This window comes from Lacerta agilis, chromosome 5, assembly GCF_009819535.1.
Source record: "Lacerta agilis isolate rLacAgi1 chromosome 5, rLacAgi1.pri, whole genome shotgun sequence".
Lineage (NCBI taxonomy): Eukaryota > Metazoa > Chordata > Lepidosauria > Squamata > Lacertidae > Lacerta > Lacerta agilis.
In genome coordinates, this window is record NC_046316.1 from 43,054,633 (window position 1) to 43,198,811 (window position 144,179).

At 41.0% G+C, this 144,179-nt stretch overlaps 1 protein-coding gene across 1 annotated transcript; it reads left to right on the top strand.

Moving 5' to 3' along the window:
• Nucleotides 1–2,814: 2,814 nt before the first annotated feature.
• Nucleotides 2,815–115,893, top strand: FGFR2 (fibroblast growth factor receptor 2). The gene is given in 20 exon segments (XM_033149514.1): nt 2,815–3,449; nt 10,922–11,185; nt 32,464–32,730; nt 34,650–34,724; nt 42,151–42,320; nt 57,852–57,975; nt 77,080–77,270; nt 79,959–80,103; nt 82,635–82,831; nt 92,427–92,578; nt 96,010–96,131; nt 97,562–97,672; nt 100,082–100,272; nt 104,788–104,910; nt 106,394–106,464; nt 108,080–108,157; nt 108,159–108,215; nt 110,617–110,692; nt 110,694–110,723; nt 114,014–115,893. Coding segments are annotated over 19 exon segments (2,520 nt in total). The 5' UTR covers nt 2,815–3,449; nt 10,922–11,010; the 3' UTR covers nt 114,179–115,893.
• The last annotated feature ends 28,286 nt before the right edge of the window (nt 115,894–144,179 follow it).

Consider the following 144,179-nt stretch of genomic DNA (forward strand, 5'->3'; position numbering starts at 1 on the left):
CGACGGCTCCCTCAGCCAATAAAGCAAGATGAGCGCTGCAACCCCAGAGTCGTCCACGACTGAACCTAATGGTCAGGGGTCCCTTTACCTTTACCTATGTAACACAAACCAAAAGCCATCTTGAGTCCCAGACTGGGAGAAAGGTGGGATAAAAAATAAATGTATAAACAAATAAACAAATCCTAAATAAATAGTTGTAATAGTAATAATAAATCATGGTTGAGCATGAATGTGTGGATTCCAGAAGAAGAGATTAAGCTGCTTTGCTCTACCTCTGGTCCTGCTGTAGCTGCACTGGGGCGAGGTAATCCATTGCTTAGCTCAGCATGGCACCCAAGTCCAGGTGTATAGTTTGTTTTGCCCCAGATAAAGCACAAGCTGTAACCATGGTTTGTTCAGAGGACACCTTAAGACAAACCACGGCTTGGCACACAGCAGGAATAGTAGTAGTAAAGTGTTCAGGTGTTCACATGCTCACACTATGATAGTAATATCTGCTTTGTGCGACAACAGTTTCAGTCTATTTGAGAAATGTCCCTTCTTTCTCTTCCTCTTGCCTTTCAAGTACAGTGGTTTTATCAGTATGCAGTGTTGTAATTTTGCGCGCTCTCTCTCTCTCCCCTTTCCCCTCTTTTTCCCCTGTGGATGGCCAACTATCTCCTATCAATTTCCTCCAAAAATTCTTTCTCCTCAGACTCAGAAATTGGTCTGCGGTCCCATGGGTAACCCTCATTTTCCCCACCTCTCTTTCCCAACAGCTCTCCATTGTTAGCTGCATTTTTCAGACCAACTACCGGTATCTTTTCTACTGTATTTGTATTTCCCAGCTATCAATAGCCTCCCTCCCACCCTCTCGCTATCATCACTTCATGACAGTTTCTATCTTTCTGTTCCTAGGAAAGGAATTTGCCCATATACAGCCTTTGTTGGGGAGGTTCTTTGGGTCTCCCCCCCCCCACACAGACACACAGCAAATTCTCCATACCCTTGAACATGCAGAATTGGGATTGTGTGCTTCATTGCCCTACTAGTTGCTTCTGAGCCACCAAGGTTGATATTGGAGGGACTGGAGACTGAGAGTTTGGGGGTATGGTTACAACATGATTATTGCTTTCATAATATATACAAAGAAAGCTAAGCAATTCTGCAAGTTCTCATGATGTACCCCTCAAGTTACTGGCTTACTCAGGAGTAGTCCCACCATGTACTTGCAGTCTGCAGGATCATGGCAGCAATTCAATGTAGAGTTATGGGCACTTAAGTCCATTGCTTTAAGTAGGTTTAAGCACATCTAATTCTGTGATGGATTGTCAAAACAAAATAAAAAATAAATTCCTTCCAGTATCACCTTAGAGACCAACCAAGTTGATTGTGTTAGGTTTAATAGATGGTGACAATGAATGAATATGATATGGTCATTTAGTGTTGCAACTTGGATTTAGAAGTGTCTGTTTCCATATGTTTTATTTGTGTGTCGCCCCCCCCCCCCGTGTTTTCATGTAGGAAACCTAAAATCTAAACTAGTCTTTCCCCAACTTGGCACCCTCCAGATGTTTCACCCAACAAATCTCAGCCCTAACCATTGACCTTGCTGGCTAGGGCAAATGGGAGTTGTAATCCAAAACATCTGGAGGGCACCAGGGGTTGGGGAAAGCTGATCTAAGGTTGTTCTGACTTCTGTGCAAAATCCAACTGGAAGTTTTCCTTTAAACATTGAGATTGAAATTAACAGAAACAGACTAATTTCAACAGACACATGAGAATTTCCCAATGGATTATGGACATATGGAACATACTGGGATAGCTCAGTTGGTGGAGCATGAGACTCTCATAATCTCAGGGTTGTGGGTTTGAGCCCCACATTGGTGAAAGATTCCTGCATTGCCAGGGGGGTTGGGCTACATGACCCTCATGGTCTCTTCCAACTCTACGAATCTGTGTTCGGTGTGCCAATATTTTGGTAAAATTTGTTGGTGTGGGTGGGTGGGAGGCAGGGAGAGAGATTTATCTTTTCAAATCCGATTCTTTTCCTCCCCTGTTATCAGGAACCGTTTTTTCTCTGTTCTTTGTTTTCTCCTTAACCCCCTCACATCTTGGCTTCTACAAGATGTTACTAGGCTATGCCGTGCTAGCAGAATGCTGCATCCATTTCAGTTTACGTTCTTTGACCATTTATGCCCAGTGCTGCTACAACAAGGAATTAATTACGGATTAGTCATCTTCCCAAAACGTTATGTCCCTGCGGACTAGACAAAAGTGATTTTTGCTACCACGCAAAACAGCTCTATTTGGTATTGATGTGCGTGTGTTTGTGTGTTGACATTTTCAGTGGGTCATCCATGCGCCCACCAGGTGGTGGAGATTCCAGAGGGCAAAAAGTGATCACTCAATTATCTGAAATCTTTTTTTTTTTTTAAGCATCTACAGCACAGTCTAAGATGTTGAGCTGCAAAATCATTTTCAAACTCCAGTCAAGGCTGTGAATATCAGCAATACACCAGTAGGCTGTGTGTTTGTTTGTGTGTGTGTGTGTGTGCAGAGATGACATTTTATTTTACTTCTTTGCTTGCTGGTTTTGTGGTGCCGCTTGGAGGCGTGTTCCCCCTGAGTGCTGTCTATGAGGTTGCGGGAGTGAGAGGCAGAGAGAAAGAAAGAAAGAGAAAGAGAGCCCTATTCTCCTTAATGCATCTCCAGTGCGAGGGGGAAGAGCCTACGGAGTTCAACTATTGCTGAACTGCTGTGATTGGCAGAGGAACTGTCCAGGAAATGGCTCAGGTTTCAACTTCGGGGGAGTGACCAGAGGAAGGAGGGGGAAGAAAGAGAGAGAGAGAGGGAGAGGGGGAGAGAGAAAGGGCTTGTAGACCTGATAAAGTTTTCGAGTTTGCTTGCAACAGGGATTCTGAATGGACTGGATCTGGACTTAAAGGCAGCTGTGCTTTTTCCTTTTTCTGAGCAACGACAACTTTTGGGAAAGTTCCCCCTAAACCTGGATCTTTAGAGAAGTGGAGAAGAGCAAAAGAAAAAGAAAAAGCGCGACACACTGCTTGCCTCCCTTTTCTCAACCCTTTTAGTTTTTCCTTCTCTAAATAAAAAGAGCAAACGCAGCCCCGTTCTGCTGCTCCGTCCAGCTTTTTCATTTTTTTTTTGGAGAGGTTTGGGGGCGCCGGAATCGCCAGCGGTGATGGGGGCGACGGTGGCCCAGTCTCCCCGCGCGGGTCCGGGGCTTCGTAGTGACGGGTTGGAGCGGCTGCGCGCGGAGTAAAGGCGGAGAGGCGAGATCGTGGGGCTTTTTTTCTTCTCCTTTTCTTTACGGAGAGGTGCTCCTCTCCTTCTCCTCCTCTCCCGGCTGCGGGGAAAAAGAAGGCTTTCGGCGCCGCCGGGCTTCATCCCGCACACACGCCTGCTGCAAAGGAAGAGCGGATCGCTTACGCGGAGCCTTTTCATACCAGGTAATTGGACCAGGCTTGGCTTGCAGTGGAGAGGAGAGGGGGGCCAGGGAAGGAAAGGGAAGGAAAAGAAAGGGGGGGGCGATCGGGGAAGAGAGAGAGAGAGAGAGAGGAACCCTCAGGATCTCCAGGAGTGAGGCTCCCTGGGCCACCTCCGTGCGATCGCTTTGTGCATTTGTGAAGCAACGTGTGTGCCGCTTGCGCGATCGAAATTTGCAAGAGCTTTCCCCCTGCAAAGCCGGGGCATCTCCCGGAGCGGCGACGTCGCGCAGCCTAGTATTTGGGATGTTTTCGCTGAGCGACATGTGGCAACTTCCGAGGCGTAGTAAGCGCACGCCCTCCATATTTTGCGTGGGTCTGATCGGTGGCCCCCACAGGTGGCGTGGGGCCTGGCGCGGGTTTGGATCCACCCGAAGGGCTGGGAGCACAGGAGCTCCTTTCCGAAAGGGCGCCCGCAAGGATCCTTCCCGCTCCTCTTGCCGTTGACAGTTTGCACCCCTCTCTTCCTCCGTCGTCAGCCTCTACTTTTTAGCCCTTCGCGAACGGCGCTTTTCGCTCAGTGGTCTTCCATGGTGATGTGGTTTAGATGGCATGGCAGGCGAGGCTGCGGTTTAGCACATGGATTTGGAAGCGCGTAAATTCCAAGGGTTCCTGGGGGCTTTGCGCCCAGGTGGAAGTGCTTAGGATGGCAAAGGTGGTGGTGACAAGGTTGTTTTCTTTCAAGAAGCTGGCGAAGTTCTGAACAACTTCTTCTCCCCTTCTTCTTCTCCATAGTAAAAAAGTTTAAATAGTATTGTTATGCATATTTCATCCTCGTCTGGCATGTTAGCCTATTGAGTTCATTAATCTGAGCAAAGGTGTACCTGCTTTAAAAACTGTTGCCAGGGCTTGGGACATTGGAAAGATAACAAGATGAACTACTGAGCATGTGCAGAGTGCCTCCCCATGCTGGCAGAGCTGCCTTAAAGGACAGTTGTTCCTAGGTCAGAGGTTTTCACTTGGCAGCTTATTTTTTTTAGGCACCAAACCCTGACTGAGCCCCCATCCCTGTTTATATTTCCAGATAAGATGATATGTAAAATGTATTCCATAAAGAAAAGGAATCATTGTGGATTTTTTACGGTTGTAACAGGACCCAAATTGTAGAGCTATGATTTAATTGGCGTGGCATTAAAGGGCTTTTGTTTGAAGAGGGGGGGAATTGGAGGGGATCTAGTTTATTCAGTTGCAGGAAGAAGGGGAACCGGGCTTTAGCGATGCTGAACACATCAAAACCTGTAGCCTGTGCAGATTCTTTCACCTATAGTGCTGCGGAAGGACCTAGTTAGGCAACCCCCCAACCCCCCCCCCCAAAAAAACCCCCCACATGGAATCCTTTAGTGACTGTTGCAACAATCTGTGCCTATGGAGAGAAGTGATTTACATGGAGCTTAGTGGAAACATGACACAACACAAACCAAAAGAACAGGAGGTTCTTCTCTTGGGGAGGTTGTGTGTGTGTTAGTGATGTGATCCATAATTTTCCTTCCTCTAAAAAAGAAGATGATATCCTATATATATATATACTGTGTATAAAACTGCCTTTCAAACAGGGGCCCATTATGTGGCTGGTGTGAAGCGCCATCAACATTTCAAACCCTATTGTCTCTTTTGTACCAAATCCCTGTAAATCTTCTACTTGCCTTTACTCATTTTCATCTGAAAAGCCTGTTTGGTTTGAATAGACTGCAATAAGCGGCCTCTGGACCTCTGTGGAATGTCAATTAAAATGCAGATTTCCCTCTCTTTTTCTGATCCGCAGAAGACTTTGAGAAAAACAGGCTAGTCCCCAAGAAAAGTGAATGAAGGAAGTTCAGACAATGCAAAACTATTGATGCTTCCAGGCTGTTTTCCCGAATAACCATCCAGAATTAATGTTTAATAGCCGATCCCTTTGAAGATGGCAGTGTGAAGGGGGTTAGTGGCGCTTCACTCTCCTGCGATCAGACTCAGTCTACTGTCACTTAATTGCTATACAGCTAATTTTCTATAAGCTGGTGGAGGACATTGATCCACACTTGCACAGATTTTTTTTTTTGGCTGTACTCTAAATGCCTAGGGAGGATACACAGGTCAGAGTATTGATTTGGATGACATACTCTCTGCAAATTACAACCTCCCTGGGGAGTGATAAACACTGCCCACATAACAATGGAGCTAGATTAAAATGAATACTTAGGCTTGAATTTAATTACTGCCTCTCTAGAACAAGTACAACTTGTTTGCGTGCGCATTAAAAAAAAAAAAAGTAAATAAATGTGGCAGCTTGAAGGAATTTGGTAGGGCTCCAACCCCAGGCTGTTTTTTCCCATGCTTGTCAGTTTGGCAAAGACATTTGGGCAGGTATGTGACTGAGGTGAAAATTGACTTGATGAGCGGGTGGCCAGGCAAGCCATCAATCATGGGTGGCTGACAACTCCTTCACCAGTATAGGGCAGTATAGAAGAGAGAAAAAGACTTCCCTTTCAAGGGGAAAAATAAACACTACGTGTGGTTTTCACTGAGCCTGAGACTCCAGGAGGGATTATGCTATTGTAGTCAGGAAGCCAGAATTGAAGGCCAAGAAGCATGCTGGGACTGTGTGCCAAACATTGAGATAGGTACATAATTACCCCAGGGTAGGAGGTCTCCCTATAAAACCATCTAGCAGCTAAGATAAGGGAAAGAACTGGAGTCTAGGTCCCCGCCACCCTCCACCTTCTAGAGAGGCCCATATGCTTGGAGAGATGGAAGTGGGACTCCGTAATTGGGGAGGCTAATGTTCCCTGTGGAAATGATGTAGTGAGAATTATGTAATTCAAAGGCTTGATGAGTTTGCTGTTGACGTGTAAGGGGTATATTGCTTCCAATGTCTTATAGGGAAAGTGTGAATTGTGCTCTTTAAAAATATATCAAGTTGGACTTTCAAGTTCCTTGCCTGGTAGTTTTGTTGAAGTTAGTCTCACTTTTGTTACATCTCCATAGAAGAAACTCTTCTGTCTCCTCTTCTCCCCCCCCCTCCCCAGAAAGCCTCATGTTATATCCCTTTTTAAAATTCTGACAGTCTATATTTCCATTAAGATAGAGTTATGGGTAACTTGTATATTCTTAGAGAGAGTATGAATCCTGTAATAAGGCATCAGTAGTCTGGTGAGGGACTGATGGGTTTAAGAGAAGCACTTAAGGTGGTTTGTAGGAGCAGAACAAATGGGTCTTTGTGGTTGGCGCTATAACCCATTATGCAACTATAGAAATTAAATTTAGTTAAAAGGATTGCATGCTTTTAAGCCTCCCATGCCCTTTATTGATAATATATTTCATCAGTTTCTTTAATATGCCATGTGAGGTTGACTCAGTCCCATTTTCTAGCTTTAAGTATCAAATCAACAGTGACCTTTCAAGAAAATATTGTGCACTGAAGGGTTTATTTCACCAAAGATTTTGCTGGTAAAAGTTTTAAGGAATTGCATGTGCTGTTTCTGAAGCTTGACGTTCCTTAAGTAGCAGCCAAAACTAAGTAATACTTTAGAAAACCTAGATTGCATTTTCTCTATCGGGCAGCATACATTGTCTCAATAATAGTCCAGTTTTGGCAGTTTTATGTCAGATATTGAGCTGGAAGGATTTTGCCCATAATTACTTTCCCCTGATATACTTTGAGATAACTAGTGTGGGCACCATGATAACATACCACTTCTAGATCTTTGGGTGAGCAGAGCTCTTTACATGTGCATCCTACCCCTATAGACTCACAGTATGTGATGTAGGTTAGGTTGAGAGAAAGAAAGAGCACAGTAGTAATTGTAATTTGGGTCTCCCGTATCCAAAGGGAAGAAAGGTTCTTGAGTTATTGCTGTGCTCAAGAGGGTAGCACAGGAATGAGAGCAGAATAGGTAAAATGAGAATAGCTTTGTCTATTGTTCTTGCACAGTTGACAGATAACCTCTGGAAATCCATCACTGACCATATCGCACAGAAGAGCATAATTGCCATGGCTGCTTGATTTATTTGCCTCCTGAAGTCTGGGTGCTGTGTTTGTGTGAGGGAACAAAAGAGGTTTTTGTTTGGTCCAGTTACTAAGGTGCTTCGTAAATGCTGTCCTCATCCAGGCCAACAGAGTTTTCATGGGAGCTGTCGCCTTGGCGGAATTGTGTATCTCATTGGCCCTCTGATTTATCAGATTGCAGCTACTTCTCTCACACTCTTGTGCATTGAATGTGGGTGTGCACAACCCATTCTCTTGATTTTTCAAAGCGCTTTGCATACGTTATCTCAATCAATCCTTACAAGCTCAGTTGGTTGGAGTGGGTGCTGATAAAAAAACACCAAGGTCGCAGTTTTGATCCCCAAATGGCACAACTGCATATTCCTGCATTGCAGGGGCTTGGACTAGATGATTCTCAGGGTCACTTCTAACTCTGCAACTCTATGATTCTATAAGTGTCCTGTTAAGTTGGTGGAAGTGCTGTTATGTCCATACTGCAGGTAGGGGACTGGGGATGAAAGAATGGTGGGTTGCTTGAGACCAAGGACTGAGTTTCATAGGTGAGATGCTGCAGGTGCTCCAATAGATGCGAAAAGGAATCATGGGCTCATGCTTCTCCTTTGGCACCTGGCTCTCATTTACTCCATTTCCAGTACGCATGCCTCAACACCACTTCTTCCCGGCTTCCCCTTGCCTGGTTTAGCTTGCAAGCCTCCTGGACTGGGACTCTATCCCTTGTATGGTCTGTGCCATATGAGTGTTGAGCAATAACAGTTACAGATGTCAGCAAGATGAATCCAGAGTTCCTGATTTCAGGACAACTGCTTTTATAGACAAATGTGCATTTCAGCCCACAAATCACATACTCCAGAATGTTCAGTCTTGTAATCACTTGCTCCAGAACAGAATGCTCCGGAGTTGAATGTTTGGAAGATTTCAGACTTAATTGCATGAAAGGGCACTTTATTGTACACTTCCAAACCATGTAAGGCTAGCTGTCCCTGAACAGAGCTTTGAGTTGCTCTATCTTTATCTTGCATTGTCTGGCCGTGTGTGTACCTTGATAAAGAGAGAGAGAGAGAGAGTCTGCTCTAATTGATTCTTGGCCTTCTGCCATGCAAATTCATGGAAGGATTTGCACAGCGCAAAAATAGAATGCGGTAATTTTGTAAAATGAAACACGATGGGCCTGCACATGTATACAATTAATGTTATTTGCTTAAAACAAACTTCATAGATATTTTTTGATTAAAGTAGCTCCCTTAAGCAATGTGCTGGCATCTGAAAACTCCTCAGCCCAGGAGCACAAAGAAATATTCATGTGTCCTGGAGACATGGGTCCCATTAATACTTCTCCCCCACCCAAATGAGCAACTCCTTCCCTGCCTTTGCTGCTGCATCTCTCCAGGCAAGAGGGCCAACCATGCTGCTGCTTTTTCCTCCCTCTTCTTAGAAACAGAGGAAGCTGCCTTCATGCTTCATAACAGATAGTCATACAACAGGTACAAACGTACATAGGAAGCTGCCTTTAACCGAATCAGACCCTTGCTCCCATGTTTCAGACTGGGGGGTGTTCCTAGCCCTACCTGGAGATGCTGCAAATTGAATCTGGGACCTTCTGCATGAAAAGCAGATGCTCTGCTACTACTACTACTGAGCCTACTGCCCTTCCCCATAGCCAGGGGAGTATTTTTTCTGCCTTTATACTGTTTAGGATAGGATGGTTATAAATAGCTTTTCTTACTTAAGTTTAAAAACAAACAAACAAACAAACAAACAAACAGATGCAATGAACAAAACAAAACATGGAACTATGCAAATGTTCATGGAACTATGCACGGTGCAATTACTTTCTGTGCTTTGCTAGTTCAATAAAGCTGCAGACCTAAACACACTTGAGGAATAAGCCCCATTCAACATACCGTAGTGGGACTTACTTCCTAGCAAATGTGCAAGATTGCTTTGCATGTATAGAATGAGTATTTTCAAATGTCAGGTGTATCTGTTCAAAACTGATAATGGGCTCCTTGTTTTAAACCGTAAAGAATATTGCACGGTTATTGGGGCCTTGAGCTGGTAATCTGCATTTTCAGGATTAGAACCCTGCATTGTTGACGACTTAATACTGGACCATTTCACATGGGGTTCCATTCCTGGCCCCTGTGCACCCTACCCCTGTTCCACCCCGTTCTGCTCCCGTTCTCCCATGTTGGCGACCGGATCTCAATTGGACACACCTAAAATAGTTACTGCCTGTACTTAATATTTGACTTTGGCTTTTAGAATGAAAACTGGAATATGTTGTATAATGTAAGCAGGGGGAAAGTATACTAAGCCATAATGTTAGGAGTATTTGAAGGTTAGATTGGTAGTTGCGTATTGCTGTTCCTTCTTGCTTATATCACGTTAAATGTACTTTACTGTATTTTTCCAGTTATAGGTAGGTCTGTCATAGGTCTGTTGGTCTGTCATAGTCAAAACAAAATAAAATAAAAATTACTGTATTTTGTTTTCCCTTTGGAACAACCCTGGAGGCAGGTCACTATTTCTATTTCACAGATAGAGATGTGAGGCTGAGTGAGAGATTTTAGTTTTTTGTCTGTGGCTATGATATAAAAGAGAGAGAAACAAAAGCAATATGGCACATATGTAGTAAAACTCTTTCTTGATTATATCAGTTCAGGGTGCACGTGGTTGATTGCATGTTCTATCACTTCTAGGCAACACCACTACCTCCCTGAATACAGTAAACTAGCCCATCAGGGGAAAATGATGAAATGGTATTATTTTCAGTGGCACAGTTTTCTGTGTGAGGTGAATTCTTTAGGTGTTGAAATATTCAAGCATGGAGGTCATCTGCCTGCACTAAAGTAGTAACATCCAGTAAGGTGCCATGTGTTATTTCTGTAGCTTTAAATTGGCTCAGTGAGTCAGTAGATGTAAAACTTGAATACAAATGTTCCAGAGCCTACTGATACTTATGTAGGCTTTGCCAAAAGAATGGACTTAGTATTTGACCACTATGACTATATTTCTTCAGCCTTAGATGATCCATTTGAAAACGAAGCTAAAGCTTAATGATGTGCAATTTGTAGCAGTTTCTGATAGAGTGAAGGATTTCCAACAGAAGAGAAAGTTTATCAGCAAACACCCAGGCAATCCTGCTCTGAGCTTCCTTGTAATTCTTTCTGTGCTTCTCTAGCCTTTTTGGCTCACACAGGCTTGCACTCGGTTTCCTACCCAACCTGTTGCTTATGTTACTTCTCCCTCCAGTTCAGTTCAGGACTCCAGGGAACTGCCTATGTTGGAGTCCAATAATAATAATAATAATAATAATAATAATAATAATAAGCAGGTCCTGGATTTGTCTGAACCATTGATGAAAACGGAGGCATGATTGGGGATTTTGCAATTTAAATGCAGAAATTCTGGTTTCCTTAACTCACCAAATGTCCTTCTCCTTTTCCCTTAGGAGAATCAGCAGCAATCGGGAGTAAGAAGGTACTTATTATCAAGGCTTAAGGTGCTCCTTTCAGCCCATGCTTGCGTAGAGGAGCTCAGATGGGAGTAAAGTCCACATGGAGGTATGGAAGAGGATCAGGGACTGGCATTGAGAAGATGGTCAGTTGGAATTCATGTTGCCTTATCTGCCTGGTGGTGATCACCACGGCTGGATTTTCATTGGCTCGGCCATCATACAATTTAGTTGGTGAAGACACCACTTTGGAACCTGAAGGTGAGTCACTGTTGTTGTATGTTTGTTTTTAAGTTTTGTTTTTTTTGAATGGGGTCATTAATTTCCGAGGAAGTTCAGGCTCTGTATAAATAACCATGTACCACCAGCACAAAGGTGATCTCATCACTTGTGTGACTTGTGGAAACTCTTCCACACAGGAACTTAGTTTTCTGTCACCTGTGTTGTTACCATTGACACTGCTCTATTGGACCCAACAGAATAATGATGCTGTAACTAATTCCGGGTGTGACTATTTCAGCTTCAGTGCTAAGGGAGAAAATGTGGCCATGGACAAAATATAGGAGGATGTATTGGTAACATATATGTAACTACCATGTTGGTTATAGTGTGACCCCTAGAACAAGTATTTTCAAAGCTTTCCTCCTTAGAACTCGCAAGTAAGCTACTACTATTTTAAGAAAGTTAAGATTGCGATTCTGTACACATTTAACTGGGAGAAAAGCCACTGAAAACTGGGATTTACTGCTGAATAGACATTTATAGGTTTGCACTGTTTCTTGGTTGGTTAAGGAGATGTGTACATCCTTGCAAAATAGGGAGCTTAATTCATTGTTTGACAACTTAAGCCTACAAATAACTTCATGAATTTTGTTTGAGCTAAGCTTTGATTTTTGAAAGGTCATCTTCATGTACTCAGCCTTAAAGCATGACATCAGTAACATGAAAAAGACTATAAGGGGCTCATACTGGGGTATCCATCCTCAAATAAGGTTTTAGTCATTTCTCAAGAGGAATAAGACCTTCTAAACCATAGTATTTAACAGCAGTCTGTTGGGATTCAGTCCAAAATTTCATAAATATGCTTAAAATGCTAAGCTATTTCAGAGCAAAAAAGGCAACATTGTGCATAAAAATTGCTTCTCTTGTTTGGGGGGAAAAATCCCTTTCTGTTTGTTCATTGTAATTTTGTCCACAGGTAGTCTATTGAAAAGAGATGCATAGCTCAAAAATGACCACAAAAGCCATTTTATTACCACTTATCATTAATTTGGGGTGACCTTTAGCTGTCTCATGAACCACATGCATCACAATTAATGTTTATATATCTTAATTTACTTGAAAGAGCAATGCCATGTTTATTGGACTCATAGATGTCTACACCACTAGATTTGCGTTATCATTTATTACTATCTACACACCTGCTAAGGATTTCTCTGTTTCATTTCCTTTCATCCCAAGCCCCCTATTCCAATTATTATGAGCCCATGAAGGTGTAGTACTGGCATCTTTTGTGCCATTGGGGCGGGTGTGGGGAATCTATGGATACATCCCCAGATAGATGCAGTGGCTAAAGGTAGGTTTTAGGGCTGTGGAGGTATGCTGGTACTGCCAAAAGGTGCACCCCAGAATTTGGGAAGCTGTCCCAAAGACTTGTGAATATTCAAAGACAGCAACTCTTGGACGGCACCGAGTTGATAAATGGTGTATGGTGGAAGTGAAGGGAATCCTTGGTGGGCCTAAAAAACAGACATGTGGGGCCACATTTAGTCCATGAGTAGCGTATTGTGTTGGGCTGTTAATGGAAAAAGGGACCCTTTTTGTGGGTATGTTTGGTTCTTGCTAGTTTTCTAGCGACTTTCCCCCTTATTGTTTCTAAGCTGCAGAAAAATCCTGTGGTGCAAACGCTACAGGGGTGTTCTGAAATCCAAACAAAATCTGCATGCTGGTGCGTGCCAAAGAAAACACAGAAGAATGACAACACTTCAGATTGCTATTGTGTCTTGTACAAATGAGGGTTTTTGCAGCCATAATCATTTGGAGCTCTCCTCTGGAGCTGATATTCGTTTAGGGACATTCAGACTTCCTAGTTCCTCAAACTGTGGTATTTTTGGAATTTTAAGATGATGTTTTTGATTACAGTGTATGTATTGGGAGTAAGAAAGTTTGCATTATGCTGAATGGAATAGAGGGCCCCTGTGCTCTATCCCCCCCCACCTTCTGGGCCTCACAGTAAGGGGGCTAGTGCATTCTTAATATAGTTTCTGTTATCTTGTAATACAATGAGCTAACACATTTATATTAACTGAACTGTCAAAACAATCTCATCAGTCTAATGTTCATGAAACGTGTCCTCTCCCAGATGCTTTGTTGAGGCGATTTGGCCTCTGTATATCATATAAGACTATGGCTTGCTTCCTCCCTCTCCCACCCCTCTCCTCCGTCTGTTGGAGTGCATAATTGATTCTGTTTCTTTTTGCTTACTCATTTGTATATGAAATCATGCCTTCCCAGAGATACCCAGAAATTGAGTTTATTTACATTGGTTGAATTATGCATTTCCTGGGGGGGGGGGGAAATCTTAATGAAGTGTACTGATAGTGCAGCCTATCTTCAGCTGAGCCCACTAGAGATGGCATTTTTATTGGGTGAGATTAAAAGAGGCAGGACTCATGACATGCTTAAGGCATGCAGCTTGCTTGCTGCCTTGGGAATGCATCCAACTTAAGCCCTGCTGTTTTAAGGGCAGCTGCATATCTTATTGGTCCTCTATTCCCTCCAGAGAGGCCTTCCAGGCGTTGTTGGACTCCAACTCCCATCAGCCCCAGCCAGCGTGCATGATAGGAATTCAGGGATCAGGGATGAAGCCCTATCATAATATGAAGAACAGCTTATACTGTGTCCTGATGTTAATGTGCTGTTCATTTCTCCACCTCCACAGGGGCGTAGCTAGCCTCTGGGCTGCCAGGGGCGGCAAGCCAAGCGGCACCCATGGGGGCGGGGCGTCGCTCCGTGCGCATGACATCATGACGCATGCGCATGGAGCGACACCTCCGCCCGGGCCAGCTTGCCTGCCCCTCTCCCGCTGTGCTCCGTGAGCGGAGCCATCCCAGGGAAAGGAGAGGGGTAGAACCAGCGAGGGGGGTGTCATTCCCCTCGCTGGCCCGCCCCTCTCCTTTCCCCGTGGGCTCCGCTCCCTGAGCACAGCGGGCTGCGCTCCGTGAGCGGAGCTGCCCCGGGAAAGGAGAGGGGTTGGGCCAGCGAGGGGGTGTCATTCCCCTCGTTGGCCCGCCCCTCTCCTTTCCCCGCGGGCTCCGCTCTGGGAGCGGAGCAGCGAAAAAAGCCGCTGGAAGGGGAAAAGCCCCCCCTTTCAGCGGCTTTTTTCACCACTGGCTGGAGGCGGGCCATAAGCTGCAGCTCCCGGGTGATGGAGGGAGCGGCGGCGCGTGGGAGTGGTGGGAGGGGCCGCCGCTTGTCACCCCACGTGCCGCCGTTCGTTCCGTCGCCCCGGGAGCAGCAGTACCGCATACACTTTGCGCTGCTGCTCCTGGGGTGACGGAGCGAGCAGCGGCGCATGGGGATGACAAGCGGCGGCCCCTCCTGCCACTCCCCACGCACCGCCGGTCACCCCGGGACAGAGTGCTCGCTTGGCCGTGCGTTGCTGCGACGCCCCTGCACCTCCACTACCAGCAGTCGCTGCTGCCATCAGTATAGACTAGAATAGTGGAGGGGGGGGGGAGTTGGAATGAAAAGGTGTCTAACAATATTATGAGGTCGTTTTGGGATAAGGTGCTCATGAAACAGGATGGAAAAACAATGCATTCTCCATCTTGCTTCTGATAAATCACCAACATGTGTTCAAGATTTTCCTCATCCATGAGGGCTAGCAGGCTGCTATACTTGTTTTCCAAAGAAAGTTTTGTGTGCTTCTTGGTTTATGTTCAGTAATTTGCTTTGCTGGCTGTTTCCTATTCTGAGTCCTAAGCCCCCTGATCATAGGCTTAAAGTGGCAGGGATGTTTCTACAGTCCAGCTCAGAATGTTGTACTAAAGCAAAAACCCACTTTTTTGGTCATCATAGTAGTTATTCGTTCTTTTTAGGGGTGGGGATTGTCTTCTGATTAGCTCTTTGAAGGGAGTGTGCATTTTAAAAGCATCTTGCTTCTGGACTAGATATTTACTGTACAGAATCTGGATCTTATCAGCATGTGGCATTATTGAAAAACAACCAATTTTTTTTTTCCTGCGGCAGAAATGTCGTTTACATATATGAAACAATTTCAGATGTGAGAACACTGGAGAATTACTAGCAGAGAGAAAACAGGCTTCCAAACCTAATGGCATATTAAGAACTTTCATGTGGCAGAAGAGGTGCAGAAGTGTGGGATGATAATGGAATTCAAATGCCATAATTTGCTAAGCTCCTTTTGCAAACACTACTTTTTTATGCAGTTGTCATTTATTCAGTGGTACATTCTGCAGGAAAAAACCATGCTTATTCTCTGGGGGAGGTCCAAAGAACCCTCAGCATCCTCCTAAGCCTTACTACTTGAGTCAAGAATAGAATGTAAGACATTTCATGTGACTGTAAAGGAATTATTTAGTGAATAGGGTTAACATCAGAATCCAGCACATGCTTACTTAGGAGCCACTCCCACTGTGTTGTAAAATGGGGCTTACTCCCAGGAAAGTTTGCCTGGGACTTCTTCTAAAAATGTGAGTGTAAAATTGGATTAAATTTTGATTAACCTAATCAAACAAAATTACCGGTATTATAAAATTATTTTAAAACTGAACATATTATTTTATTTGAAGAGGAAGTTCTCGGAACATCACATGGATATTATAGCATCTTAATACTTAACTGGTGAACACACAGTCATATCCTATGAGCATCTCTACTCCAAAGTAAGACCCATTGAGTTCAGTGAGGCTTACTCTCAGGGAAGTGGGTATAGCAGCTTTTCTCCCCTTCGTTTACTACACTTGAAATCACATTCATATCATACATTTAAAGCACATTTATACCACCCTAACAGCCAAAAGAATGCTGGGAACTGTAGTTTGTTAAGGGTGCTGAGAGTTGTTAGGGGACTCCTCACAGAGCTACAATTTCTAGGACTCTTAATGTACTACAGTTCCCAGGATTCTTTCAGGAATGCCTGCATGGTGTGGTTGTGACTATAGTGCACCTCGTTTACAGAATATTTATGAAGTCCAAAACCTATTACAGCAATAGAACATTAACACATTTCAGGGACATTTTGGTGTTTGTGGTACTACACCTGGAAGAGCAGGTAGTGGCTGTGGCCAAGGGCATCTTTGGGGTGCACCTTCATGTAGGCTCCATGATGAAGAACTTTATCTTCTCATTTTTAAGATATTTCTCCTAAAATTCAAGGACGGAATCCAGTGAACTTCCAAGCATGGATTTTTTAATGAAGCAGACTCTCATGAGCCCCATTGGGGCTTCTGTCTTGGCACATCTTCAGGGACTTCAAAACGCTTGGCATTTAGAGTATCTGATTGAATATGTGATTTCATTCAAGGATGATGAATTACTAACAATTCAGTTAATTTGATTTGTAGATGACACTAAACCCACTATATGGCATTATTTTGATGGGAGCATTTTCAAGGTGGTTAAGTAACTTTTAAATGTGTTGATGATCAGTTCTTTGCATGCCAGTTTCTCATAATGTTGTCTTAATTGCTGTTTGCATAGTAATTGATGAGACCCCAGTCTTGAGAGCAGCCTTCAGGCACTGCTGTTGTGCAAATAATAAACCATATTTGTACACCGGAATATGTTTGCTGTAAGCATGCCATTGCACCTTGTGGTATCAAGTTTGCTGCCAAGCATAGTCACGGCGACAACCCAGTATCACCAGCACAGCCCCAGATGACTAAACAACTGTGTTCTGTTGTGAAGTGCTGTAAAGTAGCACGAGTAACTGCAGAGCTAGGCTACATGTAGTTAAGAAACACCAGCATGTAGCTCCCAGTTTTGGGGGCCTGTTATTAGAATCCCAAGTATCTAATCTCATCCAGGTAATATTAAAACATTGCCATCTGTGCTAGAATTTCTTCCAGGTGTAACAAGGCATGGAATGCTATGGAATTTCTGTATGCGAGCTGAGCAAATGCCATTGCTAGAAAATTTAGATGGAATGCAGATTTCAAAATAATAATAATCCTGGATCAAGAACCCAAAAGTATGCCACTGTGGTCTTTGGTATTTCACAAGCAGCCCATGGCTGAACACTGAGGGTCTTCTGGTAGATTGTAACTGGGCATAAGCTCTTCCTGGCCATTGCCTTCAAAATCCTAGCATCAGCTTTTTCTCCAACAGATGAGACTACAAAGTACTAACTGGTGTGTTGTATCCTGTGGTTGTGTCAGCTGATAGTTAAGGCTTTTTTCATCAGAAAAATTCCTACACCACCACCACCACAGCCCTTGCATCCTTCTTAAATCTGTCCCTGAACCCACTGGAGCATATTAGCAGTGGGGGCTGCAGGGGAGAGGGGACAATGGGAAACAGCAGAAACTGCTTCCCCCCCATGATGGAAGCCTTAGCCATCAGTTGAGTAACACTGTTAGATACAAACTAGCAGGGGTTCTTTTTACTTGATCAAAAACATAACTAATTCCCACAGCTTTTCCTTACAGCAACCAGAGTTCTAATAATTGTTACTCTCATTGTATAATGGATATAACTAAATGCATGGCACTTTTACTGGGCTGGTAAATGGTGTTTGAATTAAGAGGGGACAAGGTTTTTAATTAAAAAAAAATCCTAGACACAATCAAGATTTCAAAATTCCTACATGCAGTTGATTTTCTGAGCACAGGTTTGGGACATGGAAGGTTTTCCCAAGCTCCATGTTTGTAGTGTAGCCACATATTAAATACAGAGAACTGATGGTGTACTGGTGCTTTTCCTACATTGTACACTTTTTTAGACATGCATTGTGTCAATAAAAGGAAAGAGAGTAGGCTTAGTGAAATATTATTTATTTTATTTATTTATTGTATTTGTATTCCACCTTTCCTCAAAGGAGCTCAAGGTGGCGTACATAGTTCCCTCCCCACCATATTATCTTAACAACAACCCTGTGAGGTAGGTTAGGCTTGGTGGGAAACCCAAGGTCACCCTTAGAGCTTCATGGCTAAGTGGTACCATTCTACGTCTTTCTCCCTTCCCCACAATTTTCTTTTAGAACTTAGAATGGAAGCTAAGAGGTTAATTTTTTTGTATGCAAGCTTTCTTCTGCACAGATATTTTTGAACATCTGTAAAATTTTACTTTCTGGGAAATGCGGTCAATCTTGATCGGTCCACATGAGGCTGCATTCTAAGGAATCTCCAACATGTCAATCATAGGGTAAATCACCCTGGAGTGACTCTTCCTGATAAAAAGTGAGACTTGAGCTGCGGTTTGCCTCCTACAGTTGCTTTTTTGCTAGTTCTTTTAAAGGAGGAAATCTGTATTAATTCTGCATTGTGTAAGTGGAATGCTTGTGTCTTGAGAGAGGCTTTTCAACCTGATCAACATTCTTGTCACAGAGTGAACCCTAATGACGTTAACCCTTAAGGATGGGAGGTTTGACCGCACATACTGGTTGAAAGACAACTTCGTTGAATTGAATAATTAGTTTAGACATGTATTTGATAAATAGCAAGCTCACTCCTGACCTTCTCTCACTCATGTTGTCTGTTGAGAAACCTGCTGGGCTAGTTAATTTGGTCTCTCTTTGGCATTTAACTCCCTTTTCAGCTGGTGTACAGACAAACTCTCACTGGGTTTTTAAATAAAACCATTGCTAAGTTAAACTTTTTGAAACAAAAGTAATTACAATCTTCCCAAGGTACAGTTTTTAGGCTAGGGGCATCTTTTTGGCTCAAGGGCACAGCAAACTGTCATAGGTGCCTCAGAGGACCCATTTCACGGAAGAAAACTGGTGATGCTTAGAATTCCATCTTCAAACAAGCCCCCCCATAAAGCAGAGACCCTCCCCCCAAAGTAGACAGCATCTCCCTTACAAAGCAGGCAAAGCACCCCTACTAAACAAATAGAAAAACTGGGCAAAACACCCCAGTCTTAAAGAAGAGACAAAAAATGTAAAAGCATGCAAAACCCAAGCAGAACGCACATCTATGCGGGGGCCAAAGGCTTTATTTGGAAAAAGAGGATTAGGATTAGAGTTAGGGTTAAGGTGGAGTGTTCGGACGACTGCTTTTCATTCTAGCCGCTTAGGACCACCCTTGGTAAAAGCTCAGGGTTTTTTCCCCCATTAAAAATTAGGGGGTCTTCAGAGGAGCTAAGGTAATGTGTACCTGTGGGCGCTATGCCCCTATTGGTGCCACATCGTGGACCCCAAGCTTAAGTTCTTGTCTTGGTTGCCTCCAAACTTCCATTTTGTTTTTCAAAGAGGTTTATACTGTGAACAGAAGCATTTAGATGTTCACAGATCTTGTGATTCTCCTCTCATGGTTGTTACTAGGGCTTTTATTAATTGCCATATGTTAAAAGCAAAACTGTTTGTGTGAAATAATTTTCTTTTCTTTTTTTGAAATTTCAAAGTTTTGAACTTTACATTTCCTGCAGAGATTGGTAATTTTGGACCAAATTTCAGGATTTTGTGGAATGAGATGTGTTTGCATTCAGTCACCACTGGCATCTGAGTTCCTGCATATAACCCTAGATTTTAATATAAGCCTTGAATTTCAGATGGAGTAGTTGTGATTTTCATTTAAAATTGTACTGTACGTTGAATTCAGGAAGTTAGTTACATTTACTGATTTGGGATAGCTTTATTTCAGCTCTATCTTGCTGGCTCACTTTTAGAGAATATGCTTTGTATGAAGAAGTGATTAGATCCAGCCTCTTCCATTTCTAGGTAGGCGTGGAAAACATCCTTATCTGAAAACTCAGAGAGCCACTGTGGGTCAATATAGAGACGGTCCTGCGGTAGATGGAACAATGATTTCTCTCTGTAGAAGGCAACTTATTCTATCTAAGGGAAGATAACCACCTCCTGTAGGGGAGAGTTGGGAGCCATGATGTGGGTTGTCTCCACCCACTGGCAGGAAGTCTTTAAAAAGCTTTGAGGGATACTTCAGGGGAGAGACAACCCCCTTGGTCCAGTTCTATTTCCTACCTTCGCCACTGGTAGGAGTTTTCTTGCCTGCTATAGGCACATCAAAAGAAAAATGTGGTGCCTTCTAGAGGTTGCTGAACTCCCAATATCCCCAGGCAGCATGGGCAATGGTTAGAGATAATGGGAGCTAGAGATAATGGGAGCTAGAGATAATGGGAAGGGCACCAGATTGGGGAAGCTGCTTCATGGAACCCCCACATGGCACCCTACACTCGGCATCCTACATAGCCTCCTTAGAACCCTTCACGCTTAGTTATTTCCCATAGACCGGTGATTAAAATGGGAAATGGCCAAATTTTAAAATAGTTTATTGTGGCCTGAGAATTTGTAATTACATTTTACAAGCTACAAGAGAGTTTACCATGAAAATGCTGACAGGACCAGAGCTCTTAAGGGAAGTCATGGTTTTATAATGGATGAGGCAACAAATGGTCAATCTGCAATAAGTAATAAGTGCAGCGTGACACTTAATATTTTGTAGACCCAGTTTTCCAACTTTGCTGGAAACATTTTAATCTCCTTACTTTTAGTACCTCATTTAACCAGATATTTAATTCCTGCTTAAAGTAAATATTTTATTTGGAAATAGATTTATAAAGAAAAGGACTGTGTCATTTAAGTATAGGTAATAGAGCAAAATATCTGGAAATTGCTGTTTTGAAAATGGTTAAGGCCGTAGGAGAGGTTTCTTGCTTTCTAATTCTGAAACGATGCTGGAACACTGGCTGAGTGGCCATAGAGAGTCAGTGAAATTATCAGTTAATTAAAATAAGCAGTTCATTGGAAGCGAGAGTTTCAAGTTACTATAATTGAGAGAGCAAGCCTATGTACACTTACGTGTGAGTAAACCCCATTGAACTTTCAAGTAAATACACATAGGATTGTTCTGCACAAGTTCATGTTTCAACCCATTGTGTGTGTGTTTTGCCCCCAAATGTGAGAAACAACACACTTTCTGTGTTGTTGAAGTTACTAAGCGGCTTGCGGGCTGCAGGCTTAGTTTGAGTCACATACACCATTCACAGGCATACAGTCAACAGAGCCTACATAGTTTTTATGCATTTAAAAGACAAATGGCTCTAAAATGGTTTCCGGGGATGGACGGAAAGCACAGTCCTGGGAAGGTTCCATTTCAGCTTCTCTCACTTCAAGCCTATGCTGCATTTTTAATTCCTTCTTGCTCTGTTCTTTGTAGGCACTCAGCAGCAACTGAACCTAAAACAAAAGGCTGCTCTTTTGTGACTAGTTTGGTCCTCAGCACAGAATATTAATCGGTTTTTAAAAGGCCAATAAAGGTTTTACATTTTGCGTGGGTCCCACTGTGCAGCTAAGTTGTGATTAATGTTGTGTGAACACATTTTCAGGTTCTCTTGTCACAAAAGCAGGCCAAGGCAGAGATGATACAGACGCATCCTTTGGGTTTAAAAACACTCAAAGTCATGCACCCCCATGTCAGCTAATTATCTTTAAATAAAGAGGCAAGACACTATAGTCATGTCTCTGTCATTTAGCTTTATGATGCCCTTCAGTCTCAGCGAGTGTGCGTGCGTACGGTAATAGCTAGTCAGGCAAGCCCGCTAATGGCAAGCCCGCTTAAGCAGTTTAAATGGCTAAGGTAGCTGAGTGTGTCAATCCTGGGGAAAAAGAGAGACCTCATGGGTGCCTACCACGGATGGGGCAAATCTTGTCAAAATGGTAATGGAATAGTGTGAATGATTAATAAGTGTGAGAGATTAGCTATGACTTTTGTAGAGCAATTGTCCTGTCTGGCCACAACTTGCCACCCAAGTGCAATATTCTTTTCATATGACAGCATAGGAGAAAGTCATTGAAAGGCTTTAGTTAGGTTGAATGCGGGCTGCTTTTCACAATGTGAAAATACTGTGACTTGATACTCTTGAGTTAAGAGCAGTATGGTGCAGTATTGTTTTATTTTTATTGGAACTAGGCTTAGTTGGTCAAATTATTCAATGAAATTCACACCTTCCGAGTGAAATATTGTATTTTTCTATGCATGTTCATGCTTTTGCAACTAGGTATGTTTCTGTTGCATCCATTTTGGCCCTGCAGTAAAGCTGGTGACAAGGTAATGGTAGACTTACGCATGTTGGGGCCAAGTTCATTGGCATATCGTCCTGTGGAGTCAGTTCCTACTGAACTGGGTCCTCTGTTTTGTCACTTTTTGTTCTTCGGATGGAATACTTAGATCTTTGTTGGTTTCTCTTGTTGATTCCCCTTGCTGGTTCGGGGGGGGGGGGAGAGACTCCTGTCATACAGAGTTCATTTATTTATTTACTTAGCGGATTTATACCCTGCTTTTTGACTAGGTTTCTTAAAGTGACTAACATTGTTTATAAAACACAACAGATACATCAAGAACCACACACTCACAAAAGAAAACAACAGGCAAAAAAAAAAAAAAACAAGAACCAACACCACATGTTCCTTCCTACAGGGCAGATGGTGCCAGTTGGCCCTTTAGTGAGGAGGGGACAGCCTGTCCGGAGCAGGCCCTGGTGTGGTATTTGTTTGTTTCCCCATCTCTCTTCACCCTTCACACAGGGCAGATGGTGTCATGATAAAAGTCATACTTAGTATTTGTATGGCACTTTTGGATATTCAAAGCATTGAAGTTTGTGAGTAGTAGTGTAGTGTTTAGAGCAGGGCTTGCCAACCTTTTTAGGCCAGTGGACACATTTGGAATTTCAAGAAAGAGCAGTGAACACCAGTCAGAAAATGGCTACTGTTGGTGGCATGGCACAAGACAACATGGCTGGCAAATTTAAATCAGCTGAAAAAGAGGTGGGATCCCAAAATCGTGTAAGGCAGGCATATTCCTCCACATCAGCTGCCCCATATATAGGAAAACACCTGTATTAGCTACCACCACACTTACTCACAATGAAGCTTTTCACACTTCTCCTCTGCCCAGAATGGAGGGTGGGTGTCCTGGCTTGGCATCCAGTAAAATGTGGGCATATCTAAGGGGATGTGTAAGAGAGCCAAGCCAGTGTAGACATTTCCTGAGCAGGAAAGGCAATCGGTCTCGTGCACATTGTGCATGTTTGAGCGATATTTACGGAGACCTTCCCTGGGTACAACGTTGCATGTTGGTTTAGAGACCAGGGTTCAGATCCCCTCCCTGAACTACACAGTTCTGATGGTGGTTTAACCAGCAATCCGTCTTTCCAGGGAACTCTGGGAATTGCAGCTCTGTGAGGGGAATAGGGGGCCTCCTAACAACTCTCAGAGCACTAAGCATCTCCCAGAATTCCTTGGAGGAAGCCATGGCTGTTTAAAATGGTGTCATAGTGCTTTAATGTGGCCTAAGATACAAGCACAGTTCATGCTGCAAGTGAACTGTTACCCTGCTACTTATATGGTTAGGAGTCTGAAACATAGGATCCCTCACCTATAGCAGAGTAGCGTTTCTGGTGAGGGAGCTCATTCCAGCTGACTCCAAAGGGGCCAGTTTCCCCTTTCCGGTCATGAGTAGTCAGTTCTGTTTTTCAGGCATACTATAACTTGAACCAGTTTTTACTGTGTTTGCTGCTTCACATTATCTTTTTCCCTGCTGAAAACTCCTCAGCCATAACTTGAGCCTTGAAAGTCTGTGTGGCTGTAAATGGAAGCAGAGTCTCTGCTTTCCCTTTTGCATTTATCTTAAATATCAGTAATAACGGAACAGCAGATTTCTTAGTCTCAGTTTTGCATTTCCAGATTTAGGAGTCCTCCTATAAAAGTGTTGGAAAATGTGCTCTTTGTTTTAGATATATCTGCCTCAGAGTACAATGAGAGAAACAGCTTTGTTCCCATGCTCTCCATGCCCCTCCCCCTGCACAAACAACAATCTCATATTTATCACACTTTCCTGCTTGTATATTATAATTAAAGTTCCCAGCGCATGAGTTTGGTAGTTTGTCAAAGAGTTCGAAAATTCAGCCAAATTCCTTTCCTTTGCATTGTTCTGCTACTGAAGTCTTTTTTTGTATTTAGACCGGGTGGGGGTGGGGGTGGGGGCTCACTGCCTTTTTGTAGGGCTGTCCTTGGCAGAGGAGGACTTTCATCGTCCAAGAGGATGTTTATGATGGGCTTACTGAATATTCATCAGCACAGCTGGAAAAGTTGATAGTTGCACAGAAAACCCCACATATGGACAATGTGGTTTCAAAGCCTTTTAATGCTGAGGCCAGTTTGCTGAGCGTTGCACAGAAGTTTAGCAGGGGGTGGGGGAGGAATTGTCCATGGCTGTTTTTGATTTGATGTAATTTATTATTTTTGATCTTTTTATTATTTAAAAATGGCTAATCACACTGAGATATTTTCATGGGAAGCAATTCATGAATTCAATAAATAATAATAAAAGGAGAATAGTTACATTTTAAACTGATAAAGGTATGTGTGCCTGTTCATACATGGGGAAACCTGCAAGTCCTTCTCCCAACATTTCTGCCATCATTCATAGCCACTTGTTCTAGCTAAGGATGATGGGAGTTGTAGTCCAATAACAGCTGGGGACCCAAGTTTGAGAAGCACAGTGTCTTAACTCCTACCCTGTCCCCCCCTTACACCAGACCAGCCTACATGCTCTGGCTTCTTTCTCCTAGATCTGGTTGCACCCCATCATCTTGCCTGCTTATAGGGCAGGCAGCTGTCTGAAGTCAGCAAGAAAATATACTCCTCCTTCCCCTGCTCCCCAAAACCCGATCAATAGAATGTACTCTAGGCTTTCATAATGTTGCTGTTTCACTGACTGCAGCATGGTTTTGAACCTCTCCGTTCAACACAGTTTCTCACAGATACCAAAAGAAAAAGTTGGTGCATGCACAGTGGCAAAGTTTCTATGGAACTCTGTGGTTTTATGCTCAGGTCTGGAATACTGACCACGGGGCATCGTTGCCTGAGTAACATGGATTTTAGCTCTGAGCAAGGGGGAAAGGGGCCCAGGTAGAAGATAAAGGCACAGATAAGCGCTTAGGCAAGCTTAATGGTTTGTGACTTGCAGAGAAGTGGTTTGACCTACTCATTTATCAGGGCAGGTTCTACCATTAGGTAGAATGAAGCTGCCACCTCCGTCAGCTGATCTTGATGTCACAAAAAGGCAACAAATTGTTACTGAATTTCTTATTGTTATGATTTTACTCCTAGGAAGGTGGAAGAGACACTGGATCTCCTTTCTCGGGTGATAGAATAGCTTTGTAGGCCTTGGGAACTATGCACTTTGCCTGAGGTGAGGTGAGCATCACCTGTTGCTCTTGCGCCTCAGGTAGGAAAATGCCATGGCTAGCCCTGACATTAATGTAAAAATCAGTGTTATTTTTCTTTTTGTTGCTCAAATTACTAACAGGACAACATGAGAATGATGACATTTATTTTTCAAATAATTTTTTTCCCCTCACTCTGCTCAGCATATTTAGTGCAGTGTCCAGGTCCCAATCCATTATTTAAAAACAAGAACAACAGCAAAAAAGATATGTTGATATCAAACCATAGAGCAACCTACATGAATATTTAATTTATTTATTTCAAGAATTTTATAGGCTGCCCTCAGGAGTCATGCTCACTCTAGGTGACTTATACAAAATACAAATGATAATAGTGATACAATAAAATACAATAATTAGTTTTCTGATTTCACACCAGTCTTTAAGCTATTAAAATTTTGTAAGTCACTTGGAGACTAGTTATTCATCTAATAAATAGAGTAAATAATTTTAAGATAATAAAATGAACAATATTTCACAGCATTAATTTATGTTTTTTTAAAAAAACATATCCTTCCTCTGCCCCCCTTCCAAACCAACCAACCAACCAACAATCTGGCAGGTAAATCCATCCAAAAGAAGTTCAAGCTCATTTTCTCCTGCTCTGGAGGGTAGGACCCAAACCAATGGCTTCAAGATATGAAAAAGGAGATTCCAACTAAACATGAGGAATAACTTTCTGAGGAATAACAGTGGAATGGACTCCCTCAGAAGGTGGTGGACTCTCCTTCATTGGTGGTTTCAAAGCACAGTTTGGATGGCTTCAGTTGAGATTCCTGCATTGCAGGGGGTTAGACTAGATGAGCCTTAGGGTCCCTTCCACCTCTACAATTCTATGATTCTACAATGAAGTATAGAAAATCCCTCTTGAGTAGACTACTGGAAACAAGCGGGCGTCAAAGCTTTTCCAAAGGAGGAGCGACCATTTAAAAATGTGTAGTACTTCAGTATAGGGCTTTTGTTAGTCCTTCAGTGTTAATATTTGAAGGATGAGAAGATTTCTAGTAGTACGTTAGTCAGTTGGAAGCGGCATCTATTCAGGGCTGATCTTATATGGTTGCTGCTTCTGCATGCTCAAGCCCCATGCCAAACCAATAAATGTTTGAAATGGGGAGGCTGTATGGTTTGGGAGGCATGGGAGAGGCCTATAGTGGGAGCTGTTCCCTCCCCCGAGTAACCATAATTTCCACATTCTCAGCTTTCCTTTAAAAAAGAGAGAGTAAGGTTGTTGTGGTTTATTTTTTAAGCATTTGTAGAACCTGAGATACAAGGCAACAAGTACAGGCATTATATTTATCATTTGTGTGTGTGCGAAACAAGCTTGCTTGCCACTTTGAGTGTTTTTACTTTGCCTCACTCTGTAGACAAATTCCTGTGGATGCCCAACTTGGGAGAGCAGGATAAATGATTTCCCATGTCAGTGCCATTGGCTCTGGAAAGGTGTCCTTTGATGGATGTAGCCACTTCACCCACTCATCCTGCACAGCCTTCTCATTTCCCATGGTGTCAGTACAGGGTAAGGCTCAGCTATGCCAGAGAAGCTAAGCAGGAATTGGCCATTAGTCGATCCAAGATGGAGAGAGATAACTTCTGAGGTTTACAATCCACTTTGCACAAGGCTAAAAAGAGATACACTTTTTAAATGGGGAAGTGTTTACCATATAAGGCAAGAATGATGCTTTACTTTTTTTTTTTAATTGATGGCATTTACCTAATATTTGTAGCCTGTGTTTACAAAACCCGTTTTGTTAGATTCCATGGATGGATGATAAATAAGCAAGTAGCTGTGAGCTGGTTGGGTGATTTTTTAATTTTTATTATTAATTTAAAAGGCAGTCAGTGGTAGACTATTTCTGAGGATGGGATTCTAACAGAAGCCATTTTCTTTGATCCAAAGCGCTTCAGTATAATTGTCTCCTAAAGCATGTTGCCGGGGGGGGGGGGGGCTTTTATACTTTCTGTAGGACTTTTAGTATGACAAAAAACTGTTAAGTCTATACGTCTATTTATTTTAGAGACACCTTGCAGTGGGAAGCAATTTGTCTGTTGTAGGGCTGCCATATTTCAAACCGTGAAAATCCGGACAGAAGGTTTTCTGTTGAGCTTTTTGGGCAAAATCTCAAAAATAAATGACATTTTAAAGCTATTTTTATGTTAAAAAACGGCACTGCCAACATGGGCTGCCATATGTCCGGATTTTTCCGGACATTTTCCTGATTTCCACCTGGACACTGCTGCCAGCTGGAAAATCTGAACATATGGCAACCCTAGTATGTTGCAACACTGGAGGGTAATAGCACATTCTTAGACTGGTCCATGAGAATATTGCACTATAACAACCCAGAAGATGGCTCCAATTTTATTTTTTACTTCAGCTACTTTTTACGGCATCAGTAAAAGACATGGGAAAGATCTGCAACTTCCTGCTGAACTTTTTTTTTTTGTTGACCTTCAGTACCTGCTTCTTAGAACAAGCATGTAATATTTCTTGGTTGTAAAGAACTGGAATATGTTTTCATATTTCCTTAAAGAGAAGAGCAGACTTTGAAAAAGAGCCCAAGGTTTGATCAAGGAAACTAGGTTTGTGCCTGTGTCACTACTTTTTCATCCAAGTTTTGAATGGGATAAAGGGATAAATTATCTATAACGGGCAGCAGAACAAGCTTCCCATTGCTTCCAGGGTTCCACCTCGTCAGCAGAAAGAGATGAGCTCAGCCTCCTACAGTTCTAGGAGACACACTTGGCTTCTTTTGAGTTTCTCCTACTGATGGGCAGTTCATATAGTAGAAAGAACTTGGTAAGCTTAGTAAGCTGCATGTCTTTAGCCCTATTCAGGCACTGAAATCCACATGCTCTTCATCAAGTGCGAGATTTGTGGGGATGTGTGCTTTGTCGCCACTGGCTCTTGACCTAGCTCTGTGGTGGTCCACACAATGCATTGTGACCGTCTGCAGAAGGGAGCCCACTGTACTAGCTCAGGGGTTCTGAGTCATATGGAGAGCCCTACACACGGTTTTCCAAAATAGATTTCCCCTCCAGAAAAAATACCAGTGCCATATTTTCCCATGGAAATTTTTCCATTTCATGAGTTCATTAGCAAAAAATAAATGGAAGCCAGTTGCAAATAAAATATCAGGCAAGCACGGCAACTTCAAGATGTTGGCCTTGCTTGCTAAATACAATATAATATAAACATGCTAAGTTTTATCACTTTCTAAGACATCAGAAAATTGCTTTTCATTAAGAAAAAAAATCAGTGGATGGGATGTTTGGAATACCACAGAGGGGGCAGAGTAATTGAGTTCATCTCCATGAAATGAACCTTGAACACCTGAGTAGGACTTCTCATATCCTGCTGAGGGAATTTTTTGCCAAATAATAGCATCTGATCAGAAATATGATGAGCTGGGGTCTGGCGATATTTATTTATCACAGCAATTGGCAAGGCATTGCAGGCAACCAGTTCACCAAACTATAGTTATGCAGCAGATATATATATATATAAAACAACCAAGAGGAACAAGTAGTTTCCTTTAGTTCTTTCTATTCCAGCCAGCTCTGAATAATTAGTTGCAGGTTAGACTGGGAAATTGAGGTTTACTTTGCTGCTTAAGGAATAAAAGATGCACCAAGGGCCAAGTTATCTTGCTTGCTGTAGTGTTAAACTTGGAACAAGGGAGGCATCCCTTGGGAAGCAAGGTCTCTCCCCTTTAGGAGGGCGGAGAATTGCACATGTGGTGGGCTGAAAGACCCTACTGGGGTCTGAACCTCCTTTCTTCAGTCTTCACCCACCAGGACACGTAAAGCAATGAGTTCAAAATTTTGTTGTAAGTCAGTGCAGGAGCTTATCTTTCATAGTTTTTTTGTGTTAAGCTCCATGTAAGTGTATTAAGTATTTTTACAAGCTTGGCGGAGAGCACTACAGTGGGAGATGGGTTAATTCTGCAGAGCAGAGCAGTTTCCATGTTGGCTGGAACTCCTTAAGTGCTTAAACCTGTAGGACTTTTCACATGAAAGAATTGGACAGCACAATGCTGTAGTATCCCACCTGTTCTCTGTTTGCTTTTGGGCACATCGTCAAAAACTGTGCTGGGAGAATTTATAGGCAAACATTATAAAAAGTGACAGTCTTTAAGTGCTGTTAGATTTGAATTTGGCAGAACAAAAAGCTCACCTGAAATAGATATTGATTTCCAAACTTATTTATATGTCATGAGAATTCTTGATATTCTATGTTTGCCACGACATTCTTAGTCACAGGAGGAGCATCAGTTCCCTTTAATTCTGAAGTTCAAGCGTGATGCTCATGTAGTTCATGTACACGATGGTGGTGGCATTCTCCAAGGTTAGCAGAAGTACAAAAAAATCTTGGAAGAAAAAGAACACCCAAGGGGAGGAAACCGCAGCCCAACGTGGACTGAGCATGCTCAGTTGCCACAGAATGATGACTGAGTGTTGGGCTGAAAAAGTGGAAAACTGGGTGTGAATAAGAATATTAAGGAGCATCCTGAAATTGCATTATATTGTAGATTAGATACACAGTGCAAATCCTAAGAGGACCCCCCCCTTTTCTGAATCATTAGCACATAGCTGTCAACTTTCCCTTTTTTGTGGGAAATCCCCTTATTCCAGCGCCATTTCCCATTGCAAAAAATGGAAAGTTGACAGCTATGGCCGTTTCCCAATGCAAAAAAGGAAGGTTGACAGCTCTGCATTAGAAATTTCTTTCCTATGGTCAAATTTGACTCTTACCATCTCTTGAGAGTATTCAGTGGATGCTTATTAAAAAACAAAGTAAAAAAGAGTGGGGGTTTTTTGGCACGCAAGTGCTGCCAGAATAATGGCTCAAGACATTCAGGCCTTTTCAACTGAAATGTTCCCAGATTCTTTAATTATGGTTTAGGAAGCTGGGAATGAGTTTTGTGCCTGCTTATTCCTCACCTCTCCCTTCACACACTGCCTTGGGCGCAGCAGTCCTGATCTCTTTAGACTAACTTCCTATTTTGTCCAAACTAAGGAGCTCTGGTATAATGGTTGTTTACTGACCAGGAAATTAAACCATGATTTGATCCTGGTTAGTAAATAAACATTAAGCCACAGTTTTATGTTTCAGTTCTAACATGGGTCTGTATTTTAAAGTAACCTTCGCTAACTTGGTTCTCACCAGATGTTTTGGACTGCAGCTTCCACCAACTCCATTTCTACTCCAAAACATCTGAAGAACATACGGTCAGTGAAGGCTGCTTCTAAATGGTCTAGGATCTCACTATATGAAAACTGGTGTGCAAGGGGAGGCGGGGAACATGCAGATCCAATATTTCTTCCTGGCTTTATAATCACTGGTTTATGAAATGGGGAATTTTACATCAATCTGCCATGTTGTGGCTACATGTTTCATTCCTATCCTTTTGGGGTGGTTGTTGTTTTTAAGTAGTCGGTAAAGTCCTTCAGTGGGTTATTTAGACACTGTACAGAATTGGTATCTTAATAAAGCGATCTACATACACACACACACACTTTTTGAAGAAAAGAAAGGTCAATTTTAAAGACTCCTGGGAAATGCTGGCCACAACTAAGCTCAGTAAAACAAATTTACTACACCAGATAGAATGAGCTGCAGTGGTTACGGAGAGCAGTGCATGCAATTCTATAAAGTAAACTAGTCTTGCTTGTTCTGAAGTGTCTGAAAACTTAAACTCAATCATTCGCTCTGTGACATTTTTGCTACATTTCTTGGATTTAACCTTTTACTGATATAAAATATATATGCAGAAAACAGCTAATTCTCCATCTGGATAATGATTCCCCCTCCCGCCTAACAACCTTCGGTGCAAATTGTAACACCTGTATAATGGATTGATGGAATCCATAGTTACCTCATCAAGTTTGTAAAAAAGAAGTGTAAAATTGTACGAGAGTTCATAGAATACTTGCTTGCCAAATAATTTCGATCTGTTGAACATTTTGAGACCCAGTTGTAAAATCTAAACATGTTAAATGTTAACATTTGTATAAAAATATTGTTTAGGCCTCAGTTTCAGTACGTATAGCAGTCACACAATCTTATTCTGTGAAAATGAAGAATTGCTTTTCCTTGACGGCGCAAATTGGAGAAGAGGCTGTGAGGGGAACAGTTTTTCTGTGGAAAAATAATGAGTGGTTCTGCAGAGCTAATTTACGGAAGGATTAGTCACTGTCCTCATGTGCAAAATGCTACCAGCAGAGAAACAGGATGTAGCTCAAATCACACTTCTGATTTTGGTGAAGGGGTCCCATTACCTTTACATGCTACTTAGCTTGTCCAGTTCAGGACACTGCAAGGACAATAAAAGAGTGAGAAGCCTACCTACCTTGCACTTGGGTTTGTAAATTGCCAACACTTGCTTCCCCAAATTGGGTATAAATTGTGAACACTGTTCAAAGAAATGAATGCCTCTCATTGAAATGTATTCATAATTGTGTTGTATATGGCCTTCCTTCTATAACAGAGTTGAGAACCTGTGACCCACTGGACTCCCAATTCCCATCACCCTTGACTATTGGCCCTGCTGGCCAGGGCTGATGAATGCTGGGAGTCCCACAACATCTGAAGGGCCACATGTTCTAGAGATAGAACTGATTAGCTGTAATACTGAGAATTCGTTTGTACAGCCCCCTCCTTGCATGCACTCAGCAGCATGGGAGGCCGTAAATTATTAGCAAAGAAGACAGAGTTTCACATGGCACTTAAAAAAACTAATTTATTGCAACTTGAGCTTGCATAAGCCCTGGGCTTACTTCATCAGATGCAGTTATCAAGTTACTAGGATTCTTGTGTGTAGCGTATAGTCAGACTGCACACTTCCCGTCCTGAGCATCGCCGCCTTCCCCGAACTTGTGGTTTCCTTATCCAAAGCCATGCCTTCTGCTTTTTATACTCTGTCCTGTAAGCTTGCAGCACATCGTGGATGAAGCTGCTTCATCAGCCCTGTTTGCCTTTTCCCAATTTTATGAAAAATTCACACATTTCTGAAGAGGGCCTTGACTGACAATTGTTGGAAATTTTCTCTCCCCACCCTTTGTCCCTTCTCCGCCTTTCTTCTTCTGTGTCCACCTACTTTCCACTTTTGCAGAGCCACCAACCAAATATCAAATCTCTCAGCCTGATGTATACTCTATACTTCCGGGAGACTCTTTGATGTTGCACTGTCAACTGAAAGATGCAATCAAGATCACTTGGACTAAAGATGGGGTCCATTTGGTGCCCAGCAATCGAACAATCATGACTGGGGAATACTTGCGGATTAAAGATAGTTCGCCCAAAGATTCAGGCCTTTATGCTTGCACTGCGGTTAGGGCTGTAGACAGTGATACCCTCTACTTCATTATAAATATTACAGGTGAGTTTGCTTTTTTACTACATGCAAATAGCTGTAACCTAAATTTGTTATATGCGTATGTATAGCCAGTTTCTACTCAAGCATTAAAGGGATATTCTGGTCGTATATAATATTCTTTATATTGCCAGCTTGCTCATGCTCTTAAATCATTTCCCCGTTGGATGGTAAAGTGGGTGGCATTTTTAGCTGTGGTGCCCCGGAATTCGCCCTCTCAGGTGGCTCAGTTAGGTGCCAGGGGTAAAAGCTTTTTCTTCTTTCAAGCCCATAATATGTGTGCACTATGGACTGCTGAATATAAATGCTATGGACTGTTTAGCGAAGTTTTTAATGTTTGATGTTTGATTGTGCTTTTAATATTCTGTTGGGAGCCGCCCAGAGTGGCTGGGGAAACCCAGCCAGATGGGTGGAATAATAATAATCATAACAATAACAATAACAACAACAACAACAATAATAATAATAATAATAATAATAATAATAATTATATAAATGTGGAATATCTCATTTGTTGCTTTATGCAATATATATATTTAAATACATTTTTCAAACATTTTCACAATAACCTTCAAATCAAATAATTACATTGTTTCACTAGTTGATTTCCCACCCTCACCTCCATGGTGTTTTTACTCAAACTTTTTCTGCTGCACTATATCATTATCTATTACAAAAAAGTTTCTCTATTACAATTATTTTATCACTTTTCTTCCTGCCTGTGATTTCATTTGGCTATAATATTTTTTAAAACAGTCCACAAAAGGCCTCCATTCTTCTATAAAAAAATAATCATTTTGATCTCTTAATTTTGCTGTCAGTTTTGCCATTTCTGCATAGTCCATTATTTTCAAAAGCCACTCCATGCATTTGTATTAATTAAGCCACCTTGGAGTCAGCTTTGATGAAGGGTGATAGAATAATGTTTCAATAAAATAATATAAAAGAAGTTTATAGTGATGTCAGCTTACTTCTGTTTGATAGTTCTACCCTCCCACTCTGGTACACAAACTTTATATAGCAGTGATGGAGAACCTTTCTTCAGCTCAAGAGCTGCATTTCCTTCTGGGCAACCTTCTCAAGGCTACCTGCCAGTGGTGGGTGGGGCAAAAGGCAAAAGGGGTGGAGCATGAAGCAGGGCTAGCGTGGGATGTGGTCTGGGGGGAGTTCTGAGGGCAGGTAGAGAGGCCTTGAGGGCCACACTCATCCTCTGGGTCTGAGGTTCCCCACCACTTGTATATAACCTAAAATCTGATTCACTGACATACAGATAAATAAAAAACTTTAATTTGGTTCAAATGAGCGGTAATTTATGTGGGCCTATTTAGATGTATACTTGGGACTGGGGCAGAGTGTGTATGTATAATTAAGAGAACTAGGTAACCGATGTGGAGACAATACTTGGTTCTACTGCACAGTCGTGTTAGAAAATAACAACACCCATCGTTTGAAATTGTTCTCCAAATGTTCTCCATGATCAGCTATACCAGAGCTCCATTTTTTAAAGTATCAGAACCTTCAAACACACACACACCCTGTAAACCACATGCACTTTTTCAGGAACAAGTAAATAATATTTTCTTGTTGTCATTTTTTTGTGCTTAATTTTCAAAGAGAGAAAATATCAGCAGCTCTTTAGAATAAGAAACTCTGCTTGGAAACATCTATGGCCATGACCCAACTAGACTATATGTACATGTAGGGATGTACATGTACATGTAGTTGGAGGTTCCTTAGCAGCAGATACTTCAAAGAAGCCTCTGGCTGTGTACACAGATTTTATATATATATATCCATAAGGTGTGTGATGCTGCTTCTCTTAAAGATCTGTTCCAGATGTGAAATTAAAAAAAATGTGCCCAGAAAATAGGTGTGTTTGCTTGCAATGTATAGTAGGTGAACAATGTTAAATTTTTAAACTTCAGATGTTCTTTCATCTGGAGATGATGAAGATGACAACGATGGCTCTGAGGATTTTGTGAATGACAACAACCAAATCAGTAAGTAACTCTCTGACTGCTGAAGGTGCCTGGCAGAATCCATATGGAAATATTTTCCCCACCTAATCTTCTGCACTCTCTTCAAGCACTTTCTTGGCTGTTAAACGCATGAGCAATCTATTAGTAGTAGATTTCCACTGGCTTGTTTCCTCTTTGTTTTTGTGTATTTCTGGTCTTCTGAAACATGGAAATAAACTATTATCATATTCTTGTCTGCTTGTTTATTCTTTCTTGTCTTAGTTGCCATTAACCTTTTAGCAGTTCTTCTTTTTTAACTCAATATGTTCTGTACTGACACCTCCTCTTTCTTCATTTCTGGATCAGATTTGTAATTTCCTGTAATTTCCTGTAATGAAAATATTCAAGTGATGGTTATGAAATTGAATTGTAATTAATTTTGTAGTGAAAAGAAAAGTCTATGAAAAGAGAATGTAATGACCCTTTCCAACTTCAGGTTTCCTAATGATGGTATGGTCTAGTCCCAAAGAATATACTCTACTTGGTTAGCTATCTAGGCAGACGCTTATATGTTGTTCATACATTAGTAATGTGGGTTGGAAGAATTTGAAACCAAATGTTTCCTTTAGCATTCTATACCTTGATATGTAGTTTTTATTAGACCTACCAAATATTACACATGCACCAGAATGTGGCGAGAATGTCTGTAAGGGAAGGCTCGTAGCTCGGTGGGTAGAATACATGTTTTGCAAATAGAAAGTCTTAAGGTTCAACGCCCAGCAAGCATCACAAATCCTCCAAAGTACTGGATCAGCATTTGGAGAAATGGTTTGATTCAAATCAAATCAAATCAAACTTTATTCATGTAGCCAACAGGCCATTGCAACTAAAAATACAGATAAAACAGATAAAAATACTGGAGAAAGACCAGTCAAGTACACAAATATATAAATATACTGATAAATCATATGAAACCCCAGGCTAAAAGGCCATTCAAATGGTGGCCTCGTTCGAGTTGTCTTTCAAATTGTGGCCCTTAGTCTCATTGCCCTCTCAATGAATCTGGCGACCTTCTCTGTTGTCTGGATGTTCTGGTCCGCTAACAAGTAAAACATTGCAGCCGCTGATGAGCGACCTGGGACGGAAAGTAGGAGGGGAGTAATAATCTCGCTCCTCAGGTCTTTGTACAGGGGGCAGGTCAGAAGAACATGTGACGCTGTCTCCAAGTTTCCATCTCCACACGGGCAGAGTCGTTTCTTCCTGGGGAGTTTCTGATATCGGCCTTCGAGCACGGCAGAGGGTAGTACGTCCAATCTTGCCAACGTAAAAGCACGTCTATACTTTGGGATATTTAAATTATGCAGACAAGATGCTGGGGCATCGAAGTGCGAGGGGGGCAGGTGGGCAAACCATGCACAAAATTTCTTTGTTTTGGCCAAGTTGTTTTGTTGCTCGAAATCCATCAGGCGCTGATCAATTAAGCTTTTTGGTTTGATTCATCTCTGATCCTAACATAAGCACCACCCACCCCTTCAGCACTCACCCACAACAGTGTTGCTGCAATATATTTTGCCCAACATAGTATAAAATACTGTGGATTGAAGCTCAACACTCAAAAGACCAGCTCAACTGCTCTGCAAGCCCACAAGCAAGACATTTTTGCTGCTTGACACAAAGGATGAGATCTTTCTGCCCCCTTCATTCCATATATTGGAAGATGGTGGGAATGACAGCTGAATGACAGCTTCAATCCTGGTATCTTCCATTGCTCTTGACCAGCAGGCAGGCTTAGGGGCTGCACGGCAGGCTCTGAGGCAGCCACAGCCCTTTCCTCCAGCACTTTACCACCACACTCCTTCCTTCATCATCTGCCACATCGAGGCAGCTGCCCCACTTTGCCTAATGGTAGTGCTGGCCCTGAACACCTGCCTAGGTTGATGCTTCTGGAGGTTCTTTTTAAGAAACCAGAGTCCCATAGAGAGTCCCATATTTATTATTATAGAGACAGATGCCTGCTGTGGCTAGAGTATTGAAAATGTTTTGTGGAAAGAAAAGTCAATAAGCGTTTGTAAAGAACCTTGGTTATCACAAGAGGCTGAAGAAGCCTTAACTTGGGGACAATTCATTTCCAATAAGCCATGGTGTTCAGTTCTTCAAAGTACCCTCTAGCCTGAACATTTAGAACAGGGGTTGCTTACCTGTGACCCTCCAGATGTAGGAGTGCATCTCCCTGGATCGCTGAGCATCAGCAATGCTGGCAGGTGTTGAAGCAAGTTGATGTTCAGCAACACCTGGATGTCCACAGGCTCCGCATCCCTGATTTAGAACCTTTCATCTCCAGATGCTGTATTATAATGAGTTTTTTGGGGGAGGGTTGAGTATATTTTCTGGTAATGCTAGTGTGGGCATACGTGATTTGTAGGTGGGCTTATTTTACTTGCAAATTAGAGCCGTATTTATTCACAGGCGTAGGGTTGTTTATAGCTTTAGGGGCAAGCCCAGCTACGTGTGTGAGCTTTTATATAGGCTTAGATGGCAGTTCTTGTAATGATCAGTGATAACAGGAGTGTTAGATTTATAATGTGAAAAGTAAGGAAAGGCTTTGCAGCTTGTTGCTTTGACTCTGAACTTGATGGATAAACTTTACGTATATGTGTGTGGGTCATTTTCATGTGTCATTTTTATTTCTACTGCAACTTTGTGATGGAGACACACACTTATTAATATACGTTGCATATATAAATTCTTACCTCATCGGTGGGCAGATATCCTAACTGAGAAAACAATAGGTTAAATTAAATCCAAGCAGTATACTGAATGTGCTTTATATTACTTCCACCTATTGTTGGAATGTTATTTTTTACCATGAGGTGCAAACATAGCAGCAGCAAAAAAAAATGCAGATCTCCGGCCATAAAGCAGAGAACAAAACTGATTAAATTATTTAAATATTTTCTGGATTAGGCTAGTGGCTCATCTAGTCCAGCATGCTGTTAATACATTAGTGAACCGGATGCTCATGGGAAGCCTGCACATAATATTACAATGCAACAAGTTGAATGGGAATGCTTGTTATAATAGTAATAATAATAATAATAATAATAATAATAATAATAATAATAATAATAATAATACTCTTCATCCGAAGATCTCAGGGCTATTAACAACAGAGAAATTCAAAACAAGAATACAAAACACAAAAACCTATACCAATACCACTGATTAGTGTTAATTTAAAGGAAGCATTCTTTAAATCGATCTATCACGAAAATATATTCTTTGGAGGTGTAAGTGGAGCAGATCTGATTCTATGCATATTTTTTGCAGCTGCACACACAGACACACACCCCGCTTTGTGGCCACAGTACTGGATATAATACAGGAAATTGCAGAGTACATATTATCCAGGAACTTGAAAACAATACTCCTGCATGTTACAATCAGAAGTGTAGTTCTCCAGTTGGTAACAGGCTTATTGACCGGTGCTAAACCTTGCATCGCTCAACACTGAAGAAATAAAAACACTCCGGCTGTAACAGACTAATGGGGTGGGGGTGGGAGGACACTCTATCATTAGAATTAACATACAAAAGGAAAGCTTCAAGCAGTAACCAGTAAAGTAGATTTATCAAGAGATGGCCCTTGACCATCCAATATTGGAATTAAAAAGCAACAGATAAAAGTTCCCATGAAACTCTTTCTCCTTAATATAGTACTCTATATCATGATGTAAATTTCCCCCTCTCACTTCGTTTCCACACTTTCCAGTTATTATCCTGTTCCATTTCTTACTGTAAAAAGTATAAAAACATTAATAACTGTATTATGTAGCTGCCAATGTAATGGACCTCGCAAGATCCAAGACTGCAGAGAGGTTTATAGGGGTTTATGTAACAGCTGGCCTAAAGGCACCTTTCTATGGTCCTTAAATGCTGATAGTGAACACAGAGTAATAAATAAATAGACCCAAGATAGGGTTGTGTTTCATCGACCTGCTAGCAATAATTAAAGTATCAGAAAATGCTGTTGAAACAGTGCAGCATACAAAATGTTTAAGAGAGACGTTTAAGATGTTTAAGATCATATTAGTAATATGTACAATAAACCAGAGAGCAGGTGACCATGGTAAAAAGGGAGTCTCACCCTGAGAGACATTGCTTTGCCCAGGGCCAGTTAATGTGCTTCCTACTCTGCTTGTTCTCAGATTTATAATCATTATGGTGGTGGGAAATGACTAGAAACCAAGATGGCAGTGTGACGGAAAGGCCCAGTAACTAGAAATCGGGTAACAATTGTGCTCTTGCCAAAGTGCTTGTCACTGATAACGGAGTTCACAGCACTGAAAGAATCATCGCATCTGCTGGGTTCTTGTGATTATAGCAGCGCGGCTGACTCCTGTGCTCTTTAGCACCAATCTTGCTCATGTGCCGTTTGGATTAACTTTATCAGGAATTTGGGATTTGTTCCAGCAGGGTTATTTGTTTGATCAAAAGAAACTGCTTTGTGGAACGTGCTAGCGCTAGAGCAAAAAAAAAAAAAAAAAAGTATCAGTACTTAATAACATTCTTGTTAGATGAACCCCCCTTTTTGTTGTGATTCTAGACTTAACTGCTTTATTTCCAGATTCCAGTGTAGTGTTGCTGCAATTTTGTATCTAACAAATCATTTTAATGCAGCTTTCTCCTATGCATCTTTTGGAATAATTAAAATTTTGTTGGTTGTGCAGTTTAATTTTAAATATTTATAACTTTCCTGGCGTTATGCTTGCAACTGCATGTTCCAAATATCCATTGATTTTTCCACTTAATTAATTTTTAAAGCTCCAGGCTAAAATGAAATAGTCAAGTATCATTTCTAGAATAATTTTAATGCTTAAATTTGAATATTTTCTTTTGGTGAGGAGACTTGTTAAGGACTCTGTTGCTGTATTCTTCTCCAGCTGTGTTTTTATTTTGGTTTGTTGGGGGAAGTGGAGTGGAGGAATTCTATGTGTGCTGATTTCAAGGACTGCCATAAATGTTTGACGAACGGAAGGGTTTGTTTGTTATGGAGCGGTAGCTTGTAATAAAGGAAATGAATTAAGGCTGAGAGAGGAACGGTTATGTTTCTGGACCCCTCTGGTCCTAAAAATGTCCATAGTAAATGGATTTATTTCAGGAAGGATCTATTGTAAAATAATTAAAAGTCCTTACTGTTAAATAGTTTTCCATCCTTAATTTTTAAACAGGTAAATGAGTGAACTGAATTAAGCACGGTCATTATATAACGGTGCAGTTAATCAGATTTCTTGTTATCTGCAGTAGCAGGCTCAGGTCACTACTGTGCAGCAGGAGAATTATGGATAGATGCTGAAAACCTATTGTAGTAATTTCAACTAAGCCAATGCAGTTCTTATGCTTTCAGATTTGTTTTCAATTTTGTTAGTAATGATCCTGCTTTGGGGGGGGGAGGGGCTTAGCTATGGTGCCCCTTTAAATGCATTTATTTACCTTTGCAAATTCAGTCTTCTGCAGTTCATCACTGATGTGTTGACATTCAGTGACATCATTTTTTGTCAAAACATAACTTACCAGTGGGTGTTTTGTAGTGTCTATTGGCCAACAGAGATGTCCAGATGCCATATGTTATATAACGTGGCTCCGCCCAATGAGCTGGGGCTCGTGGCTATGAGAAAGAGAGGGCCTTTTCAGTGGTGGTGCCGCAGTTGTAGAACACCCTTCCCAGAGAGGCTCTCTTGGCTCCCACATTGTGATCCCTTTGGTGCCAGCTGAAGTCCTTGCTTATTTTTCCAGGCTTTTCAATCATAAAACCATTTAGTGGTTTATAGATCTTTGCTTATTCTTGGAGTTTAAAGATGTACCAGATCTGTGAGCTCTGTTTATCTTATTTTCTGCTGTATTGCATTTTATGGTTTTAAGACACGATTGGAGAACTTGTGGCTCTCCAGATGTCATTGGACTCTGAATCTCATCAGCTCCAGCCAGCATGGCCAGTGGCCAAGGACGATGGAAGCTGTAGTCAGAAAACATTGAGAGGGGGGCACAGGTTTACCAGTCATTTCTAAACAGCTTGTTTTGTATTTATTTATCTTTTTCTTGGAGAGTACTGTGAGAATTTATGCTATTGGGGATAAACAAATATATTATATTATGTAACATTTGTTTTCTCCATAGTATTGGATTGACTGTATAAACCCACATAATATTATTAATGGGTATCATTACCAAACTCTGGATGTCAAAGGAGCTATGGGGGGCAATATTTTTTAGGGTACTACTTTGGAAAAATTCTGCACTCAGAAACTCCAATTTCAAAATGTAAATGAAATATTGCTAATGTTGGGGATGGTCATTTTGTAGGTTCTTAGCTAGGTGTTCTAATCTACCTATTACAAGAATCTTCCTTGTTTGTTCCCGTGATTTTATACTTAGGCTGATTTTTCCTGGTGTGTAAGATCAGTAAACATGGGACAGAGTTGATCACTTGGCATGGACTAGTAAAAATATCTGGAACAGGCACACCTGTCTTCATGCCATCGTTAACCGTATTAACCAAATCTAAATATAACTTTCACAGGAGAGATTAGAAATAGTTTCACTTTTCTATTGAAGTTAGTGCAATGTTTAGTGTGGGTTTTTTGGAGAGGGAATATCAGGAATATTCCCCTGGGTATGGAATAGCTTTTGAGTAGCTAGTTAGAGTGAGTGTCTGTTTTTCCTAGAATTAAACCATGGTGTTTTAACAGGCGCCGTGGTCAGAGATTTGTTTGCTTCCCACCCAAACTCTGACATACAACTTCATACCATGTACTGCAAGTTGATATATCAGCAGCAGAGAGAAGACCTTGTTTTGTTGTTGGATTGGGGAAAATGCCAGATCCTTGTATGAAACAATTCCAGTGATTTGGTCATTATCATAGTTGTTCTCTCCTTTTTTTAAAACAGCAGTTCTAAACACACAGAGACACACATGTTATCTGAAAGGCAGTCATTGATTATTATAGTCCAAGCCAAAGGAAAATAAGGCCAACATTTCAAATGAAGGCTCTTAATTCTCTCTCTCTCACACAGGCAGACTTTGAAAGTTTCAAACATTCTGTATTTTAGTGCAATTTTTATTTCTGCATTTTAAAATGGTTACCTCAGGCCTAAAGGCTATGGCAAGGTGACAGGTGTCATTTTATTTTTATAGCTCTCTCTTTCTTGAAATAACTTTTCCTTACTTGCTGTAAGGCATGAATCGCAAGCAATAACTCCAGCTGAAGCAGGGTAGATCTTTGTCTTTAGGTACACACTGAAATTTCTAAGGTACTTTAGTGTCTTGTATGCTTTGCCAAAGGCGACATAAATCAACAATGTAGAACTTCAGTGCTCCCCCCTGACGTATGTTGTATCATACTGGAAATCATGCAGATGGCAAGTGATTACATTCTTCTTCTTCTTCTTCTCTCTTTCATTTTTGGAAACAGAAGGACCTAAATGGACACAAACTGATAAAATGGAGAAGCGGTTACATGCAGTTCCAGCAGCTAACACTGTCAAGTTCCGTTGTCCAGCTACAGGAAACCCCCTACCAACCATGAGGTGGCTAAAAAATGGCAAAGAATTTAAGCAAGAGCATCGCATTGGTGGATACAAGGTAAGACGCATCTTCCTTCATGTGGTTTAGAACACGCCAAGTGGAGTTAGTGTATTACAGGAATGCCAATAAGATTTAGATACAGCATGCTATACAGACTTCCCTTATATCATGCCCATAACAGTCATGTAAAGCAATATGTAGAGCAGTGGTGAGAACCTGTGGCACCCCATATGTTGTTGGACTGTAACTCCCATCAGCCCCAGTCAGCATGGCCAATGCTTGGGAGTGGCGGCAGTTGTAGTCTAATCAATGTCTGGATGGCCACATGTTCCCTATGACTGTTGCAGAGGTATCACAGCATGTGGCTATTCTATATATTTCCATGTCATGTGACCTGGTTTACGTCAGTAGTTTATTTTCTCCAACCTGTTCCCTATGTGAGTAACATGTGAATAGGGTTTTTTTTTGAGGGATGGGGAGCCTGAAACTTCAGTCAGTATGGAGAATACAGAGCTAGATGGACCAGTGGTCTGACTTCGTACAATGTGGGTTCCTATGTTCCTATTCATTGTGTTTATAATTAAACTCAGATTTGAAGCTCTGATATGCCCAGAAGCCTACCTCTGCTGGTCAATGCTGGCCTTAACTATAGTAAATGTCTGTAGAGTTTTGAGTAAATGGTAAAAGCACATGCAGTACCTTTAAAAGAGTCCGGTTCTGGCTCTCTTCATCTTCCCTAGAGCTTTTTTTCCTTTTTTTCTGTTTGTAAGGTCAAGTTATCAAAAGATCAGACTTCGTGAATAGAGCTCTTACTGAGTTTAAGGGGTTAGTGGTGAAACAACAAGGGGGAAACACTTTACGAAAACATTGTTTGTAGAAGTGTTCTTAACAGTCTGTGCTTTTGTGCTACGACAGCCTAGAATATTCCAACTTGCAGACATATAGTGAAACAAAGCAAAACAAAAATCTTATGGCTTGGTGACTGCACACTTAATGAGCAGGAAGACTATTTTTTTATGGATTTTATGGTCTGTGAAATAGATGCAGAAAGCAGTGTTTTGAGGGCAAGTAATTGCAATTACTTAAAATGGTTTGCTTGAATTGAAAGTAGCATCGGATTAGTTGTTTCCATTCAAACTGTGAGTTACTGATTAGAAAGGACATCTAGAGAGGTTAGCTAGAATGCCAAGTTAGAGTTAATATTAAACCTTTAGGTACCTACTGGGGTCAGGGAGGGAAAAACACTAGGATTTGATAATTTTGCTTTTATTTGGTTATTTAAGCTGACATGTGGATGATCTTTATGTATGTAAAAACAAAACAAAACTCTTCCACAAAATAACCCTAATCAACTACGAAAAACAAAAAAACCCTCACATGAAAAGAGTCATCATTAAAGAAACCTTTACTGTGAATAAAATATGCACAAAATCTAGTTGGACTTTTATGTACACCATTGGGCTTGTTGAACTCTCTGAAAAACACTGTCCCCTGCTTGTGGCGGCTCAGTCAATGGGAAAAGTGCAAGTGGCAGGAAACTCCCAGCATGCTGGGCACCATGCATGATAGGGTGAGAAGGATACAAAGTGCAAATGGTTCCCTCCTTTAGTATTTTGCAAAATGGGCAATTAGTGATAGAAGTGGGACTTGCCACAAAATGTTGCAGGTGCGCTCATGAGGGTGTCATTTTGATAATGCACCTACGAATATCATAGCAGCTTTGTAGACCTGGAGAGGGAGCTTCAAACTGAGCCATGAAACTCAAGCTCTCATAAGTATGGATGTAGTTGTATATGCAAAAAAGAAGAAAGTGGCCTGGAAAATAAATAAATTGACCAATCATGTCTAACTGGCCTAATCAGGGGAAACCAGGTGTGCTTCAAAATGAAATTATAATGGGGCAGATGGGTCTCAGGGGATGCCAGGTGCCCTCAAGGATGGTTGGTGAGGGCTATAGCATCAATACCCCTTAATGGCCTGTAAGGACTTTCTTAAAGCATCCAGTTAAGTGGTATTTCATTATATGAATTCTGCAAATATGAATTCATATATTTGTTCAAGCGCGTAAAATGCCTAACTTCAGTTTGTAAATCTACAATGGCCAATTTGTTCCAGCCCTTTACTGCTCTCCATGGTTTTCTTACTAGGATAGGTTATAAGTTTTACCACAGTGTGTGAATAACCTCTGAAAATATGCCCGCTGCAAATGCTAAAGAAGACAGGCTTAAAAATCTTTTATTTTTTCCTTTCTAGCCAGATTTCCTATAGAAAGTGTCAGTTTTTCCAGAGATGGAGGCATGCAAATGTTCCAGATGAACATTAATTAATGAAGTAGACATTTCTAACTACATTTGCTTACCTCATAAAATATATAAAGGTGCACCTGGCAACACCTCCCTGCTTTTAGTAATACCAAAACGCATAAATGAATTGGCTACCATTCAATGTTACACACTTGTCTTGGGGATGATAGAGTGAAATGAAGCCAATTAAGAAAGTCAGTCTAGTCTTGGAGCACAAGAGAAACTTTGTTCCAATCCTAATGAGTGTTATGCCTTTTAGGGGAGAAAGGTGTGCAGCTGTTTGTTTCAAAGAATAACAAACACATAAAACTGTAAGCTGATGTTTGCTGATTAGAGTAATTTGGCCTACTTCTAAAATGGAGGGCACTTGAAAAGCAGTCTGAACAGCAGATGCTCCCACTCCCTGCAATATTGCAAGGGGGGGGGAAATCCCACTTGGCCTGCCCAAGAAGAGTGTGCATGCACCTGTAGTAGTGCTCTTTGGATTGTGGCCATTCACTAGCAGAAAGTCACAGGCTTATGCAATTCTTTGACTTCGGTCACCACTGTAGAGCATTTCCAGATTCAAGGTTTTTGGTAGGAAGGCAATGGACCTCCAAAATAGCTTTTCTAATGCCAGAATGGTCTAGGACAGTGTTTTTCAACCTTTTTTGGGCAAAGGCACACTTGTTTCATGAAAAAAATCACGAGGCACACCACCATTAGAAATGTTAAAAACAGTGGTGGCGAACCTTTTAGAGACCGAGTGCCCAAACTGTAAACCAAAAACCACTTATTTATCACAAAGTGCTCAAACTTGTTGAGCTTTTTTGGGGGGAGCTGCCGACCAAAGTTTTGGAGTTTTGGGGGGGTGCACAAAAGTTGCTTTGCTTTTGGGGGGGCGCCCCAAAGCTGCTGGGCTTTTGGGGGGGAAGGGAGTCGATGTTGCAGGGTGCAACGTTACCGTGAGCTGCATCGAGCGGATTGGAAAGATCTGGGGGGGGGGGGAGAAGATTGCCACCGATTGTGCTTTGTGTGTGTTTGTGTTTTCTGACCGAGGGGTGGAGGAGAGCCCGTCTTGCTGAATCAGACCGAGGAAAAAGTGTGAGCTTTGTGGCGGGCAAGGAGGAAGCAGGAGTGATGAGAGAGCAAAGGCGAAAACTAGAGGAAGGCGCTGTTGCTGCGGGGCTCTGCCGGGAGGACCGTTGCCTTCGCCACTCACACTCCTGCGCTCGGGAAGGGCTCGAGGAGCCTCAAGTGTCCGCCCCTCCCTGGCGTCTTCTTAGGCAGCCGGGACTATGGAGACTTTGAATGGCACCAGCCTCGGCGAGCCTCTGAAGTCGCCGCAGAGCCTGCACCACTCCTTCGCCGAGAAGAAGGGGCTCCACCGAGCTCCTTCCCCAGCCAAACCTTTCCTCAAAGACCTCCACGCCCGGGCAGCTTCTGCCAAGCCCCCGCCGGTGCACCCCAAATTCCCCAGCCTCTCCAGCAAGCCGCAGTCCCCGCAGGCGGGAGCCCACCCGCAGGGGCGTCGCTATGGGGGGCGGTACGCTGCCGGCCCTTTGCTGGTGGCGCTCGAAGAAGGCGAGGCAGGCTGAGGGGCGACGCCTGGCCCCGGGGGCAGAGCGGGCGCTGGCTGCGGCTGCTCGCGTTCCCGATCGCTGGAGCCGGTGCTGGATTCCGCATCGCTGCTGGCGGCCTGAGCCAGCCTCTGCTCGTCGGAGAGCGGCTCGGACGGGCAGTCGGACAGGTCGGAGCTGCTGTCCATGTGGCTGATCCTGGCGCCGGATCCGCTGCCCAGCCCAGCGGCCGGTGCCAGGGAACCCGGCGGGGCCAGGGAACCCGGCGGGGCCAAGGAGGCGCATCGCTTGCCCTTCCTGCCTTTGCTTGGCTCGCCACCGGGCTGCCTCCCGCCGGCCTTGGCGCCTGCTTGATCCGGGGCCCGGGCTGCCTTCTTGCTCGAGAGGGTGGATTTAGCACTGCTCGCCTTGCCAGGCGCGCCGGCAGCGAGGCAAGCCGCCGCTGCCTTCGCACCCTGGGCGCAGCTCCGCCGGGAGAGGCGGCTCTGCGTGGCCAGCAGCCCCAGCGAGTGCAAGCAGGCAACAGTGGACGCAAGCCTGGGGAAAAAACAACAACAGCAGCACAGATGGGCCGATGGTGCGCGTGCTAGCAGTGAGGGCTCTGCGTGCCAAATCTGGCACGCGTGCCATAGGTTCGCCACCACTGATATATAAAGTAATTTTTCAATTTTTGCCGCGGCACACCAGGCAACATCTCGCGGCACACTAGTGTGCCGCGGAACAGTGGTTGAAAAACACTGGTCTAGGACAAACAACCGCTAAAGGGCTAAAATAATAAAAAATAAGCCTCCAGACTTTACCTAGAGTATTTAACTGGGTTGGTTTGCAGGTGTGAAACTGACAAGGGGCTACTTCAGAGGTTGCCAGTTCATCTTGGCAGCAAGCCCCACCAGAAGAAGGTAGCTATTGGAGGAGGTTGTCGGCTGGTCTTGTCATCAAGGTGAACATGCAAGCAGTTTCTCCGGAATTTGCCTTGATAATTTCTCACCTTGATCAAGAGAGCACAGCCTCAGCAATGATAAAAAATAGAAATTGAGCAACTCTGCTTCCCCTGCCAACACATACATGGTAGTGGGGGAGAGAGAGAAAGCTTAACTACTCCAGTGCGCAGTGACAAGCTGGGATTTGTGATGTTCACACAACCAGAGAGCCAGTGTGGTTTAGTGGTTAAGAGTGGTAGACTCATAATCTGGTGAACTGGGTTTGCGTCTCCGCTCCTCCACATGCAGTTGCTGGGTGACCTTGGGCTAGTCGCACTTCTTTGAAGTCTCTCAGCCCCACTCACCTCACAGAGTCTTTGTTGTGGGGGAGGAAGGGAAAGGAGAATGTTAGCCGCTTTGAGACTCCTTCGGGTAGTGATAAAGCGGGATATCAAATCCAAACTCCTCCTCTTCTTCTTCAAACCACATTCCACACTACAGTCTCAATAGAACCGAATGTCATACCTGGGATAAGGATAACACTTTTCAGTAATGAAAGATTGGAGTAAATGTTGTGAAAATGTGACACCCCCTTAACAGAAGCACACCCTTGAAGGGACAGTGTGTGAATTGTCTGCCATAAATTAGAAGCAGACGCACGGGTATATTTGTTTGCTTTATGCAAAGGGGGGGCAGTTAGATAATATATTTACCAAATTTAACGAGTACAGTCCCATTAGGTGTAGCAAAAGGTTCTCCTGTTTCTCACTGCACTTCTACAGCCTCTTCAGTTGTCACTGGACTCTCACCAACCCCAGCCAAATAGCTAGCCAGGGTTTATAGGAGTTGTAGTTCAACAACATCAGTTGTAGTTCAGGTTGGGGAAGCCTAAACTACAGAGACCCCAAATGGCATGCTAAAAGTTCCATGAGTTTTTCTCTCCCCATAATTAGTACATGAGACCAATGGGTTTCATGGTTACCATTCCTTTCTCTTAAAGTCTTCTGACCTCCGTGGGTTGCTGTAGCAGAATAATAATAATAATAATAATAATAATAATAATAATAATAATAATAATAATAATATAAACTGGACAGGTCTGGTTTTTATTAAAGTCCTTATAGGCTGCATTGATCAGAAGCAGTTATTTCAGGGAATCACTGTGAATTCAGTGGTTTTGCTTTAGCAGAATTATGAAGTCAGGGGGGAGGGGAAGACCCCTTGGTATTGGCTAATCTGTGCTTTAGGTTCCTCATGCTATCTCTCCGTATGGATAGGCATAAAAATGGTGAACCACTGAGCTGCATTCAGCAAAACATGCCAAAGGATTAGGTTTTTGCAAATCAGATTGTTGGAAATGGCTCTGATTTTATAGGTATAATATTTCCAACAGACATACTCATAATCCAGATCACCGCTAGAAGATAGAAGACATTTTGTGTTAGAGTGGAATATTGATATCTGCAACTGCAGTTGACCCCACATACACAGACTTTTGCATTATTTGGGCTTTTTTTCTGACATAGCGAGCTAGACGAAGGAAAACCTGACATTCCTTATGGCTCTTTGGTTTATCTTAGGGCTGTTTGCCCAACGCTTTCCCCTGGGGAAACCCGATCTTCTAGCACTGAATCAGAACAACAAGCAAGTAGGTTTTCTGTAGATTGCAGTTTGTTCCGATTTAGCACTAAGGAGCAGGCATAAACGTTTGGATCCATGCCTAGAAGACTCAAATCAAGTGAATAACTGCTGAGACCTTTGCTTTCTAGGCACTGGACAAGCAAAAGAGTGTGGACAAGCCCTTTGTTATCATTTTCCTTCTTGAACAGAAAGTGTGATACCCTTTAAACAAACAAACAAACAACAACCATGACTGTGTGTTTAGCAGTTTGTCCTTTTGTTCAACGAATGTACCATTTCATTTTTTTTTATTCAGGATGGAAGTGCACAAATGATACCAGTTCTCTAGGAAACTATAGCTCAGAAGTTGATTCTTCTGTTGTGAGTGACTCTGTTTTTCAAACATTTGGAAACACTTGGGTTTTCCAAGATACGCAGAGGTCATATTTCAAAGAGCTGTTGGCTTCTTGTGTCTTTTCCAAGCTGAATGTGGTTCCTCAGACTACCATCACCATCTCTTCCTCACACACATGCTTGTGGGTCTTTGGAAGAATTCCTGTATAATCTCCCCCTCCCCAAATGGGGAGCCTGTCTGGACTGTAGCAAGATAGTGCATGCCAATAAGAATGAACAAGACTCTTTACTTTCTTTTTCACCTCCCAGAAAGTAAATCGAGTCCTATCAGTTTTTACTGCTTTAAGTATTAAAAGGGGTGTTTGTTTCCACAGCTGTGTTTTGATAAGCTACGTTTACCACAGCCCTTTTTACACACTGTAGCTTAGCTTGGGTAAATATATGATAGTTTTCAATATATGGATGCAAATCTATAGGAGCCACGTAACCATTTACCTTGTTTTGTGGAGATTGTGCAGAGTGCTGCACTTCATTCCGTTCTGTGCTGCTCAATTCCTGATTTCATGATTCTGATAACAGAACAGAAATCCATTTTGATTCAGAGGAGTCAAGAGGTATAGAAAGTGTTGCCATCCTATGATCATTTTTTTATTATGAAAACACTAGAAGAGAATTACAGAATCATAGAACTGTGGAGTAGGAAGGGACCACAAGAGTCATCTAGTCCAACCTCCTGCAATGCAGATATCTTTCGCCCAACATGGGACTCGAACCCACAACCCTGAGATTAAGAGTCTCATGCTCTGCCAACTGAGCTATTCCCACTGTGTATGGAAAACAATTAATACTAATTGGTGAAGGGAGAGATTACCCTGCGTCTCATTGAATTTACTGAGACATATTCTTAGACGTGGATAGGATCAGGCTGTAAATATGTAACAGTATTGTGTCCCCTGTTATAGCATGGCTGAGAACATCTCTTTGTGTAGGTTGGATGTTTCAGCCCTATCCTGTGTCTATTCTATGCAGCTCATTTTTACATTATCCCAGAGATCAAAACACAGTTAGGCTACTACTTTCCTGTCACATGGAGAAGGTTAGCAACTTTCTTCTTCATTTGCATGCGTGGAGGAGCTTGTGGGGATTTCACCATGACTATGGGGACTATGGTACCAAACTGGAAAAGGAAATGCCATGGATACCTTCATACTGGCATCATAAATTGGCTCCCGCTATTGTTTCTATATGCTATAACAGAGGAAGATCTCAGGACAAGACAGCTGAAGACAGGTGTGATTCAGAGCAACTGATCACTGCGTAAAAACCTGTTCATGTACTGGACCAGCAAGGCAAGTGAAAGGTGGCAGCTTTCATGTGACAGCCTGTTTTCCTAACTATTTCAGTGCATTAAAAAACTTACTTTGGAGGCTCAAAGCTCTCAGACATATGATTAGCAAAATCTATAGCTATAGCCACTGGCCTGGATCCTTAAAAAAAGCTAACTAACAAACAAAAACCCGTCTAACAAAATTGAGTGCAAAGTTCTAGTGTATATTGACTTTTTTCTTTTTTAAAAAAATAAGGAAGCTAAATACTATAACATGAAATGCACTCATCTGAAGCATTCTGATTGGCTGTTACTATCCAGTAGTTGGGCCGTGAGTTTTCCCGGAGACAAATAAAGGCAAGTAAGATACAATAAATCTAGGAGGAGCTATCAAAAGAATCTGTTTCAAATGCGGAACTCATTGTAACAATTGGCAGCGCAGATATTGTCTGCAAGTTGGGGGATGCGGAATCCATTAGCTGAGGTTTCTATTTCTCCAACAACCTTGCTCAGTGAATTGTCATTTTTAGTCCTGAGAAGGATTGTGTTCAGAGCTTGTCAAAACCTGCTTAGAGAAGCCAGGGTATTTTTTCCCCTACCCTTGCTTCTTTTTAATTAAAACAACATTTGTCTGTTATCCCAGTCTGGCAGGCATAGGCCAAATGTCATGCTGCAGAACCATACGAAGGTTGGCTTTGTAAATAGGTTAATTGTGCTGTCACTGCTCATGGTCTTCTTCCCGTCCACTCATGCTCATCATCCAGTCTAAAATTTAAGAGATTCCTCTTATTTCTTTGGAGCCCAGTAGCTTCGCTTTCCTGGTACTTAGTTTTGCTCCAGCACACAGCTTTCTGGGACTATTCTTACTGTATTCCAGCAAATGGATTCTCAAGGTTCCTCAGGCGGAACTGGTGCCCCTTGCTGAAGAAGCTTGAATGTCTACCAAGCATAATTGTGCATATTTGATATGGCACTCTCTGAACTTCCATTAGACGGGTTTGGCGAAGGTAGGATGTTGGAGTCCAAAACAGGATGCCTATAAAGCCAGCAGTTGGGTTGTTTATGCGATACTTCAAAGGTCTGTACCGGGATCTTTTTGTTAGTGGTTTTGCATAGTAAACATAAATGAACTCTAGTGACTTCTAAAAGCATAATTTCCATCTCTTTTGGCTGTCTCTTATGCGGAATAACATTCTGTGACAGAACGTAGGTTTTCATGTTATGGTATGTGCTGGTGCATAAATGGCTTGCCTAATGTAAAGAAGAGGTTGCCCACATGTCTATCTGAGGAATGTTTATTCCACTAGAAAGTCTCAGATTCAGCCAGTTGTGTTCATACTTTGAATGAGCTAAATCTTCATGGAGTAGTGCAGAAGACTTACAAAATCGTGCTCCTCAGAACTAGTTTCATAAAGAGGAGAGAGGGACTCTAAAAAAATAAATACGTGCTGTCTACATTAACAGTCTGCCCAGACTTTGTGAACTGATGAGGATTGATTATCTGGTTAACAGCTTGATTCAGTAATCTCCCAACAGCTAACAGCCTCTTCAGCGAAGAAAAAGATAGATTTTGTTAGGTTTTTGCCTTGTCAACAAGATGAATAACTTGAGCCATTATAAATGTAGTTTCTTGACACGGTGTCATAAACACTTTGTGCAACTAAAGTGATTATTTGGTATGACGTAGGTAGGCTTAAAAAGTTGTGGGCTTAAAAGTAGACACAGCATCAATCTCACTTAGAATATTAGATGAATATTGTCAGTGTAGCAGGTTCTCTCCCCCCCCCCCCCCGCCCTACTCACAAACCTGGCAATATCTTCATGTTCATATTATATGCAATGTAACTGATGGTGTTATCTTCCCAAATTAGACATTGGAATGGCTGTAGTCTCAGACAGTCTGCTTTTCATATTTTCAAACCGGATAGGGTAATGAGACCAGATAGGTTTATGTTGGCCAACTATAAAACCTATAAAAAATTGTGTGTGTGTGTGTGCACACGCGTGTGCACATGTGTGCACACACACACACACACCCTTACAAAAAGCAGAACATATGAAGGTATTTGTTGTACCTTTTGTTGTAAAACTAGGTGTATAAAATGTGAAGCAGCTGAGATGCAGGGGAATGTCATTCCTAAAACATTTTGGGACCTGGTTTCAAGCTTCTACTTGGGCAAATCTAGGGAGAATCTCTGCTAAGGAAAATAATTGACTGTGTTTGTAATATCATATCTCTGCTTAATAAGCCAAGATATGAGTGAGCCTTTTCACTCAGCATATAGGAGATCTAAAAGATTGTCTCACCCATTATAATATGCAACTGATCACAGCATTCTGCCAGATGGGGTCTCCTAAAGGTACCTTCTCGTCAAGAGGTCTGTTCCATATGATGTAGGAATTGAGACTTTAGTGTGGGAACAGTTAACCTTTGGAATTTCTCCCTGTTGTGTATCAGACAGGTGTCATCTCTATTTTATTCTCTATTTTAAGTGGAAATATTTGCCCCAATCTGTATCCCTCTTGGATTCGAAATTGTTTTTGTGTATTTTTTTTAATTGTTAAATCACTTCATGAAATGAATGAGTAAGTAAGCCCTTTGCTTCAGCCAAGCAAACAAACCAGCAAGTCTTCCATTACCTATTTTGCTGTGTCATCCCAACCAGGAAACTGTGGTTAAAGGCTTAACAACCAGCCAGACCATTATGTTGTCTTAATATCTAGACCTGTTCAAAAGCTGTTGTCTATAGTTTCCCCATTAAGATGAAACAGGAATTAATTTCCATTAATTGGAAATTTCCTGGTTGGTTTGCCCGCTCATCTGAAGGAAGAAGCAAAGGAGCTGTGCATGTCACTGAAGGTCTCATTCATATATTAGTTTATTAAAGGTAAAGGTAAAGGGACCCCTGTCCGTTAGGTCCAGTCGCGGATGACTCTGGGGTTGTGGCGCTCATCTTGCTTTACTGGCTGAGGGAGCTGGCGTACAGCTCCGGGTCATGTGGCCAGCATGACTAAGCCACTTCTGGAGAACCAGAGCAGTGCACGGAAACGCCGTTTACCTTCCCGCCGGAGCGGTACCTATTTATCTACTTACACTTTGACGTGCTTTCAAACTGCTAAGTTGGCAGGAGCAGGGACCGAGCAACGGGAGCTCACGCTGTCGCAGGGATTCAAACCGCCGACCTGCTGATCAGCAAGCCCTAGGCTTTGTGGTTTAACCCACAGCACCACCCGTAAATTGAGATAATCTGGACTCACCCAGGACTCTTTCATGAGAGACTAGCGAAAGGGGAAGCACAAGTAAGGCTACACTCCTAGGCTTGCTTACTTGGGAGTATACCCCACAGAACTCAGTGGGACTTCCTTCTGGGTTAACACACATAGGATTACACCACAAGTCATATTTTTGCTTTGAAACGCAAAGAGGAACATAATACATTCATCTGTGTGAGAGATGCATGGGATCTAGATGTGGATCAGCTCATACATGTCCCACAGATTACACAATTTTATTTTTTACCACTTTCAGAAATACAAAAGAGCCTTCATCTTCAATTCTTCATTAGTAAATGATGAAAATAATAGGGGTTCTACATTAGAGTGATTGGAAGGACATGCGAGAAAAAGCTTTTAAGTACATTGCAGATTAACAGTGCTATAGTAATTGCTTCTATTGGTTACTATTACAGCATCTTTTTTTTGAAAAATCTTGAGCTGCAGATATTGTAAAAGCTATTTACACACAGAGAGAAACAGAGAGTGCTTGCAAGAGAGTGAGATATGGTAAAGCAGTCCATAGCTATATAATAAATCAGTGCAAGAAGGAAAATATCTCTGATAAAGACATGGGGCATGCCTGTTAATTCCCATAAGGTAGCACACACTCTATTTGCAAGTTGAAGAGTACTGCAGCGGAGCTTAGAATGAAGAGGTCATGTAGATTTAAGGAATCTTCCATGGAAAGAAGAAGATATTCTACAGTACTTTAAATTGTATGAGTTTGAGATCAGCCTATAGCTTGGGAATGAGAAGACTTAAATATAAAGGTAAGGACACTGGAGCTTGATAGGTGGAGTGCTGTGGAAATTGTACAGAGTTTTGGAAAGAAGTGATATGATGGTGCTGGTAGGATTTTAGCAGACACTGTCCAGATTCAATGAATGGCACTGAATTATAATGTAAGTTGTGTTTTCTGTGTGCTAGAGAACCGAATGAATTATCTCTGTTAGCTAATTCACCTAATCAGATTGATGTGTTGTGGGCTTTGGGTTGAAAGGGTCTTTGCAATGTGCAAAATGTTCACTGAAACAGTAATGATTGTTTCAGAAGGTGCCCAGCTTGCAACTCAGCCTTCATGCACCACAGAAAAGGGCTGAAAGTGAGCCGAGCAATAGCGCAATATGTGGATGACTGAGTGCTTGTAAAATTCATTTTAAAAAACCTGCTTCATTCAGTGCTGACTGCTGCATGCACCTACGCCAGGGGTGGCCAACTCCCAAGAGACTGAGATCCACTCACAGAGTTAAAAACTGGCAGTGATCTACCCCCTTTTGGGGGGGGGGTTCAGTTTAGGAAGGAGGAAGGCCCATTTTGGGGGGGTTCGGGTCAAAGTTGTTGAGTTTTTTCAGGGAGGAGGTAAAATGTTGAGCTTTTTTTAGGGGAGCCACAGTTGTTCAGCTTCTTTGGGGGGAGCAAATGATCTACCAGTGATCTACTGCAGACGTCCAGTGATCTACTGGTAGATCACGATCTACCTGTTGGACATGCCTGACCTACGCCATCCACATTCACAACCCACTAAGTTTAATCGGGAGAACTGCTCCAGACAGTTGCTGTGTAGGATGTGGGGACTGCTTTGGTTTCAAGTTCCTGTAGGGGCAAAGTGTATGCATTTTGGGTTCCCAGTATCCATCATTAAACATCTTTTATCCTTTCAGTTGCACCCTATAGTTAGTGTGTAATAGCTGGCTGAATATACAAAGCACACCCAAATTTTCATTCTGGAATTGATGCTTATCTTATATATCACATTCCTGACCAGGAGGTCAGCATTGGGCTCATAAATGTGAAAAAGCAAGGGTTGAAAAGGGGGGGAAAATGCAGGTGCAGAAAATCTCCCCCCCCCCCCGATGCTTTAAAGTTCAAAGCCTGCATTCATAACATAGCAGTACCGGTGCCTTCCTGCCTAATGAGACTCTTAGGAAATAAAAGAGATTTTATGTTAACTATGGCCAGTAACCAAATAAGGACACAAAAGTGCATTACTTGTGCGCGGCAGGATCTTTGCTGAGCTGAGAAGCTGTTCTTTTAAATAGTGGGGATATCCCTTTGGTGATGAAAGTTACTGCAATGGAAATGGAAAGCTGCAACTGAAGTTCAGTGCGCAGTTCTCTCTTGTACGTTTATGTCCTGTCCTACGTACTACAGACTTAGTGTGCTTGAAAGAGAACCATGACAGTGATGACTTTGCCTTAGTATAAGGTGTTTCTGTTCTTTCAAGCCAGGACACCTTTTTTAAAAAAACCAATCTCTCCTATCCATGAAAAGCCTCCCCTCCCCCAGCCGCTCCAGATATCTGGAGGGTTTGAGGATCCTGCTGATCAGAGTTGGAAATGGTTTTAGGCATTCCTGCATGGGGTGGGGGTGGGGCAGGGAATGGGCAAAATTTTTGTGCCCTGACTTGTGCAAGCAGAATTGTTTCCCCCTAAGAGTCACCCCTGAATAGAACCCCATCACTTTTCACAAACAGCAGATGTGGAGGAACACCTGTTCAGGTGACATCATGTGTACCTGGAGGCTGAAACACACATGATGAAGTATTCCTCTGTCGAAACCAAAGCAAAATGCTAAAATCCTGTACATAGATAACCCAGTGTTGGGGCTACCCCTTTGCCTGACATGCTGCTTTTCTCTGTACAAAGCTCTTGAGTTGCTGTCTTTGTATAAAGGAGCATATAGTCAATCTGAGCTTCACCCTTTACATTCCTCCTTTCAGGGCTAACCCACCCAAGGCAGCTCACAACATAATAAGAACAGAATTCATTATGACGTAATTACAGTCCATAGAATTGCAATCTATACAACACTAAAAAAATTTTTTTTAAAAAATAAATTATTATTATACCAGCAACAACTGAAACAGGATCAGCAGGGTATAAAATCAGGCAGCTAAAAAATCGAAAGGTTAAAAAAAAACAGCAGCAGTTAAATATGTAGCACTAAAATGCTAATTAAAAGCTGCTTGGAATAGAAAAGTTTTCAGTGCCTTTAAGGCTGACAGCATACTGGTCACACATGCCTTCTTAAGAAGAAAGTTCATGAACATAGAGCTAACACCCAAAAGGCCCTGTTTATGATACCTTCCCCTTTAATATTTCTTGATGGAAGGCTCATGAGCAGAGCCTCAGAGGCTGTTCTTAAGGATTGGTCAGGTTTATGCAGAGGTCAGCACTCCTTCCCATAACTACTGTAGGTCCCAAACTGATGATGGCTTAAAAGGGCAGCCACCAGCACCTATGACACAAAGCTGTGCAGATGTTAAACATCTGTTGTTTTAGGAACTCTGTCCTCAGGGGTAGTGTTCACATATTGTAGTCAATTAAAAGAATGAAAATAGTTCCTAGCCTCACTCCCACATCTCTATATAAAATCTCTGATGTGCTATCAGGGATTTGCCAGAGAATGGACGACATTGTCCTTGAAATGGGAAAGTGATCTGTGTGAATTTCAACGTGTAGCATTCCTCAGCACTAAAGAATATGGACCAGGCCATGTTTATTCAGAACTCCATGAGCTATGTAGGGCTTTGAATTGCAGCTGTACCTCTTAAAATCTCAATAAACAACGGGAGCCATAGGTAGAGCGTTTAGTCATCTGGAAGTATGTCCTCTGTGCTCATCACTGTTCTCCATCTCCTGTGACTTTTCATAACTCTTGTGAGCCAGTGTGGTGTAGTGGTTAGAGTACTGGCTGGCACCCAGCGCCACTGGGTGACCTGGGCTCAGTCATTGTCTCTCAATCTCATCTACCCCACATGGTTGTGAAGGTAAAATGCAGATGGGGAAAATCATGTATGCCTCCTTGAGGTGCTTGAAAGAAAGTGTGACATAGATCAATAAAAAGCAACTGAACAAATACTTCACATTCTGTTATGTTCTTTCAGTTCAGAAAATCACAGATATCGGCACTTCGAATGAATTTGACCAGATAATTACATCCATGCAGAATTGTTAATTTTGTATCATTTGGGTTTTTGTTCCTGCTGTATTTGGAGTTTTGTGACACTGCCACCAAAGTGTTAACGTCTCCCTTGCTGACATAGTGATGCGGGTTATTCCACTATGGGTTTCTGAGCATCTGACTACTTTTCAGGGGTACCACAGCCATTGTGGTCAGTTAGAGTAGAAAAACAATGGAATTATTTGAAGGATGAATATGCATTATCTTTGTGAGCCCATGATGAGGGTTGGTGTCAGCCAATTAAAACACTTCTGAAATTCTCTTAGGTCCGAAATCAGCATTGGAGTCTTATAATGGAGAGCGTAGTCCCATCGGACAAAGGAAATTATACCTGTATTGTGGAGAATATTCATGGATCCATCAACCACACGTACCACCTTGATGTTGTTGGTGAGTAAACTCTCAGTGGCTAAATGTTTTTTTCTTTCTTTAAGTGATGACTTAGATTTATTTTCCTCCTAATTATCTTTTTTTTTTTAAAAAAAAAGGTGAAAAAGCTAAATGTGAAACTTAGAATGGACTTAGAATGGAACATATGTAAAGCAGAATAGGCTATACCATGAATAGGCTATACCATTAGTTGCTTAAGATCAGGCCCTGTTTTTCTGTTAGTTTGAATTCCTGTTTTTACATTCTTTTCTGTTACTGTTGTGCTTTTGTCTTAATGGTGTTCTTTATTGTTCCTGCTTAAGAGACTTTAAAATATTAAACTGTTTATAGGTGCTTTTAAGTACAGTAAATTAACAAATGGAATGATGGGTTTTTTAAATTAAAAAATGATAGGTCCTTGACATAATTCAGGGTCAATCTTAATCACTTTGATAGGTTTAATTTGTGGTGTGTGGGCTGATTCTTTAAGACTCAAAGAAACTTAGAATGTTGGAGAGCTACAGATATCTCTCTCCCCCTCCCCACAGCAAAATCTCCTTATTCAGCTGAGGTGAACTAACCTGGAGACTAAACCATTTTTTTTGTTTGAACACTTGTTTAAACAATGTTTATTGAAGGTGCAGCTCCAACGGCTGCCAGGAATGGTAGTAAATTGCGTTCCACATGACTCCATCCTGTACAGACCAGCTGCTGAAAGGGTGCAGCTGAATTATGTTCCCTCACCAGGGAGTGGGTGTGTCCACAATATCTAGCAAAGGAGGAAACCAAGGGAATATATACACTTCTCTCCTAAGAGTATTTTCTCCTTTCCTGGACAGTACTTCAAAGAATTGTGTTGCAGAAAAGAAGTGGGGGAGTCTAGAAGGAAGAAACTTCTTTTAAAATACCAGGAATGGAACTGTCTGAAAAAGACACCGTCTTGAAATCCCCACAGTGTGTGCAGTTTTACTTTTTTTTTTGAAATTTTCTTTTGTTTTCTGAAAGTTAGGCAAATAACCAGAAGCCCCTAGCCTCTTCTTCGTCTTTAAGATTTTCAATGCCTTACATTCAAGAATATTCTGCAGAGTTTATTTTTCCTGGCAGAAAATATTGGTGACTTGCATGAATGAATGGAATGGTAATGAGAGTTATGTCATTTATTGCTATGTCTGCTACTTTCATAGAGAGAATCATAAAAGTAAACAGTAAGGCCAAGATTTTCCATCGTGATTAGGGGTTTCTGAATGTGCTAAGTTGCCATCATGGGGTCTCGTTTCTTCTTCTGAGGGTCTAGAAATGCACTTTTTCTAAAAGCATGTACCTCCCTTTCTTAAGGGAAATCTATAGTGTTTGCAAACCCATTTTGGAAAATGTGGTGTTTTTCTGTTAATTCTCTTTATATTTATTTGGCAATGGCATGTTAGAATTTGGGCTTTTTGGTTACATTTTGAAACGTTTGGTGCTGTTTTCAGTACTTGTTGGTCTCAGCTGCAATCATGGTAAGCCAGGCATCCCCAAACTTGGCCCTCCAGATGTTTTGGGACTACAACTCCCATCACCCCTAGCTAACGGGACAAGTGGTCAGGTATGATGGGAATTGTAGTCTCAAAACATCTGGAGGGCCGAGTTTGGGGATGCCTGTAGTAAACTTTGTTTCACCGGGTTTGGGAAATTTAGCGCAGAGTAAGAGGAAACAGCAATGGTAATGATGGGAAAGGAACCCAGGGTTTCTTTACCCCTTTGGTTTCTAACCTGCAGAAGTAAGAGGATTTTTCTGAGATCAACACATTTAGGACTGTCCTATTTAGGGCTGGCATCAGTAGCTTGCATCCTTGGGAAGTTGCTTGGGCCATCCTTTAAATGCCCCTTCCCCACCACCCCAGTTCAGTGCTCTTGCAGTTCTGGTTGGCTTGGTCTAGCCACCATTTTGTTTTTTCACAATACGCCATAGTGATGCTGTATCAGAAGCATTGTGGGAAATAAAAATGGTAGCTCGATTCAGGTGCCCAGTGCTGAAGTGTTAGACTCCATGGGGGACTCCTCCACTTGACTGGGTTTCAGTTTCTCCCACAGAGGTGGTTCTTTGGTCACTATTCATATTCCATTCATCTGTAAGAGCCAGAAAGGTACACTGCGAAGATTCTTGCCCCTTTAGTTAGGTGCTTACTGTAGCATAGAGTTGAATTATGTGGTCAAGCAGAATATAATTTAGTAACCTGCAATAGCTATTTCCCTTGAATTCCCTAGTGTGTGGGTCTCTTCCTTCCCAAGGTAAACATCTATTTGCCCAGGTAAATAATATTTTAAAAAGTTTCCTTCTGTTACCCCAACACTGTATTCCTCATACTTACCATTGCTAAACACAGCTCAGAATGAAACTGATTTGGTGCTACATTTGTTAACCAAACAGAGCAATCACATACTTAGATGGTGGTTAGATGACAGATCCAGGAAAAAGTATGTAGAACTCTGCAGAGCAAATGTCCCTTCATGTTTAATACACAACTGACCACAATCGGTTGCCCTGTGGTGAACCCATTTTGCTAAAAAAACATTGGCCCTCAATTAAATTTGAATGTTCTAGGGACCAGACTATCCCTTTGGAAACAGTGTGGAATAGAAACCAGATTTAAATTGGGCAGTATAAAATGAATTTCTGTTTGTTTGTTTTAGTTGTTTGCCCTTCTGCATAAATTAATCTGTTGGAATTTACGTTTATTATTATTACCATTTTCTTCACTGATGAGAGATTGAGTCAGGATTCTAGTCTGATGTGAAGCTCATATTAATGATCATTTTACCACACATCTCACCATAGATTTGTACGTTATGTGTAGTAAAATGCTCCTTAATACTTGGCTAGGATAATGCAAATGACCAAGCTTTTATAGAGCTGGAGAGTAATTTACCCAATAGTAAGGAGGAGGGGGAGAGAAGGAAAGAGTAGCAGAGGCAAATTACGAAGCATGTCTCTTACTGCTCCAGCCCTGGCGAAGGTGATGCCAAACATGAAAAACATAGAGAAGATGAATTGGGTGTAGGAAAGAGAAGTAGAAGTAATCAGGAAAGTTAATTAAATCTTCAAAAAAAAAATGTTCATGAATAATCCAGTTACAGTGTGTGGATTTGTGATAAAAGTTCAGAGCATTAACCCAGAAATCTAAACCCTTTCCCCTCCATTACTCTTTCATCTCTTCTTGTGCTTGCTCTTTTTTATGTTCCAGGGATGAAGAGGAGGGAAAGCAGAATTAATAGTTGAGCTTCATGTGATACACAGACATACCGGTAGATTAGTGTAGGGAAGGAAGCCTCTCAGACATTATTCGTTCCTTGGGCTTTCAGCTAAGCTAACCTGTGGGCTCCCTTCTTTTCTCTCTTTTTTCCATGGGTTCAGCTGATTTCAGAGCAGACTTCTTTGATATTAATAGTAATCAATAGTGTTAAAATATGGCAGTACATTATACTAATGTGTCTGTATGACATGTTGTAGTGTAACCTCTTATTACATCGCAGATTTTGGAGTTTTCTCAGCAAGCCTGTTGCCAAATGGTGACACAATGCTAAATTGGGAATAGCCATTATTAACTTGCCTGTAATAACTTTTGAAAGCCTGAATCTTTCGCCGTGCATGCACTAATAGCTAGCAGAAAGGGAAGGGTTTCATTTGAAGTGCATACGCTAAATATTCTCAGCTGTCAGCTCAGATTTGTGAACGTAGGAAGTATATCACCATCTCATATTTTGCTGCAAATGTGAGAAGAACATTCGGCTGTAAGCAGAATTTTCTTAGTAGTCCAGTTAGCTTCTGGCTGCACAGTAGAACTTGTCTGGAGACTCAAAGTAAAACAGACACTGCCTTAGGTGGACATTTTGATGATTGGTAATGTTCTCTACTTTTGTGTTTCTTGTACTGAAATTATGACTTTTATTCTTTGCAACAGAATGCTGTGTGCTTGTGTATGTGTCTGGCTTCCACATAGAGGAGCCAGAAAAGCTATAGAAGGGTGAAGTGATCCAAACTGGAAATAAGCCCTCTTCTTCCCTGGAATCCTGATAGCGCACTCTTACCTTGCTCTTACCATGCACTTGCCATGACCCTGCAGAGTGGCAACTGCTGCAAACTCTAGATAGGAACATGGGTAGTTGATAGCAGAGAAAATGGAATAGAATTTGGGTACTAATCAGAAAGGCAGCCGTACAGTTTGGGGGCTGCAGATTACGGGAAAAGGCAGAGAACATTTTATTCAGTTTTTTTAGAGGATAGAAATGTAAGATCCTTCTAGCTCAGCATCTTGGCTTCAGTGGTACATATACGGCTTTGATGAAATTAAATAAACTGCAAGTATTTTTCACTCTTGAGTTGTAAGCTACTGAAGGCTACCGCATGCATTAAGGGTTTCTGCCTTGGCTATTTTAGCAGTAGATGCTGAGCTCTACTGAAAATGACTGGCTCTGTCTAAACTCAGTAACTTTGTTGCCCATCATGTTCTTTTCAGTTCAACAGCATAAGGTTGTAAAAAACAACAACACCCTGGTCTGTTTAAAGTCTCTCTTGATCTTAATATGTCAGATAGCTACAGTCCTGGTGCTGTGAAATACGACAAACAACTGTTCCCTATTTACTTTTGCCAGTTCATTACATGTTTTATGTATCTGTTGTTCAGCAAATGTCCTTGGCGTTGTTCCGCTTTCAAGATGGGGCTCTTGCTTAGTAGCTAGGACATGCCAGTGTTTACATTTCGGCTTGCATAGTCTCTATTGAAGGAGAGAAGATGACATGTTTTTAAAGCATCTATGTACAGTTTGCCACTTCTGTTTTTCTTTGAGTACATCTTCATCCCCCATACAGTGGTACCTCGGGTTACATACGCTTCAGGTTACATACGCTTCAGGTCACATACTCTGCTAACCCAGAAATAACACTTCAAGTTAATAACTTTGCTTCAGGATAAGAACAGAAATCATGCTCTGGTGGTGCAGCGGCGGTCCCATTAGCTAAAGTGGTGCTTCAGGTTAAGAACAGTTTCAGGTTAAGAACGGACATCCAGAACGAATTAAGTACAGTGGTGCCCCGCTAGACGAAAATAATTCGTTCTATGATTTTTTTCATCTAGCGGTTTTTTCGTCTAGCGAAGCGGCAATGCAAACCGCGGTTTTCACTAGACGGAAAAAAAAGACGAAAAATTTTCGTCTTGCGAGGCAGCCCCATAGACTTTTTTGTCTTGCGGGGCAGCCTCCCGCTAGACGAATGCCTTCGTCTAGCGAGTTTTTCGTCTAGCGAGGCATTCGTCTAGCGGGGCACCACTGTACATAACCAGAGGTACCACTGTATATGGCAACTTGGCCAGTAATGACCTGCCTGCTCCGCATTCATGTAAGCTTCTCCAGACCCCTTTCTTTTAATTAGAATTTTCAGGAATTTTCAATATTGGTCAATTTTTAAATGATCATATTCCAGGTAAAAGGTTATTGCCTTAATGCATATCCTTAAAACAGTGCCATAGTAGGTGTAATGTAGGTGGGCACCTAAAAGGGTGAGAAGGCGCTGAGTAATATGTGTCTGTATTTTATGATTATGGCAATAAAAACATGAGTCTTAGCCTGTGGAAGTAATCCTTTCCCCACAAGAATTGTACCCTATAAACTAAGCTGCTTGTTCAGAGCTTATATTGGGAGACGTTTGTCACGTTTATTATAAACTAGTACCTTACAAAAGAGTTATGGACCATTTCACTCAACATGAATTTTCTATATGATATCACTTCTGAGTTTGATACTGTGCATGCCATCATGTGCAGTGAACAGAATTCGTTATTTTACTGAATCCCCTGCTTGCTTCTTGCTGTGCATAAGTTCGTTACATGCTGTTGCATGCATTGGGAGTAACTGATTTCATAAATGGTAGGGAACTGATCGTGTGTGAAGAGTAGAAGACAGGCTCCATCAATCTAGTGCCCTGTAGATGTTTTGGGCTACAATTCCTGGCAGCATGGCAAGTGGCAAAGAATGATGGGAGTTGTAGTCTAACGACATCTGTAGGGCACCACATTAAGCAAGTCTGGTCTACAGCTATGTATTAATTTGGATAAGACACTCCATGACTCATACTAGGTGTCGTGGCCAAACTATGGTTTTGGGTTTTGGGAACATTCTGTACACTTTGCACATGTAGATTCTGTCCCCCATGTCCCACTGAGTGTAAGTTTGCGAAAGGATTGAACAGTGATTGAAAATGAGTCACTTACTTGGTCTTTGACATAAAGTATGGCTGGTGATAACCATAATTAAAAACATTATGGTGTTACAACCAAGCAACAGGGTTTGTGTGTAATTATTACAGCAGTCAGAGGAAGGGTAAGTTACAAGTCTGCAAAGGTGAGCCTATGTCAGTCTGGAAGAAGCACCATGGACTTGTGCATTATAGCTCAGTTGAGTCTATGTATGGCTGTTCTGAGGCACACTGGAATTTATGAACATAGGGAACAGCAGCCCTATATTATGTCTGTGTAATAAATGGGTATTTGCAGTGGGCTTATGTAAGATTCTTGTTGGGTAGGTTGTACAGCTGGAGTCCAAACACAAAACATAATAAAGGGTGTGTGAGTGTAATTGTCACGTACCTATCTGCAGGTATTAGCAGAACTCTTTCTCCAAAGCAATAGTGAGATGTTACTAATAATAAAACAGAATAAAACATTTCATTTGTTTTCAGGAATTAATTAAGGGTAGCCTTCAGGCCTTTCCAGATGACTGCTCAAGCTCATGCTGATCTTTGTACAATATTCCACAACTCCTTTGACAATAGTGGGATATCCTTTGTGTAGTTGATGAGGGTGTAGGGAGAGCCTTTTTTTTTTTTTAATCACAGGGGATAATCAAGTTGGTGTCCTTACAAGGTTTAGTTGAACCTTATTCTGCCACAGCAGTAGAGAAAACTCCATCCTTAATACAAACGTTCAAGTGCTGCTTAATTAATTTCCAGCAAGAGTTAAATGTATATAGTCTACCCAAGTCACAACTTGCTTTCTGGCAGCGAGGTTTGCAGTTGTTGACTAACTCTTTACAGGAGCAAGGATAAGCCTGACATACTTACCTGAGCACTTGAGGGCTGGGGCGTGCTGAGACAGGGGCAGAGGCAGGCAGGAATCCACACTGGTGCTTTTGCCTCTAGGTATTTGGATAAACTGAGAAGGAAGAAACTTTCTTTCAAAGCAAGAGAAAAGCCTGACTGTGGACTTTACACCTGGCATGGGCTTTTGGCAACACTTAAACAACTAGCTCAGAGAGAGGGAGAGGAAAGAAACCCTACACAAATTGTTTAGAGCTAGAGGCTGTGTGCTTTGCTGTTAGCAAATGTCATAGCTTATCAAAGGGTTTTTTTTATTTAAAAAAAATCCAGGTGCTGTTACTCCTTGGATCTGTCATACTTGCATTGCGCCTTTTGGATCACACAGCCCCTCACTTACTTACTTCCCTGCCACTACATGCCCATATGCTCACCATCTTATTTGCTCTGTCCTTCGTAATTCTGTGCCAAAAATGTATTATGCAATTTTGATAACCATTCTTCATGAATTAATGAGGGGGGGAAATATATGAAATTGGAGAGAAAATTTTCATGCAATTCTCATGAGTGGGGTGCAAGAAATTCGTTGCATTTGTTTTAATTTCATGGCAGCTGAAGTGCTTTGTAAGTGTCCTTTCTTTTATTCTGCAAACCATATCTACTAAGATATGTATTCGGCAGCCTTTCTAGATACCTGCACTTTATAAAAACTTCATGTCGTCATTGGCTGGACTTTCCTGTGGACACTGTGCTTCTGTCAGCTGTTCTTCTCCTTTCATTTTAAGTGAAGGCATTTTTGAAGAAGTCAGTGCAGAAATCATAGAATCATAGAACTGTAGAGTTGGAAGGGACCATGAGGGTCATCTAGTCCAACCCCCTGCAGTGCAGGAATCTTTTGCCCAATGTGGGGCTAGAACCCACAACCCTGATATTAAGAGTCTCATGCTCTTCCAACTGAACTATTAAGAAGGTAAAATGAAGAACTTACTGAATAAATGAAATTATTGAGCACACCAATCTCATGCATGCAGTAGCCAGTGTCCCCCAAATTCCTGGGCTTCAGTTAAACCCAGGTGCAAATTCTCCCTTGATATTTTTTCAGATCAGGAAGTGTGGGCAGCCAGGGAGGCTGCAGAACTTTGGAGAAATAGAAATAAAAGCACAGGGCTCTTTTGCAGGGGAAGAACACTTTTAAGGAAAATGGAGAACAGGTTTCAGAGTATAGAACTACCCCTTTTCTACCAGCAACGCAGGGCACATGCACACCTATACACACCTTTTGTTTCTCTCTCAAGTCCAAACTTACAGTTCTTCACGCTAGGCAAAGCTGATGAGAACTCCGGAGTAGAATTCTTGCACTTTAAATAATATCATCATTTTTTAAATTTTGTAACCTTTCTCCAGGGCTGGAAACCAAATTGAGGCATCTCTGGAGCATGCAGCCTTCTAGCCCTGTGTTTTACTGAAAGGTCAATTGCTTTGCAATCAACATTACTAATTAGGACATATTGACATCTCATACTGCAGAGAAGCATTGTTGATCAGTGTAGGCTGCATGGTTGGCATGCAAAAGGTCCCTGGTCAATCCCTGCCAGGTACAACTGGGAGAGATTTGTATCTGAAACTCTGGAGAGCTGCTGCCACCCTGTGCATACAATACTGAGCTAGATGCACTTAGGCTCTGGCAGCTTTTGACTTAAGTCAGGTTCCTATGTTCTTATCCGGTAGCAATGAAACAACATTCAGCTGCATTCTCTCCCCCTACAAACAGTGTGTAGTTCATTACCGTGCTTTCCTAGTGATGCTTAAGTTGTATGTGATTACAGTGGTAAGGACATGACATAAAAATGACTATGGCTTACACTCAGACAGAACTTCTTTCCATTTCCCTGATGTTTCATTACCTGAGAATTTGTGCATGTTACACACTCTTTCACGTGACATAAAAGCCCCTTTTGCAAACCAAGTGGAATAGACCAGAAGTTTAGTTTTCATTTCTGTGTTAAATGCTTCCATAAAAAAAAAAAATCTGTTAACTCAGAGAACCTCAGGAATTTTGTGCTGTAGTTTTCCAACCCTTTTCATGGATGCCAAAATTTTGGAAAGGTAATCTTTCTGCCATTTTCTTGGGCGAAAACAAGCATTCATGCGCATAAAGGATGGCAACATGTCGAATGACACCTGCAGTTGTGTCATAGCATGGCTGCTGGTGTAAATGAAATTTAGCATGGCGTGGCGGTATATCAATAAAAAAACAACACCATAGTACTATAAAGCCCCTTCCGCTCTTAGAAAGGAGGGGGGTTTGCAGGCATTCACGGGCCCTACACGTGCGCAGGGGATGGCCCCGTCCCCTGTTGCCACTGGCTGAGCCCTGGGCGCGGTGCCTGGCTGGCTGGCCAATCGGTCCGGCCGAAGGGCGTGGCTTGTGGCATTTAAACAAGCCCGCGGCCAGGGCTCAGCCCCTTGCTTCCCACTCCCTAGATGGAATGGGGCTGGGGCCGTAATGATAGCACGGTCCACCTGCCCTTCCCTTTTACTCTGTATCATATTTGGCATTTCAGTGTTATATTTCCAACGTCAATTACCAAGCTCATGCAGCAGTACCATTGCAAGGCTGTATTGTGATGGGGTTGACATAAAATGATTTTCATCTCCAAGCATTCCTAACTGCTATTGAGCTCCCCCCCCCCAAAAAAAATCTGATGATATATTGCCAAGAGATTCTAGAAGTGTCTCCCATTTGGCTGGTTGTATGTTTCAGCCGTGTGTGGGAGAAATTGCGTCTTGCATTTCACATTCCAGAGTAGTTCTGCTTTATTCTTTTCCAATCCAAAAATGTTTTTTTTTTAATAACAAAGTTTTTAAAAAATCCTTCAGTCACACTATTTCATTGTTATGCTTTCCATATTTTCCCTCACCAAAGCAAAGCTGTTCTTGGTAGTTCAGATGTTCTAAAGCTTTTGCTTTTGCCTGTGCCGTAACAGAGATCATATTGGTTAACTCCAAGATTAGCAGGGTAGACATGACAGCCTCTTCTTCTGGGGAAACTCATGAAATGCACACTGTGGCAGCCTAACAATGGGTTTCTCTGCATGAAGAGCAGACTGGTATTAAGGCCATTAGCCAGTGATGAGAACTGAACATTTTAAAACGAGAACATTCATTTTGCGTACTGCAGTTTCTGAGTGGCTGGTGGTGCATTGTATCACTTAAACCTTTGTAATGGATACATTTTCAAAGAGCGTAGTTTGATTCTCGTGTGGTAAGACTGGGTGCATAATTAAAAGAAAACATGAAGGATAAAAACATGGTTCTTCCTCACCTACTAAGATATTGGGTGAGGATGGCTAAGTGAAGCTACTTTGTCACACACAGAGAATAGCTTTACCAAATTTGAATTATGTTTGTTGAAAACTCTGCTCCGTTTCCCCTGTAAGGAAAAGAAGCAGCAGCATCTGTTGCTTTGACATCCATTGCTTTGACTTCCTACCAGCTGAGTGCACATGTTCAGTATTTGTGAGGCCTTTATTGCCAAGTGATGCCAGGTTTCCTATGGAGAATATGTGGGGAACCTTTGGTCCTTCAGATGTTGCTGAACTACAACTCCCATCAGCCCAAAGAAGCATGGATGTTAGGAGTTGTTGTTCAGCAACATCTGGAGAACCAGAAGTTCCCCACACCTCCTAATGAGTCTGACCATCCATGAAGATATCTGGAGAATATAGTGGGCCACAAGATTAACAATGGCTACTGCTCATCCTGGGCATATTTTCTTCATCTGCAGTTTCAAGAACTGTGGTATCTGGAGCTGCATGGATGTGTGCCTAATTGAACTCATGAGTTCAAAAAAATCAATTTGGAGGGGTTCTGTAGTAGCAACTGTTGAGAACGGAAAATTAAAAACATTCTAGTAGGCATAAGGATCATACATGGACCCCTGGATCACAGCCATAGTCAACATACCTGAGAGTTTTGCAAAGATACAGATTCCTGAACACTGCTAAGGATTAATACCGTGATGAAAACATAGACAGAGGTACGAGTTGAACTTGGCAGCAAATTTCTTTAAAGATTAAACAATGCTGTCTTTTTTCAGACTGTCCTAGATAAGAATACTTTGATGTTGAGGAACCATGCTTCAGATAGGCGAAGGAATAAAAATTGTAAATGTTTTATTGTGCACACACACAACACTACATGTACTTCTGAACTCTGGCTCATCTGATTATTGTTGAATCTGCCAATGTTTCTTTGTGATTCTAAAACTGGCTATTATCTAGTAATCTCATTCTGCAGCATTTCAACAATACATCGCTTCCATAATAGTATTGTTTCACTGTTTCTAGTAAGTGCACATTACTGCTAATTTGTAAAGGAGCTTAAACAGTGAGAATACCTATTGTCTACAGATTCAGTTACATATGCTCCTAGTTGCAGTGACTAATCTAGGGTCTACAGTAACTACACTCACACTAACTCCAGCAATTGAAAGTCTTGTTGGAATTGTACCATTAGGTGTCTCTGTTCACAAAAAGAGCCGAAATGCAGAACAGTATATGCTTCATTTCCATATAGGATTTGAAGCACATCTAAATGTGGATTGTATTGCAGTTAATGGCCACAATCCTCTTGTCATTGGCACGAAGTCCATGGATATTGTTGGGGATTTTCTCATGCCAGAAGGGGGAGGGGAACAACCCTATGTAGCAACGTTCCTCACAGTTACAGCAGTATCTTGAGTGAATGCTTAAACACATGAGCCAAGGGTTGGAACAAGGCTGACCCCCGATAACATTCATTCAACACTTTCCACATTCTTTATCTGGCCTTGGCCACAGCCAAAGATGCTGTACTTGATGTCTCAATAGATGAAATTATTGGATCATGAGAGTTCTTGTAGATGATGTGCTGAGTCACCTGATACGCTGGTATGTCAGCTGTCCTTCGTGGCTGCATCACAGAGATTTTATCTAAATTTTCTTAACTTCCCAAGAATTTCTCGTAACTTCCCTATAAACTTTGAACTCTAGTGATAGTGGAACAGTTTTACTTGCCTGTATAGCAAGGGCAGTGGGTTTCTTGTGTTTTAAGGATGTACATTGACTGTGTGGTTAATGTAGAATTTTTACTTTGTCCGCAAACTCACTACGTGACCTTAGGCAAGCCACTGTTCTCTTGGTTTCGTCCCTCTGTCTGCTTATTCCATGAACATACTGACCTCCCATACAAGGATTTTATAAGGATTACTAGAATAATGTATGTGGATTTTGAGAACTTGAATTGCACTATGTCTTATTAAATACATTTTAGAAGGTGACTTCTCTGCAGTTTGCAACCAGATCAGAAACATTCACTGGCTTATTTTCCAGACATTGATATAGCTATTTTCTAGGTGAAATGATACCTACCACCCTTGGCTTACAGTTCTTCTCCTCTATGGAATTGTTGGCATGGATTGCATTACTGTAAGTGATTTTCCCCACTGAATCCTGAACTGAACTCAGTAGGTAACCGAACTCCATAGGATTTTGTTTAATATATATGAGTGCATATTTATACTTTCAAAGATTATCAGTGACACTGTAAATTGAAGTGTCCAGGAACTCCCCCCCCCCTTGTATGTAAAGGCCCCTTAAATAAAAATTACAGGGAAAGGTGTTGGCATGCTTTATGCAAACCAACCATCTAAATGTTCAAAATGGAAACTTTTGAAGTTTCAATTAGCAAAGATTTATTTCCCATGTGCCTATTTGACCTTTTTGTGGATGAGTAAATAAGAGAATACATATACTGAATACTGATGGATTTATAGCACTGGGAAAGCAAAAGCTCTGAAGTTGTGTGTGTGTTTTAAAATTTAACATTTATAGTTTGGAATGAAGAATTAATAAAGTTTTACTTTAACTGTTTTCAGATGTAGAACAAAATATAATTGGTCTCCAAAAGGCCAATATATTTAGTTAGCATACTTTAGCAGTACTTTGTATTTTAGAGCTAGCCTTTGTCTTTATGATATTTTCATAAACACAGCTTTTATTCTTCTTCAGGAATGTGTCATAGTCTCTTATCGCCCCTGCTACTTGCCCATATACCAATAGCTGCCTAACAATGTAATGTTTAATGTTTTAAATTACCATATTTAGTCAGAATGCACAGGCACGATCTGGATACCTGACAAATGAACTGCAGCAGAATTTATATTTTTATACACTGCTTCATGCAGGCGTAGTGAAAAGGCTTTGGTAAAAACAACAACAACAGAGAGCTATCAAATTAAAAGAGAACAATATGGTAACATTTGCCCACTTTTCCTCTCACCCTTATTTTGTCCCAATTGTGCATACTTTGCAAATAATGATTATTAAAAGCACTACTTCCCCATCTCCAGCCAGCATGGCCAGTGGTAAGGGATGATGGGAATTGTGGTCCAAAACATCTGGAAAACACCTAAGGTTGCACTCAGTAAATAGCTGGAGCTGCTGCATCAGTGGTGAGACCTGCAGAGTGACTTAAATGAAAGAGAGAACAAGGAAAGGGAACCTGATATAAATTTGGGTCATACTAGTGGTGTGGAATGCCAGCTTCTCATGTAAAGCAGTCATTCCCCATGTATGTCTATCAAATATTTCATATTTCTTGGGAACAGGGTCACAGTTTAAATCCACTAGACTTGCATTAGATAGACTTACAGCATATCTAAAAACATAAAACATCAAGCGCTGAAAACCTCTGATACAGGGCTGTCTTCAGATGTCTTCTAAAAGTTGTGTAATTCTTTATCTCGTTGACAACTGAAGGGAGGGTGTTCCACAGGGAGGGCGCCACTACTGAGAAGGCCCTCTGCCTGGTTCCTTGTAACTTCACTTCTCTCAGTGAGGGAACCAGTAGAAGACCCTCAGAGGAGGACCTCGGTGTCTGGGCTAAGTGATGGGGGTGGCCATTTAGGGCTTTAAAGGTTAGCACCAACACTTAATTGTGCTCAGAAATGTACTGGGAGCCAGTGAAGATCCTTTAGGATCGGTGTTGTATGGCCCTGGTGGCCACTCCCAGTCACCAGTCTAGCTGCCACATTCTGGATTAGTTGTAGTTTCTGAGTCACCTCAAAGGTAGCCCCACATAGAGTGCAGTGTGTGTGTGTGTGTGTGTGTGTGTGTGTGTGTAATATCACTGAAAATTCAGCAGTTTCTAAGGCAGAGCTTTCTAAACTGTGTATTGCAACATGTTAGTGTGTCGGCTGCAGTGTTTAGGCGTGTCGTGCAAATGCTCCGTGCGGTCCCCCTGGGGCTGGAAAGGGGTTAGTTTAACATCCAGTTTGCTAGTAAAACTGAATTACTGTGCCGTGAAATGATGCGAAACTGAATTACTGTGTTGCGAAATGATGCATGTCTAAAAAGTGTGTCACCAACATGAAAAGTTTGGAAAGCTCTGTTCTAAGGCATTTAGATCTCTTTAGGCCTGGATCTCTTTAGGCCAGGTTACATGTTTGGTGTGTTACCTTGAAACAGCATCCTTCACTGTACCACTCTTGTTAGCAGCCAGCATACTCTGTATGATTAGGTAACCTATATATGACAGCTTTATGCACAATGCCGGATTCTTTCCGTGGCAGTTGCTGCACTCAGTTGGATTGCAATGGACAGCAATCAAGTTCAAGATTTAATGTTGCAGTCAATGAAAGTCATTTATTATTAGATGAAGTACCTGAAAAAGCCAATTGCTTTGATATGCAGCGCTTCACTAAAATGCCTCAAACTTTGGTAACAGCCAGTGCCTTACGTAAACATTTGTACACTTCTACACATCCCTTAAAATGTTAGAGCTAAATATTCCAACCTCAGATCACCTACATGTATTTCAGGCAAGCTAGCATATGCAGCTAAAAGTTAAAATGTTTCAAGTGAAATAAACAAAACACATTGTGTGTTAATGTTAGTGGTGATTCTACCCCCCCCCCGCCAGCAATGGTATTGGGGACTCACCCCCTCCCCATTTAAGGGCAAGAAGTAAGGTCGTGAAGGAAATCAAACCCTGATGTGGATAAATGAAACATGAGGCCTACTGACTTTCTAAAAACATTTTAAATAATATTCTCTAAGGTTTCGTTTTATACTGAAGGCGATTGTAATATGTTTTGGAAGATGGTGTAAGGTTTCTATTAAAGGGAGATCATACTTTCCCCCCTTTTTCTTTTTGTACCCAAACATGAGTAGGGGAGATGGAGTTAGAGCTTATTTAGTAAAGGGTGGAAAACTTTATAAGTTTTCTCCAGGACTATAAAAATATTAACTACTACATTAAACCACAATTTGCATTTCACTTTTTTTAAAAATAAAAAAGTATACCATTCCTACATCTGACAAGGCAACACACAGAGAGTGGCTTGAGACAGGGATCATATGTGCAAATGTAAGAAGGCTGATAGAGTTGTGCTTTCTTGCATTTGTTCAGATCCTTCACTTCCAAAGAGTTCCATGAGCTCTCCCTGCTTTGCTTATGCATTTCTCCATGAGGGAATTGTCGGAGTCCCACTTTGGAACTGTTTGTTCAGCTTAGCCTTCCCTGACAGGTAGATTTATTTATTTATTTATTTTAGTTTAAGGCTTTGTGGATGTGATCCCTCTCACGCTGCCCTTACGTTGTTCATTTTCCCTGGTGATTTGTATTTTCTGTCACTAGTAACCACTTTGCGAGGTCATTGTCCTAAAAGAAGAAGTGAAACGTTTTAAGAACGAAATAAGAAATACCTATACATTAGGAATGTGTATCAATACAAAAGGTGAAAATCCCCCACCCTTGTTTTCTCTTCACTGAGGAGACTTGGTTAGACTACTGCAGTGCATTGTATGTGGAGCTGCTATTGAAGATTGATCAGAAACTGCAGTTTGGTCCAAAATGTAGCTGCTAGAAGACGAACTGAGACTGGGCATTGGAAACATAACTCATCAGTGCTAAAACAACTGCACTGCCCCCACGGTCCATTTCTGAGTGCTGTCCAGAATTAGTACCGCATTTTCCGGCGTATAAGATGATTGGGCGTATAAGACGATCCCCAACTTTTCCATTTAAAATAAAGAGTTTGAGATATACTCGACCGCAGATTCTCCACCCGGCGTATAAGACGATCCCCGACTTTTGAGAAGATTTTCCTGGATTAAAAAGTAGTCTTATACGCCAGAATATACAGTACTTAAAGCTCTGCATTGCTAGGGACCTGAAAACCCACTTTCCCTATATTAACCTGCTCACACATCTTTTGCAGGGCTTCCCCTGGGTGCCCGTGCCATCTTAAGTGGGGCGAGAAGAGGGCCTTCTCAGTCATGGCACCCTGTTTATGAAATGCTTTCCCACAGATGCCTTATTGGTGCTTAAATGAATGTCTTTTTTGTCACCCAGACCTTAACTATAGGAGATATTTTATGTTGGATGACTTCAAGTCATACACACCGTCCAACATACAGCCATGAAGTAATTTAAAAACAGCATTGCAAGAGCTACAAGTTAAATAAGGCTTCTGCTTTGTAGTATGTTGCCAGCGCTGCCTCAGTAAGTAAATTCCCCATAGGCATTTGCAGAGTGCCAAATATATGGCCTTTATTAAAGATCCTATTGTTTGGCAGTGTCATTATTTGCTGTTACACCCCAGTGTTGTGCTTTTCAGACAATTTTTTTTTTTTGGAAGCCAACATGTTAAAGGCTGCTATCCTATAAAAACGTAACAGAGCTAAATCCAATTGTACTCAGTGAGCCTTACTTCTGAGCAGACATGTATAGGATTGCACTGCATGGCAGACTATATGCTATTTGGAATTTGGATGGTTTTTAATGTTTCCTCAAGTCACTATAATTTAGTTTTAATAATTAATGTATCACTACATGGCACCTATTTTTATCAATAAAATATTTATAGCAGCTAGGCAGGAGTCTTTGACCTTCAGTGATCAGGGCCAAGGTCAAAATTAAATTTTCACACTTTTTGTTTTATAACTGGTTAGCAGCTGGTGGGAAATGAGCTGAGGTTTTTAATCTGACCTTTAAGGTGTATAATTGTTAAAATTATAGTCATCTCTCATACAGGATAAACTTGCAACCTTGTTGTTCTCAGAATAGTGTGCAGACTAGTGAGGAGGTGTTCCTCTTACCCATTTGAGGGACTGCCCCAGGGTGGGTACCCCTCAAATGTTGCTGGGCTATAATTCCTTTCATTCATTGGGTATGCTGACTGGAGATGATGGAAGTTGTATTCCACTACATCAGGAATGTGAAAAGTTCCCAACCCTAGCGGGTTCTTCAAAAGAAATGAACAGTCCGAAAGAAATTGTGTGTAATTTGTTTACACTTACAAAAAATAAAGCACATAATAAGTTTTTCATTTCAGGTATCTAATTGTTTGATTTATTTTCCTGTTTATTATAATTTGCCCTGAGATGAGAGGCAAAATAATATCAGATAAATAAACAAACATGTAATGAAACAGAACAAGAACAAAAAAGATTGCATTTCTTGACATGTGAGATACTCTTGAGTTCCAAATACCGTCAAGGAAAATCATTAGCTTCTAATCCCTTAATGGTGTTTTCTTCCCAATGGCATAAAATTACTGCTGAGTCTTAATACTTCAAGATTGCTGTGAAATAATTCAAGCTGATGAATAAGAACATACAGATTTTGCCAAGAAGCCAATTCAGTATTCTCCCTGGTGGCCATCTTGGAAAAAGACTATTGTGCATCATTTCGCGATGATGGATGATGGAACTTAATAGTCTGACCCTTTTACGTTTGGTACCAAGTCTTTAAAAGGCCCAAACCACAGAATGATCTCATGAGTTCAGAGCTTTGGAAAGCTCATTATTAAAAGAAATAATAGAAGTTGTTTCTTAGAACAGTAGTTGCCAGTTGTGATCGTGATGCAGAAGGCCACACAGTGAGCTCTGGGCATGCAGTGTGGCTTCTGAAGCATGTCTTCTAAAAGCAGTTCCCTAAAGTTGAGAGTTTCAAGAGCTACTACCTACAAACCAGGGTATGGATATGAGGTAGTAGTGGTTGCTGGTGAAAAACCACTGGTACTCTGGTTCATGTGAGTTAATGGTCCTATGCACTGATGGTACTCTTTGGGACAGACCCAGTAGGCCTAATTGTGGAAAATCTATAATGGTTCCTTGACTGAAGTTGTTACATAACCAACATGTATATGAGATGATGCCATATATGTTCTTTGCAGTAATGTTGTTATCAGTACTATTAATAGTTCATGATTATAGTTCACAATTAGTGAATGCCTTCTATAATAAAATATATTAATTGATGCTCATTTTAGTCTTTTGTTCTCTCTCTTTTTTTAAAAGATACTTGTTTTTGGTAGCATTCTTGTTTGGCCTTTGCTTCTCTTTTCCCATTCTGTGTTTATATTTTTGCCTAATTATACAATTTCCAGTTACAATACACCTCAGTAAACCCTTACCCAAAGGATTTGGCAATAGATTTGACTTCAGATTAGGACACACTTAATTCTTTTTTATTAAGTTGGTGAATCATAATTTTGTTTTCTAGTTTGACATTAATTAAAATCAATTACTGTACAAGTGAATACTATATATATATATATATATATATATATATATATATATATATATATTCATTCCCCACATCCCCATATAGTAGGGAACAATCCCAGAAAGTGGTGCTCTCATGTTTGATACCACATAAATAGAAGTTTCTGTGATTTAAAAAAAGTACCCTTAGTTAATTGTGCCCTCTTTTCCCTTCCCCCACTTCATACAGTCTTCTGCTCTGTGCCATCTTTTTTATTTTTTCTTCTAAAAGGCTAGTCTTTAGACAGCACTCCAACTGGAGTATTCAAGCACCTCCTTTGAAGTGCAGTTTTTGTTCTACGTTTTGGTTACAGCGTTATTTCAGTGAAGTCAGCCAACAGGCTTACAGGGCTTTTTGGCTCATGTTCACTAACAGTTTTCTTGGCAGTGCTGCTTAATTCTGCTTCTTTATACGTGTTTCTCTCTCTCTCTCTCTCCTCCCCCCGCCCCATCTTTTCTTCCTGACAGAGCGATCTCCTCACAGGCCTATCCTACAAGCTGGCCTACCAGCAAATACTTCCGCAGTTGTTGGGGGTGATGCAGAGTTTGTCTGCAAAGTCTACAGTGATGCTCAGCCTCATATCCAGTGGATAAAACACACAGAAAAGAATGGAAGTAAATATGGGCCAGATGGATTGCCGTACCTGAAGGTTTTAAAGGTGAGCTTTGCCCCTCCTTATTTTCTTTTGAACAATAATTCTTTTTAGAATGTTATAAAGCTTTTTGAACAAGGTCAAGGGATATTTTTTTTAATTGACTTTTATCCTTGCCAGCACACATAAATACAGTGGAATACTGAGTTGTTGGGATAAACAAAAGCAAAAATTCACTCCACATTTCACCTCCCTTAAAGTCTTTTATCCACCAGCATGATTGTTTGCTTATTTTTCAGACATCATGGTCGTTTATTAAAAGAATTGCAGTGCCGTTATCTTGGCATCACTTGAGATTTGTGCATTGGCAAAGAGTATCCAAAATAAACCAAAGGAAATATATTAAGAGGCTTGGACAACATTATAGGCCCTTCTGTAATGACCATATTTGCTGCCAAAGGATGTTGTCAGTGCACATTTTCCTTATGATAAAGATACTGAGTGTTTCTCCCTCCCCCAACTGTGAACTATTGACAGGGCAATGATTTTAGGTGTAGCAGGCATTTTAAAAACATGTCCTTTTTGCCTGGCTTTGTTCCTATTAATTTTATAGTAGTGATTTCCCATGAAGCTTAGCAGTAGAGCCAGAAATTAATGATTTTGCACAGCGAAGAAACAGAAAAGGTAGTTTATCTGGGCAGAAGCTTTCCTGCCCCAATTTTGTAAGAAATCTTTCTTGCTGCTGCTGCTGTTGTTCTAAATGCAATATTTCAGTGCTAGCATTTGTAGTACATTTGTAGAAGACTCCTTCAAGTGTTTTGGTGGCGGGACCATGGTGGTGTCAACATTTGGGGCAGTAGTTACATTGTTCTCCTGTGTTATTGGTCTGTTCTAGCATTCGGGGATAAATAGTTCCAATGCTGAAGTGCTGAAACTGTACAATGTGACAGAGGCGGATGCTGGAGAATATATTTGTAAGGTCTCCAATTATATAGGGGAGGCCAACCAGTCTGCCTGGCTTACGGTTCTGCTAAAAAAAGGTAACGATGTCTGTTAAAGAAAGCTGGATGTAGAAGCTGGAAAAAATTGGTGCTTTGGGACTCTGCAGGCAGCTTGTAGGATAACTCCGTGGCCTTGGTGTATTTATAATCCTCTCTTGGAGATGCAACTGGTATTACTCCAGTAGCCATGGAAAAATTCCCACAAATACTGTTTTAGTTACCTCTTCTGAAACCTTTTGTCTTTTCTGTTTTTACTTTGATGTATCATTTGTCTTTGTATATATTCCCCCCCCCCAGCAGAATCTGAAAGATTCTGATCTGACCACTCTGAGTCTTCCTTAGTTTTGAACTGTTGTCTTCTATTTCTTTGTATTATATATTGATCACTGCCCTGGAAATCATAGCTACTCATTGAGGTTGGGTCAAGTGATGAGGTGTTGCGCATAGTAGATTACCTCCAACGCCTCATGTCTCAGTCTGGTAGCAGACTGAACATGAATTCATGGAGACCTACCTATCCACTTGACGAGCCAGCATTTTATATTATCGTTTCCATCTTTACACAAGTGCTGTATAGCCATGTGACAGGTCTCATTTGGACCTTGTTAATAGTGTGGTATGCACTTCAGCTTTGCAAAAAAGTTTCATGCACTTTTAAAAATGCAAACATGTTAAATCTTAATATCTGTGTAGAACTAATTCTCTTCCATGGTCATTAGGCATACATATAGAGATCTTGATTCCTTTTGTTTACTTCAAGACAGTGCAGCATCAGTTACCATCTTGTTAAGCAGGGATTGTTGAATTTTACATTCCCGTATTTGTAAATCCTATTGTATGCCTTATCAGTACACCTATTTCAGTTAGGTTATGCCCTGGTCATCACAGGATACCTTTAGTGTGAAATGCATGTTGGATCTCACCACATTGGATGGCCCCCAAAAAATTTCTAGACAAGGTGAAGTGTTCAAGCCAACTTCCAAACTTTGGGTCATCATAACAGACCCAAATGTAAGTAAGTAAGCACTTCTAGAAAATCCATTATCCATATATTTTATTTCTATGATCACTTCAAGCAGTAGTGGCCTGTTTACTTCTAGCACCAACTGTTTGTCTGGGTGTTCCTACCTGTGACAAACCTGCGTTTGGGTCCATGATGGATTCCTAAACTGCTCCATTATATTTAAATCTCAGGTTTGACATAAGTTATTATTTGAGGTGGTGATAGCCTGAGTTCTTCCTCAGCCCTTTGGTTACAAGGAACTCTTGGGGCTATATTTAATGCAGGTTGTTATGAAAACACCTTTTTTGAAGTTTTTTTTTTGTCTCTTTGTTTTCAGCCCTTCACTGTATTTCTCTGAAATGTATGTCTTCATTAATCTGAAGGACATTTTAAGCGACATTACAGAATGTCCTGTCCCCCGTTCTTCTGTCTGTTTCATCTTTCTTTGTGTTTATGTCATTTTCTCCTCCAAACGTTTTGTGGACAAATTTTTCCATGTTCTTTGATTGCATGCATTCTTAGGTGGTGAGAGTAGGTTTGGTGAAGGGTGTTGATGATTCATTCCTCTCTGAGGTGAGCTGGGATCTATTGGTAATTGCCTTTTGGTTGAGGGCTTTGTGGATGGGATCTCCCCCCACGGCTGTGCACCGGTCGTTTCTTCTGAAGTGCCAAGCTCCCCGTGGTTCCACTTCCCATCCACAAGAATTCCTAAAATGTCTAGCTTTTCTCTTGCTTCCCTTTTTTTTCTAGGCTGCCGGTGTTAACACCACGGACAAAGAGATTGAGGTTCTCTATTTACGGAATGTAACTTTTGAGGATGCTGGGGAGTATACATGCTTGGCGGGTAATTCTATTGGGATATCCTTTCACTCTGCATGGTTGACAGTTCTGCCAGGTATATTACTGCTATCTTTCAGTGGTTCCCCTACCCTTTCCCCTGCTTCATTGTTGATTGCTGCAAAATTAGCACAGCTTCTGTCTCAGAAGTGAGCTTTTTGTTTCCTTTAAAATGTTTTTCACCACAGCAAAAGGCTGCACTTCAACTTAAAAAGATGAATTGTAATTTTTTCAAACTTCATTTAACCCCCCCCCCAATTATCTTAATGTTCATTATAAATTTGGAAAAAAGAGGCTTTCTTTGACACTTGATTATATAACCAAAAGTCAACAATCATAAACTTCTCCCTGAGAGAAATTCAGAAATCCTCTCCTGGGAAGTTTTTAAAGGGAAATTTTAAAGTCACGTTTTATGAAATACCACAACCCAGTCAAATTGCCTGGGTTTACACATGTATATATGAGAATTGGCTGTGCTGAAATGTGATTACAGAAGCGGTGTTTTTACATATCTTTGGAATCAACTTGGTGTATCTTTCAATGTTGCATGTTCTAAGCAAATGACGAGCTAATTTGCTTTTTCTGCAAAGCATGTATTGCCATGCTTGGATTGATGTTGTTTCTGTTCTCAGCAGAAACACACATTAATGCGCTTCATTGCCTGAAATTGGTTGTCTGTCGGAAAATATAGTTTTAGATGTCTGCACTAATGAAACTTTCTTGCTTTATAACTGTTCAATGCAGAGCAACTGCCAAATTACTTGCACAGTTAATAATTTGCTGGTCAATATTATATATATATATGTTAAGTCTTAATGTTTTTAAAATATAGGTTTGGTAACTGCATGTGTTCATTAAGTAGTGTGCTGCTATATGAGTTGTTTTCAAGGTTTCTATGTTGTTTCTTCTCTCTTTATGTAAGAGATAGCTTACTACCATCTTTAACTATTAACCTTTGTGGCTTCCAAGGTGCATTCACCACTAAACAGGTAGCCAGTGCTTAAAGTTGCAGTTGCTTCTGCTTGCACTGTTCATTCCATATTTGCAAGCGCTTAAGCACCACTTCTTAATCAATTTGAGTGAATGCTTATATTAATACAATATGAGACAGAAGAACCTGTTGCAATGTGCATTGCTTGCATAATGACCAGATATTGCTGCAGAATGCTGATGGTGATGATTCAGAGTAATGAAGTAAAATGATTAGGAACAGATTATAATAATAATAACAACAAATATCTTGACAAGTGCTTTGTCACAATTCTTATTTGCTGTCAAAACCCACATAATAAACTAAAGTGTCATTATTGCAATGTAAAAAATGGGAATAATTTCTTAATTAGTTAAATCATGACTGAAAAATAAATTCTGTGCAATTACTTAATGAACAGAATAACTGTAAAACTAGCATTGCCATTTGATGCCGTTCACAGACTAGGTGCTGTTAAGATCTGAGTGTGATCTTCCATCAGTAGTCTTACCTATATATGTGAATATATACCAATATATGTAAATTTTATTACAGTATTTAAAAACACAAATGCATTCTCTTTTTGGTTCTGGAACTTAGTGATCTACCAATGTCAGAGTACAATCTCATGCTGTCCTCCTGCTATGGGACAGTCCAGTTTGAAGAATTTTGAAGAAAGCTGGATGAGTTCCTTTTTGAAGGGGGCAGGGAATATGCTGATACCTAAATCCAGTACAGTACTTGAGAACTGGCGTGGTCCTAGTTAAGAGAAAGTGGTCATGGAGATCCATCAGCAGTCTGCTGTTTTGAGAGTATCCAAAGATTAGTTAGCCACTCAATTCCTATGGACTTTTACAGCCCAAATCCTGTGCCTATTAACTCAGAAGTAAATCCCACTATGTTCAATGGGCTTACTCCCAAGTAAGTGTGCATAAAGAGGTGCTGTTGATACAAATTCACTGTCCAATACATTTCGATACTTTCTGTGAATCCTGATTTTCAGTAGAAGTATTTGGATACCTAAACCAGGCCAGTTCATGCCTGAGCTTTGTTATGCTTCGGCGTCCCATAAGCCTTGCTTTTCAGCTAGCTAATTCAGTGCTTGTTTGCCTTTCATTGTGTGTTCAGGTGGCCCACAGAGTTAAACACAATGCTCTTGAAAAAAATTATTTTACTAAACCTGTCATTTGCTTCAGGCCAAAGATTGGGAGATTGGGATAAATATTGATTCATCTGGAGTGAATTATGTGCCCACTTCCCTGTCTCAAGCAGCTTGGCTAAAAAGAAAAATAGAATGAGAAGAAAAGGTGATCACAGGCATAATTTAAGCATGTAGCCTTTCATTGTGAAGTTAAATAAGACCAGCTATTCATACCAAAGTGATTTTGTCCAGAGGTATCTCACTAAGCTCACTTAGCGGGGTAGCAGCCAGCTTAAGCCGACACTTTGAAAAATGGCTGCGTGGAGACTCTCAGTGCAGCTGTTTCCACGCTGCTGATCTCGTGCAGTTCGTTGCAAACCTGGTGTGGGACCACTTTGTTTGATGTGTACTGCCAATTTGTTTTCACTACCTTGTAATTCTTCCTCATGACTCTTCCTCCTTCGTGCTTGCACTCTAGGCCCTGTAGAAGACAAACCGTTCCCAACATCACCAGACTACCTGGAGATAGCCATTTACTGTGTAGGGGTCTTCCTGATTGTCTGCATGGTGGTGACAGTCATTCTGTGCCACATGAGATCTTCCACCAAGAAGCCGGACTTCAGTAGCCAGCCTGCCGTGCACAAGCTGACTAAGCGCATTCCTCTGCGCAGACAGGTAACAGAAAGTAGATAAAGAGTTTAAAAAACCTATTATCCTATAAACGAAACAAGCCAGCAGATCATTTTTCATAAAACACATGGGACTGAAGTGGCACTTGGTTGCTAAGAAGAGGGGCTGTAGCATTTTGCTTTGAATCCATAACTCCCTGTCTCAAGGTTGGTGTCCCAAAGAATCCTGTAGTGGTTGAGTGGAGACGCAAGGGCTCTCTGCTTAAGCTCAGAGGCACCCTACTCTTCCACCAGGTCTGAAGCTAGGGACCACAGCTGTTACAGTTAATGTTGGATCAAGTTGGATTTCAATTGTGCGGTTCCAGAACCTGTCCTATGTTCCTGAATCTCGTACTGGGTTCTGACACCAATAAACCACTAGGCCAAATAAAGCAGGGCTGCTGTAAATTATTTAATCTCAGCGCAGGAACTTTGACGCTGTAAAGGTTGAGGAAGCGTGATTAAATTTCCAGTGGAAAATGAAAAAAAGCTTTTTGAGGATGTGGTGAATGTGAACACTTTTAAGAAACACAAGAGGTAAAATAGCATATGTTCAGGTGTGTCTTCCATTTGAGCTACTTATCAGATTGGCTGGTGCCACAGGCAGTGGAATAGAGGGGGAGGCACATGTTTTGCTAAAGCATCTGAACATAGGAACACATAACTGGGAGGGAGTTGTGCTTCCCCCCCACTCCTCAATGTTTTTTTCCCTTCCTGCCCTTCAAGTATTCTTGTGCAGAGACATTTCACATGATATATTTTTATAATATATGTTTGTTTCTAGAGAAGAATCATATTTTTTAAAATAATGAGCAGGTCACAAGTGTTGTTATCCAGCAGGGTTGTAAATTTGGACATGGATATATATCACTTCAACTGGGCTGAACATTTGGTTGTAAAATATATTCTATTGTTTCCTTTGTAAGAAGGCAGCTTTCCCAAAAGTATGTACTGGTATATTCAACACAAATAGGACTTTCAGGAGTTGAATGCTTTGTTTATATCCAGTTAAGTTGGGGGGGGGGCAGGGGGAGCTCGAAATATTTCAGGAATTTTTTCATGCAATGATTTAGGCCTGCAGAAGGAAGCAGTGTTAAGAAAGAAAAGCTGAATATTTTTTGGAAAAATTGTATCTTTAAAAAATCCAGGTTATTTCCCATCAATAAGAGTACCTGTTATTTCCCGTGTTTAATCAGATTTCGGTGGAATTAGATTGTGTACAATGATATGTTTTTGCTGAGTATAATTAACGAGTACACATTTGGAACTTTATTGAATAATGTGTCCTCTCCATGTGTCCTATTTCATGTCCTATTTCAATCTCACCTATATTGATGCTTGCCTGTCAAATGGGTTTTGTTGTTTCAGCTACTGCAAGTGGGAGGTATGTAGAAAATGACCAACTTAACTGCAAGTGTCATGAATTTGACCATATGAGGCTTTGTTGGAGGTCTTATTTGGATTCTCTGCTCAGCTTCTTCCCCTTTGTCTAAGGCTTCAGGGACTGCACCACAGGATATAGAATGCCTGCTCCAATATTTTCTGGAGAGCTATTGGAAAACTCAGGGTTTGGGTTTTGCTCATTCTGAAGATCTAACTGACAGTTATGTGTGAGCCAAAAAGAATTTACTATCAGACCGACTGGTCTTTTTCTACAGGTCTTTTTTCAGCTGTGCAGCTGCTCCATACTTGCAGCACACAGCTGCCTAGGTAGAGTAGTTTGATCAGGGAAACAAAAACTGCTGGCCATGGCAAGTAGGAGTAGGCTGGACTGAATGGACCTCTGTTTCCTTCTATGACTGATTCCTCAATCCAGCTGATAAAAAGAGAAACGTATTGGTGATAGTTTGGATATACGTAAATGCTAAGGCTTGCATGCCATTGTAGTTTTGCACTAGTGGAAATTTCTGATCATGCAAGGTGACATTGCTGTTTTGTGCTGATCTCTCCTACTTATTACAGCTCTCTGTGCCATATGCCATGCTGTGGTTACTGTGAACTATAGTTTATTGAAGCAAGCCAGGGTCGTTTACCAGTAAAATTTGGCTTGTTTCATTAAACTACAGTTAGCATTAATCGCAGTTCTCAACTGGAAGTGAACAACAAACTATGGTTAGGTGAAAATGGAAGCAGGTGCTTCTGTGTTCCTTGGGGCCAGAGAGGAGCAGAAAAAGGAGTGCATGAACCTAAGGTTCATGTACTTTATATGCGAACCAGGCCAATGTGTATCTGCCCCTGGAAAGTTGCCCAAACCGTTCAATTAATTTGCACCCACAAGGTGTCACTTGAAATCCCATGGCATAGGACAATTATTCTCTGACTTAATTCTGCTTAAATTAAGAGTCTTAGAATTTAGAATCAAAGGCTTCCCAGTTGCCTCTATGTAGCTGGCAGTGTGGCCAAAGTCTTTCAGGGAGCTGACTTAATCCACTTGTAGAATTAAAATGCTTTAAGCAATTGTACGAGAGACACTTATTTCATCTACTCATATGGAATACTAAACTTTGTATGTGGTTGTCATGTACATGTGAGTGCATTTGCACAAACAACGTACGCCTGGAAAATTTGAATGTTGTATTCTCTACTAAAGAGAGCTTTCAGTCTAAGCCCACTATTTGTATCGGCTCTGGAATAAAAGGAGTTATTGGGCTGTGACTGGAATGAAAGCAGCAAGATGACCTGATCATGTGGTGATGACAGAGAAAATGCCATTGGTATATAATCCATCTGTCAGTAGTCAGGCCATGGATTGTCATAAACTCGCCATTTTCCAAAGGGCAGTTATCCCAGTCTGTTGGTTTGTTAAATACTCTTTCATCAATTGTCTCTTCCTTTGCCAACAGCAGACTTCACTGCCATCATTTGTCATGCAGTTGTGCAATGAAACTCCACTATAAACCACCTTTAAAACATTGTATTCTGCATGCTTATGGTAAACTTGATGCACTGTTGTTCATGTTCTGATTTTGTTGAGTAGCTGACATTTTCAGTTTTCTTACCTTTTTACCCATGTAAAGGAAATACTCCCCAACAGAATACCGGTACTTTTCTGGTATCAACTGGTAATTTTAGAAATGCTTCTGTATGTTGTTTCAAGTTTATTCCATTCCATGTTTTCAGGTGCAGCCACTGCTAAGTTTTGGATGGTGAAAGTATCTGCTGTAAGCATTGTAAGGAAATGTGTTCCTATTTTCATAGTTCTCAATAAATTTTGCGCTCAAGTAATGCTCTCTGCCAACAGCAGCAGTCAGAGAAATCATGGCTTCCAGAGGCAAAGACTAATGTACTTAGATTTTCAGAAGTAACTGTTTAGTTTCTGTACATTAAGGGTTAGGGTTTCATACATTTGCTGTAAATCTGAAGGAGTTAGAAAAACAGAGAGCATTTTGTTTAACAGGCATGTGTTCCTGGATTAGTTGAATAGGCCTATTTTTTGTTGCAATGCACTGGGTCTCCGCAAGCCTTGGTTGTATTTTTGAGACTTGTTTCTTTTCTTTTTAAAAAACCTTTAAAAGAGTTGGCAGTAACCTATATATCAGTTCAGTCAAATAAAAAGTTGCAGAGTGTGTTCTTACTTACTTTTGTGCTCTGTAGCATTAGGAGAGGGGAAAAAACCTGATTACCTTTGAACAGGATTTACGGATCAGTTAGTTTAGGTGACTTGGAAGTTGTAGAGAAGGTTGATGGCACTTTTACTTTTTAAAGCTGAGAAGCAGAGTCCCAAAGGAAATTATTTGTGTACACTTGGGGGCTTGCAAGAAGTGATGCCATAACACAGAGAGGAGATCACCTTTCAGGTTTCTCAAAAGGATATAAGTCACAGTCCTATGCCTACTTACCTGGAAATATGTTCATGGGACACAGCATTAGTTGTCAGTAAACATGTATAGGATTAAGCATCAAACTTGCCAAAATCACAGTTTGTGATATGGGAATTTCTGGTATACTGAGTGTCATAAGGCACCCTCCATAAGGCTGAGGCTAATGGGAGTTGCAATCTAAAACAGCTTCAAGACACCAGGTTGGTGAAGACAGCCATGGGCTTTGTGGGCCTCACTGAAGTTGAAATGTTATATTAAAAGAAATCAGTCTTCCAACGGATTAGTAGTATTTTTTTTCTTCAGATTTGAGTAGTGATGTTGTTGTCATTTTAACTATTAGAACAGTTATAGAAATGTGCAGCACTGCCTGAAAATGTATAATTGCAACATAACATCCTAAAACTAAAAAATAATAAAAAAATTGTCTGGAAACAGCCTCTCCTAAGAATGTGAGGTGAACATCTCTGAAATATGGTGGTTTAGTTTAAGGAGCCATTAGGTTGTTCCTTCTGCTTGAAGGGCTGAAGCCCTGAGCATGGTGTTGTAGGTTTTGTATGTGTAAGGTTCGCGTGAAGGTGCTTCACGAGTAACGGAGCAGGAGCCCAAACAGTCTTTTGCAGTTTTATTGTGCAAACTATTTACAGTGCAGAGCTACAAAAAGCATGTCTGTCTCAGTCGCTTCTCCCCCAGCATAATAACATTGGCACCCCAAGTCTCCTCCTACCCTCCTTGCGTTTCACTCGCAACTGGGGTGCCGGAAATGGCATGCCTCCCTCCTGACCAGCCGGGCGAGGTGAGCTCAGGGTCTCAGCACATCCCCAAGCCCTCTCCCCGCCAGGCTCCCTTCTTGTGGCTCCTGGCTAGAAGAGGCGCTGGGGCTCTCAGTGGCATCCCTAAGCCTCCTCACCCCTGGCTGGTTCCTTCCCTTTTCTCCCCACTGGAGGTGTGGTGGCTTTCCCCCCTGGAAGAGGTGCTGCTGCTGAATTGGCAGACCCTCTGTTCCCCTCAGCGGGCCAGGTGGCAGTTCCCTGACAGTATATATGGGGTTTGCACATAAAGCCCAGTGTGCTTTTCCTTCATTTTACTTTCCCTAGCTTTCATATTCTCCCACATCCCATTTGCCATGTACTCTGATGTGGAGAGAGTTAAATAATGGAGCAATCAGGAAGGAAGACCTGATACTGGTAGTCTGATATTAAACGCTGATGTGCAACTTGGGGCTGTAGACATGTTTTTCCTCCTTTAAATATTCTTATATCAATCCAGAGGCCTGAAATGATCTGAAAGGAGAACCTTCTACCATGTGAGACCTCTCACTAAAATTTCACCCTAGCCCCACCCACCACTGAGTCCTGCAGAAGGTTGGCTAGAGTGCAACTCTAACTTGTGCAGGCAAAAGGCTCTAAGAAGCAAATCTGTTTAAAATGAAATAACCTATAGAAAGTGAAAATGCCCAAGCATTTTTCTTTCTTTATTTCTCAGTGGAAGAACAAGGCTTTTAAAAGTGTGGGCTGGTCCCAAAAGGCCTCCCTGGATCCCAGGCCAACTTGTGCTGCTATACTCTTATTTTTCCAAAGGACAAATTTTTTTCAATAGTCCCCCAGCTTCCATAATACCATGCTTTGCTCCAATGAATCAATCAAAAATACATTACCTTCGAGACTGGCCCGATCCTTTAAAAAAAAAAAAAAAAGCTAATGTTAAATATTCCTTCTAGAATGGAGTCATTTTTTTGTATGCAGTCTTGGTATTTACGCTGAGGACTTGTTTGATGTTACACATACTGGTGAGTTTGCTCCCCTCCCCGCAAACATAGAATGAACTGGCAAAGTGTTTCTTCAAGCTTTCCCTGTAACGTCATCATCTGCAACATAGTGCAGCTATGGATTTAAAGATTAAACAGGCTTTCCCCAGCAAAACTGCACACCACTCTTCTCTGTCTAGGAAAACAAATGATATGACCTTGGAGATAAATGTTGGTGAATTGATACGTGAGTGGTGAAATGAGCAGATTTCAGATCATTTTCCAATATGTATGATGTACCATGTAAGGAATCTCTATTTACTTTAAAAACAGTCACAGTTCAGTACTCTGAAAAACAGCGTCTGGCTTTGGGCAGGCTGTCTAACATCATTCTGTAGTAGTCCAGATTGCCTAATCTCTCACTCAACATAGAGTTGGGTTGGACTGATTTTGGCCAAGTTAATGCAATACTGAATTTCTGCCAGGTTTGGATTCACATTAAAAAATATTCCAAGCAATTTTGTAGTGTAGTAAGGGCAACAACTACAGTTTGGCACAGTTTGCACACCACACAGTGTAAAATAAACTGATTTAATGTGGATGAGAAATGTGTTGACACGTTGTTAGTTATGCATGGCTAAATTATGGAAGGGATGGTTTTCAAAGATGGTTTTAAAATAAGATTAGGGAAATGCATTGGAGATTGAGACTGCAAATTCATGGAGGATCAGTGGCTGCTAGTCACCATCTTTATTGTTGAAAGCGATATGCCTTTAAATACCAGTTGTTAGGGAGCAGAGGTGGGAACAGTGCTGTTGCATTCAGTTCCTACTTGGGGACTTCCCATTGGTGTATGGTCGGCCACTGTGAGTATAGGATGTTGGCGTAGGCTGGCCTGATCCAGCAGGGCCTTTCTTACACTGTCCCAAAGTTTATACAGTGCTCCTCCTATAGTCCTGTTGCTGCCGCACTGCAGACAAAACATGTCAGAGTGTTACTTGTCATGTAATCCAAGCTCAGGTTCTTGGCTTGTTTCATGCAAACAAATCATAAGCAGTAAGCCTAGAACCAACCTTGAATTGTTCACATTAAATAATAGTTTGTTTTAAACTATGGTTTAGCATGGCATGCAAACCAGGCCTTTCCACCATGCTCAGTGCTCTCCTTTCTCATAAGAGTTTATACCAAGGTTATGAATCTATTTGCATTTCTCTACCAATTTCTCTCATAATCTCCCCTTTCTCTTGAGACTCCATGGTGAGATCTCAATACAGTTCAAGAGAAAGGGAGATTAAAATAAATGGAAAGATTTCAGAAAACAAAAAAATGTGGAACCACTGCTTGGAGCCAGTTAGCCATCCTGTCCATTTTAGCGTGTTAAGTAAACATGTTTACATTGTTTACTTAAGCTGTAGATGTTTGAATTCAGGCTAGATTGGTTTTTGGCGTGTCATTGCAGCCGTTCAGAAAGCTATGTTGTACCAGGTCAGCAGGTTCTAAGTCACAGTGAATAGAAGATTCCAAAAATACCTGTATATAGGAGGTGATATTTTCCTTTTTCTAGTACAGTTTTATTGAAAATAACTTTATTTGTTACTCTGGTGTTTGGAGCAAGTTTGAAACTGTTAAAGGTGCTTTTAAAACATGTATAAATTGATAAAATAACTTGCATGCAAAGTCTTACTAAAATGTTATATCATGATTAAGGTCAGGTATCTTGTGTTAAAAGATGTGCAGTTTCTAGTTTGGGTTGGGACGTTGTAATCACCTGCTCTTCAAGTACTTCTTGTCAAGTGATAAAGAAAACATTTGGCACGAGAACGTCCATCTATCCTTCTAACAAGATAGTAGGCTATGGGCTGCAAAAAATTTCAACATCCATCTGGAAGGAAGAGGTAGAGGAGGAAAAAGCGTATTCATTTCAGAATTATCAACCACCAGATTGTGTTGCATGGAATGGCACTTCCATGTATTAAGTGGCATCATTGCTTGGTCTTATTCCAACAGTGTTTATGAAAACAAAGTTCCTTTGTCCAGTTTTGTTAAGTGGTAAGTATTGTGAAGCCAGTTCAGTTTCGGAACTGCATTGCACATTCAATGTACTCTTTTGCGAAATGACCGCAGTAGGATTTGGTGACCCAGCTGAAACTGCACCCAGACAAATATTGAAGCAGTGATCAGCAACTGATGGCTTACAAGTGTGTGTGTGTGTGGGGGGGGGAGTATAGACCAGGATAGCAAACGCTCAGTCCCCTGGTGCCCTTTTTCTAGTTTCAGATTTGAGACGTTCCTGAACCTATTGCAAATGGAATTGCATGTTGCAACAGTGAGCAGGGAAATGTTTGTTTCTTCTTTCTACAACTAATGGGGAGGTTGTGGTGACCTCATACAGGTTCAGGCATGCTGACTGTTGTTTGTGCCTCTTACAGTGTGCTGCATGTGCCCTGTACTTGAACACTCTCTGTAGGCTTGCATATTTCTGGTGTGTATCATTATGGCCAAATCCATTTGTTATGTCATTGGGATGAATGTTACCCCAAAGGCTTTCAGATGGCTGGTGTGCCAGCAGCCCTACAGAGGTTAATGGGATTGCATTGTAAGTCTCTACATCTGCCTCCATGTCTGGGGCTGGTTGGACACTTAACTGTGCCGTCCTGCTGATCCCTGGGGAAAACCTATTATAATAGCATCCGGGAATCTTGACCCTATGGGATTGTTTTGTTTCTGCAAACTGGAGTTTTAATCCAGCTGTAAAAATCTGAACTACTTGGATGCCAGACACCATAGAAACATTTCTCCTGTTCTGATACTTTGCAAACAGTGACCATATTCTGACAGTCAGATCTCTGCTTAATCAGCTGATATATGCATGAGCTCCATGCACCAGCACACAGCCCCCTTTGTTCCTGTTTCACTCTTCCTTTCACAGAAGTGGTGAAACAAGGCAGGAAGCCAGAGTTGATATGAACTTCCAGTTCCTGACTTGTTGGAATCTATTAACCATAGTTCCCTTTTTGGATGTAAGCAGAAGCTTACTGTGGCTTCCTTGGTCTCTGAAATAAATGGAGAATCAAAAGACCTGCCTGCAGGTGCATAGCTCTCAGGGATATCTCAGCTTACTAAGGGGAGCTGCGATCATTCAAAAATGGCTGCTGTTTACTGACTGCAAACACACCTATCTGTAAGATTGACCAAGAACACTCTTATCAGTACTACTGGTGATATGGAAAAAGATACTGGTGTCCATCACTAGAGAGTCCACTAGTTCCTAAGGAACTTCCAAAAATTATGTGAGAACTTCGTATTCATATTGGCCTGTCGTCATTTTGATTTGTAGAGTGGTGGAGATTTAAATTTTGTTAGGATCTGACAAACTTTTATTATTCAAGTAGTAGTATTGGAGAGGTGCTATAACTTTCCCTGGCTGTGTGGATTAAAAGTTTACTAAGTAGATACATCAAGATCTGAACAGATATTTTGTTTGCTGTTAAATAGGAAAATAATATTTGGATATGTAGGATAATTCAAGCGCTTTTTAGCAACACAGTAACAACACTGTTTCGGCTGAGTCACTCAAGTTGTGACAAGTTCCTTGTATGTACTGATGAACATAATAAGCTTGCTTCAAATTTTAAAAACACATATGGATGGAAAACCACTTCTAGTTGTGCTTAATTTTTTAAGAGAAAAGTTTCCATAAAGAGAGAGCAAGAGAGAAAGAGCGCTCTCTTAAAAAAAATATTCACTTGCAGAGTGAGAGAGGAAGATGGTTACAGTGACAGTAATGCAGTTATCCAATTATATCAGAATATTAAAAGTCTGGGTTTGTAGCCGTAACTCATCTTAATATGTAGCCAGTTAGCAGAAGTAAGGCAAAACTGATCGGAACCCTGAAATCATGTTCGTGTGCAGTGCCTTAGTGAGTGTTTCAGTAGCCGAGTGCCATTTATGACCTGGCTTGGTTGCTCTCTATTGCCAGTTTGCAGTAATTGGACCAAGATTACATCTTCGTTTTGCATCTTGTATTCTCATAACAGGTGTCTGCAGACTCTAGCTCCTCTATGAACTCCAACACACCTTTGGTGAGAATAACCACTCGTCTCTCCTCCAATGCTGATGCTCCAATGTTGGCAGGAGTCTCAGAGTATGAACTACCAGAAGATCCAAAATGGGAGTTCCCAAGAGATAAGTAAGCGAATTTTTTTTGCCATTTATGGTATTTCAATAGCTCTGGTAACTGTGGAGCAAGGAGACCTCAGTCCATGCTTCCCATGCTCTTTTCATTTACACTTCTTCCACTTATGTCATTTGCGTTTGCTGATGCTAAGGCAAACCATAGTACTATAGTGGGGCCTTGGCAAATTATATATATTTAAATTTATAGACTTTCCTCTGAAGAACGTAGTATTTCTTGAGGAGATACTATCTTTATTGTCAGCTTCCTGCCTGCATATTTGTATAAAACAGCCAAAAAAATGAGAATGATCTTAATGGAGAAGTATATATATTTCTTCACGTTTGAATGCTATCTCCATTATTTATTGTTCGACAAAATGTTGTTCAGTGGGAAAATGGACAAAGAAACATTAAATTAATTCCCAGAAATTAGTGGACACAATTTGCAGCCTATTGACTTCCCTTTTTTCCCCAGACTGGTACTTCCAGCAGCCATGACAGACTAATTTTTTTTTTTTTTTAATAATACAAGCTGATATTTTGCGGATTCTCTTATGCATCCGTCATGTGCTACCTTTCGCTTTTGGAACGCCATCTGTGGTGCATCAATAGGACTAACATGATGGTCCATCAAGAGGGCTAAGGGGCTTTCAAGCAACATGAGCAAAGCTCTTCCCACTGCCACCATGAGCTGATATGGAGCTGTGTCCAACAGTAGCGCTCAGCTGACAGTACTGTTTCTGTCAGTGGAAACGGTATTATTTAGCTGACAATAAGACCTCTGTTCAAAGAATATAAAGCAGGCATAGGCAAACTCGGCCCTCCAGATGTCTTGAGACTACAGTTGCCATCATCCCTGACCACTGGTCCTGTTAGCTAGGGATGATGGGAGTTGTAGTCCCAAAACATATGGAGGGCTGAGTTTGCCTATGCCAGTGTTTTTCAACCTTTTTTGGGCAAAGGCACACTTGTTTCATGAAAAAAATCACGAGGCACACCACCATTAGAAAATGTTAAAAAAAAATAACTCTGTGCCTATATTGACTATATATAAAGTAATTTTTCCCACGGCACACCAGGCAACATCTTGCGGCACACTAGTGTGCCGCGGAACAGTGGTTGAAAAACACTGGCCTATGCCTCATGTAGAGGGAAGCCATTTTCAGTAATTCCCCATTTCCCTTTCAGCCTTCTCTAAATCAGTTCCACAGGCCTGGGGGCACCCTCCAGAATGTATTTGGAGGGATACTGAGGGCCGTAGGGGAGAGGAAGAATCACTGAAAACTACTTCCCTGGACAAGCTTACTGTCAGCTGAACACTGTTGGATACAACCTATGCTCTTTAGTGCATGGTGTATGCTAAGCTTATAATATTGCTACAATGAAACAGGACACACATTAAAACTAGAATTTGTGTGGCATTTACAGGAAAAAATAGAAACATTTTAGAAACTGTGCTACTGTTTGAAAACTTAAAACCACTTTTTCAAAATTTTACCTGTTGGTTAAAAAAAAATGTTATGTGTATTTATGGAAATAGTCTTAATTATGTGGATGAAAGATGGTGCCATGCATTTCACTTGCCACCTGCAAGATTCTAGTCAACAGTGGGGGTCTGTCTATATAATTCTGTCAGCCCTTTCCCTTAGGGGAAACATTAATGCGGAAAATCTTAGAGCATTAAACGTTTGAAAACAGCATTCGGCATAAATGTGGGTGGAGAGGGTTTGTAATGAAAGAAGGCTCTTTAAGAGCAGTTTATTAGATTGGGGGCCGCAGAAACACAATGACAGAATTGTTGTGTTCATATTAGAAGCACAAGAGCACATAAATTAATCATTTTCCAATGCAAATGTTTGCTTTCTGCCAAGATCTTAAATTCAATTTTGGTTTCAGGGGGAAAAATGCAGCATGATCTCAGCACAAAACATACAACTCTTTGGTCCTTGTATATTGTCAAAGTAGCATGCGATTTTCATAACAGATATAGCCCAGTGTATACATTCACATTAGCATGATTAAACTGAGAGCTTTTTTCAATTAAAAGCCCCTATTTAAACTCATCTCATTTGATTTTTAATCATGGCATTTTGCCAAGTCCACTTAATTTTCTCCAGGAGAGAATACAGTGGACTCCTCTTGCACCAGACACATTGCCAGAACTAGTGGAAGAGAGAGGCAGTAGGGGCTCTGTTGTTAGTTTAACATATGGTCTGTGCTTAATTTCTAATCGGATATTTTTAACAACAATAATTTCTATCTGTCTGCTGTGGAAAACTGAAAAAAACAATAGTCAAAAACACAAAGCAAATAGCAAAGAAAACAAACAAACAAAGTGCATATGAAAAACAGGATCACTTATCCCCGATTCATTTCAAGATACATTCTTGCACCAGAGAGGGCGCCTTTTACAATTAAGTAAGGCAGTTGGATCACCTTTGCAACATTGACAAACAAAGAGCTCTCTCTCAGAAATCTCTGTGAATTCACAGTGGTAAAATGTACGTCACAAATAATGATTCACTGTATCAGTATAAAGGTTTTCTGCCTTCATTCGTACAGGAAGTTCTTTGGCCATTAGTATCAAGAGGGCGAGGAGATTCTAGTACCATTGTTGTAAAGTGTACAACACTTTCGGAGAGTGTTTGTGTCCAGATATGTTGGGAATAATAAATAGGCCTTATTTTCTTACACAGCCATGGAAGCCCTTCTGTCTGGTTGAAGATGCAAATACAGGGGCTAGTTGTGATTACTTGGCAGTGAAGAAAAAGATACTCTTCACATGCTCTGTGGTGGTTCATATTAAGCACTCCCCAAAGTTGATAGAAAAGAGAAGCCTTTCTAATTAAGCTTCCTTGTCACTTTGTGGCCTTTTTGGAAAAGGAGGGGGGGAATTAAACAAGGACACATCCACACCATACAAATCATACCATGTTAACAATCAGGGCTTCCCACAAAGTATCCTGTGAACTGTAGTTTGCTAAAGGTGATGAGAATTGTTAGGAGATACCCTATTCCCCTCAGAGCTACAGTTCCCAGAGTTCCCTGGAAAGACAGATTGATTGCCAAACTACCCTGGGAATTGCAGCTCCTTTTTCTGCAAGTACATGAAGAGGGTTTGTTATAACAAAATAAAATAAAAAATTCTTTCCAGTAGCACCTTAGAGACTATGTTTGTTCTTGGTATGAGCTTTCGTGTGTATTCAGATACACTGAAACGGAAGTCACCATGGTAAGTGCACACACAGAATTTGTTCCTGAATTTTTTTTGCTAGAGGCGCTTGCACAAGCCCTGACATCTAGTAAGACCCTTGTTAGTTCTTTGCAACAAATGCTCTGGTCAAAAGTGGTCTGCTGAAAGATTATTTTATTTTTCGCTCTTGAGTTTCACCACTTCATCTCCTCATCAGATGCCAGGCGCTAATCCTCTGTTTACATCCCTAGGTTGACGCTAGGGAAGCCCCTTGGGGAAGGATGCTTTGGTCAAGTTGTTATGGCGGAAGCGGTGGGAATCGACAAAGACAGGCCGAAAGAAGCCGTTACTGTTGCAGTGAAAATGCTGAAAGGTAATATGGTGGGGAAAGGGAGTATTGAGCGAGGTGGCAGGTTCTGTGAATAATGTTTCTTTTGTGGCATCCAAACTCTCTAACTGTAGAAGGCCAAAGTTCATTTTGTTCACCTCAGGCTTCAGCAGTTTTCAGTATAAATCAGTGCATTTGACAGCCTATTTATCTTTAGCAGCAGGTATTTACAAGCAAGTCAAAGTCTTGATACAATTGTTTATTCCTCAACTCTTGATTTGATCCACAGGGAAGTCTACATGCTTTCGTTTGGTTGGCTAAAAGTTACTGAAAGGCAACTGTAGCATAAATGCCTTAGGTAAACAAATGACAGGACCTGACCTAGTCTCTTCTAACACATTAAAAAATGTGCATGTGAGAGGGAGTGTGCAAACATTTGTGAAAGGCAATATACAGAAATACGATGGTGATGATGATATTTATTCTGGGATCTAGTATATGTTTATGTGTATGGGATTTTATACAATTGTGAGCTTTTAAATTTTGTAATTGATGTTTTTATCTTGATACTGGTCATTCACTGTAATAAAACAAATATACTATACTTATCCTGGGATCTTAATTTTAAAAATACATATTTATACTTATGCCTGAATAATGGCTGCCACTGTAAACAAAATAGGTAATTCTTGAAATGCCTTTTGCCCAAACAAAAGCCTCCAGCATGATAGGGAATGCTTATAAACAAAGAAAATGACCATTTAGGATAACTTCTAAGTGACATATGCATCACTAATTATGGAGCTAACCCATTATTTAGTGTGCTATCAGGGATCTTGTACAAGTTGTCTCAATCATTGTATGTTTATTATATTAATAATATATATTTTAAAAATCACTGAACACTGAAAAAAATAAAAGTATTTCGCATGAAAGTCTTGCCAGTAATTCTCTGATGTGTTGTTTGCAACTGGGATATCTGCATTAAAGGTGCAAAGATGGGCAATTAAGGAGGTCTTAATTTAAAGTGTTATGACACAAGGCGTATCCATCTCCTTATGGAAATTGGTTTTAAGTTTTATGGAGCTGGAGAACCACAGTAGGAAATTAAAGCTTTCCAAGGTTGGCCTGTTTTACAACCTCCCCGCAATAAAATTAAAAAAAAAATTAAAATTAAAAAATTAAATGGTTTCTGAAGTTGCTTGAACTGGTAGAATTCCCAAACAAGAGACTGATAGGCACCACATTGAAATCGTAACATTTTAACTACATCATACAGGAGGACTTTTTGATGGTGTGCTATATATATATGTTTCTTAAAATTATTTGTGATACAGTTTCCCTTCATATTGTATATGTGTGTTTTCCTAATTTTTGTTATATAGCCTGCAAGGAAACACTGTAGCAGAAAAAAAAACAATTGAGGTGGTGTGCTAGTTTAAAACTGTTGGTGGAAATCATTTTGTCTTGTGCAGATGACGCTACAGAAAAAGACCTGTCTGACCTAGTGTCCGAGATGGAGATGATGAAAATGATTGGAAAGCACAAAAATATCATCAATCTTCTTGGGGCCTGCACTCAGGATGGTGAGTGTCGTTTTGGTATTACAGACCAAAGGTGGTGATATAGTGCAGTTTTTTTTATTATGTGACATACTCTTGCCTGTTAATTCTGTGCAAGTGTAATAAAAATGATACTGCGGGAGAGTGGAGTGGATAGATGGCTGCCATACTGAATTTGTTTTGAAAAGCTGCAGGAACTTGCAACTCTGGCTAAAAGGAGAGGAATATAGAAGCGGCATTCATCATTTATTTTTACACAGTACTTTTCTGATTCAAATGCTGGGTGGATTAATTTATGTATTTATTTGTTTATTTTTCAGCCTGCCCATCTGATTCCTAGGGCATGTTACAATAACAACATTAATTAAGTTCATTCTAGGGGTGGGCAGACTTCAGGCATTTGGGATCTACTTTGTTTTTTCACTGGAGCCAGGTGCAGAATACTGGCTAGGGAAAAGACAACATGCTCTCAGAATTAAGGGCCAGCGCACCTTTGAGTGGATGCTCAGTGCGGAAATTTGGTTTTTTTTAGTACAAGAACTGAGTTTACAGCCCTGTCACTTCAAAATCCACAATGCACTCCTGATTGCCTCCACCCCAGCTTTCATCATCACAGCAGCCTTAGTTAAAAGGGAAACAAATATTTTTGTTGTTGCTATTGTTCAGCAATTTGGAGCCAGAAACCTTGCTGATCTACTGCAACTCTTGCACAGCTCTACCACAGAATGTGATCAGCATTCCTCCTGTATTACAGCCTATTCTAATTCTATGGGTAACTGAAAGCTAGTGTTGAAAACTGAAAGCTAGTGTTGTGCTGAACACTAGTTCCGCAGTGGTTTTTGTTCCTGTTCATTTGATGGAACAATGAGGAGCAAATAAGGTTCCAAAAAGTAGTCTGGAATGAGTGGGTGGAACGTCATGATGAAATTCATGTGCACAAGTTAGCTCTTCAGTGGACCTTCTGCATTTCCTTGATGCCTGAGATACAATGAGATGAATTTCACATGGTCGGAAATGGAGAGGAATAAAAAGTACAAGGCATGTTAACTTCCTGCTCCGTTGGTTTTACCTAAACATCTTGTGCCAATCTCAATAGCCCTGTTCATATGATCTTTGCTTTCCACCCCCTCAGTTATTGTCACATGAAAGGGAGAGCAAGGGTGAACTCGTTTGGCTCACCACCTCCCTCACATCTCTGCCAGCATTGCTGCAAACCCCATATGTTGGTGCTGAACATTTGCAGCTGGGAGCCTGCTGTTTAGTAGGATCCCTGTCTGATTTAGAAACCCTTTCTTCCAAGTTTACTAGACTACGCATGGGGCCTACTTGGGTAGAAAAAGTTCCCTGCTGCAGAAGTTCAGACCCCAATATGTGTGGGACTGTACGAATGCTGAGAGAGTTGCATGTGAGGGGGCCAAGCCAATAGGTTCGTCTCCTCTCCCCACCCCCAAATGGAGGAGAGACCTGAATCTGCTTATTGAGCTTAAACAATACAAAGCAGAAACTGCTCCATCCAGTGGCGTAGCGATGGAGGCAGGGCACCCCGGATTCCAGGGGAGGGGGTGACACTCGGCGGCCCCTCCCACCCACCCCAAGCTGAGTCCCGCTGCCCGGCACCCCGTCCGTGCTGTTTTACAGACAGATGGGGCAGCCCCACGAGCCACCGCTCACCCGGCAGCTCGCTCAGTCGCCACGGGAGCAGCAGTGCCGGCCCGGATAGACTGCACATGCACAGTCTGTCACGACGTACGCATCAGGATGCCCTGCCCCCAGGGGGGTGCCTCCGCGCAGCATTTGCCGCCCCGGGCGGCCAAGAGGCTTCCTCCGCCCCTGGCTCCACTTCCCTTCTGCTTTTGGTAAGATTGGAAGGGAGTTCTTATGATGAAGGCAAAATGAGGCAAGAGTGCATATTCTGCTTTGTGATGTTGTGTATGTTCCCCTGGAGTAGGTGGATGGGTAGGTATGGAGTCATAGTGGGGGGAGAATGTGAATGTATGAAGGCAGCTGATGTGAACTGAATGTATTAAAGAGTATGGTGTGTTTCATACACCAGTAACTTATTTTGTGAGAATCACCTCTTTTATTGAATTTATACTATTCTGCTCTATTTGGAAATAGTTCTATTTGTTTTATCATTGCAATGGTTTTATCTCTTTTTTTATAATTGTATATTATATTTTTGCAACCTGTCCTGGGACCATAAGGTGAAGGGCAAGTGAGAAGTCTAATTAAAAAATAAACATGCTACTTGTACTACAGATAGAATGAACTTATTTTCTAAATAAATACATGGCAGTAGCATTTTGAGAAAAATCATCCAATGAATTGGAAAAGATGCATGCTACTATACTTTTATGGGTCAGTAGAATGGAATATATATAATTTTTGCTCCTGCTTTTCATTCATATACTGTCTTATCTGCTCACTTTGAAGGACCACTCTACGTGCTGGTTGAATATGCTTCGAAAGGGAATTTGCGGGAATACCTGCGAGCACGGCGGCCACCAGGGATGGAATATTCATTTGATATTAACCGGGTTCCTGAAGAGCAGATGACATTCAAAGATTTAGTCTCATGTACATACCAGTTGGCAAGAGGCATGGAATACTTAGCATCACAAAAAGTAAGCCGGTATTATTGAAATATGACAGCTTTGTGTTACCACATGGACTCTTTCTTTCCTTCCTTCCTTAAATTGCATTTTTGAAGAAACAAATCTGAAACATGAGATTGGCATCCTGAATGTCACAACACATGCTGAGTTTTATACTCATCTGCCTGTCCCAGTGTTACATCAAGCTTATGGGCATTGCTCAGGCCCAGAGACAATAGCAGTGTTCTTAACTATTTGGGCAAACGGGTATCACATTCTAAATTCCAGTGATAATTCCTCTGGTAGAAGGTGAGGGAGTCAACTTTTCCCAATTTTGCCCATGTCGCTCTGAAAATCTAGGGGAAACCCTGTTCCGGATGATACAGGAAAGGTGGCACTGTGGGGACTGTATGGGAATAGGAGGAAAAACCTCTCGTGGAATTGCAGAGCATTTTCAAATGCAGTTGGCAACAGTCATAGAATATTTTGCAAATTAGGTTGATCAGGGCTGCAAAATTAATAAATCAAAGCAAGTAGCCCTTAGTGCTAAATAAATTGTCCACTCCTTCCTTTTCATGTTTTTCAGTTTGATCCATTTGAATGGCAGCTTCAGCTATTTTAATATTAATAGGCATTTTTACTAGCAGAATTGTTCATAGAGGCTCCAGTAAAGAGCTGCATTTAAGTTGGAAGCAAATGTATGCGTAAGTAATCAAATGCCAGGTTATGCCGGCTAAGGTTTCTTTTAAAGACAGAACAAAGAAATCATTATTCAGCAAACAATATCAGAAAATGAACTTAGATATTCATGAATTCCAATATTGATGTGGATAAACTGTGAGCTGTTTAGCCAGGCAACGAAAGCATAACCTTATTAAACTAAAGCCAAAACAGTTTACTAACTTACTGAATATGGAAGAGAGCGCCATTCATTTCCCAAGAAGTTTCAAGGGAATTCCATCTGCCGGCATTGGCTAATTGGTGAAAAGAAGCAGCAGCAATACTGTGAGCAAATTAGTCATTTGTCTTCACTTAAAATATTTGCCTGCTGAGAAAACTAACTGTAATAGCATCGTTTTGATATTCAGTCCTTGGAGATCCCTATTTGGCAGATGCCTCCACAGCTAAACTTTAAATTTTCCTGTGCCTGTAAATACAGTGCAGTCCTCTGCTTAATAGACTAAACCATCCTTAGACGATGGTGGAGGTGCATGGCCAGCTTTCTTAGTAACTGAGTCAGACAGAACATAATTGGCTTTGTTGTCTACTACAGCATTGTCTACTAGCACATGCTAATCAACATTGCTTTATGTGAGTTGCTCGTTACACCAGAAGTAATATTTTCTAAATATTTTAGTCTGTGTTTAAATTTTGCAGGCAAACATTCCATTTTTTGGATGCTGTGCTTGTGCACATAGTGCCAAACCATGGTCTAGCATCGTGTGGGAACATGGTCGTTGTCTTTTTGGCATGCATGCCAACTTCAGCTGTTTAAATAGAGAAATGCAGTTGCTAAGGGTGCACAAATCTCCTGCCCTAGAGAAGGAGAAACCGCATCCTTGAATGAATGCCAACCCCACAAAAGAACGGAAATGGACCAGCAGAATGGAAGGTTTTGAGAGTGCAAGGCATTAAACAGATAGTAGTTACACCTGATAAACTAAACAAAAGGGAAATGCATTCTGATTCTTCAAACAGCTTAATATTGACATTTCACCAGCTTCCCCATATCCTTACTTGCTCCTTAGGGCAGAAATAATAAGAGAGTTTATATGTTCAGGATGTTCTTACCATCCAGGAACAGAAATACACTGAGAAATTCAGTGTGTCCAGTTGTCATCTTTATAACATGACATTAAATAAAATGCAAATGCAAATACAACAGATTTTATCAGGCAGTTAAACTTGTAATGAAATAATGTTTATTTCTTTATATTAAATATCACCATGCGGTCTTGTGGGACTGGTAGGCAAAAAAAAGAAAAAAAAGTCCCTCTTCCTCACCTTTAATACGCTTTTGGCTTGACTGTGGTGGATAGATAGAAATCATTGAAAAATGCCTCCTAGAATTGAAAAAAACTGTAATGTTTAAAAGGGTCTTACTGCTTCTGTGAGTCATGTAATGTGCTGCACCAGCAAGACTGTGCAATCAAGAGGTAGATTTAGGGGAACACGGTAGGTTTGGTTGCACTGGACCCATGGGGGAGGGGCACCACAACTGTGATTTAGAACGGAGTGTGAGAAGCAAGGAGACGGTGATTTTGGCGTTGCCCAGGACGCTGCTGAAATTTGAGACCCCGAGATCTAGATCTGCCACTGTCATTTTGAAAATGCGGAATGAAAGAAAGGCCCATTCACAGTCTTGGCCACCTCAAAAGTAAAGCGACAGAAACCCTCTGCACACCACGATGTGAATTTCATTGACGTTTTCTCTCCCTTTTTAATAATTTTTGAATGCAGGAAAAAAAATGCTTGGCACAGCACTAGTTCTGACTTGACACTCGGCCAAGGTTCATAGTTTGTTCCTTCGCTGTGAGATTAAGGGGGAGCAAAACATTACCACAATGTGCAAACTGGACCACTGTTTTTGTTGCGATGTAACTATATTCTTCTGGAATTTAATGGCATTCCAATAATTTCTAATACAGATTTTGATATTGCTGGAATTTTATTATAATGTTTTATTTTATGGGTTTTTATTTTAATGGATCCAAGCCAGATCTGCACCTTGTGATTCGGATTTGGTCAAAAGAAATAAAATGACAAAGAATACTTTCCATTTAAAAAGCCCATCAATAAGAGCATGTGGTGTTGCGCTGTGGGAGTATGATATCCTGGACCAAAAGGAGGGGGCAAAATCCAGTAGAAAGTTTCACAACATGTTTCTCCTGCTGCCTCTTATTACTAATGACAGAAGAGCTTAAAGCAAGCTATGGTTTCCATCAGCAGGCAGAACTTCCTTTCTGAGTCAAGAAAGGTCAATTGTACATTTTCAAAAAGGTGCTGACGTGAAGGAAGGAAAGAAGGTTAAGGGTGTAGGAGACCACTTTCAAATGTCATTATTAAGGTTTTCTACAAAACGTTAGTTTTTCAAAAGTAGGTAACTTGGTTCCAAAATGCCAGTAAGCTAGTATGCTGGGTTATCAGAAGGCGCAAATGTGCTACATTTCAGCCCCGCCCCACCCCTTTGGTAGAGAATATAATTGTTTTTACTTTTACTTAGCCACTCCGATTCCACATGTTAACTTGAAATCCTGTTCTAATGTAACTTAGAAGTTGTTAAGTCCATACGAACGGGGTTTATAGTGGAAGTCATTGAGAAGCTATTTTAGGAGCAGTATGATACAATTCAATGTACAGTTTTAAACATTTGATTCAGTTGAAGGATGGTCTCCTTTTGCTGCATAAAACGGCATTGTGAGTTTTCAAATGCATTTCCTAGAGATTTCTCTAGTAGTCACCAAGGGAAAGATTTGATTGCTATCTTGCAGTATTTTAAAACGCTCTCATAAAAGCAGTGGAAAATAATTACTTGGTATCACTGTATACTATTGCAGAGCTGTGCTTTAATGGTGAAAGATAAAATCAGCAGGTTTTAAGTGGCAGGAGACTTTAGACTGGTTTCCTAGGAGAAATGACAGTATTTCTGGAGCCTTTGGTACATGTTGCTTGACTATTTTTAGGAATATTGAAACTATCTTCCCAGAAAGCTTTAACATGAGTGAATTGTCTTCTGACAAATGTGGTTTAAGTATAGAAAGTTGGCCAGTGGGGATTGTTTTCTATGCTTTAAAACAAAACCTGCCTTCAAGTGGTTGCCACATGTCATTTAGTTTCCACCTGCATTCCCCACATCCTCACCCTTTCTGAAGTTTCCCAGCAATGTTTTTTCCCCAGGAGCAGAAACACAGCTGAGAGAAATAGTGGGGAGGGTCAGATTATAGCAGCAGGAATCAGATGGCCACAAAATTATGTTGTTCTGTACTTCCTTCCACTCCGAATCCTTTGAGGCGTAGTCCAGAGGACAGAAACAGACCCATCAACTATGCCAAGCGAAGGAAGATCACAATGGCAGTGCCCTCGCAAGAGGCAGAAATGCATCTTGCTCTTGCATTTTTGAGTTGTGCACTCTCAGTGTACAACTCAGGACTTGCTTGTCCGCAGCATAAACAAATTGTAGTGATCTGTGCATAATTTAATACAAAAGTCTTTCCGTTACACCATTTTAGTTTTGAGGGACTAAATATATGAACTCCTTGTCTCCTTTTGTTCATTTTAAAAGAAAATGTTTCATAATCCAAAAATGTTTTACATTTTTTGGGAAGGTGGAGAGAAGTGCTTTTTAAAAAATGGGGGGGGGGACCCCTACTTTCCCTGGAGTGATTCCATTTTTCTCTGAGCCTTCACATCTGTACCTGACTGTGTGTACCTGAATGAAGCATTGTGAATTCTGATAGCTGAAGGTTTATCAAGTTGGGAATTGGGTTGCAGATGGGATGTGTGTACTCACTTCTTTGAATTCATATTTTAAATTTTATTTTCCAGTGCATCCATCGAGATTTAGCAGCAAGGAATGTTTTGGTAACTGAAAATAACGTCATGAAAATAGCTGACTTCGGGTTGGCCAGAGACATCAACAATATAGATTATTATAAAAAGACTACTAATGTAAGTGGATGGCAGTCTTATCACTTGATCCGGTATCTTTTTTCCTTGGTGCATTTAAGTATGGCAAATGTATTCCTAATGGACTTCTTGTACAGCAGCCTAACTTTTAATCAAAGAAATGAAAATAATAGGCAAGTGTGTTAGGATTCCTAACCCCTTTTTACTAGGAAAGGAAGGTTATCTGCTTACACCGGCTGGGAGAGTACGTGTTACATGATGCTTTCTAAAGGATAAGATTTAGCCTTTTTCATTTTATGGACTCCATGAAACTTGCAGCACATTCTTTGACTGTTAGCTAGATACCGAATATGAATATAAATTTGGCTTTTTGTAATCAATGGATAATTTTGTGGAATGTATCCATTATGAAATTACTAACATTTGGTTTTAGTTTTGTAGAAGTCTTTTATTACCCACATTTCAGCAGAAGCTTATGACATTCTTGGCAATCCGCTGGTTAAATAACAAGCACTCCCCATTTAAATTACATGCCCTCACTGTGGACAGCAGCTTAGTCTGGTGTTTTTTTTTTTTTTTAAAGCAACAGGATCTCTTAGCACACAAAGTAGTGATTAAATTTATATCCAAAAGGCCTAAGATGTGGGGCTTCTCTTGCACATTATTTTAGATGCTCCTGCATCACATAAATCGTATTTCTGGGTCAGCTGTCATTTAGTTAACTTATTTATTTAGTACATTTATATTGCATCTTCTTTCCAGCACAGAAATCAGGGTTCTTTGCATTGGATTGCCCAGTGGTCTCCCATTCAGGCATTGAAGAGACCCAGTCTGTGTGCATGTGACACTGGGATGGACTGTTTGACTGTAGTTTGTGGAGAGGAACTGAGATGGACTATTTGACTGTGGTTGAGGAGAGGAATAGCAGTGACCATTTTGTGTTTCCCCAGTTGACACACAATCACTGATGCCCGGGTCCTTTTGGACCTAGAAGAGGGCAGAACAGGGACAGGCTAAAGCACGCTCCACTGATGTGTGCGGGGGCCAGGAATGGAACCCCCATGCAAAATATTTGCCGCCTGCACAAGGACACATTCCCCTTGGATGATTACCATGGGCAGATTCCAACATTTTGGTTTTTATTTTATTTTTACCCCTGAGTATGCTTGAATACACCGAAGTAAAGCTTTCCCTGTATTATACAGGTTCTGCAGAGTGCTGATTGGGGAATGGTGCCTTGGGGTGGGGGGTGGAAGCTGTGGCAGAGCTTAACTTTCTGATTCTTTCAGTTATGAATAAGATGTTTTAAAATTCTCATTCTATAGAAGTTAATGAGAATCACAGCTATGTTGACGAGCCAGGAGACTGAGGAAATAGGGGCTTTGTTTTCTACTTTTTCATGAACTGTTAATTTGCTTTAGCAAAATTTAGTATTGCAGCTTGACTTCATCTCTGCCAGATTCATTGCTGAAATTGACTAATGATCAGTAGATAACCAGTTGCTGCTTTTCTATTTTATGTCCAGGGTCGGCTGCCTGTGAAGTGGATGGCACCAGAAGCTCTATTTGACAGGGTTTACACACATCAAAGTGATGTGTAAGTAACTTTATCTTAGAACCTTACTTTTATCTTTTTATTCATTTATAGCTTCTTCCAGTGTACTTGAATTACATGTAATAGAAATATATTTATATATGCAACAGATTAAAATATGTCTCTCAACCTTTGATCCACCAAGGTAAATTAATTTACTACAAGACAGACACCTTTATTCTGGCAGGTTAAAAAGCTGGAAAGAAAAGCTTTTTTGTGCTTTGTTTTTTCTCAATTTTTTAAAAAAATTACCATGGAAAACTTCAGAACCAAAGAAAACAATGGATATTTTCAATCTCATTGCTGCCTCATGGACTCATTCTTTAGCAATATTGTTGACCTCGCTTTGGTAATTTTATATTATTTTCCCCTCCTTTACTTCCTGAGACTTGTGGCTGCCGTTTTATTCCTCAGTAAGTGTAGCCTTAGAAAGTGAGGATTTTCTGGAAGACTGCAGACCAGTGCTCTGTTACTAATCTGGCTGGCTTCAAAGCACATGAAAGGTAGAAAACACTGGCTTCCTCTTGCCAGTGCGGAAGTTTACTTCCTTGAACCTTCTTTACAGATGTGCAGCTCTGAAGCATTGTTTTAAATGGTTTGGTTGGAGCATTTTCTGAACCAAAGCGTGGAGACGCTAAGGCTTGAGTTGCTGTTAATTGTTCGTAAATCTGTGACTGCAAGGGTTTCCTCAGAATTGCAGGTACATTTGGACAAGAAAGCAAAACAGTCACAATAGTCTGTTCCCATGCTAGTCCTCGCCTGTTTCAGAAATCCTATGCAAATGTCTGATGCACATATTGTTATATTCATGCCACCTTTGGGCTAATCAGACTTACATAATGGATGAACATCAGCCTCTGAACAGCAGATCACACACAAATGCCTTACGCAGTCCCGCCTTTATGGATTGTCGAGACGTATCTGCAAGCAAATATGGTTTGGATTGTAACCATGGAACAGGTTGCTTACATTTGGATCAGATTCAGCCAGACCCTACTTACATTCATGATTCTGTGGTTCTGGTTGTGTCTCTTTGTCTCTCTCATATGTGTGTGTTATTATGGGGCAGTCAACGTAGTTCCCTCCATATGTTGTTGGACTACTACTTCCATTATTCCTGCCCATTGGCCACGTTGGCTGGGGCTGATGGGAGTTGTACTTCAAACTGGAGGGTATCACATTGGCTAGCCCTGCCATACTCTTCACCCAAGGCACTCAGAGCAGTTTCTGCATGATTCCCAGAGGTTTTCCATCCTGGTTGTTTGCAGAAGCAGATCTGTTCAGTTTTTAGCAATAGAACTGAGTCACCCCCAACATTTCTCTGTTTTTGTTTGTGTGTTTTTTTCATCATGAAGTACTTCCTCAAACAAAATCATTTTTATTTTTGGAGTGGGGGGGGTTAGGATTATTTGTTTTTGTAGGATTGGTAAAAAAAATGGCAAGGTAGATGGATAGCTTCATTATTCATCTGCCACCAGAAAGAGGAAAACAAGCAAGGAAAGTAGCGTTAAAACAACTTTGCTGCTCAGATCGTAAGGTATACAGCCCAAAGTAGATGTCTCTATGCTGTCTTTAGTAATCTGATTCAGCCCCATTTTTATTCCCTTTCTTGTTTTAGATGGTCATTTGGTGTGCTAATGTGGGAGATCTTCACTTTAGGAGGGTCACCATATCCAGGAATTCCAGTGGAAGAGCTCTCAAGTTGCTGAAAGAGGACACAGTAATGGACAACCTGCCAATTGCACCAGTGAACTGTAAGAACGCTTCTTTGCTGGGCCATGAGCTGAAGAGGGATGTGCTGATATAATCAACATATTTATATGATACAATGGGAGCACATGGTGCAGGTTCAAAAATGAGTATTAAAAAGAGATGAACGAATCAGTCGCAGGAACAGGGAGGGTCCTGAAAATACACATCTCAGCTGTTAAAAGCCAGGTAAACACCACATGTCTGATACTGCATGTTTTTAGCAATGTAAACAGGAGCATATGATATGGGAAAGTTTTAATTATGCGTCATTGTGGACCTGCCAAAGTACACCTCAATAAGTTGATCTTTTGGTTTGAGTTGCACTTAGACCAGGTCCAGCTGCAACTTCAGGGGCCCTCAGCACAGTGCTGCTGAGTGCCCTCTCAACATGCATGCCTCTACGCATACCTAGGGTGGCAACCATTTTCTTCTATGCCCTCCTCGTTGGGCCCTCAGATGGCTTTTTAGCAGTGGGTGGGGTAGTGGTACTGGCCTTGAATGGCTTGGTTTCGATCCACAGTGCTCATCTGCCATATTTAGACAAATTATTAGATATATTATATTAAATTATTGCAGCCCAAGGATGTGGACCAGCTGCTTGAAGAAGTGTGACTAACCACCTGCTTCCTTGACCTTTGCCCACTTTGGCTTCTTGAACTAGCCATAGGGTGATTGACTGGGTGGTTCTCAGGAGTGATTAATGATTCATTGGAGGGGGGTGGTGGTACCATCTGTTTTAAGAAGACCTGACTTAGACAGTGCCCTAAGCACAGGGACATGAAATAGATACCCTCAATCATCAATTTGCATTTTGCCCAACCTTAGCTGGGCAAATGTATTCCACCACATTTATGTAGCACTTTACAGTTAAGTACATGCTTGTCCTTTCCTGAGTTGGAACTCCTCACCCTAGTAGTGATCTTTTTTCACCCACTTCTAGCCAGAGAACCATCAACTCAGGCCTTTACCCCCTATCTGACTTGAATCATTGCAAGAGTATATCTGTCCTGAGAATTGTACAGGTCCTGAAAATCCTACAGGCTTTTTTATTTTATAAAGTATTTACTTTACTCCTGCACCTGTCTCATACAATCCCAAAGTTGCTTTCCCAGACCCATGTTAAGCACAGCATATGATTCACAGATTCATCAAGTAACCAGCAATGGAAACTCGTGATTCTGCTCACGTATATGCTGTGCACAATATGTGGGGGCCTTCCAGTCAATCATAGGAAATGTTTTACCTTTAGTGCTAGCATGAATAGCCCCAGTCTAATGCCAGTATGTCCTAGCTCAGGCTTCCCCAAACTCCAGCCCTCCAGATGTTTTGGACTACAATTCCCACATCCTGACCACTGGTCCTTTAGCTAGGGATCATAGGAGTTGTAGGCCAAAACATCTGGAGGGCCGCAGTTTGGGGATGCCTTCCTAGCTTATCCCCAGTAGAATGTAGTTGAAAAAAGTAGGGGGGTTAGTGATCCTGTAATTCTCAAGCCTGGGGCTGGAAATGGAGCTGTATGACTGTCACTGAACAAAGCCAGTGCTGGAACAGGCTATACACTGCAAGAGAGAAGAGTATAGGGGGATGGAGAAGCCTCGGCACTTTTAAAAAAGAAAACTTAGGGTAGCATTCCACTATATTTAGTCAGAGTAGACCCATAGAAATTAATTGTCCTAACTTAGTCATGTCATAATTCATTGAAGAAATCACTAATCCCAGCTATATTGGATTTGGATTACTCTTCAGAGTTTATATGAATGCTCCAACACTGGTTCAAATACAGATTCACAATTGCCTGAGCCTGGGTGAGGTGGGGGTGGGAGGAGTTTGTGTCACTTAACATGGCTCCAAAAGATACCCCTTGGCCAATCCTCAGGATTTTAGATATCAGCATGAAGCATTTGTTTTTAGGCAAATGGTTTGTTTGTTTAATTCTAAAAGAATTCTAAAGCAGTACATACCACTGAAATGCAATAAATTTGCATATTAAATTGATCGCTAAAACAGTTAAACTGGCAGAGAGTGCATACACTGTCAGCAAAGGAACTTTTGTATTTACAAATAGTGAAAGAATTTCCACAAGAACTGTTCTCAGTTGCCTAGTGTATGCTTCACATACATGGTTACTCAATTCTCCCCTGTGAGCTGCCTTGAGCTTCATTTCAAAAGACGAAATAGGCTACTAAGGTATAATAAATAATAATAATAATAATAATAATAAGTAGAATACAAATAGCATCAATGGAATCACCATCGTTCATAATGCATGCATCTTAATACTCCAGACTATAACATGTGAACACCACCCTGACTTTAACTGACAGCCATGAAGCATTGGAATATGATGATGCCTGACATAGACACATTGAGGTAATTAACACAGTGAAATGCTGCCTTCCACAGCTACATGATGATGAGAGATTGCTGGCATGCTGTGCCTTCCCAGAGACCTACTTTTAAGCAGCTTGTGGAGGACTTGAGATCGGATCCTCACTCTCACAACTAACGAGGTGAGTAAGGCCCTTGCTTTTTAAACTTCTGAAGAACAAGCAAAATGCTTCCGTTGTTATAAGGAGCATCTTAAATGAGAGGCATGCCTGTTGCAAGGTATGTGAAGGAGAGTTTTGTGCATTGCAAGGCCCCTGGCAATGAAAGGCACTTGCACAAGTTATGCCAATACACATTGCACACATACCCTGGTAGAAACCCCTGTTCACAGAGTACAAGCACTGAGCACTGGTTTTGCCTATACTACAACCATGTCCAAGTATCTGAAAAAACAACCATTAATTTCTATGGATAACTAAAAGTGTGCATCAGTGTATTAATCTCTCCTATAATCCAAGCCAGGAGAATCACCCCATTCCATCCTGAGTTCTTTGTCAGTGTTAAAGTGCACTGCAGTTTGATTCTGATTTCTCTATATGTAGATATAGTAGAAATAGAAGTCCGAACACAGCACCAAGATCAGTTAAGTATTGTAGATGAGAAACAGTATTGGGATTCTGTTGAACCCACAAATTATAAAATTTCTTAGCTGCATTTTAATTTGAAATGGAGTTTTTCTTCCCACGTTGGTATTTTATTTTTGAAGAGTAGTACACCCTTGAATACCAGCTATCATGGATTGTCTTTCCATGGCATATTGTACCCAATAAGGGGAAAGGCATACCAAATATGACAGGAAATTGTGACTGCATGACTTCCCCACATCTAGGTGTCATACTGTAGCCGCATATTGAAGCTGACCACCATGTAAGGATTATCACATAAATTTGTCGTCTGAACCATCCTTCAGTGAATATATGGGATCTGTTTGAATATTGTGAATCACATGGATAAAATAGTTTCACTGGGTATCCCAATAGCTTTCTGCTTCTATTTGTGGTAGAAATTTCCTGCTCCATATTTTTCCTAAAGCTGTCATGCTAATTATATGAGGAAATGACGACTTCTTTTGAAGTCAATGGGAGATTTGCCATTGATGGTGGAGGCGCCACAATTTTAGCCTGTGCATACCGATAGATTCATATTGTCCTCTAAATAGACACGGAGATCACAGGGAGCAGACATGAAAGAGTACTTACAAGATATGGAAAGTAGCATCAGATCAAAAGTGTACTATGAACTTTTTTTTTTTTTTGCTGCTGGTGCCATGCTCCTGTTTATTTTACATTGAATTCATCATCACTGTCCTTAATAGGAAAACATTGAGAAAAATCACGTAATTTGTTAAAAACACACACAACCCAGCTTTTTAAAAATTGATTTTTTCACATCTTAGAATCGTAACTTGTGGTTTAGCAAATGAAGAGATTGGTATTTAAATGAATACAGCTGCTCTGCAGAAGTTGAAAGAGAAGCAGCATTCAAGGAGAAAAAAATAACTTTATTCTCCTGCCAAAACTGTTGTTTTCTAGAATTCTATAGCCCTGGCTTCGGATTTAGCTGACACTATAGCTCTTTTTCTCCTCTTCCTCTTCCTTTTAAAGATGTATTTTATTTTCATTAAACATTTACAAACGACAAATAAATGACACAGAAATGTAGCTGTTACGGAAAGTATCCACCAATTTAATATTGGGGAGCACTCTGCTCCCATGGACTTGGAAATTCATCTTAAGACAAGGATCCTATGCCTTATACCCTATGCCCCACTTTCAAGGGCCTTTCCATATAGGAGCTGGATAGACTGGGGATACAAAGTATGCTTTTCTTTATATATGAAAGGGAAATAGAAAAACGAAACTTTCTCAACCCTATCCCTTTTTTGACACACCTCTGATGGTCCTCCTCTGCTGGGTAAGACAGTCCAGATGGCTATGTCACAGACATAATTAATCCAGGTCTCCATTGGTGGCTCTGGTTCATCTTTCCAGTGACAAGACAGAGTTGGTCACTCTACCGTCAACAAGAAGAATCCTAGGTCCCTGTGCTTAATCACTGGGTTTTATTTGTCCCCCTTAGCTATGAAAATGTAGGACAGAAGCGACTAGGAAGTTTTCTGTGTTAGACCTCATTGAATGAAAGTGCCGTGCTCCCTCTGATTTCATTGGGGCTTGCTCAGCATCATTGCTAAGTTTATTGAGTTCCACAATGCTGGTGGAAGCAACTGCAGTGAGCAAAAAAAATATAGTTAGAGCACCGTATTGCAGTGACTTGGGTATTACTTGCTTGAGCACGTGTAAATTGAAATATGATATTATAAAATACAAAATAGCCAGCTTAACCAAATGGATATTGGAAAGAAAGGATCGTTCTCTCTGCAAATTGTTTCCATGTGCTGGTGTGAAAAAAATAGTTCTGCGTAGGGTGAAATTTTGTTTTTATCATCGTAAGCAAAATTGTTGCTTTTGATGTGGCTACAGTATATGTGTCAACTGGTGTGGTTAAAGTTGATGTTGTTGGAACTGACACATCTGCCTCAGAATTCCCTTTTTGTTGGTTTGGGTCCCCCGCTCCTTTTTCACACTCCTCTGGTGACTTCTAGTTTTATGAGTAGCTATTACCCCCCCCCCCCCGGTCTAAAGAGCTTAAGACCTTCTTTCCCTACAGTGTTATCCTCACATCTACTATACAGTGGTACCTCGGGGTTAAGTACTTAATTCGTTCCAGAGGTCCGTTCTTAACCTGAAACTGTTCTTAACCTGAAGCACCACTTTAGCTAATGGGACCTCCTGCTGCCGTTGCGCCCCCAGAGCACAATTTCTGTTCTTAAGTGGAGTTTCTTAACCTGAAGCGTACTTAACCCAAGGTACCACTGTATAAAGTTGAGTTACCTGAAAAATGAAGCCAGCAGCCCAAAAGAAAGCATCATGGCTGGGTAGGGATTGAACCTGAGTTTCTCCAGTCTTAGTTCTGACACTGGCCCTGTGTGCACATCATGAGTAAACCGCAGTTTGTACCATGATTGCTCTTAAGAGGACTCATTCATGCTTGCATGCAGATGAAATGACCCAGAATATATGGCTTTGCATTCCACCCAAACCCAAGTATCATGGTTTGCTTTGTTTCCAGGAAATCACAGTCAGTAAGCCAAGAAAAAAAAAACTTTTGGGGTACATAGCACCAGTGAGATCAGGAAAAGTGACAGAGCCCTCTTATGCATGTTTACAGTAAGCTATTTACCATGGTTTACTGTGATATGTGAACTGGGTCAAGAAAGCTACATTTGAATGCTGAATGGTGTCAGCCTGTTTTTTGTTTGTGTTTCTATATGAATGTGATATTTACACACACACACCACAAAAGTAAATGTGTACACCCTTAAAGTAAATACTTGTATGAATTGTTCTTGCAGGAGTACCTAGATCTCAGTGGACCACTGGAACAGTATTCACCTAGCTACCAAGACACAAGGAGTTCCTGTTCTTCAGGTGATGACTCTGTTTTTTCTGCCGATCCGATGCCTTATGAACCTTGCCTCCCTAAGTACCAGCACATAAACGGCAGTGTCAAAACATGAAAAGAACCCTTATTTTATTCCTCAAAGGAGTAAGAAAACAAGAATGTCTACCTACCATGTGAAAAAAGAGTCTTTCTTCAGACACACAGGATTTTTGTTTGTACATATGAATTGTAGGGACCAAAACAAAAGCAAAAAAATTGGCAAAAGGTGTTACGATCACACTGGGGGGGAACGTGTTGTACTTTGGAATGCCAAACAATTTTCAGAAGAAGAATTTTATGGGCCATATTTGGATGCCAGTTGACAGGTCTGGATGCTGCAACACACTTTCTACATTCAGTGGACCAGTTGGACTTGAGGCAAATGCTGGGTTAGCCTTCCTTGTTTATTTTGTAATATTTGGAGAAAATATATGTTGACACACACTTACAGAGCACAAATGCAGTATATAGGTGCTGGATGTATGTAAATATAATCAAATATGTATAAATATATATTATATATATTTACAATGAATTATTTTTTGTATTGATTTGAAATGGATGTCTCACTTCACCAAGCAAAATTAGCCTTTTTTTTTAAAAAAAAAGAAACAGCTACCTGTAATTGCTGTTCATACATAAAACTTTTCTTTTTAAAATATCACCACCTAAAGGTGAAAAATACTTTGCTTTCAGGGAAAATTGTTATCTCATTAATTTATTAATTAATTGGTAATGTACAAAACAATTAATCTTTATAGGGTTGTGTTATTTTGTAATTTAAATGGCATTTCTATGCAGACAGCACAGAGAACTAGTAGATATATTGCTCAAACTTTACTAGTTGTCAGATCTTTTTTTAAAAAAAGAGAGAAATATTTACGGTATATAACTAATTTTGGGAATTAAGGTTTTAATTAATTTGGGTTGTTGTTTTTTTTTTAACAGTGACATGCTATACATGTCTACCCTTTGAGTTCAGCAGGTATAGGATTGCAGCCTAAAATTACATGAGAGGTTTTTTTCTGTAACAAACCAAACTCTCAGAAACTTAAAAAGTGTCCTTTAATGAGAAAGTATTTTGCTCCTTGTATTGCCAGGTGTGTAGCTGTTTTGGTTGTCACACTTTACAACTCCTCAAGTGTAAAAAAGTTAGATGGCCATCCCTGTTCATTTTAATTAAATTGTTCAGTAGAACGACCCAAAATTCTGAGACTTGTTTCGTAGTCTACTGAAATAAGGACATATTCTAGCTTGTCTAAACTCCTACAAGTTTTAAACACCCTAAATCTCAATTCTTAGCTTTCTGAACATGCTTCAGATTAGCAGCTATGTTTGCTGAACGTCCAATAATGCTTTTGGATATTTTGATCAAACACACACTTTTGAGGCTCCTCTTGTACTATGAGAGAGCCCATGTTGCCATCATGGCAATTACAGAAATTCGTGTTGGAATCTGACCATGTTTCTGAGGGTTGTTTTATTCTTGCTCCATTACAGCTTTCCAAACCATCCTGCTGTACCAGGTGTCAGCCCTGGTGCCTGGCCAAAAATATTACTGCATTTCTATAACTTGTCTTTCAGAATTCAAAGCATTATGTTCTCACATTCAAATCACCTTTCCCGCTGGTGTAGCCATGCAATATGAATGCAATCCATACTGACTTTACATGTTTTTAAAAAATGGGGGGGAGGGGTAAAAGTATTAAAATCTGTTAATTTTTGTACTGACAATAAAATCTTTCTACGGATATTAATGTTAACATTACAAAATAAATGTCATGCATCTTATTTTTTAAATCATTTGTGTCTTACAAAATGGCTTCGGGTTTCCTACGATAATATAGTCAGAAATGGAATAAACACCCTATTAGTTTGTGTTAGTTATCATTAACGTATGACCATTCACATTCAGCACAATCCATTACACGTCCTTTCCATACCATTCCCAATTTATTTCAGTAGTTGGAAAAGGTCAACCAAGTATAGTAAATAATAACGCTAGTAGTAAGCAAAAGACGAGCAAAGTTTTCCCCATACAAAAACCCCAAACTGCAAAAGATGATAAAGCAGCAATGGAGTATTTTACACTGGGCGTTAGGCATTCATTTTTTTTCTTTTTAATTTGTTCTCTCGGGAACAGAAAAGGTAATGAAGGGGTCATGAAAGGGCTAGAAGAGTGCTGAGTGCAGCACAAACTCCTTCACATGCCCCCCTTTTAAGAGAATTCAATGGCATAATCTGTTCAAACAAGAAAAAGTGAGAATTTATGGAAAAATCCACCCTGCCAAGAACCACGTTTCAAAGAGGTTGTGGCCAAGATACAATATTTCGTCTAGACATTTCTCTTTGGCGCAGTTTATTTTTAATTTTTTTTAGGTCTATATCCAGTAGAATATAGTGCTTCCTTCTGCCCCAAATTCTGTTGCCACAGAGATGTACAAACTGGAAACTAAATACTGAACTATGGACGCTTAGAAAAACAATAACATCAATGTCACAATTCTATGTCCCAGAGTCAGTGTGCTCAAGGAAACTCAAACATTTGCTATAGAATCATATTATGATGGGGATCAATATGGCAGGTTGCCTTTAAGCCAAATATGAAGCTGTTGATTCACACAAAAGGTTTGCCACTGGGATCTATAACATGAAAATGTCCTCTCTCCCTTTCATTAATTCATGTGTGTGCGTGCTTGCATTTATTTTGATGCTAACTTACAGGCAGATAGTACAGTATCCTTATTCAAGGTACCCATTGAACTTCATGACTGACATAGATTCAGATTTTTGCTCGCCATCAAATTTGCTTGGTAACTGGGTTGGTCACTATCGATCTAACCTACCTCTCTTGGTTATTGCGAAGATAGAGAACTTGACATGTACGCAGCATTGAATTCACTGGAGTAAGTGCAACATAAACATTTAAATGCACTTTATGAGTTATTCTATGAATTACTTAATGTAATTTGACAACTGAATAGCATTTTTTTTCAACATGAATGGCTATAGCTGCAATAGTTGTAAAATCAGAAGAACAAAACAAGTGATTTTATTTGCAAATTAGATTTAGTTGTTTTTTTGTGTGTGTGTTTTTAACAAGACGTCCTTCCAGCACCTTAGAATACATTGTTTTTGGAGGGCTTTAGCAAAAAGATCAGAGGCTTTTGAGCTATGTCTAATCTGACTTCTGACAAGTTCATGCAGACTGCTCCCATATATAACTTAGAAAGAAGTTCCAGTAAGTTCAGTGGGACTAACTCCTTCATATGTGGGCACAGAACTGCAGCTTTTAAAAGTCACAGTAGTTAGTTTCGTTTTGAGTGTTAGCTGCGATAACCTTTTGCCTATCACTCACAACCACACCAAGGGATGGTGAAATCATACATTCCAGGCCTCCTTAAAAGTCAATAAACTTAGTTCTCACCCACACATGCCCTCATACAATACTTTGTATCCCAGATACGAAGCTCTCAAACACTTGACTGATTAAATAGCCCTGCCTAATGATGCAAAATAACAACTTTTGCAGTATTTAAGGGAGTTTGCAATGTGTGCTTAGAAGAGTTTGTTCCGAAAGTGATGTACCAAATAAATTTTGGGCCAAATCATTCTGAAATGGGCCAAGAAATTTCACCTCGATGGAAGACATTTGTTTAGGATCATTACATATTTTTCCCCATAGTGGGATCAGGTAGCATTTATTATTTATAGCCTGCTAGCTTCACCAAATGGTCCCAGGGTATTGTGGAAAGAGAGCTATGGGTTCAAGATTCAATGCCATCTGGATATCCCTGCTATTTAAACATGAAGGAAAGGGTAGTAGAAGTCTCGTCAGTTTACAACTGAGAGCAAAGCCGGAGAAGACCATTTGGGAGGGAGCGAATTCAGTGCGATAGTGGCTTATTGTTGTTTCAGCATTTGTTGGACATCAGGAAGGAGCAGGGGAAGCATTTTGAAACAAGGACATTTGAAATTCTCTTCAAACTTTTCAACATAGACTGGTTCTTGCAATGGTCCATGGCATTGCAATGCCTACAGCAGAAAATTTAAATCACACCCTCCCAGCATGATGGTAAAAATATAACGTGTCATTGAAAATTTGATGATAAATTTGATGATAAATTTAATTTAATGATAAATTAAAATTTAATGATAAATTAAAATTTTAATGAAAATTATGGAGAAAGTGGTAGAGAGTTTTTCTCACAACAGCAGAACTGGACATCCAGTGAAAGTAAGGTACTTCAACCAGCACATAAACTATGGAAATTGCTCCAACAGGAAGCCATGATGATCACCGATTTATATGATTTTTAAAGCATATTGGCGAAATAGTGGAGGTCAAGGCTATTAATGGCTACTAGCCCTGATGGCTATGCTCTGCCTCAATGGTCACAGGCAGTAATGCTTATGAATGCCAGTTGCAGGAACCCACAGTGCAGAAGAGCACTTGTGCTCAGGTCCCCTTTGCAGGTTTCCCACAGGCAACTGGTTGACAAAAGAACAGGACACTGGTCTCAATTGGCCATTAGCCTGATCCAGCAGACTCATCTTTCTTACATTTCAAAATTGGTGCTTGTGGCAGTCACATTCTCCTTCCTAATGTCAGAGCTAACCCCAATCTAATCTTCCCATTCACAATTGGTCTACTACACTTCATTTTTAATTATTGGGGTGATTTTTGTGCTTAAAGTGGGCAAGAGATTTGATCAAACTACAAAAATTTGGCTCACATTGTTTATAAAATCTTCAAAACATACTTGGCATTAAGTAGTATGGAAACACCCTTATTAGAAAAACTAACCAATAAACTTGAAACTGACATGGGGACAAATAGAAGACGCCTTCACTCCGGTATGGTTCCCCTTTGTCACAACACACAGCCCAACAACAAGAATCTGCCAACAACATACGAATCAATCTGGCTAACCTGATTCCAAACACACACACACACACACCACCCCACTCTCTCACACAAACAAATCTCATTACAGCCAACCAAAGACAAGAAAGACAACCAACCACCCCTAGGCCACCCCCAACCTCTCTCACCAACCAAAGAAATACAACAAGTGAATAATAAGAGAACCCACACAAGTGACGCTGGACACAATACCCCACACATACATTAAGCAGAAGAATAGAAACTTTGCCACCCCTCCCCCTCTTTTCTTCCTAACCAACACTGCATGTAACACTAATGTCTCACAAACAAATGAAACTGATCCATAGAAAATGAAACTTGAAAAAGAGACAATGCTCGTATTTTTGTTATATATATATATATATATATATATATATATATCATATATATATATATATATATATATATATATAATATATATATAACAAAACTACGAGCATTGTCTCTTTTTTCAATGCTTGGCTATCAGGTTTTTGAATGGATTTCAGTACCAGTCACAACATATCTTTCTTATTTATGGCTAAGAATCTGTCACTTCCCAAAAGCTATAGAGCCATGAGTGAAGAGTAGATCTTCCTCACCAGTGTCTCCTTTAACAGGAGAACGAGGGGGATGAAATAAGCCAGGGTTTAAGTTTTCTGCCAGGTGCAGCTTAACCATAATTTGTTAGCTATTGTTGACATAGCTATGGTTAATGTTAACCATGACTTTGTGTGCATTTTGTGCAAACCAGTACACTGAATGCTTCTCGTGACTTTCTGCAGTATATGAAGAGAAATGCAATACGTTTGCTATCTACCGGTACTATATCTGCTCTCAGGGCCCTTCCTCCTTCCAAACCTGCTGGCCCCAAGAGTCTCCTTGCCCTAGCATGAAGCATCAGTCGTTTGAACATGTGTCCTCAAAGGCTTCCATATCTTCAAGATTTCTTTGTAACTCTAACTGCACACAGCCGCGGCCCCCATTAATCACCCTGTTCTCCATGGACAATCAGTAGATTACGGTATAGCATTATGAAACACAGAATGCAATTAATTGCCATCAGTCAGCTTGGCTATAGTTTCCAGATCCTCTTGAATCCATTTCAAACTTCAGGGTGGTTTGGTCAAAGTGGGGCTACACAGGAGATGAGCTTTGCAAAGGGCTTTAACTTTCAGCTATGCCAGATGCAAAGCAAAGATTGATTCAAGATAATGAGTTTCATGCTTAAGAGTGACTGCGGGGTTTCTAACATGTATCATTCTGTTTCTGAGGGTATGGAGAACTGCGAAATGACACAGAGCAAGATCTCCAGCTCTGCAGCAACAGGAGTGGATTTGTTGCCGCCTTTTCAGTTTGAATAAAGCAGCTATTAATACAATACTCTGTCTTGGAAGAAGGCAGATTTCTGTTAATTCAGGCCAAGAAAATGATATTTCGCAAGTTCTGCAAAGCCACATGGCTACATAAGTAAACAATTTTGTGAACCCTCTCTTTTAGAAAGACACGTCTTTTGTTATTTTGATTGCAACAGCATTTCCCTCCTTCCCTCCATGGAAATGTATGTGTTTATATATGTGTGTGCCTGTGTTAGGCAAAAGGAATAGATAACCCGCTTTGTCTGACATCTGAAGCAACACAGGGATATGCAACATCTGGCTACAGAAGGAATTGATATTGGCTGAGGGACTCCTGGTAACATTGCAAGACTTCTCTCCCCCCTCCCCCCCTCAACTATCACCATTTTTGGAAAGGCAAGTTCAGAAAGAATACAAAAAAATAATAAGGGAATTTAAAAACTTGTGAGGTTTTTTCGTGGGAGTATTCAACTAAGGTTTGTTCAGAGTAAACCCACTGAAATAAATGGATGAGACTAAGTTAGGTCCATTATTTTAAGCAAGTCTACTTTGAGTAAAACGTACGGTAGTTGAATTCAGTCACTCACCTCCCACTATAGTGTCTCTACCAAATGGTTTCTTAGCGTGATTCCTCCTCCTTTTAGGCATGTGCAGCCCCAGCTGCTGAATCAGACCAAGGATTCATGCACACAGTACCTGTTTTCACATCCATGATTTTAGCTAGGGACACATAGAGAGCAGAAACCTGAGGTCAGGGCTTGTCAACCTTGTTTCTTAAAAAAAACAACACACAGAGATAAAAATCCTAACATACAAATCTCACAGCCCCCTTCAAACCTGGCTCCCCTAATTATTTACTTGGATTTCCAAAAGGATTGAAACATGACTTTTAACAAGCTTTACAACAAAAGCAAAGCACTAGTCATTTTAAAGAAATTTTCAGATTTTCAAAAATTAGCATGAAATTTTAAATTAGAATTCAGCTTTAATTATTATTAATGCAAGCATTGGTGCTGCATGCCTGTCATAAGCTTTTGGATTCCTGGGCACACCCTAGGTCCCTTTCAACACCCAGTCTGTTGTGTTCCTTTGCTTTAATTGCCATATAAACATAGAAACCAGCTTTGGGTGAAATCAGAATAATGATGTGCAGCCCTGATTTCCTGTTTTGAGGGTACACAGGAAGAAAACTTCAACCAAAAACATTTCAGAAGTGAATTGTTCAAAATCATCTTTGGCATGCTGATTCAAACATCAGTTTCTAAATGCCTCTTGGAGGACTGAATGCCAGTGATTAAAAGGGTTCCTTGTAAGCTTTCAAGCTAATGGACATGAGATAATTTCAAACTACTGTTCATCCATGATGACATACGATCACATAATAAATTGTGTACGACTTGTCACCTTCCAAACATAACATTTCACACTACTATAGTTAAATATTGTCTGCTATGTACTTACTTTTTTGGAACACAAGGTCTTTATACACCCTCTGGTTGAGAACAGCCCTAGTGTCCTGAACCCCAGGCCCACCTGGTAGCAAGTCAGCCATGTCAAGTCCAAAGTCCAGGAAAAATAGTCCAGGGTCAATCCAAATAGCCAAGTCCAAAGTCCAGCAATCAGCATACAGTCCAGAGTCAACCCAAAGCACAGTCCCTTAGAGCTTCAGGAGCATCCAAGCGAAGGTCCATCCACATGGGCAGTTAAGCAGACACAGCACCTCTGCTCTGCTACTCTGCATGCTGACTTCAGCATCTGGGTTTGATGAGGCATGTAGCCCTCACCTGTTCCAAACCTACTTCAGCTGAGGAATCACACACCTCCTCCCAGACCTAGCGAGCCCCACCTGGCAGCTAGGGAGCTGGCTATGGGCCCTTGCCTGCCTCTTCCTCCTAGTGCATCCCTCCTGCTGCTCCCTATGCCTCAGAGTGTTTGGGGAGACAGGGGCCCCTATGGCTCTGGTGGTGGGTCCTGCTGCTCTGGTTCCTGAGCACTGGCCCCCATCTCCCCACCATAGCTGTCAACTTTTCCCTTTTTAAAAGGCAAATTCCCTTATTCCGAATAGGATTCCTCGCAAGAAAAGGGAAAAGGTGGCAGCTATGCTCCCCGCCATCATCCGTCACCCTGCGAGCACTACGTGAATCAGGACGAAAACTTTATTTCCTACTGAAGTGGAAGTCACAAGAAGCTGTGCCTGAAACAGAACATTTTCTTCTTCTTACTTCTTTTAGCCAGTCAGTCTGCAAAGTGCATTGTTTTTGACATATCTGACCCTTAGACATTACCAGATTCAGCAGTGTTCATATGACATCACTGTAGTATATTACAGATGGCGTGACAGTGCATCCTTCTTTCCTGGATGCGCAGAGCCTCATTCTGTTTGGCTAGGATGAGGAAAGGTTCTAATCTGTGGGGGATTGTCATCACGCACTCATGTACCACAAGAATCATGAGCATTTGGCTACAGTAACTTGTGTGTGTGTGTGTGTGTGTGTGTGTGTGGTTTAGTCTCAGACAAAAGCTGTGCATTGACCTTCTTAATTGCTCATCCACCCCAATGAAAACACAGCTCTAACAGCTGTTTGGCTGAAGGCTGGATTAAAGCAGGTGTGCCAATTATGGCTTAAGTGTAGCACAAATGGCAGTTGAGGTAACACAAGGGGCTGTGCAGACAAGACTGTGTGTTATCCCCTCCTCCACTCCCCAGTTACAGACATGAGCAGGATTGGCAGGAAAAGGCCAGTTTGTTTCTAAATCCGTGCATGTTAAGAATTCAAATCAGAAGGCATTTGAAAGGTCTGGGAATTGGTACAGTCGTTGTCACACGGAAAAGCATGGAGCGAGGAACCAATTGCATCCCAAGGGCCAGATTCAAACTGGCCAGGTCTCTGATGGTAGGCAGGGGCAGAGGTAAAAAAATGGGATGGGTCAAAGTGGGGAGGGCCAAAGCAAAAGAAGTGACAAGAAGAAAGCTGCTAAGCAAGTTAGGGGTTTAAAAAATATGCATCTTATGTACTTTACATAATTTAATGCATTCCATGTCTTGGGGAAATTGTATATGAAATATGTAAAATGTTTACAAAATGTGTAAGGTGTGTAAAATTGTAAGTCTGCCCTTGAGAATGCCACAGAAATATCAGGCAGATCGAAATGGTTTTATAGGTGATGTCAAATGATACTACATGATTAGTGAATGGGTGAAATTTGCCAGTAACAGCCCCTTGGGCCATATTAGGTCCATGGGCTGAAGGTTCCTCACCGCTACTTTATGTGTCCAGGTGATCAGCTTTTTCATTGGCCCAGTCACTCATTGGTCAGGAGGGAACACAATATCTTTGCTGAGCCCCCGTGGCATTTCTGCTGGTTTGATAGAGAATCTGGCTCTATTTGGCCCGATTCCAAGTCATGTAGGAGGTTGGCTTTGCCTGCGTAAACCGCTTCTGAGTTGGATGGAAGGGATGATTGACAAACCAGTTTGCAGGCTCTCCAAGTGTCCCTATTTTCCAGGGACAGTCCCAAATTTATAGATGCCATCCCAGTTTCTGATTTGGTCTTGGAATGTCCCATTTTTCTGTAGAACGTCCCTATTTTCATCAGAGAAATATTGATCTCCAAGCCAAGGTCGTAAGTAACTATACAACCTTTAGAAGTCAGTTGAGGGCAAATCTGTATGGGGAAGTTTTTTGTTTTTTAATGTTTAATGTTTCATTATGTTTTCGTATATGTTGGAAGCTGTCCAGAGTGGCTGGCGCAACCTAATCAGAGGGGTGGAGTATAAATAATAAAATTATTACAGTATTATTATTATTATTAATATTATTATTATTACTACTACTACTACTATTGAATACCACGTCCCTATTTTCATCAGAGAAATGTTGAAGGGTATGAGCTTGAAGTACCTCACTCTCCATTCACAGGAGTAAGAGTTGTCCCAAGTCCTTGGGACACACACACACACACACACACACACACACAGAGAGAGAGAGAGAGAGAGAGAGAGAAACCACACCTGGATCAACAACAACAACAACAAAATGTTTACATTCCTTTTGCCCCAAACACTGTGGGTGGAATAAAGCATTGAAACCCTGAAAAAGTATGTGTGGAAATTACTAACTTCATATGACCATGAAAACACAAACTTAAGGTTTTAAGGCTATGATTCTGGTTCAACTGGTTTTTATTTTAAACGCCGTGTTTGAAGCCACTAATGATCTCTTGCAAGAAAGATGAAAGAAAGAGCCAGAACTAATGTCAAATATAAGGCAGATGATTCCATATTAATTCACCACCCTTTCTTGAAGTGGCAAAGCGTTCTGCTGAAGAATGATATGGGTAATCCAAAATCTATGTTTCATACTGTGCTTCAGATGTAATGTCAACAGGCACCATGCCTGCTGTTAAGTCAAGAAACTTGGGGCCTTGATGGATGATTCATGTGCAAAATGTTTATAGTGGGTAGGGCTCTGAGGAGATTGCTTAAATTGATCCTGTGGCAAAATGAACAATGAAGCATATCTGTACATGCTGCGGATATTCTTAATGCCTATTCTGGATGGCACTTTATTGACAATATGGGCAGAGCTGTAGTTTCAGCAGAATGCTGCACTCTAACATTTGTTGTCCCTAGGCGTGACTTTTAGCACCTAGCATTCCCGACAAGTGGTATAGATGCCAGTGTCATATGAAAAAATATTGGCTTATTTCTGTGGAAACACAATAAAATGCTTGTGTGCATTGATCCCAGAATTAAGATATGGGAATTCCAATATCAGAATCTGCACACTTTAAAAAATGTTCACACATAACATCTACCGTGAACTGAGAAGTGTTTCCAAGTTGATGGCCAAGAATTTGAACACTTACTGTAATTTACCCCCACAGCATGTGATTCTTAGACCACCCTGTATATATGGTCCTTATTAGTACCAGGTTTTTCAGTGGTTGCAACCATGTCCAAATAAAACAATCTGGTATTGTGAAGATGTTTTCTATGCCAATTTCTATAGGCATTAAGTTCATTCACTTAATAGAAGTACGTAATAAGCACTTGAGGCACAAGCATTTCGACTCTGATTCCAGGGTCATCATTGCCAAAAGCGTTGTTGTTGTTGTTGTTAAAATTTCTAGGGAAAGAAGCACACGTTAAGTCTAATTTTGTTTCCTTCACTCTGCCGCTGTCTTTTCGATTAAGAGCAGAGTGACTCTGGTCTATTTCCATGGCTTCCCTGCAATGCATATGTCCCATTGCTGGTCCTCCGGCCATCATAGCACACTGCCAGAACTTTCTGCCATCATACCATGGAGACTTCCAATTGCACACATCCCATCTGATGGTAGACATCCCTCTCCAAGAGGACGAGGGAGGTCTGCAGAATCCTATGACCTTTCAGCTGCCCTCCCAGGAAACCCAGGAGCTCTCCAGTGGTGGTTAGTTCAAACCTTTGTCCTTAAGCCTATGTACCTTTAACAAAAGCTATATTTTCTTGCCATCAGTCTTCACCATCTGCAACAGACTCACTGTCACAATGATTACTGAGATAGTATAGTATATTATTATTATTATATTATTTGGGTATATATATTTTAATGTAAAAGCATATTTTAGTCAACATTGTTCTTCTATATTGTGCCAGTGTATTTTATTTTATTTTTTTATTATTTCTGTGGTTGATATAAACATGATGGTCAAAATAGCAGCAATAAACAAATCTTTGATTACTGAGATAATGTACATGAAATACTTTGAGTGCTCAGAAAGCATTATGCTAATACTACATATTACTACTTGCTATCATTTCTGTTATTAATGACAACAAAATTGTTTGCCCAGAGTGTAACAACAGTTTGTTTACAATTTATCATCATAATTGGTGGTTCTGAACTGCTTATATAATTATTGCAAACACAAAGAGCAGCAGGGGAGATGGTATGTTGCTATTATGCATCCTAAGAATTAGAAATGGAGTATATTTGACCGCACAGACACCTACCACTGAAGGAATTGTTTTCACTTTTAACCAATGAGAGAGACCGTTTACCATTCCTAAGCAAGCATATAAACTTGCAGATAAAATGATTTTGGAGATGAAGTAGCTGTTGTGAGACAGGGGAAAGCTGAGACCCCACGTACAGTACGTGAAGTTCACTTTCTCCACCGTTTTCATGAAACCAGAATCACACAGTTACGTCATTTGCACTTATGTCCCTTGGGAATCTCGGGGATTTAAGTTTAGCTTACAAGTTTAATTGGTTATGTATAACTTTCCATGTTAATCATTTCTCTCAAATGGGTCTCATTTATCACATGTTTGCATTGGCCTGATTTAAGCGGATGGGAGAGGGTAGTCTCTTAAGCGCTTTTATCTCTCACGCTGCTGTGTGTCCAAATGAGATAAAGCAAAACATTTGCTAAGCTAACTTCTTTGCATCGTTAAAATGCATCAGATTTGTTATATTGTCACACTGCTCCCTGTATTAGCCGAGGTAAGTATAGAATGATAGACTGCTGCAGATCAAATTCTTTTTCTTCATTTTGTTATTTCCAGACAGCAGATACAACACAGAATATAAACCATGGTGCCTACCCAGTGAAAGGGTTTATAATCTAATAATGACACACTTATATAACAGAAGAATTCTAGCAAAGTAGGCCAATAGCATTGTGGAAAATATCAATCCCAACTCCTTATTTAACTCCCACTTTGATACCATCCTGCTTCCTTTTCCCATACCAGACATTGCCCAAGGTATACCTACTCCGGTGTTTTTCAACCTTTTTTGGGCAAGGGCACACTTGTTTTATGGAAAAAATCATGAGGCACACCACCATTAGAAAATGTTAAAAAAATTAACTCTGTGCCTATATTGACTATATATAAAGTAATTCTCTTGAATAGGAATCAAATAAACATAATTTTTCCCACGGCACACCAGGCAACATCTCGCGGCACACTAGTGTGCCGCGGAACAGTGGTTGAAAAACACTGACCTACTCAATACTGGATGCAAGTGAGCTGACTGGAACTCTCTCCAGAGAAGGCTGAAATCATCTTTATTGTTTACAACAGGGGTGTGGAACCTTAGGCCCCTGGGGAGAATGAGGTCCTCCAAGTTTCCCAGTCTGGCCCTTGGCACTCTCCCTAGGTGATGCTCCTTCCCAAGTCACAGCCTCTTTTCACTGGGCCCAATTCCACACACCTCACAAGCGCTTTTGCCTGTCCTTCATTTGGGATAATTTTGCTTGCACACTAGGACGGCTGATGGAAAGGGATGGGTAGGTGTAGAATAAGGTTACCAGATTTTTTTCAATGAATCCGAGGACACTTTTATTTTATTTTTATTTTTTTAAAACAGAATTTATTGACATTTTCACAAAATAACACAAACCCAACCCCACACCTACAAATACCAAAACAAATACAGATACACATAATGTCAGGATTCTTCTTCTTATCTATATACCTTACAAAAAAAAATTTCTAGTTCTGAATCTTGACGTTTGACTTCCCCCGCCTATACACCTTCGGTTTTGAAACAGTAAACTATTTCCTTAACAACTTTTCTCTATAAAAAATTTAACTTTACTTAAAAAGAAAAAACACAATTGTCTTAATCTTTGCATTATAACCTAAATCTTAACCAAGTATTCTTATAGCTAAACTTATTTCTTCTATCGTTTATCATGCTGCTTTTAACTTAAAATTCAATATCTCCTTACTTATTTAAAATAAACTTATAATTAACAGACTTCACACTCCGATTTCGGATACCGTGGCAGACCATTCAGATTATACATTTAATATTTCAACCCACTCCCCCTCTGTCCATTGTTTTTTTCTGCCTTTCATCAGAACCGGTTCTCCAATTATCTTCTTCTGGATGTCCACAGATCCAGGCTGCATTCACAACAAACCTTGCATCGAGCTTCAGGATATTCATCCCCTCCATTCTGGGTTTCTCCGTTTCTTTGTGCCATACTACTTCTTCTTGTAAAAATCTTAATTCTATGTCCCTTGCCCCCGAGCTGCCACCTCGGGGTCTGGATATTAAAAATCTTCCCGTTCCAGGGCTGCCACCCCCAGAAACCGGCCCCCCTTCCATTCGGAGTTGCCCAGCCGTCTCAGACCATCCTTCCAACACCTCTCCCAGCTCTTTGCAAAAGTCTGTTTCCATTGTGTAAAACTTTTGAAAAGCCTCTTCTGTGGATAACAAGTTCTTTCCATTTATAATTCCACTCAAGGCTTTTAGTTTTCGATCAAGCAGTTCCAGTTGAAAGACAGTAAGCTTTTCCTCATCCTCCCAATCATTCAGTGCCAACACGAGCGCAAAATCCAGCATCTTGGGGGGGAGGATGGGTATCAAGTTTCAGTTCCTGTCTCTTCCTTCCTTTGTTTCAATTTTTTCCCACAAAAGTCCAAGTCTCCGCCATTTCTCCTACGCCGGAGTATAAAGACCAAAACTTCAAATGGAGATATTTTTTTCCTCAGTTAACCCCCAAAGGGAGATCCTCAACAGACTCAGTTTTCAAATTCCAAATACTTTCAATGATTGTTGTAGCAGCAGTCACTTAAAGAGTTAATTTCTTTCACCCCCCGAAGGGAGGGAGGCGGGCTGCCTTTCTTCTTTCCCCCAGATCTTTCCAGGAAAACAAAGAGTCAATCAATTACTTACAGCCTCTGGGTTCTTAACAGCTCCTTAATGACAGGTAGAACTTAGACGCTCATCACAGGCTTTGGCGCCGCATTTACATCCCGGTTGGGGCATTTCCCCTGTAGCCCGGCTCCGTCGTCCCTTCACCCCCACTCCCCCTTTACAGGGGGAGCGGGGGAAGGGTTCGGAGCCACAACGGGCACAGCCGGGGAGCCCAGAGTGCGGGACGCTCTTCCCGCACCCCAACCGGAGCCCCGCTTTGCGGTAGCAGGGCTCCTAACCCCCGGGATGGACTGGGTGCTTCGCAGCCGAAGCAACCCACGACCACCCGCAATGGCGTCCGCCGCCGGAAGCCCCGAGGACACTTTTAAACTTCAATGGATTTTGTATGGGGACTGATTTGTAAATCCGGGGACTGTCCCCGGGAAATGGGGATGTCTGGTAATCTTAGTGTAGAAACATCACATTTGTGTAGCTGGAATGTAGAGTTCTGAGCACAAGTAAGAGCCACATCCATTGCTCCACCCACTTTTGCCTCTGGCCCTGCTCACTCCTCGTATGTGGCCCCTGGAAGGTTGCCTATGAGCGAATATGGCCTTCAGGCTGAAATGTTTCCCCATCCCTGGTTTACAGTAAATGTACTTTGAGGCAGTGATGGCGATTATCCTGCTCAATACAGTTGGATTAAACTGGATACAATATTCAAATTAAACATTATTATTATTATTATTATTATTATGAGTAAAGGATGCCTGAATGCTGTGAACCAGTCTAGCCTTTCCAAGCCATGTTGGTTAGGACAGAGTAGAATAACATATTAGAGAAAACTGCTTTGCAAAAAACATGTATATTAGACAAAAAGGTCTGAAAATGTGTGTGTGTGCACGCGCATAGGAGAAATTTACACTAAAATGTTTGTAGATTTTCATAGAAACTTTTTTCTTTTTTTAAACTGACGTGGAAACATGGAGAACTGATCTTGAGACTGGAGAAATAGGAAACTGAGAGAGACCACCACCAAAAGATTTGCCAATCGCAAGCTGCCACTGGCTGAGCTGCTCGGATGCTGAAGCAGGGGCAAGAAGCAGAAGGGCCCAGGAAACCAGAACACAAAGTGCTGCAAAGTCCACAGGAAAAAGAGAAGCAGATACATTCAGGAAATTAAATATTGCAACACATCTTAGAGACGACTGTGATTAAGTGGTATGCAAACTGTTGGAATTAAACATTGCAGAAAGCATGGTGCAAAGTAAGGAGAGAAGGAAAGCAGAGGAAGGAGAATGGCCAAAGCAGAGAGTTTCACATAACCAGGAGCTTTAAGGTGAAGAATGTCATTTACAGTTTTGAAAAATCAACCCGGCCTTTGCCTCTAGGTGACTAAAGAACAGAGAAAGGCCTTCTAAGCTAGGGAGCAGACTAGGAAAGAGGGAGGGGAAAGAGACCCCTTTATTTATGGGGTTGCCATCTCTGACTACACACTGCAACATTTATTTTTCACCTGACAAACAGAATCTTCTCCTCCCACTTACAGAGTATGTAAAAAAGATTGGGTAGCCATTATAGCTATTACTTGCAGCCATGAAACTACAAGTAATGGTGTGCTATAATCTTGATTTCCTATTTCAGTTGCTACTTCTCAAACTCCTCATTCTCGGAAAAATCTTCCAGAAAAACAATAATATTTTGGATGGAAAGATACATTTTGCTTGACTTTGAACCCTACTGAGCATTGTGGACTCAAAGAGCAGCCTTCATGGTTACCAAATTCACATTTTGCAAAACAACAACAACAACCCCACAAAATTCCTGACTACAAGGCCTTCTTGTTGGTGGAGTGGTGTCCCACAGGAGGAGGTGAAATCACCATTGTGTGAGTCATTTTCAAAGTGGCACAAAAAAAGAATGTGGAAATGTGTGTTTCAAAGACAAATCTGGTATCAGCGGTGCCTTTTCGCCATTTATCATTCCATGAGCAACCTAATGTGAGATGCTTCTTGGAACTGGCTGATTATAAGAACATTTTCCAGGGACTGGTTCCAGAACTCAGGACCAAAAGTCAGCATGGGTCAAATGACTTGTGGAGCAAGCTGTTGATTCAGGAGATGGGGCTGTCTGTCATGTCGTAATATTTGGTCCTCTTCCTTTGAAGTATCTGCCTTTGCCTGTTATTACTACTAGTTGTTATGGAACACACCCAAAATAACTGTTGCATTACATACTGTACCAAGTGATTAATACTTTCTTCCGTTTCATAAATGTAAAGATCTGCCTTGTTTGTATAGGCTTGTTTATTGTACGGAAAGGGGTAAATTGCATTGTAAAGTACGGGTGGCTAAACTGTTGGACTCAAACTCCATATCAGTCCAAGCCAGCATAGCTGATAGCCAGGGTTTATAGGTGTCCAAAACATCTGGAAGGCCCCAGATTGGGGATTACTGATTTTAGACATGCACAGTAAAATCAGGGTCTCCATGTGCTGTAAAATCTGTGGTTTTGACTTAGGACATGGGAATCTCAGTTTTGCCATGCACCTGTTTCAAATGATCATGCTTCCTAAATACCCACCCACGCTTCTGCTGTTAAACTTGGGTAAATAGTGGGTTTTAAACTGTTAATATAAAGCTAAAGGTAAACGTAAAGGTAAAGGACCCCTGACAGATAAGTCCAGTCGCGAACAACTCTGGGGTTGTGGCACTCATCTCGCTTTACTGGCCAAAGGAGCCGATGTTTGTCCGCAGACAGTTTTGTGGGTCATGTGTCCAGCATGACTAAGCCGCTTCTGGTGAAACCAGAGCAGCACACAGAAACACCATTTACCTTCCCACCAGAGCAGTACCTGTTTATCTACTTGCACTTTGACGTGCTTTTGAACTGCTAGATTGGCAGAAGCTGGGACCGAGCAACGGGAGCTCACCCCGTCGCGGGGATTTGAACCGCCGACCTTCCGATTGACAAGCCCAAGGCTCAGTGGTTTACACCACAGTGCCACCCGCATCCCTAAAACTGTTAATATAAGATATGTCAAATTAGAATTCATCCTCTGAGCTGAATCACTCTTGGTGATGTCATCTGCATGGTGATTGGCTCCAGCAGCAAGAAGGGACGAGTGACTGACAGTTTTGGTTTCTCTCAGTTCCTCATTTTTCCAATATTTAGTCCTTCGTATCTCCTCATCAGTTTTCTTTTAAAAAAGATGTCCTCAAGAAAATTCATTAACATTCTGGTGAGAATTTCGGCTAACAGACATATTTTAGTATGCAATTTTGCCTAATACACATTTTCCCTGGATATAATGCCTTTTTGTATGTCATTTTCACTAGTATATGCACTTTTCTATGCACACTTTGTCTAGTAAATGCATTTGGAGAAATGAACTGCAAAATTCAAGGAAGTGCAAATTTCAAAGATTTGGTTGCCTTTCAATTTGCCTATTATTTTGAAAAGTGATATTTAGGCAGGGTCACCTTAAATGTGAACTGAACTGCATTTATTCCGCATCCCTACCAGTAAGCAATCCTCCTTGCAGCAACAGGCCCAAGCAGGTTAGGTGATATACCTATAGCAAAGGGTTCTGGGTGAGCCTTGTTCACTGGCCTCAGCAACTCAGACACTTGGATCTTTCTCCCAGTGACCACTGTCTCTGTGCCTAAAACAGCAGTAAGTTCCTCAGAAGCCTGGCCATGCAGCAAAGTAAAGCATGGAAATATAGGCTATTAGACATAGCCTTCCCAATCTGCACCAGCTGCAAATCTGATCCTCAGAACAGAATTTGATGGCAGTGCAGGTGGTACTCAAGGGGAAGGGAAGAAGGGAAGGTTCTGTTGAGTGAGAAGAAGTTATTCCACTCACACAATGACTTTCTTGGATACAACCCAATGATTACATTTAGGAACACATTGTTAATCTTGTTTATTGAAATAGCCTACAAGACAATTTGGCTACTCAGCATGTTTGTCATGTTCTTTCTTTAATCAGATGTTTAAATAAATTGATATACTGTCTCCACAATTATTAGGCACCTGATAGATTTTGTACTGTCGTTGATGTCAAGAAATGATCAGCACATTATCATGTAGGTAATGTCTGTTTATTGATTTACTTCTAGCCATGAAATGGAAGGCTTATTCTGAGTTCCAGAATGCATTGCATCAAGCCCAGATAACTAGCTGAAATAAAAATGAAGTGAGTAATAGCGGTTAAATTTACCGTTCATGCCAAGTTCATTTGCGGTTCACATATTTCAGTCACCTTAGGTGGACAGTGTCTTAACAAGCCTTTAGTACACCAAACAAAAAGGAACAATGACTCAAACAGCAGAGAATGTTATACATACAAACACAGATAGTGTCTGAAAGAGCAACAGACATTCCATGCTGCTGGCAAGGGCCTGGGTGGAGAAAACAAAATGGATTTGGAACATTTGCATTGACTCATAGTGTGATTAAGATTTCAGGTAAGCAACCTGATCTTATGCATGTCTGTCCCGACATACATCTCCACTGAAATCTCACTAAATGGGAATTGTTTCCAAATGAGTAGGCATTGGTTTGCAACCTAAGACTATGACCTGAAGCATTTTCACCTGTAAGTCAAGCTAATTGAAATAAATGGGGCTTACTTACATGTTTTATGTTTATTTTTCCCCCCGGGGTGGGCCATAATGTGCTTACCTATCTGAGTAAACATGATTAAGGCCAAGATGCCAGCATTTCTAAAAACTGAATTTTGGATAAATACTACTTCCTCATTTAGCAACTTTGCTCCAAGCTCAGAGTTGTATATTTTCTATGTCTAATACATGTCAGTGTAGACCCAAAGCTGAGTAAGAACTTACTCATGCTTGTAACTTGGCAAAAAACGTTTATTCAGTTTTGATTGGTTTGCCCCTTTCCAATGCCCCTTCAAGGCTAATTAAAGTGTTTTTATTTTGTTTTACAAGTCTGGAAACCAGAGTAGTCTCTAGCTGAGGTGTCTATTGGTTTTTAAACCAAGCAATATAAATTCTGCAAGCAAACATATTTTCAGTGCTGCAGCCTAATATTACTAAGATCCCCTCTGAACGCTGGGACATCAGCTAGGATTGTAGAACAGTTTATGTGTCCCATAAGGTAATAAATGTTTCAAATATGCATTTAATTAATTTTTTTAACAATTTTTTTTGCAATAAAACATTAAGCAAGCACCAATCTGCTCCTCTTTAGTATTCCCTAAAACTGATTACTTTGCAGCCTGCAGATTTCACCATCTTTTCATTTCATTAGCACCTGATGTTTTTACAAGTTTATACCTGAAACTGTGCCCTGCTCCGGGTTGGGGGGAAGACTACTACTCTTCTGTTTTCTGAGTTTAAGAAACCAAAAGGCATTAATCAGCTCAATGCCATTGCTACAGGCAGATGTTGTGCAAGCTCTTTTAGTATACAGTTTCAAAGCAATAAACAAATCATAGCATTTCTTCCCCCTTTCTGCCACTTAAATATGTGTAGTATGCACTTTTCTTTCAATTTAATTTGCAGCATAATCCTAACCATGTTAACTCAGAAGTATTTCCCACCCACCCCCAATTTCAGCAAGACACAAGCAAGTAAGTTTAGGGTTTGCAGTCTTAGTGGTCAGGTTCTCACTATGAGTTACAGGTGAAAATGCACCTGCATATATCTCCTCCCCAACCCTTTGGAGCTGATTTGAGAAGGGTGTAGTGCCAGAGACTTCTGTTGCAGATGGGGTGTGTGTGCATGTGTGACTTCACACATGTGATGTCACGCTGCAATGTCAGGAGCAGCTGGGGCTCTTTCCACACTAGCAGGAGGAGGAGCCACCCACAGAAACCATGCCACCCTCAGTTCTGCGCTTGCCTCTGCACTAAGCGTCCAATGACCGCTGATCATTAGGGCTACTTCCCCCCCCCAAATATTGGGAGAGTGGACAGAGCCATAGTTCCATTGCACAAGTGTACAGGGAACTCTGCAGCCATTGCTTTCTTCTCCATCACCTCTACTGTGTAGCATTTTGCTTTATAAAACAATCTCCTTCTCCAGGTTTTCATGAGATCCCAGTTCACAGTACAGTACAGTACAGTACAGAGCAGGCAGAAAAAACCCTGTTACAACATATCTCTTCTGCTGTATTCTCAGGCTTTTAAAAGAGTGGATCTTTCAAATGAACTTTGGTGTTTTCCTCCAGCAAAGGTGAGTCACAAACCACCACCAGCATCCAGATGCAAGTCATCACTCTGCCTTCTTAACTCCACATGACTACAGCTGGTTTAAATTTCTCCACCAGAACAAAAGTAGCCTGGTCCTATCCCATTAAAAAAACCAATTGAAGCACCAGTTCTGGCTTACTTTTCTGCACTCATCTGGCAAGTTTTAGTTGTGAACACATACGCAAAGAAAACTTACAGCGTAGAGTGGTATTCACCTAACAGTCTGATCTCATAAATGCTTACTCAGAAGACTTACTGACTTTAGTAGTACTTATTCCTAACTAGGGCCCCATCTGCACTATATATGTAATGTAGCACCATACCAGTCTAAACAGTCATGGCCTCCCCCAAAGAAACCTGGGAACTGTAATTTGTTAAGAGTGTTGAGAGTTGTTAGGAGACCACTATCTTCCTTGCAGAGCTACAGCTTTCATAGTGGGTCAACAATAAGTGAATTATGGTGAATTATGGTGCTGGAGGAGACTCTTGAGAGTCCCGTGGACTGCAAGAAGATCAAACCTATCCATTCTCAAAGAAATCAGCCCTGAGTACTCACTAGAAGGACAGATCCTGAAGTTGAGGCTCCAGTACTTTGGCCACCTCATGAGAAGAGAAGAATCCCTAGAAAAGACCCTGATGTTGGGAAAGATGGAGGGCACAAGGAGAAGGGGACGACAGAGGATGAGATGGTTGGACAGTGTTCTTGAAGCTACTAACATGAGTTTGGCCAAACTGCGAGAGGCAGTGAAGGATAGGCGTGCCTGGCGTACTCTGGTCCATGGGGTCACGAAGAGTCGGACACGACTGAACGACTGAACAACAACAACAACAACAACAACAATAAGACCTCTTCTGAGGGAACTCTGGGAACTGTAGTTCTATCAAAGGGAATAGCTCGCTGAACCCTTAACAAGCTACAGTCCTCATGATTGTTTGGGAGCCATGACGGTCTAAAGTAGTACAATATTTTAAAATTATAGTGCAGATTAAGCCTGTGTGTAAGATAGCAGCTTACATCTGGTACTGAGGAATCTATCAATATCATACGTATAGCAATTACTTTCACACAGGGCCACATTATGCCCACTTGAGAAAAAAACTAGATGCCCCGTCCCATTACACATGGGAACGAGATAGAATCCTGCAACACACCTGAGAGCAGCAAACTGGATTCGGATGCACGTGGCGGGCCACATGGCACAGACTGTGTCCTCCAACCCAGAAGATGAGCCTATCAATGACTACCAGTCACAATGGCTGTATATAACTCAGTATCAGAGGCATTGTGCTTCTGAGTACCAGTTGCTGGGGAACATGAGTGGGAAGAGTGTTCATGCTGTGCTCAAGTCCAGCTTGTGGGTTTCTCAGAAGAATCTGGTTGGCCACTGTGGGAACAGATTACTGAGCAAGGTGGGCTTTTGATTTGATCCAGCAGGGCTCTCCTCATGTTCTAAGAGGGGAATCGTCTAGAGGGAACTCAGGAAACAACATGGTAGAACTGGCTGTGTTTCCACAAGTAATAGTTTGAGAAACATTCCATTGGAACTAACCCCAGATTAATGGGGTTTAGAGTGGGCCCATGACAAAGCATGCACTTTTCACACCAGACGGTTCTTATTTTTCAAGACAGTTCAAAATGGCCGATCCAATATTTCTCCTTGGGGTTGAGTCTTCATGAAGTTAAGCATCTGTTGAAATAACCTGAATAGCTTTTTAGTTTTAATGTTGTTAGGTAAAGGTAAAGGGACCTCTGACTGTTAAGTCCAGTCGCGGACGACTCTGGGGTTGTGGCGCTCATCTCACTCTATAAGCCAAGGGAGCCGACGTTTGTCTGCAGACAGTTTGTCCGGGTCATGTGGCCAGCATGACTAAGTCGCTTCTGGCGAACCAGAGCAGTGCACAGAAACACCGTTTACCTTCCCACCGGAGTGGTAACTATTTATCTATTTGCACTTGATGTGCTTTCGAACCGCTAGGTTGGCAGGAGCAGGGACCAAGCAACAGGAGCTCACCCCGTCGCGGGGATTTGAACCACCGACCTTCCAATCGGCAAGCCCTAGGCTCAGTGGTTTAGACCACAGTGCCACTGCGTCCCCTTAATATTGTTGTTGTTTAGTTGTTTAGTCATGTCCGACTCTTCGTGACCCCATGGACCAGAGCACGCCAGGCACTCCTGTCTTCCACTGCCTCCCACAGTTTGGTCAGACTCATGTTGGTAGCTTCGAGAACACTGTTCAACCATCTCATCCTCTGTCGTCCCCTTCTCCTTGTGCCCTCCATCTTTCCCAACATCAGGGTCTTTTCCAGGGAGTCTTCTCTTCTCATGAGGTGGCCAAAGTATTGGAGCCTCAGCTTCAGGATCTGTCCTTCCAGTTAGCACTCAGGGCTGATTTCCTTAAGAATTGATAGTTTTGATCTTCTTGCAGTCCATGGGACTCTCAAGAGTCTCCTCCAGCACTATAATTCAATTTTTTTGGTTGATGCTACAATCCTGCCGCTATGCTGATTATAACAGAGTTGTTTTTATTTAGATGTAAGGTTTTTTTGTTGGTGGATTGTGTTTTGAAATATTATGTGTCACTTTTCCACCACAGTGCTCAGCAGTTTTAAAAGCCAAGGCATGTCAAATTCACTTTGTAAATTCATACTGTTTGTGCAGATCTTTCTGTAACATAGTATACAACTTAGACTGAAATAAAAAATAAGAATACATGGCCCTTTTGACTTCACAGCTGCATTGCATAAATGGAATCAAAGATTTCTTTCATACAAATATGCATTCAGTGTTTTTTTAAAGAAATTATTCTGTGAAGAAACAGTGGTCATATAGAGTAAATGCACTGTGTTTGTGATGGCGATTGATACCCTGCAACAACCAGAGTGAATGAATCTTTTTGAAACTTCAAAATATGTTTTATTATGACTAGACTAGAAGACTGTGTGAAATAAATCCCTTTCTTTCTTTCTTTCTTTCTTTCTTTCTTTCTTTCTTTTAAAAAATAATAATCTAAGTATGGTGCACTTTTAACTGTTGCTGGGCTGATGATCATAGATATTTGGTGTGTGGAGCTGACCTAATACTATGGAATTAAAACTAGAGCTCTTTGAAAATATATTCTTTAAATCTGGGCCAAAATAGATGCGATCCAGGAGTCTTGTGAATAGTTTCCTGGCAGGGTTCCCCCCCCCCCGCCAAAAAAACAAAACACAAAAAAACCTGAAAAAGGGGTTGTAGATTCGATTGGAGTAGCAGCAGTGGGCAAGGGTTGCTGAACTATTTCCCTGGAAGCCACTATTAAAATCAAGATTATACACAGTCCCTCTCCACACACAATCTGCATTGGAGGGAGAACTCTTTTGGATGAAGATCAAATGGATGCTCTTTGGGGAGCCTGGTTGCAGTGTGTGGAGCTAGCATGATTGTACAACCCACTCCTAAACATAGTTACTTGGAAGCAATGCCCTTTAATCCCACCAGGAAATGGTTTGGGGTAGAATCTTAAGCATTTGAAAGATCTGCATGTGGGGTAGGGCCTCCAGATGTTATTAGACCCCAAATCTCAAGAGTTTCAGCCAGCATGACCAATGGTCAGGGGCCAGTGAAAATTGTTGCCAATTATTATCTGGAGAGTCATTGGTTCTACACACCTAATCTACACTCTGATACACTTTTAAATTCTTCTTTCAAAGCTTTATTTCCTACCTAGAAAGTAAACCTTTCCAATTGTTCCACTGTTTTCCAGGTCATTCTGGAAGCAAATCCCCAGCTTCTTTTTAGCCCAGCACTGTCAAATGGTTGATGTGTTACTTCACTTTGATACCCCCAAAAATTCAGATCCTGTGGATGCAAATATTAACACTGTATTGACAATAAATCAGGCAATGAATTCTGTATCTGTGTATTTAATCTAAATTTGTTAGCACTGGCAAGGGAGAGGTGATCTTGACTCCATGCCGACTCCTGAAACTGGGACGCTGTTCAGAAATTCTGGGTTTCTGTATCCAGCTGGGTACATATGTTCTGTTATCTAACACTTAATTGCGAAGAAAACAGGACCTGGCAGAATGTCTACTATACTGTGTCAATATTTAAATGGAACGATTATTTGGGGGCTCAGATGTGTTCATTATGATATGTAAGGAGAAAAGTCTTTGCTCTGGTTGCTAAAATGTAGCTTAAATCCTGTGCATGCCTTCTTGGAAGGAAGCCCAACTGAACCCAATGGCAAGAACAGTGGATAGGATTGCATAGCATGCCTAGGCATTTGTGGAAATCTCAACAAGAAACCATCTTGCTCTGTGGAATCAGCCTGTAACTACAGGACTTGGGTGAATGTGTCTGCTGTCTCTCTCTGCATGGAGAGAAACATCTCAATGGTAGGGGTTTTACTATGCCACCTGCTTTCAATGCTGAATTCATGGAAAGTGCCTTTTCGTTGTCTCAGCTTCCTCCACCCTCCTTCTGAACCACGAACATTACATATGCAATTAGCTCCATGAGTCAGGGTTGCATTTTCACAATCCCAACCTCATGAAATGAGCCAAAAAGGCTTAAGCGCATTTTGCTTTACGTAGTTCCCATGCCATCTACTCATCCTTTCCCTATACTTAAGAGAGTTAAATGTGGAAAATGATTGCATGATATAGCCAGATAGTATAGCTGGTGTACAATATCCTTGTCCTCTCCCATAGCTGCTGGAAAACTTTCATGAATTCCAATAGCCAAGTGAAGCGTGACTCTCCCTGTTAAGAAATCCTTCTGGTTTTCTCTAATCAAGCTTTTCAAAGTGGGCTCTCCCATTTCACCCCTTAAAATAGTCCCAAATACCTTTATCCTATAACTGATGGAAATCTAACTGTCTTCATTTTCCAGCATACCCTTTCGGCACTTCTGAAATCGACTCCTTTCTCAGTCCCTAGATATCTGTTCCCTACACAGGAGCAGCTTGTTGCTAAATGGAAGCCTGTGCTGAAGCTACCTCTAAATTCTTTCCAAATGTTCCTTGGAATATTTGTGAGCATCAAACCACTTGATGGCTGCTTATGGCTTTAATTGTTAAACAGCTCTTGCCACACCTGCTGTTACACTTTGGCCACACACCCTTCAGCATTTTGACCACACCCAAGTTGCCATGTTGCCCCCAGAGAGTTCACCATGAGTTAATGTGGCCCTTAGCCCCTAAAAGCTTAGCCACCCCTGTTCTGCCAGAGCTTAACTCTAGCTTTGCAGGAAAAAATCTATGCCAGGCTTGATTCTAATGTGATTGATTTAACATGTCTACATACCTGAAAAAGTGCACCAATCCATTTTGTACTGCCCATTTCTTATCTTCCTACAGTCCTGCGCACTCTGAATTTATAGAAAAGAGGGCTTTGCCTGCTGCACATTGACACGTTACGAATGTCAGATATCCAGATATGGAAGCTAAGAATTTGGTTATGTGACTGGAAATGTAAAAAGATTTTTGGCTCCAAGTCAGGCACTCCATCCTTGTGGTCACTCCTGATTTTTTTGATATTTTTTTTTGCAAGTGCTTTCACTGTAGATTCTTTTCCTGCTTTTTCCTACCAACATGCTCCCTCGGCCTTTCAACATCACTGGCTTTTGCTCTCAGTCAAGTTTTTCTCTGCCCAGCGCAATTCACATTCAATTAGTTGCAAAGAATTGCGAGCCTATTAGCTCCATTCTCTGACCAAAATCGGCTCGAGCACAGCATGGTACTAACATAAATCAGGAAACAAGACATTTGTCATAAATATCCAGAGCTGTTTTCCCATTCAGATGCTTGGAATTGGAGGCAGCAGCTATGCCAGCTCGTTATAAAGTGCGCTTTGTTTGCTGCTTGGCTTATCTTGAAGCACAATAGTATCTTAAGACAACACACCCACCCTTTCCAGGTTTTTCTGGGTAGCCACCAGTGCCATGTGCTATAGAGCGTTTATGAGTTTACATGTAAAACTGAGCAGTATATTATAAAGGCTGGGGGTGGCAGTCAAAATTATATTTAGACTGAGCTTTAATGGGCATGGGAGCCAGATTGCAAGCTGAGTTATAGCTTTTTTGTTTTGTTTTTCTTCAAATTGTATAGTGGCAGTTTCAGGCTACACCTAGGTAATGGGAAAGTTATGTGTTGCCTTTATTTGATGAATGTCTTTCTAAGGCTGGGTACACCTTCAATTGCAAATAAATGGAGCCATTTAAAACTTCGCCAGCAAGTAAATGCTGCAAATGTATCTTTCTCATTGTGATCAAAGGACGCTGGTGGCCCAGAATCAGAAAGAAAACATAACAATGGGCTGATAGGTGCACAGAGCTGAGATGCGTCTTTTTCCAAAGAAGTAACTAACATACCTCTTTTTAAATGTGGGGGAAGTTTAAAAGCCACGCATGAGAACTGGGGCTTTAGGGCAGTGAAAAGGTGAAGAACTGCTGGGAGGAAGAATTCAGAAACTAACTAAATATTGGTAGTGTAAGATACAAAAGTGGCAGCAGGCTATTTGTTACCATGATTTTGTGTCTAACAGCAAAGTTGAATCATATTCCTTTATTATTTTGTCACATTTATATACAGTGGTACCTCGGGTTACATACGCTTTAGGTTACATACGCTTCAGGTTACAAACTCCGCTAACCCAGAAATAACGCTTCAGGTTAAGAACTTTGCTTCAGGATAAGAACAGAAATTGTGTTTTCCACCCAAGGAGGATTTCTTATATCTTATATATTGTCTTGTTATTATTATTTAATATTTCTTTTTCAAATTTAGATGGTTCATTCAGGAAACTGTTTTTCTTATCTTGTTTAAAGGTTTCGTTTAACTGATGATAATCAAGCCAGCTGAAGAGTTGATCTTTAATTTCTTCATATTTTCTGAGTTTCAGTTGGTTATCTTCCTTTACTAGTAATGTGTTATATGTTGGCCAGTTTCCTATCATATTTTTCTTCTTTACAATCTTTGCCTCTATTGGAGAATTCCACATGGGGGTTATTGGTTCCAACATCCCAGACCCCATACAGTGTGTTTCTTACTATATGATTGGTAAACCCCTTATGCACCTTTGCCTTATCGTAATTTAGGTACGCATGCCAACCAAAATGGTTGTCTTGCCCTTCCAAGTCAAATAATTCATTGTTTTTCAACTGACACCAATCTTTAATCCAGGAAAGGCACGCAGCCTCGTAATATAGCTTTAAATCGGGCAAACCAAATCCCCCTCTTTCTTTATGGTCTATTAAAAGGATGTGTTTAATTCTCGGTCTATTTCCGGACCAGATAAATTTAGATATTTCCTTCTGCCAAGCTTCAATACACCTTAATTTTCCTATAACAGGGATTGACTGAGGAGGTTAAAGAAGTTATGATCAGATGGGCTCAACATAGGTCACCCCATAATGTTAAGCGATTGGGAAAAACTCTGGAAAACAACAATGAAGTTCACAGCATGTTATAATATTAAAGAAAATATACTCAAGATGCAGTATAGATGGTACATGACTCCATCAAAGCTTCCCAAAATGTATAAGAATATCGCCAATAATTGTTGGAGGTGTGGGTTAAGTAATGGTGACATGTACCACATGTGGTGGACTTTTAAAAAGATTAAAGAATTTTGGAATTTGGTGTATGAAGAACTAATTTTTTTGGGGGGGGTGTAACCTTTGTAAAAAAGCCAGAGGCTTTCCTTTTAAGTATTATAGGTAATGACATTCCGGGAAAATTAAGAGACATATTCCTATACGCCACAGCTGCGGCACGAATTTTGATTGCGTTAAATTGGAAAAGTGAAAACGCTCCAACTATAAGGGATTGGCAAAATAAGCTACAGGAATATGTAGAAATGGATCAGATGATGAACAAATTGAGAGGGAACACAAGACAAACATTTGTGTTAAAATGGGGAAAATACAGAAAATATCTACAAAATAATAACATTGGTATAAAGTCCATGGCAGCCCTTGAGTGACCCTGGGTTTGTAAAACGTAAACGAAATAAGTTAAGGTTTCGCTTTGTTCTAAGAATGTATTAGAAAAGCTATAAAGGATAATTTAACGATGTTGGGTACATTCGTAAGTGGAAAAGGTAGGTTCATTGGGAATTGATTGGAAGTCTAAGTATTTGTGTATTGTTATTGTCGTTGTTGTGGTTGTTGTGGTTCTTTGGTTTTTTTGTTTGTTTTCTTTTTACTTGTTTCTTTTTTTCTTTTTCTTTTGGTTCCCCCCCCCCTTTTCTCTTTTTCCTTTCACTCTTTTCTCTCCTTTCTTCTTTTTCTCTAGATGATTCTGTCTATGTTTATTTAGTGTTTTAGGTTTTAATACATAAGAGGAAAAGACTTACCGGTAGTAAAGATATAAAGCAAAAATATAAGGTAGTATGTAAGAGGTAGATAAACTTTACTCTGGTCAAATATATAATAATGTATGTGAATGTATATTATGGAAGTTATGTTAAGTGTGGTGATTTGCAATAAAGTATTTTAAAAAAGAAAAGAACAGAAATCGTGCTCTGGCGGCGCAGCGGCAGCGGGAGGCCCCATTAGCTAAAGTGGTGCTTCAGGTTAAGAACAGTTTCAGGTTAAGGACGGACCTCCAGAACGAACTAAGTACTTAACCGGAGGTACCACTGTACTGTTCACTCAACCAAGTTCTCTGGACAATAAAATATTGAATATAATTTGCAATTAAAAACAACTGCATTTTTAAAAGTCACAAAACAGAAAGAACTGGCATAACACCCAAGCAAGGTTTTTCTCGCTGAGAAAACCGTGATAGGATTCTGTGGGGTCCCAGGCTTCCTAAGAACACAGTCTGAAAAGCACCACTTTACACAGGTATGTGCAATTCCTTCCCCACTTTCCTGGGAGTAAGTCCCATTCAACTCAGTGGGGCTCGCCCCTGAGGAGATATGTATAGGGTTGCACTGTTAGGGTCCAATCCCAAATATAATGACCAGGT